Below are 144,179 nucleotides of genomic sequence, written 5' to 3'. Positions count from 1 at the left end.
TGCCTTTTGGAAAGCATGTAGATGATGCCCTGCAAGGCATCAAGAAGGACACGGCACGGCAAGGTACTTGGGGACATTGAGTTACCGCAAAGTTCCTTTCAGAGGTGCGAGAGGGAGAGGTTTTTCCTCGTACAGATGTGGCAATTTAACAGCGCTACTCTTCGTACTCGCAATCCTCGCAATCTTACAAGCCGCAATACACACAGCCCCAAGGCCAGTTGGCGTCTTTCTCTCGCCAACCATCAAGAGGGCGTCAGGGGAGAGACAATTCTAAGCGGCAATAGCGGCTTCATGGCTCTTTCTACTGTTCCTACCCCTCCGATGACATCAGTGGGGGGCAGGATTTCTTCTTGTCTACAGAGCTGGAAGGTTATTACATCAGACCACAGTGGGTTCTGAATATCATTCAGGGTGGCCACACTTTGGAGTTTCAACAACTTCCTCCAACCAGAGGTCCGGGTGCCAACGAATCGAAACAGCTAGGACTTTTACATCTCGAAGCCCACCAACTTTTCATCAAGGGGGCAATAGAACCTGTACCTCACTCCCAAAGGGGGAAAGGGTTTTATTCGAGGTTCTTCCTGGTTCGCAAGACAAAGGAAAAGTGGCGTCCAATATTAGATCTAAGGGAGCTAAACACCTGTCAGTCAAAACACTTTATTTCGATTAATTAAAATCATAAAATGACAAAATACAAGTTAAACAGTGCATCATGGTGACAGCAGAGTTCAGTGCATGAAATGTAAGGAATAAAAGTTAGTTTTTTTTTTATTTACAAGATCGACATATGTATATATATATACACATTCACTGAAAAAACCATAGGTTATAGACCATATATAGTTAGGAATTAGCATTTAGAAAACCTTATTTTACTCACACAAAACCATTGAAATTCCATATATAGTTAGTTGCACTAACTATATATCGCGCACCCGCAATCCACTGCTGATGATGTCACATATTACATCATTCATGACATGGTCAGTGACATCACTGATGACATCACTGATGACATCTCAAATGACATCACTGATAACAACATCCAGTGATTTTTTGTTTCTATAAAGTTTAAATATGTCTTACATATTGAAGAATGAGTGGATGTGTGTGTCTGGACGAAGGATTTAGTAGGTGCATGACTGACTGTATGAGTGAGTGATTAAATGTGTCTCACTGACTGCATGGGTTAGTGACTAAACTGTCTTAATTTGTGCATCATTATGTCTGTTGTTCTGTAAACTGCTGCATGTGTTGATCAGTAGCTATATGAGTAACTATATGGGTTATTGATTGATTGCCCAAGTATTTGTATGGGAGACTGAGTGTGTGTGTGGCTAGCTGGGAGGTGTGTGACTCTGTGCAGATCAATCTGTACTTGTATCAATGATTGTATAAGAAGGTAAGTATGTGTTAGTATATGTTTGAAAATGTAAGGTGCTCTATGTTTAACTGTATAGACAAGAAAATGGAAGTGTCATTGATTCTTTACAGGACTGACTAGGTGTGTGAGTAACTCCATGGATGAGTGGCAGACTGAGTGTCTGTATAGGTGTATGAGTGCATATGATAGTGTTGTAAAGATGAGTGATTGTATGTATGAATGATTGTATGGGTGAATGAGTGAAGGTGTGTGTAGACGTAGCAATCAGTGAGTGCGTATGTAGTAACTAGTATTGGTGTGTCAATGGTTTCAAAAATTATACTCTCTTTTTAACACTGGGTGAAACAGAGGTTATATTAAAATGTGAGGAGATGCATTGTATTGTCACATGAATGATATCATCAGTGATGTGGTCATTGATGTCAAATGAGATGTCATCAGTGATGTCATCAGTGATGTCACTGACCATGTCATGAATGATGTAATATGTGACATCATCAGCAGTGGATTGCGGGTGCGCGATATATAGTTAGTGCAACTAACTATATATGGAATTTCAATGGTTTTGTGTGAGTAAAATAAGGTTTTCTAAATGCTAATTCCTAACTATATATGGTCTATAACCTATGGTTTTTTCAGTGAATTTTCAAGGTTTTGTAAATGCTAATTCCTAACTATGTATGGTCTATAACCTATGGTTTTTTCTGTGAATTTCATTGGTTTTTTTAACAGCTAATATCTGTAGCTGTAAAATGTATTCTTCTTTAAATCCAAAAATATATTTTATATGTTTATGAATAATTTTTTTTTTTAATATTTTTTTTTCTTCGTTCCCGCTTCGCGAATCGGGAAGCTTCCAGTTAGCTGACCTTGATGCCGCGAAATAGACCGCGAGCCGGTAAACGTTTCTTTACCGCAAGTGCCGCGTTAGAAAACAACATCGTGACGCCTCCCGTCCGCATGACGTTTCACGTTGTCGCGTGATACGTCATATGACGTGCTACGTTAGCGAACTGGTACGCGAAGCGAGTCGCAAAGCGCAGGTTTCTGGAAGCAAACCGGGAGGCCCTGCAAAGCGCTTAACGTAAACACAGCAAGTCATGTGACTTGGTAATAACACTTTTCATTGGTTAATTTCACTTTTGGTTTCCTAATGATGTAAGACTAGGTCATATAATCTAAAATGAACACTTTTGATTGGTTGATAACTCTTGTTTTTCCCAAATGATGAAAATCCCTCCTTCTTTCCTCACTCTGACTTTCATCATTGTGAGAGAAAGACCCTTTGTGATCACTGAGCAATGGCTTCTTTAGTAGCTTCAGCTGGTGCTTCCCCACCACCTCCACCACATCCAAGGAAGAGTGGACCACCTGCTCAAGTTATAATTCAACAAGAAGAAGAAGAAGAGGAACAGGACGACGAGCACGAAGAGAGGCAGTTTTTGCCTGAGCAGCCCAGGACGTCTCACCGGAAAGAAAACTTCATTTGGCAATTTTTTAAAATTCCCAAAGGTCAGAAAAAAGTAAATGCAAGATACGTAACTTGCCTTATATGTCAAGATAGACTGTCCAGAGGAACCGAGAAAAAATACAGTTTCGGAAACTACACAATGCATCGCCATATGACTAGGTGGCATCCTAACAACTACAGTGCTGCACAGTTTCGGAACGACCTAGATAATCTCCCTATTATGGCCAGAAGATCTGTTGTACCGGAAGTAACGGGACCAGAGGGCAGGGAGATGGTGCCAAATATACAAATGAAATTTGGTGAAGTAAAACACATCTGCGTATTTTGCGATGGATTCATTTCCTACGGAGAAAAAAGCATCACTCTGATCAACAGAGCTATTGACTATCATATGCAAGTTTGTACGAAACGCCCAAAATAATAAATACTTCTTTTTTTGTTTTGTTGCTCCTGTTGAGCCCTTTACAATGAATCGTTTTCATTGCCCCCTCCAAGAAAACCCCAAAAAAATATAAAGCTGTTCAGAAAAATTCAAAAAAAGTAAAAAAATGTTCCGAAAAATAATAAAAAAAATATAAAACAACAAAAACAATAAAAAAAAAAAGTTCTTTTCAGAACTACCTCCCCGTTATTAAAAAATTGGTACAATATTTGGAACTGTGCCAACCTCTATTTCTCTTAGTTCGCTTCCCAGTTCGCTCGCCGGTACGCGAACCAGAAGCGAACCAAAAACAGTAAGTATAAGGGAAGGAAACAGACACTTATGTTAAAAGAAAGACAGCTATAGGGGAGTAAACTAGAGATACTATTACCCGTAATCCACTGCTGATGATGTCACATATTACATCATTCATGACATGCTCACTGACATCATCAGCAGAGGATTGCGGGTTTTTTGGCAACGTGCCTTATCCACGGTTTAATAACGCTGCCTTTTGCTTTATATAAGTTTTCAAATTGTATGAAATATATACCAATAGGTCGTTATGAACCTTTAGGTAGTGCTTTTCTTCATGAGGTCTGGTCGCTTCCATACACATACAGATGTTTCAAAGATGATCAAGAAGTTTATCTGAATGGAGAGGAATGCACTGAGACGCCAGATCATTCACTAATGTGTAGGCACATACAGTTACACGGTTCATGCAACAAACACCGACCAAATATGGCTTGCGTGTTGCAAGGCACGCCAGTTCCTGCTATCATCCCCACGTTCAAGTTGTTGGAAAATGGTAGTTATTTGATGCTCAATAATGAAGATTGTTCTGAGTTAATTGAAAAGGGTCTGCACCTCTGTACGGGTGTTCGCTATGTGAAGCACGAAAGTTTCACGGGCCGAACTCAAGGCCACCTCTCTCTGAGACAAAAGAGCTCTTATTCTTGCCATGCCGTTGAAATCTGTCCCAAGGTTGGTATTTGTGGCCAGATTGAAAACTCCCTATGTTCATGTGTGGGAGGAAATAGAACATTTCTGCAGCAAATAACCCGTTCACTTACTGTTACGATAAAAGGAATACTTTTAATTCAGATTTGCCTTTCAATTTCAGCAAGATGGTTCCGACTATCTTTAACGCATCCTCCACAAAGACCCTGGCGCACTTTTTTAAAGTTGTTACCAGTGGTCTCGTGACTTCATTTGAGAAAATCTTTGGAGTCATCCCTGCTTCCTTTCATTCTATTTTCTCCACTCTGGTTCGTGGATTGGCATTTTTACTTGCATTACCAGCGGACGCTCTTGTGCTTTTTTACATTTTTAAATATGGATGTCCCTCCTATGCAACCTCCCACCCTGCAGCTGCTGACACTGTTCCGCAATCGCATGCTAGAATATTATGGCACAATGCCGTTGGCGATATTAAGCACGGCATATGGATTATCTTTTCGATTCTCCTACTTCACCTGTGTCCAGCCTGTATTTCACTGCCTGACCTGTGATTTCGATTGGGCCATTGATTTGTGTCTCTGCGGACCGGTTTCTCCTGACGTCGACTTTAATCAGCTGATGACTCCTATCATTACTCACGAGTTGGTTGGTCCTGGCGAAAGGATTATGGCTGTGGCATTGATGCATGGACTACTTGGTCCCTGGAATTTACTGGCGGCAGCACAGTCTTTCTTGGAACAGAGCTTTCTTGAAAACCCACCGAGCTGTCCTCTGATGGTGATAGAGGATCCGGTGCTGGGAGAGCACGTATGTTCTTTTCCGCTTTTAAATTGGATGGCTGAACTGTTTTCGGATGAAGACGGTGACTTCCTATTGGAGGCTGTTGCAGCTTATTTTGCATACACAGTTATGTCATAGACCTTTTTCATGTTTGATATGCTGAGTACTAGCATTTCATTGACAATTCATTGACTTATTTGTCAAGTTTTTATTATTTACCTTGCCTATTGGCTTAAGACTCGATAAAGTACTTGGCTGTTTTATTTTTCTTTAGCATTAAATTTTCCTAGTTTTTAATGCTTTACCTTGCGGACCGTCCACATATAAACTTGCAATCTGCTCTCATGAGATGGCACTTCTATTATCTTATTCAGTTCGTTTCCGGATCATGGGGAGGTGTCATCTAGGTCCTGGATATCTTTACACCGTGTTAAGTTAGCATGGGCTCATTACCGGTTTAAACGCCATTTTTCCTTTTTGGCAACTTCTGCACACGACACTTAGTTGTTGCTTTAGCTTTCCACCTAGTAGTTCATCGTGGTTTACATGAGAATAATATGTTATTGCTCTACTATCTGCTTTGCTTGTTAAACTATATCTGTACAGCGAGTGCTAAAGTTTCAAGAACAACACGATACAGAATTGTTATGAGGTCTGATCTCCACGACTTCATACTCATAACATAAGTGCAACTTCTGCCAATTCTGGGCATGAGGCGGGTTTTATATTGCTTTGCCGAACACACATACACAACAGTTGATGCGGTTCACATGAAGAGAGAGCTGGTGTATGCTGATGTGATTCCTTCAAATCTAAGACACTAAAGTGTGGGCACGCCCTAAACCAACACAAAGAGACCTTCTTAGCAAATAATATAATATGTGTATTAGGGAGGGTGAGATATAAGCAGCCGCGGGCCGTGGAGGGAGTTACGGTGAGGCGGGGAGGGGGAGAAGCAGGGTGGAGCCCTCTCTACCTTGCCCCTCCCCCTCCCCGCCTCCCTGCCCCACCGTAACTCCCTCCACGGCCCGCGGCTGCTTATAAGTGTTGCTAACTCTTATTCATTTACAGCATGTTAACATACTGTCACCATTCGCTTTTTATGTACTAGTAACTATGCTGGTAATTTTGCTACTGATAATATGTGTACTTGTATTATCTAAGATACTACGCCTGAGAAGACGGCATTAGTAAATAAACATTTCAAATACACATGTGTTCTTCTTAACTCCATGTTCTGGTTTCTAAGAAATATATAACGACCGACTGTTCATGAGTTCCACGTATCCTGAGGTACTATAAGTTCATATTCTGGATTGTCTAAACATTGAGAGTTTGTTATATCCAATGTGACACTGTACCTAGCTTGCTAAGGAGTTTTTGATTACTAACGTGAGTTTTGGGACACCCTAATTCGCCGAGGTTCCAATCCTCTGTCCACAGTTCTGTGTGAGAACAGAAACCCTGCGACAGGGGCACCCCCGACCCTTGCTGGAGCTTCATCACACTTGCGATACAACTCCAGCAATGCGCCACCTTTACGGCAGATACATCACGCATCTGTGCTGTTTTTGCCCCATGATGCGCCGCATTGTAAATGCAGCACACCATAGGTGACGGAACAGCGGCACAGAATGACTAACACATCCCTGGTGATGCGCCAGTCATCATAAATGTATCCCTATGCTTCTTATCTTGTTAGAGATGAACCGCCATATGTATCATCAAAGTTTTTTGCATTTCCTAAATAGCGAACTTTAAGGAATAAATAGCGATTCTTTACCATTCCTAGTTTGCGATTAGCTATTTGCTAATTACAAATTACCCATTCATTTCCTTCATTTCCATAGGGCGGTTGGACTCACTTTTAGCTCGAACGGCTGAATGGATTTCCACGAAACTTGGCAAAATTGTAGGGACTGGTAGCCCGATGTGCCTTTGCTATGTCTCAAGATATATGCTCCAGTGGTTTTTACGAAAATTAACTTTGAAAAATATATATTGGGCTACATTGGCCTATATATATGTTGGAGCCCAAATGTAGCCCAATGTAGCCCAAAGATGGCCGCCAGACACACAAAAAAACAAATGTAGCCCAAATATCAGCCAGATGTAGCCCAACTATAGCCCAGTGACAGAATGACCAATCAGCTTCGCAAACCTCCGTTACGCGAAGCGGAGCGCTGTTACAGATATATATCTTTTTTTGAACGTTAATTTCTCAAAATCCACTGGAGCACATATATTGAGACCTAGCAAAGGCACATCGGGCTACCAGTCCCTAATATTTTGCCAAGTTTCGTGCAAATCCATTCAGCCGTTCGATTATTATTATTATTATTTTTTGCCCCGCGGGGCCCTTTTAAAACCTCCACATCAAACCTAGGGGGTCAGCGAGGATCTACTATGCCCCCTTATAGTTATTTCCCCCTTTGTTTTGACCTCCTCTTGTCTCTCGATCCTACCGAGAGACAAGATGGCGGCCGCTACGGACTTTTTGGAATGTTGACAGACGCCGGAGAACCAATCAGCTTCGCTTCACAAAGCTCCGTTGCGCGTAAAGTACGCGTCCTGGGACGCTGCCAGGTCCGCTGTTACAGATATATATCTTTTTTTAAACGTTAATTTCTCAAAATCCACTGGAGCACATATATTGAGACCTACAAAAGGCACATCGGGCTACCAGTCCCTACAATTTTGCCAAGTTTCGTGCAAATCCATTCAGCCGTTCGGGCTAAAAGTGAGGCCAACCGCCCTATGGAAAACTTATGTTAAAAACACGTTTTGGGACCCCCCTTTTTTCTCGGCCCTCCCTTGACGAACCCCCCCCAAATTTTCAAGGGCTGCTCAGAAACAAAATGTGCCATTTTCCTGAAAATTTCAGCCAATTCCGTCCACAAACGCCAAAGTTATTAGACATAGAATTTTCAAAAATCCCATAGAGAAAAAATCCTAACTATATATACCTACTGGCGACCGCCAGTAGGTAATATATATATATATATATATATATACACACATATATACATATATATATACACATATATACACATATACATATATATACACATATACATATATATACACATATACATATATATACACATACACACATATATACACATACACACATATATACACATACACACATATATACACACACACAGGTAAAAAAAAAGACCCTACTTAACCCACTAGCGCTCAACACATCTGCACAATGGGGTGGCTACATTGTTCATAAATAAATGCTCCGTCTCGTTTAACCGAGCGACAGCGACCAAAAAACTGGCCACACCAAAAATATCTCTTGTGCTTCGAAGCATTTGCAAGTGCATCAGGGCAGGTCTTAACTGGGCAAAACATGCCTCCCTTAAAATAGGTACTAGGAATTTTCGCCTTGCATCTGAATAGCGTTCACAGAACATGACCAAATGCATGGTGTCTTGCATTGTGAAATTATCGCAGATTGAATATGCTACTTACCAGTATGCATCTGTTCTTGGCATGTAGGGCTGCTAACATTCATATCTATTGCATAGATCGCCGCCTAGTGTTGGGTCCGGATGATTGCACATTGTTGTCCTGGAAGAGTCTTCGAAGTATCACGAGATAGGTGGCTCCTCCCCTGGACTACAGTGCGCATGGGCATCGACTCCATCCCCAGATTGTTTTTAGCCATTGCGGCAAAGATGGAGTATGACAGTGTGAAAGATGTCCATGCTAATGTTTGAATGCAAGAAGCAATCTGCAGCTGCTACAGGCGCCGGGGAGGAGGGTGGGCGATATGAATGTTAGCAGCCCTACATGCCAAGAACAGATGCATACTGGTAAGTAGCATATTCAGTTCGAGGCATGTGGGCTGCTAAATTCATATCTATTGCATAGAATATATAGCAGTCCCTCCATGAACGGCGGCCGCCCGTGCCAGCTGCAGAAGTCTGAAATAGAGTCTTGAGAACAGCTTGTCCTACAGCTGCCTGCTGTTTGGAATGCACGTCTACGCAGTAATGTTTGGTAAACGTGGGTGGTGTGGACCACGTGGCTGCTCTGCAAATGTCTTCTAAAGGAATGTTTCCCAGGAATGCCATGGAGGCTCCTAACTTGCGTGTGGAGTGTGCTCTGGGTGGGATCGTTAAAGTGCGTTTAGCTTTCTGATAGCAAATCTGAATACATTTAACGATCCACCTGGCTATTCCCGCTTTGGAAATGGGGTTGCCCTTGTGCTGAGCTGAAAAGGCAACGAATAGTTGTTGTATTTTTCTAAATGGTTGTGTTCTGTCAATATAGTACATCAACGCCCTTTTAACGTCCAAGGTATGGAGCATTCTTTCCGCTACCGTCTCTGGAATTGGAAAGAATGCGGGCAGTTCAATTGACTGATTGACGTGAAATTGTGACACCACCTTTGGAAGGAACTTGGGGTTAGTGCGGAGCACCACCCTGTTGGAATGAACCTGAATAAATGGCTCTTGTATTGTGAGCGCCTGTAGCTCACTAACACGTCTAAGAGACGTGATGGCAATGAGGAAAGCCACTTTCCATGTCAGGAATTGAATCTCACATGAATGTAGAGGCTCAAAGGGTGGACCCATCAACCTAGTGAGGACCACGTTGAGATTCCATACTGGAGCGGGTGGGGTCCTGGGAGGAATGACCCGCTTCAGCCCTTCTAGAAAAGCTTTAATGGCAGGCACCCTGAAAACAGAGAGGTGCTGCCTATTCTGAAGATAAGCTGCTATGGCTGACAAGTGTATTCGAATGGAAGCGTACGCTAGATTGCATTTGTAAAGATGTAACAAGTAGCAAATGATGTTTGGAATGGATGCATCTAGCGGATTTATGTTATGCTCTGTACAGTAGATGACAAAACGCTTCCATTTCGCTGCATAGCAAGCTCGGGTAGTGGGCTTTCTTGCCTCTCTGATGATGTCCATGCATTCAGGAGGCAGATTAAGGTAGCCAAACTCTAGGACTTCAGGAGCCAGATCGCCAGATTGAGCTGTTGCGGATCTGGATGCTGAATGTCGCCATGGTTCTGCGTCAAGAGCCTGGGTGTGAGGTGCAGCCTTTGATGCGGTACCACGGAAAGTTCTAGAAACGTGGTGTACCATGGTTGGCGTGCCCACGTTGGAGCAACCAGGATGAGCGTCATCGAGTGTTGCTTTAGCTTTCTTGCACCCAGCGGAATGAGAGGTGCTGGGGGAAAAGCGTACGCAAATCTGCCTGACCAGTTCATCCATATCGCATTGCCTTGCGACTGTGGGTGAGGGAACCTGGCGGCAAAGCTTCGGCATTTTGCGTTTTCCTTTGTGGCAAACAGGTCTATCTCCGGATGACCCCACTGCTGGAAGTACGGGCGGAGTACTGATGGATGTATCTCCCACTCGTGCATTTGATGGCTGTACCTGCTGAGCAGATCCGCCATCTGGTTGTCCTTGCCCGGAAGGTGTTCCGCCATGAGGAAGATGTTCCTCTGAATGGCCCACTTCCACATGCTCTGAGCCAGATGAGACAGCTGTGGAGAGTGCGTACCCCCCTGCTTCTGGATGTAGTACATGGCCGTCATGTTGGACAGGCCACATGAAGGGCCGCTCTCCCCCGGCCCAACCAGGCCCGAACCAGCCACGCAAGTACCACACACCACCATTGCACGTCCACCGTCCCCGCAGGGACCCCTACACTCGAACCTGTTGACCCCGTAGGCCGACCCACTACCGGCCTGCGCGCCCATCCTGGGCGCCATCTTGGACACTCCACCACGAGGCCGCCTGGCCCCCGATCGACCTCAACCCTGGGCCTGGCCAGGCCTCAGACATTCCGGCACCAACATCCACCCAGGAGGTGAGCGGGCTACTTGGTCAGTCAATGGGAGCAGGAGGTGTCGATGGCTCTCACCCGCCAAGTGCCGCTCGCCCATCGCCTCCCCGGACGCTGGCTCCACCCCCCTGCTGGGTGTCTGAACCCCCTCATCCCGGACCTCCCGACCTCCAAGTGCGAGGGTCCGGACATCAAAGCACACCAGCCCTATAACTGGGGCAGCTCCAGAGCAGGACGGGAGTTGTATCTTGGAGTCGAGAGACGCAAAGAAGAACTCATCCTTGACGGACTACTGGCGCTGCCGTAGCTCTGTCTTGTGCACCCTCGTCTTGCCTGCTGGCGCTGCCGCGGCTTTGGGAACCACCCTATCCTTCATCATCGTCGGGACCTGCTGGCGTAGCCGCGGACCGTTTGTAACCACCACCTTCATCGGGACCTGCTGGCTCTGCCGCGGACCGTCGTCTGCCTTCATCCATCTCGGGACCTGCTGGCTCCGCCGCGGCCCGTTCATCTACACCACCGAGCTCGAGGATTGAGAGCTATTTTCCATCGTTTTGGTAACAAGACTGTCCCGCTACCCTCTTCCCGAACAGAGACTAGAATAGAGGGGACCCCTGAGTCCAGACCTCCTTGTACCATTCTACCGTACTTGAAGAATTGTCTATAAAGTATCGTTGAACTTTATCATTGTGTGGTGTCCGTCTGTGGGGGGGAAGTTACTTGTCTGTACGATTCACTGGAGACGGCTCTCCCCGGAGACCTCTCCCCGTATCCTCGGCCGACCCTCCCGGTCCGTCTAACATTGGTGGCCAGCGACGGGATCCGAATCACCGCATAAACCGTACAGAGAGTAGCTCACCCCACGGCGAATCACGATGTCAACTAAAGAAAGCGGATCAACGGAGAAATTCCAGATGGAGAAATTGGGCGAGCACAGCCATCGTGAACTTAAACAGTTCTGTATCGAATTAGGTATCGCTACCACCGGACTAAATACCAAAGATGACTTTAAGCAGGCCCTGGAATCTTGGGCAGAAACCGGGGCTGCCGGAACCCCCGATCAAGACATCACAGCACAAACCCCCATGGGCCCTGAAGAGCGAAGAACGGGTCTCTCGCCAGGCGAGATCCAGGAACGAGAAAGAACCCGACTACACGAGCTGGAAATGGCCCGGCTCAAAATGGACGTTGAACTAAAGTTGGCCGAACAGAAAATCAACTTAGAGCACCTGCGTCTCCGAGAAGAAAGAGAGGAGAAACAGAGACAAAGGGAGCTCGAGGAAAAGAAACTGGCATATGAACATGAACGGAAATTAGCTGAAATCGACCTACGCAAACAGAATAAAGAAACAGGGGTGCCCGAGCAACCCCACACTCCAGGGGCAACAGAGAAGAAGGTACACATCCCCAAGGATGTCGTTCGAGAATACTTCCGAGAGGACGACATCCAGCAATGGTTTAAGGCCTATGAAATCGCTATGACTGCACACCGGATCGATAGAAGCGATTGGGGGGCCGGTCTGTGGGGGAGATTCCTCAATGAGGGCCGCGACGCCCTGCTGCAACTCCCGGACCAGCAGATGACCTCCTATGACCATATGAAAGCGGCACTCCTCACCCGCTATGGCCTCACACCCGAGATGTACCGTCAGAGGTTCCGAGACTGCACCCGCATCCCAGGTACAACTTGGGTGGACTATGTCAATTACTTTAGCCGAGCCTTCGAGGGCTGGATCAAAGGAAGCAAGGTCACAACCTACGAACAACTGTTCAATCTTATGGTATGGGAGCATCTGTCGAACAATTGCTTCATTGAACTTCGCCAGCACCTCCTCGACAGCAAGTTAACGGATCCCCGGCAGCTCGCAGCCGAAGCTGACCGGTGGGAGATCACCAGAGTGAGTCGAAATGGGTCCTCCGAACAGAACCGGAACAACAATGGTCAGCACCGTCCCCGAGGAGGTGGAGGCCAAGGACGCGGAAGAAGCAACGCTCCGGTCACCCCCACTATCAGCCCCACCCCCCCGTCCAACCGGGGCAGCACCCCAGCGCGACCGGGACCTCGAGCCAATGTTACCTGCCATCGATGTCAACGAGTCGGACACTATGCAAACGACCCAAACTGCCCCCAGTACCAGAGCCCAAGACCCCGCCAAGTAGCCGCTGCTGCTCTGGGGGAGGAACGGATCTCAGAGGAACAAGAAGAATATGAACAGGAACACCCAGAATGGGAGCCAGCCGCCATGGATCTCGCCTGCCTAGGGGGGAGAGACATGGTCCCGCGGGTCCCCCTACCCGCTAATACCCAGAAGTACAGCCAATGGGTGGGCATCAATGGACGCCGGGCGGAAGCCCTTCGTGACACTGGGGCCAGTGTAACAGCCGTCCGCTGTCACCTGGTGACCCCCGAACAATACTTACCAAACGTTCTCTGCCCTGTACGTTCAGCCGATAACTCAGAAAGTCTGTGTCGGATGGCCTGCGTCCCCTTCGAATGGGGAGGGGTCTCCGGCATGTTGAAGGTGACGGTCCGAGATGATGCCCCCGTAGACTGCCTCCTGGGTAATGACCTGGAAAGCTCTCCATGGGCAGCAGTCGAACGAAAAGAGCACCTGGGGATGCTGGGCGTCCCGGACTGGGCGTGCGTCACCACCCGGTCCATGACCGCCCGTGCCAACACCCGCCCAGAGGAACTCGAATGGCCGGCGCCACCGCCTCCGGTCGCCCCCGCCGAAACCACCGACCGTGACGTCCCCCCCGAACCAGCTCAACCTCCAGACCTCGCTAACCTCGACCAGTGGCCTCAAGAGGGGGGGCCCACGCAAGAACAATTTCGCCAAGAACAAAGGACCTGTCAGTCCCTCGAGGGACTCCGCCAGCAAGCGCTAGCCCAAAGCGCAGGGGATACCTCCGGAACTCACTGGGTCTACTGGGACAATGATCTGCTGTACAGTGAGCAAAGAATCGCGGAGCTGGGGGCCAGCCGAGTCCTAGTGGTACCCCTCCGTTTTAGAGACTTTCTGCTAAACCTGGCCCACGATGTCCCCCTGGCAGGACACTTGGGTCAAGACAAAACCTATAGCCGCCTGGTGACCCACTTCTTCTGGCCCAAAATGAGGGACAATGTACACCAGCATTGCCGATCTTGCCCCACGTGCCAAGCCAGTGGGAAGAGCGGCCGCAAACTGAAAGCCCCCCTGCAACCTTTTCCCGTGGTCACCACCCCGTTCGAGAGGGTCGGAATCGATATCGTAGGGCCCCTGGACCCGCGCACAAAACAAGGCCATCGATTCATCCTGGTGCTAGTGGACCACGCCACCCGCTACCCGGAGGCTGTTCCCCTGCGGACTGTGACAGCCCCGGTAGTCGGCCGGGCTCTGATGGGGATCTTCTCCCGGGTGGGCTTCCCCCGGGAGGTCGTCAGTGACAGGGGCACGAACTTTATTTCGAAATACATGAAATCTCTCTGGCAACAGTGCGGGGTTACCTACCGGTTCACGACCCCCTATCACCCTCAAGGAAACGGACTCGTTGAGCGGTTCAACCGCACGCTCAAAGGGATGATCGGGGGGTTGGAAGAGCCCCTCCGTCGCCAGTGGGATGTACTGTTGCCGTGCCTTCTCTTCGCATATCGAGAGGTTCCCCAGAAGTCCCTGGGCTTCAGCCCATTTGAACTGCTGTATGGACACCCCGTGCGCGGGCCGCTCAGCCTAGTTAAGGAAGGCTGGGAGATGCCCCCTCTAAAGAACCCACCAGATGTGTTCCGCTACCTCCTAACACTCCGCAACCAGACCCGGCGATTCCGAGAACTAGCAAAAGCCAACCTAGAGGCCAGTCAGGAGGACATGAAAAGGTGGTATGACCGGAATGCCTCCTCCATCGAGTTTGAACCTGGGCAACAGGTATGGGTGATGTTCCCCACCGAACCCTGCGCCCTACAAGACAAGTGGACAGGGCCCTTCAAGGTGGTCGAGCGCAAGGGTCCGGCTACCTATCTCATCGACTTGGAATCTTCCCGGAACCCCCTCCGGGTCCTCCACGCTAACAGACTGAAACCGCACTTTGTACGGACAGAACTCAGCCTCCTGATGGCCACAGACAATGGGGCTGAAGAGGACTCCGAGCCCCTCCCGGACCTCCTACGAACGCGGGAGAAAGACGGTTCCGTAGATGGGGTCCGACTCTCAGAGACCCTCACCCGAGAGCAACACCAGGAGTGCCAAGTTCTCCTATCACAATTCGCCAGCCTGTTCTCCCTCACCCCAGGTGTCACTTCCTGGTGTACGCACGATGTGGACACGGGGGACAGCCCCCCTATCCGCCACCGGGCCTACCGCGTGCCAGATCGGGTACGGGCCTGCATCCAGGAGGAAGTAGCCAAAATGCTCACGCTCGGGGTCATCGAGCCCTCAGACAGCCCCTGGGCCAGCCCTGTAGTACTGGTCCCCAAGGCAGCTGCCCCCGGCACCACACCAGAACTCCGGTTCTGCGTCGACTACCGGGGCTTGAATGCGGTCACCAGGACAGACGCACATCCCATCCCCCGGGCAGATGAACTAATCGACCGCATGGGAGCTGCCCGCTACCTCAGTATCTTCGACCTGACGGCGGGCTACTGGCAAATCGGCCTCACACCCCGGGCACAAGAACGTTCTGCCTTTTCCACGCCCGATGGCCATTACCATTTCACAGTCATGCCCTTCGGCATGAAGAATGCCCCAGCAACATTCCAACGGCTCGTCAATCAGGTCCTGGCGGGGCTCGAAGGCTTCAGCGCCGCCTACTTAGACGACATCGCTGTATACAGCAACCAGTGGTCCGAGCACCTCCACCACCTCCGAGCAGTACTGCACGCCCTTCAGCAAGCTGGCCTCACGATCAAGGCCAGCAAATGTCAAATTGGGCAAGGGTCTGTAACCTACCTCGGGCACCAGGTGGGAAGCGGCCTGGTGGCCCCTCTGCAGCTAAAAATTGCCGCCATCCAGTCCTGGCAGCCCCCCACTACCCAGACCGAGGTACGAGCCTTCCTGGGCCTCACGGGCTATTACCGAAGGTTCGTGAAAGACTATGGTACTATCGTGAGGCCCCTCACAGAGCTCACGTCAAAAAATCAGCCCCAGAAAGTCAACTGGACCCCAGAGTGTCAAGCTGCATTTGAACAATTGAAAGCCGCCATGTGCTCCGCCCCTGTGCTCCAGGCCCCCGACTACAGCCGGGAGTTCATCGTCCAGACGGATGCCTCCGACCATGGCATTGGGGCAGTCCTGTCCCAAGTGAACACCGAAGGCCATGACCAGCCGGTGGCCTTCATCAGCCGGCGACTCCTACCACGGGAACAACGCTGGAGCACCATAGAGAGGGAGGCCTTCGCGGTGGTATGGGCCCTCAAGAAGCTCCGGCCCTACCTTTTTGGCACACCCTTTCGGGTACAGACCGACCACCGACCCCTGCAGTGGCTGATGCAGATGCGGGGGGAAAACCCGAAGTTACTACGCTGGTCCATCTCCCTACAAGGGATGGACTTCACAGTTGAACATCGGCCTGGGCCCGATCACGCCAACGCAGATGGCCTGTCCCGGTTCTTCCGCCTCGACGCGAAGAGTCCCCAAGAGAACGGGTAACTCTCCCCGCCTTCAGCTGGGGGGGACGCATGTTGGACAGGCCACATGAAGGGCCGCTCTCCCCCGGCCCAACCAGGCCCGAACCAGCCACGCAAGTACCACACACCACCATTGCACGTCCACCGTCCCCGCAGGGACCCCTACACTCGAACCTGTTGACCCCGTAGGCCGACCCACTACCGGCCTGCGCGCCCATCCTGGGCGCCATCTTGGACACTCCACCACGAGGCCGCCTGGCCCCCGATCGACCTCAACCCTGGGCCTGGCCAGGCCTCAGACATTCCGGCACCAACATCCACCCAGGAGGTGAGCGGGCTACTTGGTCAGTCAATGGGAGCAGGAGGTGTCGATGGCTCTCACCCGCCAAGTGCCGCTCGCCCATCGCCTCCCCGGACGCTGGCTCCACCCCCCTGCTGGGTGTCTGAACCCCCTCATCCCGGACCTCCCGACCTCCAAGTGCGAGGGTCCGGACATCAAAGCACACCAGCCCTATAACTGGGGCAGCTCCAGAGCAGGACGGGAGTTGTATCTTGGAGTCGAGAGACGCAAAGAAGAACTCATCCTTGACGGACTACTGGCGCTGCCGTAGCTCTGTCTTGTGCACCCTCGTCTTGCCTGCTGGCGCTGCCGCGGCTTTGGGAACCACCCTATCCTTCATCATCGTCGGGACCTGCTGGCGTAGCCGCGGACCGTTTGTAACCACCACCTTCATCGGGACCTGCTGGCTCTGCCGCGGACCGTCGTCTGCCTTCATCCATCTCGGGACCTGCTGGCTCCGCCGCGGCCCGTTCATCTACACCACCGAGCTCGAGGATTGAGAGCTATTTTCCATCGTTTTGGTAACAAGACTGTCCCGCTACCCTCTTCCCGAACAGAGACCAGAATAGAGGGGACCCCTGAGTCCAGACCTCCTTGTACCATTCTACCGTACTTGAAGAATTGTCTATAAAGTATCGTTGAACTTTATCATTGTGTGGTGTCCGTCTGTGGGGGGGAAGTTACTTGTCTGTACGATTCACTGGAGACGGCTCTCCCCGGAGACCTCTCCCCGTATCCTCGGCCGACCCTCCCGGTCCGTCTAACACTTTGTGGCAAACAGGTCTATCTCCGGATGACCCCACTGCTGGAAGTACGGGTGGAGTACTGATGGATGTATCTCCCACTCGTGCATTTGATGGCTGTACCTGCTGAGCAGATCCGCCATCTGGTTGTCCTTGCCCGGAAGGTGTTCCGCCATGAGGAAGATGTTCCTCTGAATGGCCCACTTCCACATGCTCTGAGCCAGATGAGACAGCTGTGGAGAGTGCGTACCCCCCTGCTTCTGGATGTAGTACATGGCCGTCATGTTGTCCGTCCGGATCAGCACGACCTTGTTGCACAAATGTACTTTGAAGGACTTTAACGCCATAAAGATCGCCATCAACTCCAGGCAGTTGATGTGCATCTTCCTTTGCTGTGTCGTCCATAGTCCCTGCACCGTGTAGTGGAGCACATGAGCCCCCCAACCTTGGAGAGATGCGTCCGTCGTGAGGATGATCTGTGGTACAGGCTCTTGGAACGGTCGGCCCTTGCAAAGGTTGTGTGGATTCCACCAATGCAGAGAGTTGTATGCCCGACCGGTTACCAACACTAGGTCTTTCAACTGTCCATGAGCCTGCGTCCACTGATGTGCTAGACATTCCTGGAGCGGACGCATATGCAGTCTCGCGTGCGGGACTATGAAGATGCAGGAGGCCATCATGCCTATCAACTGCATAAACACTCTCGCTGGGAGTGAGTGTTGGGGTCTGAACCTCTGGATTAGCGACTGGATGTTGTCGATCCTCGCTGGGTTTGGCTGTGCTGTGGCAGCCAGAGTATTGATGGTCGCGCCCAGATACTGCCGCACGTGGGCAGGTTGGAGGTGCGACTTTGGATAGTTTAACGAGAACCCCAGACTGTGAAGGAGGTGAATAGTGTGGGACATGTCCGCGGCGCACTGTTCCGACTTGGCTTGAACGAGCCAGTCGTCCAGGTAAGGGTAGACATGTATGTTCAGTCTCCGGAGGTGCGCCGCCACGGTCGCCAGACACTTTGTGAACACTCTGGGGGCAGTGGTCACTCCGAAGGGTAGGACCTTGAACTGGTAATGCCTGTTCTGTATGGTAAACCTGAGGTACTTTCTGTGGGATGGGTGGAGTGGTATGTGAAAATAAGCATCCTTGAGGTCCAAGGTTGCGAGGAAGTCTCCCTGGTTTAATAGTGGAAGAACCTGTTGTAGCGTCAACATGTGAAAATGTTCCGAGAGTATGTATAGATTGAGGGGGCGTAGGTCCAGAATGGGTCTGAGTGAGCCGTCCTTCTTTGGTATTAGGAAGTACAGGGAATAAACCCCTGTGCCTTCCTCCTCCACTGGCACAAGCTCTATTGCTCCTTTTTGCAGCATTACGAGAACCTCCTGCTGCAACAAGTGCAAGTGCTCTGCTGACATAGGACGTTGTCTTGGGGGTATGTTGGGGGGAGTGGACGTTGACTCCAAACAATACCCGAACTGGATAAGCTCCCTTACCCACCTGTCTGTGGTGATGTTTCTCCAGACTGGCAGGAACTGTTGGAGTCTTCCCCCGACAGGTGTTGGATGGTCGGGGGGCAGTGACAGGGAGTCACTGTTTGTTGGCAGCAGAGGAACGGGAAGTATTGTTGCCTCTGCCCTTGGCGCTGTTTCCTCTGTAACCACCTCTATTCTGTTTGGGGTAAGAGGCCTGGGCGCCTCCTCTATGGAAACTTGTCTGCTGTGCCAAGTGTCCTCTGGCAACACCCCTTGTACTTGAGCGACGAAAAGTGTTGCCCCTGTATTGCTGAGACTGAAGTGCACCCATGGACTTAGCCGTCTCAGTGTCTTTTTTAATCTTCTCAAGGGTGGTGTCAACCTCCGGGCCAAACAGTCTGTCTGGATTGACGGGTTGGTTGAGGATAGTTGTTTGGATCTCGGGCTTGAACCCTGAGATGCGGAGCCAAGCCCGACGCCTCAACATAACACTAGTGTTCACCGCCCTTGCTGCTGTATCTGCAACATCAAGCGCACATTTAATCGCAGCATTAGAAATTAGCTTGCCCTCTTGGATCAACATTTCAGCTCCTTCTTTGAATTCGTCTGGAAGGTGTTGCAAAAGCTGTTCCAAGGTGTCATAATGCGCCCTATCATATCTAGCCAACAGGGCTTGTGTATTGGATATGCGCCATATGTGTGCAGCCTGTGCTGCCACTCTTTTGCCCCCTGCCTCCAGCACTTTTGACTCTTTGTCCGGGGGAGGAGCTTCACCCGTTGTCTGTGAATTCGCCCTCTTGCGAGCATTGGAGACGACCAAAGAGTCCAGAGGCAACTGGCCTCGTATATAAGCAGGGTCCCCAGGTGCCGGTCTGTATTTCTTCTCTATACGTGGGTTGACCACCCGTGCCCTGGTGGGTTCCTTGAAAATGTCATTGGCATGTTTGAGAACCCCTTTAAGCATTGGCAGTGTTTTGACAGTCTTTTCTGAGGCAGAGAATGTATCAAACAAAAAGTCAACTTCCTCAGGGTCGGCATGCATCTCCACCTTGTGATTTGCAGCCGCCCGTTCAATTAAGGCATTAAATGCCGCCGAGTCTTCAGTAGGAGAAGTCTTTATTCCATAAAGCTGTGGGTCACTAACCACCTGTTGGTCACCAGTGTCTATCCATGAGTCCTGCTGTTCATCAGGGTCATTATTGGCAGGGAAGTTATACTCATCATTCTGTTCATTTCCATCCCCATCTGAGTAAGTGGGTGAAGGTGTTGGACTCCTCCCAGGCTGTTGAGGAATGGGTTCCACAAGCTCTGGAGTATCTGGTGCAGGCCTTTTCTTTTTTAGAGGGATTACATAGGAGTCCACCGGCTGGGATGTAATTTTCCTCTTGTAGAGGAGTAATTTGCCCATGTCGGCGTCGATAAAATGCTCCGAATCGTCGTCCTGCGAAAGTGGTCGAGCAGAGCTTCCAGTACGCTGAGTCTGCCGCAGCCACTCCGAGTCATCGGGCACCGTACGAGGTGCAAAAGCCTTCGGCGGCAGAGTATAGAGGAGTGGCGTCGAAGTCTTCTTCTGCGGGACAGCCGCCGTCGGTACCGAGGACGTTTTCGGTTCCGACGTCTTGTCCCGTATCCTCTTGAGGGAGTCCACGACCTGCTTAGTAAAAGAAGCGGACGTCTTCGTCGATCCGACCGAGGGCCTCGATCCACCACCAGGTGAGGATCCGAGCGTCGACGACGTCTGTTTGGGCGCGGACGCACCCTCGACAGCAAGGGTCCGGTCCCCTGTCTTGGCCTTAGGCGTCGACGCCGCCGGCTTCGGATCGGCAGATTTTCCCCTTTGCGTCGTGGTTCCAGAGTTCGGCACGGCGGCCTTCGCCGACGCCACTTCGACTAGCCGTGTGCCCGTAGGCGCGGTAGTCTTGGGTGAAGATGTCTCGACCGTCTTCTTTGACGTCGACTCCACCACCTTACTCGACACATGCTCGACGACTTTCTTCGAGCCAGCCTCCTTGGCCCCTTTGGGTGCCTTGTCGTGGTCGACTGCCTTTTTCGGCTTCGAAGCCTCCGAAGACTAGGGTTTTGAAGCGGTCTCCGCCGTCTTCGGTTTCGATGGTGTGTCGGCCATCTTAGAAGTCGAAGCCGATGGTTTCGGTTTCGGTTTCCTGTAACGGAGGCTCCGCTGAAATGTCTGTAGCCGGGCCTGAAGGCGGGGCCGAGGACTTAGGTGGAGGGTCGTGGGTAAGGCCGAGTGGCGATCCCGTGACCTGAGCCTTAGTTATGGTACGGACGGGGCATAGCTCTTCCTCCGAGCTATCTTCCGCGGCCCCATAAACTTCTTAGTCGTCCCCTACCTCCTCGACGTATTCGTCTAGGTCCAGGCCCTCCACGGGCTCTCCGTAGTCGGCCTCGACCTCCGCCGATTGAGGCGAGATCTGAAGCTGAAGCTCTTGCTCGTCTGCTTCGGGGTCGTTGAAGATGTCTGCCGGTGCCGATCGCTGGGACTCAAGGCGCGCCACGCGCCGAATCTTGAGCGTCTTCTTCAACCTGAACTTCGAACAGGCCATACAGTCGGCCTCGTTGTGGTCCGGCGACAGGCACTTGTTGCATACAGGATGCACGTCGATGTGTGGGTACTTCGAACCGCACACGGGACACTTTTTGAACGGACTTCGTTCCATTGTAGTTTCGTCGGGGTCTTGCTGCGTCAAAGGGCCTCGATGACCGAAGAGTCACGCGACTCCCCAGAAATCCGACTCGAAGAGTTGGAGTATACACGAGAACCGAACGCCAACAATACCGACGAGGTTAGAAAGCCTTTCGGCCTTCAGAGAACAGTTTTTATCGATTCCGACAGGAGACGTCGAAATCACATCCGAACCCAATGGCGGAAAAAAACAATCTGGGGATGGAGTCGATGCCCATGCGCACTGTAGTCCAGGGGAGGAGCCACCTATCTCGTGATACTTCGAAGACTCTTCCAGGACAACAATGTGCAATCATCCGGACCCAACACTAGGCGGCGATCTATGCAATAGATATGAATTTAGCAGCCCACATGCCTCGAACACACTGTCTCGAGTGCTCAGGTTTTCCCCAGGTAGGAAAGTGCCCAAATTAAGATGTATCAAGTTAATGCGGAATCTAACTAACAAATAGCGGTGAAATGGCTACGTTACAATGGTAAGGTATGGTTCTAAAGAGGGTGATGTTAAAAGAAGGTAGTTGGCTCTAACATAAGGCTTCACTAACTCCTGGTTCTCCCTTTGATTCCAGCACAAGCCAATAGTTTTGCTTGATCCAGACTAGGTCCTCTTTCCTAATCTGACCTTGTGTGCTGTACAGTTCAGGACGCCCTAGCTTGTTGCACACCGCTCTAATGTACATCAGCCACGGGATCCTGCTCACCATGTCTAATTTAGTACAATCCCTAATCTGGAGATTTAGGGTAAGCTCATCATTTAGCCATGTTTTTACCCATGCTATTACCGGGGCCAGTTTTAAATCTATAATGTATCTCACCCCCAGTTCAGTATGTACCGAATAAGTCGGGGTTGATTGGGGGAACTGCCAAAAGGGATCTGAGGAACCGGTTCTCTACCACCTGGATTTTATTAGTTGGCAAGTATCCCCATATTGCGGCGCCATAGGAGGCGATAGCTACGCACAGAGTTATAAATCTTTAATAGCGCCTCCATAGGTCTAGCACCCAGCCGCTGCGTTACTCTTGATCTTAAGTTGGAGTCCCCCGGAGCCTCTCATATCAAAGAGAACATCCAGGTAAGTGAAGACCGGGACTTTCAATAATTCGGGTCCATTACAGGTGAAAACCATGGTCTTGGCAGACCTCCCCCGTGACCCAGCCACCATTACGTGGGACTTCTTAGCATTAACCTTTAGGTCTAAGGAGTCCATAAAACTACCAAAGTGGTCCAGAAGCCTCTGGAGGCCCAAGCCCGTGCGTGATATTAAAACTGCGTCGTCCGCGTATAGGAGGATGGGAATAACCGAATCTCCTATACGCGGTACGTCCGGTGTTGCCGCCTTTTCTAGACCATTGATATAAATTGTGAAAAGGAGAGGTGCCAAGATGCACCCTTGTCTGACTCCGCTTCTTGGGCTGAAACGACAAGTGCACCGACCTGCTCTAGTCACCCTAATGGTGGATAGGAGCTCACTATGTAGATCACTTAAATAATTAACCAGTGGGGGTCCATTCCTATTTCCATTAAAATATACCACAATTTGGTGCGATTGACTAAGTCAAACGCGGACGAAAGGTCCATAAATGCCAAGTATAGCGTACCTTCTTTCGCTCGTGTACACTTAAGATGCAAGTTCAGGCATTGATCAAGGGTACTCCTGCGTGCTCTAAAACCATATTGAAGGTTTGACAGAATCCCCTTATCTTCTAACCAGTCCCTCAGCCTAAGACCACCCTCCCCAGAATTGTCACCGCTGAATACAGCAGGGAGATTGGCCTATAGCAGGCGGGGTCCCCTCCATCTCCTTTTTTAAATATTGGGACGATGATTGATCTAGCCCACGAGGAGGGGAAACCCGCCGTGGTAGTGGCATTGAAGACGTTGGTTAGAATTTTAGACCAAAAACCAGGGTGGGATCCATACAAATCCGCGGGTACCCAGTCAGGGCCTGGCACTTTCTTTTTTGACATCTCCCTTATTGCCTTCTCTACTTCAATAATTGTGAATGTTACGGGACACAAACCATGGGCAACCATGATATTGTCCATGGTATCTGAGTGCCCTCCCTTATACACTGTTTTAAAATGACTGACCCAAAGCTCATTGGGGATAACGCAGTCCATGACACCATTTTCTTGGTCCGAAAAAAGGGTTGATTAAGAGTTTCCCAGAAGATTTTGCTGTCACGCAGCACATCTATTGAAAGGAGATTCTCCCAGGCCTCTGCTTTTATGTATTTTTTCCTTGTTTCAATAGCGGTCTTATAGTTCTTACGGGCCTTCGCAACCAGTATCCTGTTCCTTGGCTTAGTCTTTAAGGCTTCCAAAAGGGCCCCATGGGCCTTGGTACAGCCCCTACCACTGCACTAGGTGGGCCACATAAATCCCCCATGTTACAATCCCATTTACATGGGTGGATGTTAAAGTCTCCCATAAAAATTATTTCGAAAGTAGTGTTTTGGGTAAATCTATAGACTGACAGAAAATCTGCCAATAGGCCCAAATGATCTTGTCCATGAGGGCCTACTTGGGAATTATAAAAATTTATTAGGAAATATTTACATACATTTGTTCTACTCCATTCTAAAATTAAAAGATTACTGGACTCCACAGAGAGCCTCCTCATCGTACCTTTGAGATTTAAAGAAACCAGGCCGCCCTTAGGCCCTGTCACTGCTGGGATGGAGAAGCTTAGATAACCATCCATATTAAAACTGCTGGCCACGTCACAGGTTTCCTGCAACGCGATTATATCAAATTGTTTTATAAAATGTACCCACTGGGCATCATGCCTCTTGTTCCTGACACCCGCCACGTTCCAACTAAGGAATGTGGACGATAATTTGGGTTTTACTCCCTCCTTTGGACCCCCCTGGGTATTTGCATTATATCAGTCATTACAGTCAAGGTGTGTCAGTGAAGTGAATCGATTTGACAGACCAATGTCCGTAGTTACCTGGGGGTATAAGGTTCTGGAAACAAGCGGGGTTGATGGTACTGTATTTCTATTTTGCCCAGGCCTCCTCGACTGAGTTATAGGTGTAGGAGCGTCCTGATTGGGGGATTTAGCGGCCAAACGGCCATGATATTGTGCCACTGGGGTGAGGCTAGGGTCAAACACGGCAGACATTCTCACGGGGGGGTAGAAGTAGCCCATAGTTATACCCGAGTTATCAAGTGGTGATGCGTCCCAAAAAAGTCTTTCCGCTATATGGAGTGAATTAAAGTTCACAACCACACAGTCCCCTGGGATATTTTTCGGCCTACGTCCAACCCACCCGACTCTTCTTGCCATTATCATAGAATTAGATACGTCTTGGCCCCCACTGCTAAGGAGTGAACACAAATTACTGTTTTTAAACCTAGTTTATTGGTTTTTCATACAAAAAACATACAAAAAAAGAACCATGTGCGATGCATATCGTCATACCCCCGAAAAGGATCAAGCTATAGCCCCCCATTAGATATACATTCAATGGTGTGACGATGCATTGGCTGCTACAGGTAATACTCCAAGTGAAACTGGACCCATAATAGCGTAGCCCTACGTTTATCCTTATGAAAAACTCTCCCCCCCCCTCCCACATGACCCACCACCTACGCAGATAACTGTATCCAAACCCTAGTAGTATGTTTTCTCAGGAATAGCCATGTGTCAAAGTACGTGAAGTGCCCGTTTAGTCACGGCTCATATCTCTGAAGTGGACCCCGGAGCAATCAAAAATAATCTCTTAAAGTGTCGAAAAAATGCAGAACTGCACAGACACTTGAGAGAATTAAAGACAGATCATGCAGCCTATAAAAACAGGCTACACTGTCCAGTACTTAAACTAGAAATTCCACCAAAAATCCACAAACAGCAAAGCCTGTCCAGATTTCCCTTGCCTCAACAGCAAAACCCCTCTGGAATGATAGAGAGGAAGACCTGGACAGACAAGCCCCATAGGCTGCCATTATGTGGCTCAGAACAGGATACTGTGCCTTTAAGAGAACTTTCCAGAACTTCACAGTATCCCAGAATGTACTGCAGGTCCCTTTTACTTTCAGTTCTTTTTGAAGGCGTAACACGCCAGACCTGTAGCATTCCTTACATGAATATCTCTCTCCACCGTGGAGGAGGGCGGGCGCTTATGACTATAACAGAGATACCCCTACTACAGAACTGGAGTTACAGGACAGAAACTACTCCTTCTGTAGTAGGGGATCTCTGTGTATGGTCATAATCTAGTGAATAGAATGGCAAGCCCATCCCCACACCAAAGCGGCAGTAGAGAAATAACACCACTATTGTGCGAACAGATTTCGCAGCGAAGCCTGTCCAACCTGAGCGTCTGCCCTGGCATCAGTGTCCAGGCAGTAATGCTTAGCAAAGGTATGGACCGACTTCCAAGTGGCCGCCTTGCAGATTTCTGCAATTGGAACATTACGGAGCAAAGCCGTCGTGGCAGCTTTGTCCCTGGTGGAATGAGCCTTAGGTTTACCCCCTAAGGGTCTTATTAGCCTTTTGGTAACAGTTGTATGCAGGACACAATCCACCTAGAGATGGACTGTTTAGAGGTAGCAAGACCCGTCGTGACTGATCCATAATTGATAAACAGTTGGTCTGACCTACAAATATCTTTGGTCTTATCCAAATAAAATTTCAACACCCTCCTAACATCCAGGGAATGCAAAGACTTTTCCGCTGGAGATGAAGGATTCTGAAAAAACGTAGGCAAAGTTATATAGTCTGGTTGACATGAAAATCAGAAATAACCTTGGGAAGAAATTTAGGGTGAGTACGCATAACAACCTTAGCAGCATGAAATACAGTATAAGGTTCTTGGCAACACAACGCCTGAATTTCACTCACCCTGCAGGCCGATGTAATGGCCACGAGGAACGCCGCCTTCCAGGACAGGTGCTGCAACAAAGCCTTATGAATCGGTTCAAAAGGCTCCTTCATCAACCTGGACAGCACCACATTCAATTCCCATGAAGGCGAAGGAAGCCTGACAGGAGGGAATACTTTCTTCAAGCCTTGCAAAAAATCTTTGATCACAGGGATCTGGAAGAAGGAAGTCTGTGAAGGGCATTTCCTGTAGGCAGTCAATGCAGCGAGATGAACCTTAATGGAATGAACATGAAGGCCAGACTGCGCCAAATACAGAAGGTATGGAAGGATGACGTCTTCCTTGCACGTCGTCGGGTCAGAGTCCTTGGACTTGCACCAGATACAGAACCTCTTCCACTTGTAAGCATAGGAAGTCCGAGTGGAAGGTCTCTTAGCCTCCTTCAATATGTCCATACAATCTTCGGGTAGATTCAAATGGCCATACTGCACTCTCAGGAGACATGCCGCCAAACTCAAAGACGAGAGGTTGGGGTGCAACATAAGTCCCCCGTGAGAAGGTCCGGCCTGCACGGCAACCGTATGTGAGGAAGGAGAGACCGGTGAAGCATGTCCGTGAACCACCACTGTCTGGGCCATTCCGGGGCAATCGGGATCATCCGCGCCCTGGACTGGGACAACTTGATGAGCACTGCCGGAATCAGGGGAATGGGTGGAAAAGCGTACAGAAACTGTTCGACCAGTCGATCCATAGAGCATTCCCCAGCGTCCCCTGCTGGTAGTACCTGGAGGCGAAGTCTCGGCATTTGGTGTTTTCAGCGGTGGCGAACAGATCTATGTCTGGAGTCCCCCACCTTGCGAAGACTTCATAGTACTCCGTTGTTTATGAGTGGTTTTCCTGAATCAGTCTGCTCAGTGCGTCCGCCTGAACATTCTGCACACCTGGTAGTTGAGTAGCCGTTATCTTCATTCCTTTTGCCAGAAGCCATCGCCAGATCGCCTGCGCCTCCTGCGACAGAGTGCGTGATCTCGAGCCCCCCTGCTTGTTGAGGTAATACATTGTAGTCTTATTGTCCGTCTGTACAAGCAGAGAGTTGGTCTGGAAGGATGGAAGGAAGGCCTTCAGTGCCAAGTGAACAGCTCTGAGTTCCAGGAAGTTGATGTGATATGTGGACTCCGTCGGGGACCACGTGCCTTGAATCTGTAAGTCTCCACAGTGCGCTGCCCAGCCCTGGAGAGACGCATCCGTCACGATAGTCTGAGTGGGAATGTCCTTGTGGAAGGGAACCCCTCTCAGGAGATTCTCCGCTGAACACCACCACTTCAGAGACTGAAGAGCATGCAGAGACAGTTGTATCTTGTCGTCCCAAGATCCTTTCCTCTGATCCCTCGGATCCTCCAAGCACTCCTGCAACGGTCTCATGTGCAGCCGTGCGTGTGGCGTTAGGAAGATACAAGAGGCCATCGATCCCAGTAGAGAAGACACCGTCCTCAAGGTTGTAGATGGAGTGGTCATAAGAGCCTGAGCCTTCCGAAGGAGAGATAACCATCGCTCCTCCGAAGGAGACACGCTTGCTGACAGCATATTGATGGTGGCTCCCAAGTACTGAATGCACTGGACCGGAGTCGGGACAGACTTGTGCAACCCCAGCTTGTTCAAGAGAACGCACGTCTTCTGGAAGTGTGCTTGAGCTTCTGAGAAGGAGGAGGCTTTGATCAACCAATCGTCCAGATACGGGTAGACAAACACCTTGTTCTTCCTTAGGTGTGCTGCTACCACTGCCATACACTTCGAGAATGTTCTGGGCGCAGACTTCAGTCCGAATGGCAGGACTGTGTGCTGATAATGATTGGTGCCGACTTGAAATCGCAGGAACTTCCTGTGTTTGTGTGCAATGGGCACATGGAAGTACGCATCCTGTAGGTCTATTGCACATAGCCAGTCTCCCTGTTGCAACGGAGGATAAATCTGATACCACGACAGCATGCAAAACTTTTCTCTGCGAATCCACTTGTTTGCCTGTCGCAAGTCCAGAATGGGCCTGAACTCGTTCTTGTCCTTCTTGCGAACCAGGAAGAACCGGGAGTACAGACCTCTTCCTCTTTTGAGACAGAGGCACGTCTTCTATCGCCCTTTTCCTCAACAGGATATCGGCCTCCGCCTGGAGCCCGCGCTGTTGAAACTGCAAGCTGACCGGAGGAATTGATGGAGGCGGGCTGATGAACCGAAGAGTGTATCCATTGCAAACAATATTCAGCACCCACTTGTCCGGAGTAATTTTTCTCCATTCTGCCAGAAAAAATTGAACGCTCTCCCCCCCCCCCCCCCCCACCGGAGCGGGTAACAGATGAAGGGGAAGGGACCGCTCAGTGTCGAGACCCGGCCGGGCCCTTGTTCGCTGTAGAGGACTGCTGTCCCCCTCTACCCTTCTGGCGCTTCTGGAAGGGTCTCCGGAACTGCTGCTGCTGTCCCGAAGACTGCCCTAGTCCTCTTCCCTGTGCACCGCACCGCCTCTTGAACGGGCGGTAGGCCTTTTCTTTGGGCTTCTCCAAGCCCACAGCCGTCAGGGTCTCTGCCTCCGCCTTCATGCGGGCCGTCTCATCATCGGCATGCTTTCCGAACAGGGTTTCCCCCGAGAAGGGCAGATTGGCCACCCGCTGCTGGCCTCCGGCTTGAGTGATGTGAGCCTGAGCCAAGCATGGCGCCGCTGGTTGATCCCATGACAGTACCCATGGGCAGCCAAAAGAGAGATCCGCAGCCGCGCTGATCCCCTCTTTGAGTATCTCCTGGAAGTCCTCCCTCTTGTCTCGTGGCAGGAGTTCCGTGAACTGTTGCAGGGATTCCCAGAGGGCACGGTCATATCGCCCTAGTAAAGCCGCATCGCTGGACGCCTTCATGGCCGTGGATGCAGTCCCACAAGCCTTCCTACCAGCTGAGTCGATCCATCGGCTTTCCTTATCAGGCGGTACGGTGGAGGACGGGGAGGTAGAATGTAACTTCCTGCCCGCCGTCACTATCAGAGTCAGCTACCGGGTCTATCCGCAGGAAAGCCGGGTCCGAATCCGGGGCCCTGTACTTCTTCAGAAGTCGGGAGGGAGCGGTCTTCACCACCGCTGGCGTGAGGAACAGCTCCTCTTCAGGCTCTACCAAACCAGGCACTAGTGGCAGTAGAGGGCGGGACAAATGCTTCTTGTGCAGTGTCTCAAATATCACGGACGTCGTGGGTGTCGGAGCAGTCACCGTGATTCCCTATTTTGCAGCCCCCCTCAGGAGAACATCCTGGAACATGCTGATGTCGTCCACCGGAGACACCCTTGTCCCCGGGGATTCCGAGTCTGTGCGGGACCTCGATCCACACCTCCTATGGTGACATCTTGACCTGGTGGAGGATCTACGTCGACTCCTCGATCTTCCTCTCCGTCCAGAGCGTGATCGTGACTTCCTCTGCTTTGGTCGATCCACCGGGGCGGGAGACTTCGGCTTGGCCGGGGCCTTCGGCTTAGGGGTCCCCTTGGGAGGGGTCGGAAGCCTGGGCAGCGAAACCGACCTCGGAGGAACCGCAGGCGGCTTGTCTGCTGGTAGCTGAGGTCGAGGAGTAGTGTGAGGCAGTGGTGGTAGAGGAGGAGGAGTAGGGTCCCTCAGAGGGAGTCCCCTCGGTAATGGAGGCGAGGGTGTAACCGGCCTCTGTGACTGAGTATACACCATGGAGTACAACAAACCCGGCGATCCGCCTTCCTTCCCAGCCTGGGACGTAGGCGAACCCCCCATGGCGCCAGAACACCTTCCCAGTCTCTTTGGCGTCGAAGAACGGCAAGCGTCGGTCCCTAGACAGCGAGCGTCCTTTCCTCGACGTCGACTGCTTACCCCTCGACGGCGAATGACTTCGCCTCGACGTCGACCTCGTTCGCCTCAACGGCGATCTCCGCGCATCGACGGCATCCTCCTGCGCATCGACGGCGACCTCCTGCGCATCGACGTCAATTTGCGCCTCAACGGCGAACTTCTGACGACGAGGATCCCCACAACGACGATCTTCTCCGACGGCGAAGGGCGGTGTCGCCTCGAAGGCGAGGGCCGACGCCGGGCCTTTTGGCGAACACTCGACATCGACTCAGACGACGACAAAATCGTCACAGGAGACCTAGACGGTGGTCTGTTCAGCTCCTTCGACGTCTAGCGTAGACGGCGCTTCGACAAGGGGCCCTAGGGAGACGGGGGAACAGACTGTAGTCATCCCTCTCGACGATGTAGTCGGTGCAATCGACCCAGACGGAGAATGGTGACGCTTGCTGGTCTTCCTGGCCCTGGGGAGCCCCCCAGAGGCCTCAGCACGGGCAGAGGAAGCCCCTCCAGACCCACCTTGCGCCTTCAGCCTTCTTTCCTCAAGGCCCTGAAGCCTGATCTTCTTTCTGTCCTTCAGGGTCCTGCCAGAAAAGCCCCGACAAATCCCACACTCCTCTGGGACATGGGAAGAGGGAAGGCAAAGGATACACACCTCATGGGGATCTGATTTGGCCTTCTTCCTGGAGCACTCCGGGCATTTGTCAAATACTGCAGGCATATTTGACATCAAAAGAGTGCAAAAAACAAGAAGAAAGGCACCAAAGTACTTAGAAAGCACTCAACTTGACAAAAAAGTGAAAAAATCACCAATAAACCCATGAAAAGGGAGAGCTCAATGCTCCAGGGTCCTGCTTGCAGGAGCCGGAAAAAAGAACTGGAAGTAAAAGGGACCTGCAGTGCATTCTGGGATACTGTGAAGTTCTGGAAAGTTATCTTAAAGGCACAGTATCCTGTTCTGAGCCACATAATGGCAGCCTATGGGGCGTGTCTGTCCAGGTCTTCCTCTCTATCATTTCAGAGGGGTTTTGCTGTTGAGGCAAGGGAAATCTGGACAGGCTTTGCGGTTTGTGGATTTTTTGGTGGAATTTCTAGTTGAAGTACTGGACAGTGTAGCCTGTTTTTATAGGCTGCATTATCGGTCTTTAATTCTCTCTTAAGTGTCTGTGCAGTTCTGCATTTTTTCGACACTTTAAGAGATTATTTTTGATTGCTCCGGGGTCCACGCACATGGGCGGGACTATTCACTAGATTATGACTAACAGAGATCCCCTACTACAGAACTTGCTCGTGATCTTGTTCTTGGGCGTGTGTGGAAACCAGTGCAGTATACTAATAGCCATGTCAAACTGTAGTCGCCTCTCCGTTACCTCATTCAAGATGTCAGCAACCTCCGGCCAGTAGCGTCCTACTGCGGGGCAAGTCCAAAGCATGTGATCTAGTTCCACCTCTACCCTCGAGCACCTGGGGCACGCCGCTTCATCCGCTCCAAAGTATTGTCGGATCTTCCCAGGTGTTAAGTATGCCCTGTGGAGAATGTAGAAGTGCACCAACTGGAATCGTGCGTTCCTCGTGCTCTTCCGGGCTCGCTGCACTATCTGCTTCCAGGCTGTCTCAGGGATGTCCTTGCCTAAATCAGCTTCCCACTTGCCCTTGAGTGCAGTCAGGGGAGGCAAGTTTTTGCGGAGCATCCTAGCGTACAGGCATGTGACTGCTTTATACGTCCCAGCTGCCATCATGACGTATTGGCAGGCCATAGTTGTCTTGGGTTCTAGCAACCCCTCCTTCAAGTGCGCCTGTAGTGCTCTAGTAATAGCAGCATGTAACAAAACTCCCCCCGCGGCAACTCTAATCTCTCCTGTAAAGTTCGGTAAGGTAGCAGCCTCCCGTCTTCGTATACATCACCCAAGACTTGCAGCCCTGCCTCCTCCCATGCTTGTAGATGCGACCAATCACGGCCATGCGGTAGTGCAGTTATCATCCAGAACGGTATTTCGGGAACGTATGGGTGAATCACCGCCGCCCTGCGTTTTTATTAATGATTTCAATAGTTTAAAGGTAGCGCTGGGTATCCACACCGGAAGCGTTCTGAAGTAATATAGCAGTCTTGGAAGTGCTACCATCTTCAAGAGGGAAATGCGGCCTGTTACCGACAGGGGGAGGGTGGCCCAAAAGGCCATACTGCCTTTCAAAGCCCTTAAGCCGCGGCCCACATTGCCCTCTAACATGTCGCTGTGTGGTAGGCGTATACCCCCAGGTACTTCAAGCAAGTGGGCTCCCAGCTTACTTCCCAGACACATACGCGGCTTGACTTCCCCCCGTCGCACTGGGAATATGCATGTCTTGGACCAATTCACCTTCAGGCCCGACATTTCTCCAAATCGCGAGAGCAGCCTCTCCGCTCCAGTCAGTGCCCTTTCCGCATCCTCAAGGAACAGTAATAAGTCGTCCGCGTAGAGAGATATGTACTGCTGTCCGACCCTGCTGCCCAGGCCTCCATAGTGTTTCCCTGTTCGGATCTCGGCCGAGAGTGGTTCGATCGCCAGGGCGAATAATAGTGGGGATAGAGAGCATCCTTGCCTCGTCCCACGCTCTACCGGATACTGGGGTGATATCAGCGATCCTATTTTTACTCTAGGCCACCGCGGAGGTATAATACTTTTGTCCATTGTAAATATCCCTCACCTAAACCGAATCGTCTCAAGACTTTATAAGTACCCCCACTCCAAGCTGTCAAAAGCTCTCAATGTCTATCAACATCACCAGCGGCATTTGGATGTCTAGGTGGTCGTCATCTAAAAGTCGTATCAATCTCCTGATGTTTGCCGTTGTGTTCCGCGTCAGTATAAAACCGGCCTGATCCTCATGGACCAGCGCGGTCATGTGCTGCAGGAGGCGGGCCGCCAAGATGCTACTCAGGTTCTTATAGTCTTTGGTCAACATTGACAGCGGTCTATAGGAGGTCGTATTCTCACTCTCCCTTCCAGGTTTCAACAGTGGAATCACCAGCGCCTCGCGCATCGACTGGGGCAGGTGCCCTATCTCTTTGGCCTCTTTATAGACTTCCTGGAGCCTCGGCGCCAATATATCGACATATTTCCCATAAAACTCTATGGGTAATCCATCCAGTCCCGGCATTTTATTACGGGCCATTCGTTTAATGGCGGCCCCAATTTCCCCCAGTTCAATTTCTTTCCCCAGGGCATCCGCCTGTTCTTGGTCTAGGCCCGGTAAGTCCGGCTAGGAAAGTGTCGATAGTGGTATCTCCGACCTCCAATTTACTTTTATAGAGCTCTTCATAATAGCGCTGGAAGCGTTGCATGATTTAGTTTTGGGTGTAAATCAGCCCTCCCTCCTCATTTTTGAAATTCAGAATGGGGGAGCTTCTCTTTGTGGGGTTAGCTAGCCAGACTAGCAGAGTTCCCGCATTGTCTGTCAGGTGCCCCACAAGACTTACCTCTTCTTGTGAAGCAATTCCGCAGAGACGACAAGGGCACCCGTCCCTGTACCCACCTGACCCTCGTGGAAGGTAAGACCCAGCAGGGATGAGATGGACGCAGGGATGGGAGCCAGGATGTAGAGGCTTAACGCGAGTGTGGAGCTTGCGGGGTATCCCGGTGCCAGCAGGAAACCAGAAAAGAACCAGATCAGAAAAAGAGCCAGATCAGAAAAAGAGCCAGATCAGAAGGGAACCACCCCTCCCGCTTTTGGCTCAAGCCCTCATAACACACACAGAAACTAGTTCCTTCCGGGAACTCACCAGTGCTTCTGGAGACTGCGGTACCCAGACATCATTTCAGCTCCTGATAAGGACAGCTAAGGTGAGGCACTCCTGCGCGGGGCACCCAAGCTAAAACCAAAGGAAAGCGCTCCTGCGCAAGGTACAAATAAACAAATGTCAAACCAGAAGGCAAAGCGCTCCTGCGCGTGTAGCATGTGTTAGAACTTAGTCACGAAACTTGTGGCATCCCTGGTAAACAAAACAAGTTATGTACAATGCTCCAGCTTAGCGGAGCAATTCCCCCAAACATCGCTCCTGCGCGAAGGGGAAACCAAATATCTATGAAAACAAACCCAAATTAAAGCACTCCTGTGCAAAAGACCCTTAACCCCCGTACAGCGCTCCTGCGCGACAAGGGTTAAAGGAGGCAAAATATGTACAGCCCTGAATAGCGCCCCAGAGCGGAGAACCACGAGGAAAACAAGCAAGCGCTCCTGCGCGAGCTCATGTGATGCAAAACAATAAGCGCTCCAGCGCGGCGTAGACCTGGCAACAAACAGCGCTCCAGCGCGGCTTGAACAAACAACAGACAGCGCTCCAGCGCGGCGTAGGCCAGCAGGTAACTGACACGTCTCAGCTCCGGCAATCGCATCCGCGTCTCAGGAGCATCCAGAAAGGATTCGAAGCACTGAGCCGGCGAGAAACGCGATGTTTAAGCGTTTCCCCCGGAAGTGCTTCAGTGCTCCCAGGTCAGCTGCCCAGGACTAGACCGGGACTCAACTTCCGCCCGGAAGTCAGTATCCCGGCAATTCTGTGTGCGCGTAGTGAGGATGGCAGGGAGCGGCAATCGCCGCGAACCGTGACATTGTCTCCCTCCGCATGCACTCTCATCGTGTAGGCCCTGTGGTCAAAACAGCGCAAACACTCAACTTAGACCGCTACCGCTTCTTTGGCTGCACTAAGTTCTTCCTGTAAGCCAGGGTGGCCGGGTCTCGCCACTTCAATCTCCCGCAATTTAGTATCAGCTTTGTCTAGGTCTTTCCGGAGCACCTTTCGTACCCCCGCGTGCTTCCCTATACAGAGCCCTCTGATGACCACCTTAAAGGCGTCCCCATTCTGTCGCCCTCGACGTGGCCGTACCCTCGTTCACGGCGAAGTATTGTGCAATCCCCTCTTCTAGCGCTGCATAGAAAAGAGGGTCGTCTTACGTTTCGGGCCGCAGCTTCCAAGTGGGGACACATGAGCTCCCAACCATCCAGACCAATGTGAATAGCAGGGGGTTATGATCTGAGATCGTTCTAGTAAGATACTCAGTCCGCACAATCGTGGGTAGTACTGTCAGGGAGCACAATCCCGCGTCGAGTCGAATGTGCAGCTGATGCATACCAGAGAAATAGGAGTAATGCCGAACTCTCGGGAGCTGCGCGCGCCAGGCGTCTGTCAGTCCCCAGCACACTTGCCAGTCAAGTCTTCCTTTAGCCAGTCGATGCATTGGGGAGGGAGTGAACACAAATGACTAGCATATCTGTCTTCCTTTAGCCAGTCGATGCATTGGGGAGGGAGTGAACACAAATGACTAGCATCTCATATAAGGTCGTTGGTTGATTCATTAATTCCTTCCCCAAGTGATGGGACCCCAGTAAAGACTGAAACATAGGGGGCAGCCTCTGGTGGCAGGTCCAAGGTTGGACCAGGAGGCCCCCTCTCGTTGGGACTATCGGCGGTCCTGATAATCCACCCATTATCTGCCTAGTTGGCATCGCCCCTTGCTTTCTTAGCCTCTAACTTCGATCTTACTTCATTATTGGGTGGCCTCGGCCTCTTACTGTCTGACTCCCTCATTTCTGGCTGTGGAGCTTCTACATTAGTGCAGTTCAAAGTGTTACCCCTCTGCTGACTGATATGCCAGTCGATTTTCACATTTTTTCAGTAACCCCGCAACACATTCATCAAGGGTATCTACAATGTCTCTTGCAATTGCTCTTACAACGGGTTCCAGACGGGCTGTAAACATTTTCTCCACCACTTGTTCCACCAGGTGCATGCTTATGGTGTCAGGGTTCTGCAATGTCGTTGGTGGCCTGTGTCTCTTATGGGGTTTCTTTAATCAGCCTGCGCTTGTGTAAAGGCAAGTGGGGTGGCGACGGCAGTGCAGCCGATAAGGCCTTGTTTTCCTCCACCCCCCCTCCCTGGCAGTCAATGGGTGATGCAAATGCGGTTCCGGACCGGTAGGGGGATTCAGGATAACAATCTCTGGCTCTAGTGGGATGCCTACCGGCCTTTCAAAACCGTGATTTTCCAGTTCTCTGCCAGTGGGAGATGCGCCCAAACCAAGTTCCAGTTCAGCACTTGCAATCTCTTTAGAAAGTACCCCTACAGCAGAAGTCAAATATGAGATAAGATTCAGTTCTCTTTGGGACCTTAGCTTTCTTTCCCCCCCATTGCTCATCAGTTTGCAGCTGCTTTCGCTTACCCATTACTGATTAGGGGGGTGGCCCAGCCTCCTCTGGCCGTAGATGGCCCCGCCCTTGTCCCGGGCTGCTCCCACACGCGACTCGCGGGGTGAGAGGTGCTCTGCTCTTTTCAAGTGCCTCCGGGCGCGTCTGCTGGGTCACTGGTGCACCGGGGCAGCTGGGAGCTGTAGTTCTCCCACTGCTGCTGGTAATCCGGCGTGAGGAAGCATGTAGCAGCCGCCGGTGCAGTTTCCTTCACGGCGGTCTGGAGCAAGGGAATTTAGCAGTTGCCCTCACGGCATGCAGGTAGGCCCGCCTAGGTGCGTCCCAAAGAGCGCTCTGCTCTTTTCAAGCGCCTCCGGGCGAGTCTGCGGTGTCACTGGTGCGCCGGGGCAGCTGGGAGCAGTAGTTCTCCGGCTGCTGCTGGTAATCCGGCGTGAGGAAGCGTGTAGCAGCCGCCGGTGCCGTTTTCCTCACGGCGGTCTGAAGCAAGGGAATTTGGCCGTTGCCCTCATGGCATGCAGGTAGGCCCTCATGGCATGCAGGTAGGCCCGCCTGTGTGTCCCCCCTGTGTCCCCCCTATCTCATAAAGCTTTCCTTCAGGATGGTCACCCTTCAGGATATTCTCCGTCTACTGAATCCAGGTGACTACATGGCGACACTGGATTTGGAGGACGCATACTTCCATGTTCCGATCCATGCAGCTCACAGGCAATACCTACGCTTCACGGTAGGCAAGAGCCATTTTCAATTCAAGGTGCTTCCATTTAGTCTCAGGTGAGCACCACAGATATTTACCAAAGTACTCGCTCCAGTAGCAGCGTTTCTACGAAAGCAATCTCTAGAAGTCTTTCCCTACCTAGACGATTGGCTTATAAAGGCTCCGACCTTCCAAGCAGCCTCCTGCGCAGTCTCAAGTTGCATCCAACTCTTCAGCCACCTGGGCCTGCAACTCAACAAGGGGAAAAAAAAAAAAAAGAAAAAAAGAAAAAAAAAAAAAAAAAAAAAAAAAAAAAAAAATCGCTCCTTTGCCCATCCAGGTCGGCAAAGTTTCTAGGAGCTATCCTGGACACGGATCAATGCAGGGCTTGTCCGATGGAAGAACGTCAGAACAAGCTTTTACTCTCAGCTCGTCTCTTGCAAAGGAAGAAATCGCTGTTGGTCCGTGTGAGACCTATCAGCCCTTTAGGTGGTCCCTCCTAATTTTTATCCCTTTTCTGCCTTCTTATTTTTTTTTGTTTTGTCCACTCCAATATTTTGTTATGGTGTTGGCTTTAAAACTCTGGGCGCACCATCATTACTAATTAATGGTGGGGCGCAGGTGCTCCTCTAAAAAGAAGGATTGGTGCTCTGTCCTAAAATGGTGGCCTGTCAGAAATTACCTCAGAGCCTTGGGCCATAGGGTGACATAAGAGGTTCTGGAACCTTCTGGTCCACTCTAGTCACTTAGGCCCAGGCTATATATGGGGGGGGGGCGGCCATTTTAGAAGGAGAGTGGAGGCCCAGGCTATATATAGATAGGGGGAGTGCGGGGGCGGCCATTTTAGAAGGAGAGTGGTCATCTAGGAGCTGGCTGGAGTTCAGGCTGAGGAGTGTGTAGGCTGGCGCACTGCAGGGTTTGACCACCTCTTGGGGCTGCTGCCCTTCACAGTTGACGCTACCACATCCTGCTGATCTGATCCCGCCGGTAACCAGTTCCTGGACCTGCTGTTCCTCCGTGACCCCACAGGAGTGGAGGTTCCAGATTAACCCCGGGGTTCTCCTAGGTCCGATTCGGAGGGAGACAGAAGTTCCCTAGAAGGTGGTGAGTGCCGACGCCCATAGCTGGGGGGAGAGGCCCGAGTGTGGTGGCCTCCAACACCCCCCCCCCCCTTGAGAGCCTGGAGTGTTAGTCTGCCGGGACTGCCCTCACGTAATCTCCGTGAGCCCAGGGCCCTCCTAGCTTAAGGGGCGCATTGACTGATATCGTCGTCAACTGTGATTTTCCCTTTTGGTGCTGCTAGACGCTCATTAATTCATCGCGGCCGCCTGGGGATTGCTCTTGTGTGTGAGGCTGTCAGAGATGGGTGCTGGCCTCCGCTCCTGAAGCGAAGTGTTACTGGTGCAAGCTGGTCAGCATGGCGGCCCTGGTTGGGTAGTGAAGCCGATCCACGTTGAGGAAACTGACTGACGTACGGGAGAGAAGCTGGGCAGGGTCGCCTAGCAACAGAGGCCTCAGCCCCGCGCGTCACTACCGCGTCCGTGCCCCACCTCCGGCTTCTGCCGAGCAGCGCTGTAAGCCCGTCCCCGCCATTGAGAGCCTCCGGGGGGGATTCCGATCGAAGAGAGGTTGTGGTGGTGGCATTCCCTTCCCCCCCCTTTTTCTCTCCTCTTTGTGCGGGCGGTGGTCACCTTTCCACTAGCAACGAACCTCAGGTGAGAAGGGGTGGGAAACATAACCGCTGGGACAGAGTTGAGAAGTGAAGCGGTTTCAGTTTGCATTCTTCTGGAAGGTCTATCGAGGTGGAATTAGACTTCACGAACAGAAGCATAGAAAGCTTCCGACAACCATGGGAGGGCATTGGACGGGGAGAGCCAGCTAACGAGGGGTGGATAATAATTACGATCTGTCCATTCCTGTGGTGATTCTACAAGGGACGGAACCTGTGATTAAACCTGTCCTATTACTGCTGGTTCCTGGATAATGATTGCTGTTGACCATCCTTTGTCCTGCCTAAGTGTGGTGCTAGCATTGGCCATTTGGTCTGCGCTCTTCAGCCCTTGTTTGGAACTGCAAATACTGAGGGTTCTCTTCCGGAGCAAATTGGTCTGAACTACAGTCCCAGAATTGTACAAAAAGAGGCTTTACTGAAATAACTCCAACCTCTGTTATTGTGGGTTATTATATCGAGTAAGAGGTTAATAAGTTGTGCCATTTCCCAGAACATGCACGTATGCTAGTGAATAATTGGCCAAAGACTTGAGGGTAAACATGTAATTTACAACCTTGAGGCTATTCGTTTAATTATGTATGTAATGGAGGATGCAAATCATCATCTCATGTTTAACCAAAACTATTAAGTCTCTCGATTGGTAATGGTGTTTTACATGCAGTACCTGGACCAGTTTAATGACTATTGCTTGGTAATGCTTTGAACCAGATTTCCTTACTTAAAGTTTATGCTGGGAAATTGCTTTGCTAGAGAAACCGGATTACTGAAATGTGCTGATAACTTCAAAAATAAGGATCACAAGAAGATAAAGATTTGTTACTTTTCTAAAGATGGTGTAGTGTCATTTTTGAGTGGAGGTATGCTGGGGTGCTGAGAGTGACGCAAGTACAGCAAAAAAAAGCCTTGGAGTTAGGCCTTCCCCCTTGTGCCAAGCTACCCTAGGTGGACCGGTGTTCCCGGGTCCAACAGTCCGTCTTAACAAGTCCCTGCTAGGATCGATATCATCCTGCATACCATTGATCCCGCACTGCAGGCTTCGTATGCGTCCGCTACAAGAACAGCTGGACAAGCAGTGGTTCCAAGCAGAGGGCTCGTTCGACAGGATATTGGTCACACCGGCAATGAAGAAAACATGCAGTTGGTGGCTGGTAAAGGACAATATCTCAAAGGGTTTGACCTTCACGCTTCCTCCATCTCCCATGGTTCTCACCACGGACGCTCGTTAGAAGGTTGGGGAGCTGTTCTGCAGGAGCTCCATGTGAGTGGTCATTGGGATCCAGATCAGCGCAGGTTCCACATCAACCTATTGGAACTCAACGCTATTCGCTTGGCCCTGAAGGCTTTTCTGCCAGATTCAGAATCGGGCAGTGCTGGTCCGCACGGACAACGCAACGGCCATGCACTATGTAAACAAGCAAGGTGGGACAAGATCCCAAACGCTTTCCAAAGAAGCTCAAGAGATTTGGAACTGGGCAATTCTCCACAATTTTGCTCCTACAGCAGAGCACCTAGTGGGGCTGCTCAATACCACAGCGGATGCGTTGAGCCGCCAAAGATCGATCAGTCACGAATGGGAATTGGACCAAGCCATTCTCGACGAGGTCTTCGTATGCTGGGGAACCCCAGCCATAGACCTGTTTGCGACTCCAGAGAACCCCAAATGCCAGCACTTCGCAAGCAAGGATTTTATTTGATTTAATTTTAGAGGTTTTATATAGCGCTGGCTGGACCCGGGGGCATCAGAGCGCTTTACAGACCACCATCAGGGATCCTTGGGGAATGCACTTTCGATTGCCTGGTGCAGTGCATTTCTTTAAGACTTTCCACCAATACCTCTTATCCAAAGACTGCTCAGTAAGATCAAAGCAGAACCCTGTCGGATGATCTGGATTGCACCAGTGTGGCCCAGACAGTTCTGGTACACAGAACTCCTACTTTCTCAGGATCGGCCAATTCGTCTGCAGCCGGTTCCGTCTCTCTTGACGATGTCTCACGGTCAGGTGCTCCATCCAGATCACTCCACTTAACAGCGTGGCTCCCGACTACCGAGAATTTCAGGACCTGAACCTCACCAAGGAGTGTAAGAATATTCTCTATCAGGCCAGAGCTCCTAGTACCAATAAGACCTAATCGGGCTAATTGGAAAAGATTCTGTCTCTGGTGTCAGGGACAAAGTCTTCACCCATACACTTCGGCTCCACATCAGATTTTGCCATATATTCTCTCTGGCTAAATCGGGTTTGGCTCATTCTTCGGTCAAAGTACATCTGGCAGACATCTCTAGGTACAGACTGACATCTTCAGGTCCTTCGCTTTGGTCTGCAAGGATTGTGAAACAGTTCCTGAAAGGCCTTTTCAGGGTTTTTCCTCCGGTCCGGCCTCCTCCACCAGTATGGCAACTTAATTTGGTATTGGCTCATCTGATGAGAGCCCCTTTTGAGCCCATTCATAAGGCGGACCTTACATTTCTGTCATTGAAGCTAGCTCTTCTCTTGGCTTTGACATCAGCTAGAAGGATAAGTGAGCTCCAGGCGTTTACAACTGGAGAACCTTTTCTACAGTTCAAGAAGGATGTTCTGATTCTACGGACAAATCCTAAATTCATCCCGAAGGTTCCATCTGAATGAGCCGGTAATTTTGAAATTTTTTTCCCCACGACCTTCTACTCCAGCTAAGAGGTCTTTACATTCTTTGGACGTTCAGAGATGTCTGAAATTTTATCTGGAACGCACAAAACCTTTCAGGAAGTCGCCTCAACTGTCTCTTTTAGTGCCCCGCGGAAGGGATTTCCGCTGTCAAAGCACAGTATCTCTCGTTGGATTTCCAATGCTATCCAATGTTGCCATCAAGAAGCGGGCAAACCACTGGAACAGTGAGTTCGTTCTCATTCAACGAGAACTATGGCATCATCAGTGGCCCTATTTTCAGGAGTCCCGATCAAGGACATCTCTAGGGAAGCTCCTACCTTCACGAAGCACTACTGCCTGGATTCTTTTATGAAGAATGATGCAGCTGTTGGACAAGCAGTCCTGAGGAATCTTTTTCAATGAGGTGAACTTTCCCTACAATCCCTCCTTCCTGTATTGCACATTTTGTATCACTTGTTGCATTCCTGTTTAAGGTAACATTTATGAATTGGTTCCTGTGAGGATGACTATGTAACATGTAATGCTAATCATGTACCAAAATGTGCTTTTATGGCTTACTGCTAGCTATTCTGATACAAAGTATGGGAATCTATGAAAGTTCCAATACTGGGGTAAGAAAACAAGTTACTTACCTGTAACTTTGGTTCCCCAGTATTGGTAACTTTCATAGATTCCCATGCACCCACCCTCCTCCCTTGGGAAAGCTTGGCCTCTTATCAGGTTATGATTGCAGTTACCCAACGGCTACGAAAATCTGAGGCTCTCTCAGGAAGGTTCCATGGGGTGAGGCTAATCGGATTGGTTGTTGCAGAAAGTTTGGTCTCTTTTACAAAAAAGGTTGATAGGCTACAAAACGAGATTAGGCCTAGGCTTCTCTTTTGCACCTATTACTATAGGCTCCCATTCCGACGACGGGGGGGGGAATGATACAAAACATGGGAATCTATGAAAGTTACCAATACTGGGGAATGAATATGCTACTTACCAGTATGCATCTGTTCTTGGCATGTAGGGCTGCTAACATTCATATCTGATGCATAGATCGCCGCCTAGTGTTGGGTCCGGATGATTGCACATTGTTGTCCTGGAAGAGTCTTCGAAGTATCACGAGATAGGTGGCTCCTCCCCTGGACTACAGTGCGCATGGGCATCGACTCCATCCCCAGATTGTTTTTAGCCATTGAGGCAGAGATGGAGTGAAACAGTGTAAAGGATGTCCATGCTAATGATGAATCTAGAGAGAGAGGATCTGCAGCCGCTACGGGCACCGGGGAGGAGGGCGGGCGATATGAATGTTAGCAGCCCTACATGCCAAGAACAGATGCATACTGGTAAGTAGCATATTCAGTTCAAGGCATGTGGGCTGCTAAATTCATATCTGATGCATAGAATACATAGCAGTCCCTCCATTAACGGCGGTTGCCCGTGCCACCTGCAGAAGCTTGAAAAAGTGTCTTGAGAACAGCCTGTCCTACAGCTGCTTGCTGTTTTGAATGTACATCCACACAGTAATGTTTGGTAAATGTGTGTGGTGTAGACCATGTGGCTGCTCTACAAATATCCTCTAAGGGAATGTTCCCAAGGAAAGCCATGGAGGCCCCCAATTTGCGTGTGGAGTGCGCCCTTGGGGGTATTGTCAAAGTGCGTTTAGCCTTTTGATAACAGATTTGAATGCACTTAACAATCCATCTGGCTATTCCTGCTTTGGAAATGGGGTTGCCTTTGTGCTGTGCTGAGAAGGCAACAAAAAGTTGTTGTGTCTTTCTAAAGTGTTGTGTTCTGTCAATGTAGTACATTAGCGCCCTCCTAACGTCTAATGTATGAAGCATTCTTTCTGCTACTGTTTGTGGGTTTTGGAAGAATGCAGGCAGGTCAATAGTTTGGTTGAGATGAAACTGTGACACCACTTTAGGAAGGAATTTGGGGTTAGTGCGGAGCACCACCCTGTTTGAATGTATTTGGATGAATGGTTCTTGGATTGTGAGCGCTTGCAGCTCGCTAACACGTCTGAGCGATGTAATAGCAATGAGAAAAGCCACTTTCCATGTTAGAAATTGAATTTCGCAGGAGTGCAGTGGCTCGAAAGGTGGACCCATCAGCCTAGTGAGGACCACATTGAGGTTCCACACTGGAGCTGGTGGTGTTCTTGGAGGAATGACTTGTTTCAGTCCCTCTAGGAAGGCTTTAATGGCAGGCACCCTGAAAACAGAGATGCTGCCTATTCTGGAGATAAGCCGCTATGGCGGATAAGTGTATCCGAATGGAAGCGTACGTCAGATTGCATTTGTAAAGATGTAACAAATAGCAGATGATGTTAGGAATGGATGCATCTAGCGGGTTGACCTTGTTGTCTGCACAGTACATGACAAACCGCTTCCATTTAGCTGCATAGCAAGCTCGGGTAGTGGGCTTACGTGCCTCCCGGATGATGTCCATGCATTCCGGAGACAGGTTGAGGTAGCCAAATTCTAAGACTTCAGGAGCCAGATCGCCAGTTTGAGCTGTTGCGGATCTGGGTGCTGAATGTCGCCATGGTTCTGCGTGAAGAGCCGGGATGTGAGATGCAGGCTTTGATGCGGTACCACGGAAAGTTCTAGAAACGTGGTGTACCATGGTTGGCGTGCCCATGTTGGAGCAACCAGGATGAGAGTCGAGTGTTGCTTTAGCTTTCTTGCCACCAGCGGAATGAGAGGCGCTGGGGGAAAAGCGTACGCAAATTTGCCTGACCAGTTCATCCATATCGCATTCCCTTGCGATTCTGGGTGAGGGAACCTGGCGGCAAAGCTTTGGCATTTTGCATTTTCCCTTGTGGCAAACAGGTCTATCTCTGGATGACCCCATTGCTGGAAGTACGGGTGGAGTACTGATGGGTGTAACTCCCACTCGTGCATTTGATGGCTGTACCTGCTGAGCAGATCCGCCATCTGATTGTCCTTGCCCGGGAGGTGTTCTGCCATGAGGAAGATGTTCCTCTGAATGGCCCACTTCCACATGCTCTGAGCCAGATGAGACAGCTGTGGAGAGTGAGTACCTCCCTGCTTCTGGATGTAGTACATGGCTGTCATGTTGTCCGTCCGGATCAACACAACTTTGTTGCACAGATGTACTTTGAAGGACTTGAGCGCCATGAAGATCGCCATCAATTCTAGGTAGTTGATGTGCAACTTCTGCTGCTGGGTGGACCACAGTCCCTGCACAGTGTAGTGGATCACATGGGCTCCCCAACCCTTTGAGAGATGCGTCCGTTGTTAGGATTATCTGTGGCACTGGCTCTTGGAACGCTCAGCCCTTGCAAAGGTTGTGTGGATTCCACCAATGCAGAGAGTTGTATGCCCGACCGGTCACCAACACTAGGTCTGTTAGCTGTCCCTGAGCCCACTGATTTGCCAAGCATTCTTGGAGCGGGCGCATGTGCAGCCTCGCGTGCGGGACTATGAAGATGCAGGAGGCCATCATGCCTATCAACTGCATGAACACTCTCGCTGGGAGGGAGTGTTGTGGTCTGAATTTTTGGCACAGCGACTGAATGCTGTCGATTCTGACTGGGTATGGCTGAGCCATAGCAGTCAGGGTGTTTATTGTCGCGCCCAGATACTGCCGCACATGGGCTGGTTGAAGGTGCGACTTCGGGTAGTTTAGCGAGAACCCCAGGCTGTGAAGGAGCTGAATAGTGTGGGACATGTCCGCGGCGCACTGTTTTTCCGACTTTGCTTGAACAAGCCAGTCGTCTAGGTACGGGTAGACATGTATGTTCCGTCTCCTGAGGTGCGCCGCCACTGTCGCCAGACACTTTGTGAACTCTGGGGCAGTAGTTACCCCGAAGGGCAGGACTTTGAACTGATAGTGCCTGTTTAGAATGGTAAACAGGAGGTATTTTCTGTGGGATGGGTGGAGTGGTATGTGGAAATAAGCATCCTTGAGGTCCAAGGTTGCTAGGAAGTCCCCTTGATTGAGCAGGGGAAGGATTTGTTGCAGTGTCAGCATGTGGAAGTGTTCTGACAGTATGTACATGTTGAGCGGGCGTAGATCCAGAATAGGTCTGAGGGATCCGTCCTTCTTTGGGATGAGGAAGTACAGGGAATAGACTCCTGTTCCTTCCTCCTCTACCGGTACGAGCTCGATTGCGCCTTTTTGCAGCATCACCAGTACTTCCTGCTGCAATAAGTGCAAGTGCTCTGCTGACATAGGACGGTGTCTTGGGGGAATGTTGGGGGGAGTGGATATTAACTCTAAACAGTAACCGTACTGGATAAGTTCTCACCCACCTGTCCGTGGTGATGGACGTCCAGACTGGCAGGAACTGCTGGAGTCTCCCCCCGACCGGAGTGGTATGGTCGGGGGGCAGTGACAGAGAGTCACTGTTTGTTGGCGGCAGAGGAGCGGGAGTTGTTGTTTCCTCTGCCTCTGCCCTTGGCACTGTTGCCTCTGTAACCCCCTCTACCCTGCTTGGGGTACGAGGATTGCGCACCACCCCTCGCATAGTGTGTTTGTTGGCCCAATTGTCCTCTGGTAACACAGCGTGCTCCTGAGCGACGAAAAGTGTTTCCCCTGAATTGTTGAGACTGAAGCGCCCCCATGGACTTAGCAGTCTCGTTGTCCTTTTTAATTTTTTCAAGGGTGGTGTCTACATCTGGACCAAACAGGGTGTCAGGATTGACTGGCTGGTTGAGGATTGTAGTTTGGATGTCAGGCTTAAACCCAGATATACGAAGCAGAGCTTGTCGCCTCAACATGACGCTAGTGTTAATCCCCCTAGCCGCTGTATCTGCCACATCAAGTGCACACTTTATTGCAGCGTTGGAGATAAGCTTTCCCTCTTGTATGAGTGTCTCGGCTGCTTCTTTAAACTCATCAGGTAGGTGTTGAAGGAGCTGTTCTAGGGTGTCGTAATGCGCCCTATCGTATCGTGCCAATAGTGCCTGCGTGTTTGCGATACGCCATACATTGGCAGCCTGCGCTGCCACCCTTTTGCCAGATGCCTCAAGCACTTTCGACTCCTTGTCTGGGGGAGGAGCTTCACCCGTTGTTTGGGAGTTTGCCCTCTTGCGGGCATTTGCGACCACCAACGAGTCCAGGGGCAACTGTCCTCGAATATATGCAGGATCTCCAGGTGCTGGCCTGTATTTTTTCTCGATACGTGGGTTCACCACCCTTGCAGGTTCCTTTAAGATCTCTGGGGCATGTTTAAGGACACCTTTAAGCATAGGAAGTATTTTAACTGTTCTCTCCGAGACGGAGAAAGTGTCAAATAAAAAGTCTTCTTCTACCGGGTCAGCATGCATGTCCACATTATGATTTGCTGCTGCCCGTTCGAGTAAAGCATTAAATGCAGCAGAATACTCTGTTGGAGATGTACATGGCCCAAAACCTTGTGGATCATGTACCACCTGATCCCCACTTTGGTCCCCAGCGTCGCCATATGAGTCCTGCTGAACATCAGGGTCATTGTCCACTGGGAAATTGTATTGGTCCTGCTGTTCGTCATCATCCCCACCTGATTGGTTGGGGGAAGGCGATGGACTCCTTCTCGGTGGAGGCAGAATAGGCTCTACAAGTAAAGGGACGTCTTGTGCCGGCCTCTTCTTCTTTAGTGGAATAACATACGATTCCAGTGGCTGGGAAGTGATTTTCCTTTTATAAAGGGTCAATTTTCCTGTGTGGGCATCGATACAATGCGCAGATTTCTCCTCAGAAGCAAGATATGGATCCGAGAGGCCTTTTGGCGTTGATGGATCCGACGGTTTTGGCACCGACGTGGTTGCGAAGGCCTTTGGGGCCACTTTTGGTGGCAGAGTGTAAAGAAGCTTGCTTGAGGACTTCTGAGGTGTGTCCACTGATTTTGGAGCCGATGGCGTGGAAGCCGTGGACGATAACGAATAGTTTTCTTACCTGTCGGTGTAGTTTTGCAGCTTGAAGATCTTTCTGGATTCACTATGCTGTGCATTATTCCGCGGTCTTGTGGTTGGGTCCGGATTCGTAGTCTTTTTTTTTTTTTTCTTAGCCCAGGTGGGCGTCGGCGTCACACCCCCTTGGGTGTATTTCCGGTGACGTCGGCATGCTTTCTGCGGAAGCTCCCACTCTTGGGCGCCATCTTCGGGTTCTTTTTTTCCGTGTTTCTTTCGTTTCCGAAGAAATGGCAATGTTCTAATTAGTTGGTATTTTTACCGCTCTGTACTTCTTAAATATCCTTTCTTATGTTAACCACCTCTTCTCTCTCCAGCCTCATCTTTCTGGCGGAGGTGGGTGGGTTCGCTAGTGAATCCAGAAAGATCTTCAAGCTGCAAAACTACACCGACAGGTAAGAAAACTATTCGTTTTGCAGCGTGAATCTTTCTGGATTCACTATGCTGTGCATAGATTTTGTAGCGGTTTCTCATTATTTCTGTGGCGGTTGGGTGGAAGATGAGCGTTGGGTATTGAATATGTGCTGTAGCACCTTCTGTCCAACTTGAGCTTCCTTGTTCATCTGTATGTCCACACAGTAGTGCTTCGTGAACGTGTGCACCGAAGCCCATGTTGCCGCCAGGCATACGTCTTGTATGGGTGTGTTAGCCAGGAAGGCTATTGTAGCGCCCTTTTTCCTAGTGGAGTGGGCACGTGTCCCCTCTGCTAGCTCTTGTCCTGCCCGCTTGTGGCAGAGTTGGATTGTCTGTGCGATCCATCGTGCAATGGTCTTTTTGGTTACTGCTTTTCCCATGTAACTGTTGGCGAATGACACAAAGAACTGTTTTGTCTTCCTGTGTCCCTTCGTCCTTTCGATGTAGTGCATGACTGCCCTTCTGGCGTCCAGGGTGTGCAGAGCTCGCTCTGCCGCAGTTGTTGGTTTTTGGAAAAAAACTCGGTATCTGTATAGACTGGTTCATGTGAAATTTAGATACCACCTTCGGCATGAAGTTTGGGTCAGTCCTCATCACAACCCTGTCATTATGTATTTGTATGTAGGGTTCTTGTAGCGTCAGAGCCTGAAGCTCGCTTACTCAGCGTAGGGACGTTATTGCAACCAGGAAAGCTGTTTTCATAGTTAGCATCTTTAAGGACGCCTTGTGGAGCGGTTCAAAGGGCTCTTTCATGAGTTCAGTTAGGACTATGTTCAAGTTCCATGCCGGTGGCGGCACCCGCTTGGGCGGTGCGATCCTTTTCGCCCCTTCTAGGAATCTCTTCACCACCTGTGATGTGAAGAAACTCCTGCATGTTTCATCCCTTGTGTAGGCGACTATTGCTGCTAAGTGAACCCTCAAGGAGGATGAGCTAAGGTTCTTCTCTAGCAAGTGCGTCAGGTACTTTAGCACTGTGGAGTCCCTCTTCATTTTATTGTGAAGCCTTTCTTGTCTACACCATATTGTGAACCTCTTCCATTTCGCCACATAGCACTTCCGAGTGCTAGGCCTTCTTGCCTCCCGCAGGACCTTCAGTGTACTTTCTGGCAACCTTAAATGTGCGAACTCTATGTCCTCAGGAGCCACGCTACTAGGCTCATGCTCTCTGGCTCTGGGTGCAGCACCTCTCCGTTCTGCATGGAGAGTAAGTCTTTCCTCCTGCTGAATCTGTGGGGTGCACACTGTGTCATCTCCATGATCTGCGAGTACCATGTCTGCCTCGCCCACTGTGGTGCGACCAGTATCAGTGTCATGTTGCTCGCTCTGCACTTGCTCAGTACTCTGTGCATCAGTGGTATCGGGGGAAAGGCGTAGGCAAATGTCCCTGACCAATCTATCCATAGGGCATTCCCCAGTGACCCCTCCTCGGGCTGCCTGGATGCGAAGTTTCGGCATCTTGCATTCTGGCGTGTGGCAAACAGGTCCACCGATGGAGTTCCCCATCTGTCGAATAGGTGCCCTGTCTCCTGAGCATTGAGCTCCCACTCGTGGGATGCTGAAGTCTGCCTGCTGAGCCAATCTGCTTGTATGTTGTCCTTCCCTGGCAGGTGTATGGCCAGCAGGTCTATCTTGAGAGGGATTGCCCACCTCCATATCTCCTGTGCTAGCGTTGAAAGCGGGGCTGACTGGGTGCCCCCCTGCTTGTTGATGTAGAACATCGCAGTGGTATTGTCTGTTTGTATCAACACCTTGTGATTGTACAGTCTTGTCTGGAAGGCTTTCAGTGCAAGGAAGATTGTCTTCAACTCTAAGTAATTGATGTGTTTTGTGGCATCCGTCGGTGTCCACAGTCCTCTCACCTTGAGCTCCTCCATGTGAGCGCCCCATCCCTTCAGGGATGCGTCTGTGGTGATGGTCACTGTTGGCGTTGGGGGCGTTAGAGGCTTTCCCCTTGCTATGTTCTCCATGGTCCACCATGTCATCTCCTTCTGCACTTCGTGCGTTACAACCACTAGATCCTCCCAACTGCCTGTAGCTTGTGACCATTGCTCCTGTAGCCATTCTTGAATGGGTCTCATGTGGAGTCGTACATTCGGTACCAGGTGGATGCATGATGCCATCATCCCCATGATCTTGCTCGCAGTCCTCACTGTCCGAGCTTGTCCCTTCCGGTAGAGGCGAGTTTCCTTCACCAGCGCCCTCGCCCTCTTCTCGCTGGGGAACACCTTGCCCTGTAAGGTGTTGATCTGTGCTCCCAGGAAGATCTTCACTTGTTCTGGCTCCATTGATGATTTCTTCCAATGGATGGAGAACCCCAGGTTTATGAGCGTGCTGGTCACTGTATGTGCATGCAGCTTGCATTTCTGGTATGAGTTTGCTTTCACCAGCCAGTCGTCCAGGTAAGGGTATACGTGTATCCCTTGCCTTCTTAGGTGCGCTGTGACTGCTGCGAGGCACTTTGTGAACACTCTTGGTGCCGATTTTAGACCGAAGGCCAGTGTCGTGAACTGGTAGTGGCTTTCTCCGACGGTGAACCTGAGCATGTGTTTGTGCTTTCTGTTCATTGGGATGTGCAGGTATGCGTCTTTGAGGTCTATAGTGACCATGAAGTCCCCGATCTGCAATTGTGGGAGCACCTCTTGCAGGGAGGTCATTTTGAATTTCTGCGTTCTTATGAATTTGTTCATGAACCTTAAATCGAGAATGGGTCTCATTGTCTCGTCTACTTTTGGTACCAGGAAGTACGTTGAGTATACTCCTGTGTTTCTTTCCTTGAAGGGTACCCGTTCTATGGCCTGCTTCTGCAGGAGTTCTTTTGCTTCTTCCTGAAGGCACTGTAGCTGTTTGCCTGCTAGTGGTTTCCTTTTTGGTTTTTTGCTTGTTGGCCTCCCCTCCAACTCTATGCAGTATCCGAATTGGATAATGTTGAGGATCCATTTGTCTGATGTGATTTCTCTCCACTCCTGGAGGTGGTATCTTAATCTTCCTCCCACTGGTGTCCTGTGGTCGTAGGTGTCTAGTTTGTCTTGACCCATCTGTACGTGCTGCCCCCTGGGTTCTTTTTTGCGGGCGGGCACACGGATTTTTTTGAAGTCACTTGGAGGTGGGCTGCTGGCCCCCTCTTCTATTTTGCCCCCGTCCATTTCTCCCTCGAAAGGACTGGCCTCTTTGTTGGTACTGCCAGGGCTGCTTCTGATGACCCTGCTGAGTCTGCGAGTCTGCCTGGTGCGTTTGCTGGAAAGCCTGGTGTGATGTACCTGGCTGGTTTCCGCCTCTCCCGCCGGGCCTCCGTGACGGGGTGCCCCTCTTGTTCCCTCTGAACTGCAATGCCCCCATGGATCTTGCTGTTTCGTTATCTTTCTTCAGTTGGCTGAGTTGTTCATCAACTGTTGGTCCGAAAAGCGTGCTGCCGTTGAACGGTGTGTTCAGGATGCTGTGTTGCACCTCCGGTTTGAAACCGGATATCCTGAGCCAGGCGTGCCTCCTTTCCGTGACGCCCATCATCATGAGCCTGCTGGCGGTGTCTGCCCCATCCAGGGCCGTCTTAAGGCAAGAATTTGCCGCATTCTTCCCCTCTTCAATCAGCTTTTCGGCTTTTTGCCTGGCATCCTGGGGCAAGTCCTTCACCAACTGCCCCAGTCCCTCCATGATTTGGTACATGTGCCTGTTTATCAGGGCGTTGGAATTAGCCATGCGCCAGTGGGTCGCGGCATTCCGTTCGATCCTTCTGCCCACCAGATCCATCCTTTTGCTCTCCTTATCCGGTGATGGGCCCGAGGTAGTGGGTACGTTAGCCCTCCTCCTTGCTGTGGCCGTGATAATGGAGTCTGCGGAGACCGTGCCTTGAATGTAGGCCGGGTCCTTTGTGGCATGCTTGTACTTCTTCTCAGTTCTGGGAGTTACTGCCTTGCATGTTGCGGGCTCCCTGAAAGCTTCCTTCCCCTGAGCCAAGACGCTCTCGAGCATTGGAAGGAACTGGCTCCTCGTTTGTGTTGGGAGTAATGTTTCCAGAAGGAAGTCTGCTTTCTGCTTCTCTTCGTCGAGCTTGAGCTTGAGCGCTGCTGCGGCAGATTGTATCACCGAGTTGTAGGCCCCGATGTCGTCCGGCGGCGAGGGCCTCGAGGGGTAGGTGTCGACCACCTCCTCCGGGCTGTCGGTGTCGACATCGATGTAATCTACCTCCTGAAGGTCAGAGGGTGCCGACTCAGTGTCTGTCCTGCCCTCATCCTCCTCCCCATAGCTGTAACTTTCGTAGGGATTCTCGTACTCCTCCTGGTCGTCGAGCACCTCGACGTCCTGGTCTTGCTCGGTGACTTCGGCGATCTCTTCTTCCTCCTCGACCACCTCCAACACTGGTGGCTTGGTCTTGTGAGGGATCGTGAAGGCTTTCATCTTTGCGTCGAAATCTTTCTTCCGCTGCATGATGTTCTCCATTTCTGCCTCGAGGCGCCTTCTTTTCTTTTCCATCTCGGCCGCGTGTTCCGCGTCGGATGGGTCGGCCGCTCTCTTCGACGGATGGCTCGTCGCCGTGCCTCTCGGAGTCGAAGTTTGACGTCGAACCGGATTTCGGGTCTCTGGTCGTCGTCGTCAGTTTCGGGTCTCTCCCTCGTCGATCGATCCTTTTCGGGGACGATTTTCGACGTTTTCTTCTGATCAGCAGCTCTCGGCGCCGGGGACTCCTTCTCGGAGGATCCGCTGGGCCTGGGAGTAGTCGCGGACGCCGCCTTTTTTGGCGTCGGCGCTTTCGGGGTCTTGCCCTCGATTTTTCTAGACTCAGAGTCTCTCGGGTTCTTGGGGGCCGAAGAGTCTCCTACCTTGTCAGAAGTCTTCGTGTAATCGGTCTCTACGACCGTGTAGCCGTCGTCTTCGGCGGCAGCGTTGTCTTCTTCCTCGGAGGACATCCCCAGCTCGTAGAGTGACGGAGTCGGGGCCTTCCCCTGCAGGGCGGCGTGTGCTACCCTCTGCCTCTCTCTCACACGAAGGGTCTTCGGGGTGAAGGCGGAACAGGCGTTGCAGTCTCCGCTCTCGTGGTCCACCGGTAGGCAAAGGTTGCATACCGGGTGCTGGTCCTTCTGCGCGTACTTGTGGTGGCAGTTACGGCAGAACTTGAACGGCGTGTTGTCCATCCTCTAGCGTCCAGGGCCTCTCTGGTCGCGTGTTCGTCGACGGTCGTCGAAGATCTCGATGGAAAACGCCTTATCCTTGCTTGTTTTTCGTCGGTGAAGTCCCCTGGAGTCTTCAGGTGACTTCTCCTAGTCTTTTCTGTATTTTCCTTCTTTCTCCAAAAATGTCTGGAGCCCAAACGGGAACGATCCAGACCCGACCGCGGAAAAAAAGAATCTGAAGATGGCGCCCAAGAGTGGGAGCTTCCGCAGGAAGCATGCCGACGTCACCGGAAATACACCCAAGGGGGTGTGACGCCGACGCCCACCTGGGCTAAGAAAAAAAAAAAAAAAGAAAAACAAAGAAAAGACTACGAATCCGGACCCAACCACAAGACCGCGGAATAATGCACAGCATAGTGAATCCAGAAAGATTCATGCTGCAAAATACGCTTAAGGGAGTCAGTAACCTGCTTCGTAAAGGAGGCAGAGGGTTTCGGAACAGACGGACGATCTTCTGAGTCGTCGGTGTTGTGTGTTAGACTGTATTGGCGTTGACGAATCTTCGGCCGCAATGCTTTGGGGCTCTGTTGAAGGCTTGGGCGCCGATGCTGCAGATCCCGCATCCTTGTGCCGATGCGTTGAGCTAGCGGCCTTTGGTTCGTGGCTTTTAGTCGACTTTGGGTCGGCTGTGCGTTTACCGGACGGCGCCGTAGCAGCGCCCGAAGGCGTCTCAAGAGGTTTAGGTGTCCGCGCCGGAGCAACTGAGGTCGACGGCTGGTGGATGGCCTTCTTGGAGGAGGTTTCTTTGTGTACCTTCTGCGGCGTGGTCGACTCAACAGCCTTCTTTGACTTGTGTGCCGGAGGCCGACGAGTCGATGAAGGAGCAGGCTGTGTTATTTTTTGTTGGACGTCGGCCATTTTAGGTTGTCGAGTCCGTAGGTTTCGGTTTCGACTGAACGTCGGCCATCATGTGTCCCGTAGGATCCGAAAGTTTCGGTTTCGGAACGGGCAATTGTGGCTCCGCTTGAGTGTCTGTGGCCGGGCCAGAAGGCGGGGCCAGGGAGAGCGGTGCATGGTCGTGGGTAAGGCCGTGTGGCGATCCCGTGACCTGAGCCTCAACAACGTAGACCTCGGGGCATAGCTCTTCCTCTGAGCTATCTTCCACGGCCCCATAAACTTCTTCGTCGTCCCCTACCTCCTCGAAGTATTCAAGGTCTGGGGCCTGTCCTCCGACGTATTCCTCTGGATCGGCCAGGACCTCCGTCGACGGTGGCGAAATCTGGAGATGATGGCTATCGCCTTCCTCGTCGGGGTCGCCGAAGATGTTGTCGGGTGCCGGGGTTGCTCGCTGGGCCTCAAGGCGCACCGCGCGCCGAAGCTTGAGCGTCTTCTTGGACCTGAACTTGGAGCAGGCCATGCAGTTTCCTTCGTTGTGGTCCGGCGAAAGGCACTTATTACAGACCGGATGCACATCGATGTGTGGATATTTGGATCCACAGACGGGGCAGAACTTGAACGGGCTCCGCTCCATGTTAAGTTCGTCGAATCTTGCTGCGACGAGAAGGCCTCGATGTCCGAGGAGTTAGTCGACTCCGGAGATATCCGGCTTAAGAGAGCCCGGCGACGCTCGAGACCGTACGCAAACAATACAGACGTAGGTAACGAAGGCCTTTTGGCCTTAAGATGAAAGTTTATCGGTTCAGACACGGAGACGTCGAAACCACATCCGAACCCAATGGCGGAAAAAAACAATCTGGGGATGGAGTCGATGCCCATGCGCACTGTAGTCCAGGGGAGGAGCCACCTATCTCGTGATACTTCGAAGACTCTTCCAGGACAACAATGTGCAATCATCCGGACCCAACACTAGGCGGCGATCTATGCATCAGATATGAATTTAGCAGCCCACATGCCTCGAACCCAAAGTTACAGGTAAGTAACTTGTTTTCCTCTTGCCAATAGGTAGCTCCACTACTATCATCCTTGACTTAAGGTAGACACATTGTTCTAATCTGAGCGCTATGACCCTTAACAAAAAGGGGTGAGCCTGATCTGCAGTGTTTGTGGATATTAGCAAAAATGTGATTACAAATAAGTCACTTACCCACAATATTGTTCTAGCGTGGGGAATTTATTACATCCGTGCACAATCCAGACACTTCTCCGATAGAGCTAGCTGAATGGAAACGGGCGTTTTAGTTCCGGCAGCGAACCAAACTGAATTGAGAGAACTCTGTGCTGCATGTTTGGACTGTTATGTCATTGTGATTAAAGTCCTCACTCTTTCATAATACCCACCCTGATACCCTCCGTAAGGACAGGCAGCGCCTTATGTGCCAGGAAAACATGCTGAAACATGTAAAACAGATACAATTAGGAGTGAGTATTCTTTAAAAGCTGTTCCATTCTTTACAGGCAGCACAGACTCACGACAGATGACGGCAAATACCAATAACCGTACCTGACAAAACAATTAGTGGAGTTCATTTGAGGTCATATTTTAGACCATGAATTACGAGTTATTGGGTCAAAACGTGCATCCTCCATCACCAAATGCAGAATATTCCCCTTGAAGGGATAGGAGCACTAGAAGTAAGCGTTTACTGTTTGAGAACCATACATTCAAGTATTAATCAGAAGCCCCTATTGCAAGGATGAGCTATGCAGTCCGGTACAATGACGGAAGCTACGATACAAGTTCCTGACAAATATTCTGGACTGAATTTCTAGCCGGTGCAGAAGTCTCCTGTGCAAAGCTCTGGGCATGCAAATTGATACCATAACTTGTGGCGATCCAGGGATACTTTAGCTTCAAACTTACTGACCAGCCAATCAAAAGGTATTCACCTCTTTTCATTCAGGCTTGGGAAACTGAACAGCTTGAGCACAGAGTTTAACAACTAAGATTCCTTGTAGGAGTAATGTCAAATTTGATATATACCAAGTAGAACTGAAAGCAAATCGCCATGTGGTAGGAAGAGCCATTAGAGCAGCTTTTAGCTAAAAGTGTTTAAATTTAAGTGCAACTGCAATCTTAAAAATTGATATTCCTTTTTACAGGAATATTTGGGAAAGATTCTTATCAGTATTTTACATTTCCATTTTGAATAATGGTTGGGATTCAACACAAGGATTCAATCATTTCTAAACCTGCAATACTATTGTGACGGTAAACCAGCAAAAACACGCCCATAAGGCATTCTCTCAAAAGAGACCTATTCAAGCCTCTGGCACAGCATAAAAGGACCCAATCATGTGGCAATCCCTCATCCTGTAAATTTATTTGATGTTTGGCACCCACTGTGCTGTTGCCCACCGGTAAAAGAATGTGCTGCAGCGACATTAAAAGTAAAACTAAACATTTTAAATCCTCCTGGGTTACAGGTTAGTGCAGATTAGATCATGTAGACGTCAAATATTTCATCAGGTTTCAGAGTGTTCACAAAATGGATTCATTCTGCTGCTAGCAATAATGTCTGCTACTAGGCTGACCAAATCACTACTAAGACTATACACTGCATTAAATCACAACCAGTGCATCGTTTTATCGCGACTCAAACTTAACCGTAACCCTTAATTCGGTTAACAGGCATTAGTTTCCCAAACACAAAATAGTGCGGTGTGTAAAAATTTTAAACTTCACTAGCTTTAACAGTCTGAACAATTTTCCAACACATCTATTGCTGTCTAGACTATTCTTTCCCCAAAGTCATTAAAAACCAATTTGCCTAAATGACCCCCCCCTTCCCGATCCCAAATGCTTGCGTTTGGCTTCCTTTTTCAAACTCAAACCCCCTCAAACTAATGGATATACGTCAAATTAAAGAGCATGCTCCAAATTCAACTTTCATGCCAGAAGTGTAAATCGATTCAGTAGGTTTAGCGGTTAATGACCAAAATATCCTAAAGGAGCTTGGCTCGAAAGAGAAAGACAATTAACAAACAAATTGGCTGCAGCTAAGAGTGCGCACAAGACACCTAGTCCAAATACATGAGAACCTCCTGATGCATTAGACACCAATTTAGAGAAATTGTACTTCACACCAAGGACCATGTTAATTATGTAACTACACTCGGGAGAGTATAGTCAATGTTTTTGGACGCAGAAAATGAGTTTTGATTTGTAGGCAATAAGTTTACATTCCTTCAAAAGATGGGATTCCCTGCCGAGACAGATACATCCTCGCTACCTTAAAGTGCAACAGCTTCATTATTAAATGCGATCATTTTTCAAGGTACCAAACATGCCCCTTTTACCAGTTTGTATCACCCGATTGACAGAATCACTACCAATAAGACAAATTTGCAATTAAATACATCACCCCATAGTCATTTATGTAATTACTTGATAGCACATGCTGCTGCAGAAAATTTGATAGAAGCTGTTAAATTTTGATTTCTCAAAGGCAGGTGAAAAATGCTAAAACAGGTTAAACGGCTCCCAGATGCCTTGCATGTAATTATAACACTAAGCGAACATTTAGGGACTATCGGAGAATCATGCAGTTTTCTATAAAACTTTGATCCAATTATAGTTGAGCAAATAAACCAGAATATGAACCTGAAACTTTAATGCAATTTTCAGACGAGAGCTGTACCGACTTTTAGCAATACCAGATATGGACACAATCACTACCAACTTTAATCCCAGAGCTATCCATGAAGGAGTTAAAATGTTGGGAAACAATTGGTTTAAGCATAATTGGGGAATGCTTCAAAGGCAAATATTATACCTTGGGAGTATGTGAAAGAGGAGCATTAGAAATTGGTGCCGGTTTACTTCAGAGAAAGCATTTAGCGCCTGATCAAGATTATCAAAATATATGATAGAAAGATCTATAGAACATTTAAGAAATTAACATTCCTGGTTAGGATTTATTATTAGGTCTGGGGTCATAAACCATAAATAAACTTCCAGCTCACTGGACAATCACATTTTTTTCGGGGAATTTCAATCAATATTAAATAGCCTGGAAAAGAAACGTGTAGCCAGACAGTTTTGTGTCGATAAATCACAAAAGACTGCAACTCTATGTGCAATGGCAATATGCTGTGGTAACACCCATGGTGTGATGAGGCAGTAAATTGGGTTCATATGATTTAGATGTGTGATTGTTTACAAGAGCTTTGGGATAACATTTTGAAATTAATTAGAAATTGCCATGCAAGTCAATTTCAATACGATTGGGTCTTTCATTAATTGAGAATTATATCAAAAGCAACAAGGTGCTTTTGGTTAATGCAATTTTGATAGAAAGATCGGTAAGCACAACATTGGCTAAAAGTCTACATTCTACGGGGAACAATCTGAATAGCATTTATAAATTAGGAAAATATATGCCAACAGATGGGAACTTTAAACACATTTAATAAAATTGGTCTATGTATGAGCATTATATACAAATTAAAAAACAGTAATTTAATAGCATTTAACTAGGGTAAGCTTACTTTCTTTAGACCTGGAAAATCTGATTAGATTGTATAAAATAAATCCTGGGACGAGTAGAAAGGTTCGGGAAACACTGCACAGGCGTTTAAAACAAAAGCAGCATTTATTTTAACAAAAAAAACACAATGCCTTTATCGACAACTATTTAAAAAAAAAAAGACAAAGAAGCTGAGAAATTTCATCTGTGCCACAATGGCCTCCATGACAGGACCATTTACAATGGTCCTTAGAAACACCACGGACAAACCAGTTGGCAACAGCCCCTCCAGAGCACCAGGGCAGAGGGACGCAAGCCAGCAATTGCCCCTCCCCCCCCTGGGGCGCCAATACAGAGACACCAGCCAGGAAAACACCAAGGGGAAATATTTTGTTATCGTTTATTGTGAAGTTAAAAACGAGCGGTAAAAAGTAAAAACTTGAGCGTACAATTTTTTTCGTCTTTAATCTCCTCTTCAACAGACGTTTAAACAAGACAGACCAGACCAGTCCAAGCGGTGGAAAATGGTGTTGTGGGATGGGGTAAGGGCATCAAGAGGATTTGTTCTTTCCAGATACCTTGTCCAAGGAATGTTCCAACTCCAACTAAAAGCAGAGTTTGTTTAAAGTTTATTTTAAAAACAAAAAAAAAAAAAATGCAGTGTTAACCTGAAACTGTCCAAGTTTCAGAAAAGGGCTGACTTTTGATGTTTTGTGAGGGTCTTTCTATCTTCTACAACTGGCTCAACATGAAGGGGGCTCCAGATTTTAGACGTCAAAGGAGCAACCAGGGTTCCTAAAATGTAAAAAAAAAAAAAAATCTAGATATCACCTTTTCGGACTGCTCCCATCCCACCCCAGGACTTCTCTACAGCAGCGACCGTGCTCTCCAAAACCTCATGACTGTCAGATGGGGAGTCGCATTCAAGTCACTGAGCCTGCAGGAGAGAACGAAGAGAGATCAGTGTTGGGCAAACATGCCTCCCGCCTCAAGTCGTGAAGATTAAGGGGGCACAGGGAAGAGGGGAGGGACTATTGTTAACACCTAATCTAAAGGGGCCAGTTCCTTTCAGTTTGGTCCAGTCGTGCACTTCTGTCCCCTCCCATGTTGCTTCTTCGATGGCATGTTCAGACCTTTTGCACACTTAAAAAAATTCCCAGCGTCTCACATGACTAGTGTTGGGACAACTCCTCAACATCTTGTATGTGCATTCCTCCAAGGTCCCATGGTCCAAATGGAGATCCGAAAGGGGGGGATAGGGGATATTACTGCTCGTCACGAAATCCCAGGACCCACATCTGGCCATGGATTAGCGCATCTCTGGGGGCTGGGGAAGGACTCTCATCTCCCTCACCTGTTGTCCCTGTTGTGTGGGAGGGGGCTGCGCAACAGGGGCACCCGGTGCTTGTCCGTAGTAGGCAGCTTGTTGGCGATAGTATTCTGCCCACGCCGCACTGTAGTCTGGCTGAGCACCTGGTGGCGCCGCTGCTGGTGCAGGTGCCGGTGCTGCTGGAGCAGGGGCCACTACTGCTGCTTGAGCCGCCGCTGGAGGAGAAATAAAACGGTATATTATATGGAAGAACCTACAATAACAGGGCAATGTTCTACATCGCTCCACCACCCTGTAACCATCTCAAGATCTACCTTGTTTCTTATAGTATTCCTCCCACGCTTTTGTGTAGTCCTGCTGGCCTGCGGGCTGTGGAGCTGGCTGCCCCTGCTGCTGTCCTGAAAGAAATTCATGAACTTTAACCACAAGATAGGAATTTGGGCATCAACAGCTATGGAAAGACGGTTTACCACTGCCTCAAACAGCCTTGCCATCAGCACCCCCATTTTACAAACATTTTATTTTATTATGCGCCTGTCCCATGAATCTTACCAACTACTTAAGCCTTAAAAGATAGCAACTCACTAGTCTAAAGCAGCCACCTTGAAGAGCAAAACCATATCGTCAGAATAATTTCTCCAAATATGGTTAGGACAGGGAACCTTAACAGGCATCAGCATGACAAAAGTGACAAATCAATGGATTTAAAAGTGCCTTCTCACTGATATTAAAGCATAACCACATTCTTCAATTAAAAGAAAGTACTTTACCAGTCTTACAAACAAAAAAATGAAGCAGTTCTCAAGTTAATACAATCTTAACCTATCCCAAGTGTCTTAATCCCATTAACACTTGTGGCAAAGTCATAATGATTATGTACCATGTTATGAGTAGATTACCTGGACCTACTTGTGGGTAACTTTTAAGAGCTGCACTAGATAGGACTGACTATCACTTTCAGACCAATGGGGATTTAAAGGGACATGGGAAATTACATTCGTAATCGCGTTGGTATGTTTAGTACCCAAGAAGCTCCTAAGAAAAATGCTACCTACCCAGAATGCATCTGTTCTTGGCATGTAGCCGTGTAAAGTCACATGCTGTGCATAGATCGCCATCTAATGTTGGGTCCGGATGTTTACACGTTTTTCTTGAAAGAAATCTTTCCAGTCACGCCATAGGTGGTGACTCCTTTTGGTGATTGTGTGCATGGGCATTGACTCCCATCTTCAGATTGTTTTACCGCAAACGGTGAGAATGGAGGAGTAGTAAAAAACAGATGTCTATGCATATGTATGTATAGTAAAAGAACTACAGCAGTTACAGGTACCCGGGTAGGTGGGTGGGCGTATGGGACTACTGCTCTACATGGTAAGAACAGATGCATACTGGGTAAGTAGCATTTTCAGTTCGAAGCATGTGAGCTGTAGATCACATGCTATGCATAGATATACAGCAGTATCCACAAAAATGGTGGCTAGCCTGTAGCTGTTGGGAGTGGTCTGAAGCAGTGTCTCAAGTACTGTTTGGCCCACATTAGCGTGTTGTCTTGCTAACACATCTAAATAGTGTTTTGTGAATGTGTGTGGTCTAGATTATGTTGCAGCCTGCAAATGTCAGCTATGGAAAGGTTTCCTAAGAAAGTCATCGTAGCCCCTAGCTTGCGCTCTAGGGGGTACAGTTAAAGTCCTCTTGGCTTTTGCGTAGCAAATTTGAATACATTTAACAATCCACCTTGCAATACCAGATTTAAAGATGGGATTACCCTTGTGAGGTGGTGCAAAAGCAACGAAGTTGTTTAGTCTTACGAAAAGATTGTTCTTTTAATGTAATACAAGAGTGCTCTGACATCTAAAGTGTGTACAGCTCCTTCTGCAACAGAATCATGTTGAGGGACTGATTTATGTGAAATGCAGATACTACCTTAGGTAAAAATTTGGGATTAGTACGAAGAATCACTATCTGTAGTTGGAAAAAAGGTTCTTCTATGGTTAGAGCCTGTAGCCCACCCAATCTCAATTAAGTGATCGCAATGAGGAAAGCTGTTTTCCAAGAGAGGAACTGTAGTTCCCATTTGTGCAAGGGTTGAAAGGGAGGGACCATTAATCTTGTGAGGACTATGTTAAGAAACTACACTGGGGCAGGTGGGAGTCTTGGTGGTAGGACTCGTTTTAGTCCTACCATAAAAGCTTTAATTTCAGGCACTCAAAATAGCGATAAATGGTGTCTATTCTGAAGATACGCTGCAAGATGCAGGTATAAGCCAATGCTGACTCCTGTAAGTGTAACAGAATGCTTTGTATGGAAGCATCAAGAGGGTTGATCGGATTGTTATTGCAATAAACAAAAACGCTTCCATTTAGCTGCGCAACAGGCTTGTGTGGTAGGTTTAGCCGCTCTAATGAGGTTCATACAGTCTGGTGAAGATTCAGATAACCATGTAGGAGCGACTAGAATTAGTGCAAGAGGTTTGTCTGAGCTTCCGAACCACTGATGGAATGAGTGGGAGAGGTGGAAAAACGTATGCAAATATTCCCGACCAGTTCAACCATAGTGCATTGCCCCTGGATAACGGGTGTGGGTACCTGGAGGGGAGGCTTTGGCATATTGGTGTGTGGCAAACAGATCTGAGGGACTCTCCAAGCTTGGAAGTATGGGAGGAGAACGTAAGGGTGAAGCTCCCATTCGTGTATTTGGCCCCTTTGCCGGTCCGCAATCTGGTTGTTCACTCCTGGGAGGTGTTCTGCTAGGAGATAGATTGTGGTGAATAGCCCACCTCCAGAGGTCTTGGGCTAAGTGGGACAGTTTGAGTGCCCCCCCCCCCCAGTTTCTGTATGTAATACATAGCCGCCAAGTTGTCGGTACGAACCAAGACAGTTTTGCCAGCTAGATGGGTCTGAAAAGCCTTGAGAGCTAGAAATATTGCCATTAGCTCTAAATGTTTGATGTGGAACAATGTTTGCTGTTGGCTCCACAGGCCTTGTACAGTGTGTTGCTGAAGATGAGCTCCCCAGCCAGCTAGGGATGTGTCCGCTGTTAGTACTATCTGTGGAACGGGGTCTACAAAGGGCCGTCCTTTTGATACATTGTGTGTTCCATCACTGCAGAGCGCGACGAGTACGGCCGCTTTTTAACACAATGGTTAATGGCCCGTATGACTGGGTCCACTGTCGGGCTAAGCATTCTTGAAACGGACGCATGGGCAGCCTGGCATGGGTCACGATCATGATGCAAGATGCCTTCATCCCCAGAAGTTGTGTATAAACCAGAGTTGGAAGTGATTGATCGGGTTGAAACTGGAGAACTAATAGTTTACCTGTTGGTGTAGTTTTGCAGCTTGAAGATCTTTCTGGATTCACTATGCTGTGCATATTCCGCAATCTGGTGGTTGGGTCCGGAATCGTAGTCTTTTTTGGTCGTAGCCCAGATGGGCGTCGACGTCCCACCATTTGGTGTCCCTTCGGTGACGTCGGCGTGCTTCCAGCGGAAGCTACCACCCTTGGGCGCCATCTTTGGATTATTTTTTCTGTCTTTTTTCTTTTCTGTGTTTGTAGTGAATCCATGGCTATGTTTGTTAATCCTTTTTTCAACGTAATTCTTTTCAGGTATCTTGTAAGCTTGAACTTGCTTTCTTTTCTAAGTGTTTCCACCTTCTTCTCCAGCCTCATCTTTCTGGCGGAGGCGGGTGGGTTCGCTAGTGAATCCAGAAAGATCTTCAAGCTGCAAAACTACACAGACAGGTAAGAAACTATTCGTTTTGCAGCGTGAATCTTTCTGGATTCACTATGTTGTGCATAGATTTTGTAGCGGTTTTCGTTACTTTTGTGGCGGTTGGGTGGAAGATGAGCGTTGGTTGTAGAATATATGTTGAAGCACCTTTTGTCCTACTTGTGCTTCTTTGTTCATTTGTACATCCACGCAATAGTGCTTAGTGAAAGTGTGCACTGAAGCCCATATTGCCGCCAGGCATATGTCCTCAATTGGTGTGTTGGCCAGAAAGGCAATTGTTGCTCCTTTCTTCCTGGTGGAGTGGGCCTGTGCCCCTTCTGTTAGCTCCTGGCCAGCTTGTTTGTGGCAGAATTGTATGGTCTGTGCGATACATCGAGCTATGGTGTTTTTAGTTACTGGTTTGCCCATGTAACTGTTTGCGAAGGACACAAAGAAGTTTTCCTGTGTTTCTTCGTCCTTTCAATGTAGTGCATCACAGCCCTTCTTGCGTCCAGGGTGTGGAGCGACATCTCAGCGCTTGTAGTGGGGTTTTGGAAGAAGCTAGGAATCTGAATGCTCTGATTCATGTGGAACCTTGACACCACCTTTGGCATGAAGTGTGGGTCTGTTCTCATCACGACCCGGTCACTGTGTATCTGGATGTAGGGTTCCTGCAGTGTGAGTGCCTGCAGTTCGCTCACCCTTCGTAGCGAGGTGATTGCTACCAGAAAGGCAGTCTTCATCGTTAGCATTTGCAGTGATGCTTTGTGGATGGGTTCGAAAGGTGCTTTCATGAGCTCCGTCAGTACCACATTTAGGTTCCAGGCCGGCGGCATTCTCTTTGGTGGCGCTATTCTTTTAGCTCCTTCTAGGAATCTTTTTACGACTTGGGATGTAAAAAAGCTTCTCCCTGTTTCTCCTCTTGTGTATGCCACAATCGCTGCCAGGTGCACCCTCAGCGAGGATGAGCTGAGCTTAGCCTTAATCAGGTGCGTGAGGTATCTTAGCACTGGATTCCCTAGTCAGTTTCCTATGGAGTTTTTTCTTGCAACACCATTGAGTGAATCTTTTCCATTTCTCCCCATAGCACTTGCGTGTGCTGGGCCTTCTTGCCTCGCGCAGCACCCGCAGGGTGCTCTCTGGTAGTTTTAGGTGTGCGAATTCTAAGTCCTCAGGAGCCAGGCTGAGAGGTTGAGGCTCTCCGGCTCTGGGTGTAGAACTTCTCCGCTTTCCATGGAGAGTAGGTCTCTTCTTTTTGAGAACTTGTGGGGTGGCCCTGCGCCATCTCCATTATCTGAGACTACCAGGTCTGTCTGGCCCATTGTGGTGCCACCAGGATGAGCGTCATGTTGCTCTTCATGCATTTGTTGAGAACCCTGGGGATCAGTGGTATCGGGGGGGAAAAGCGTAGGCAAATGTTTTTGACCAGCTTATCCATATCCTATTCCTCTACCCCTCTTTCCTCTTACAGGTATTTACCTCACAGCTCAGGCCCCACGAGGACAGTCCGTGGGGACCAACCACCCAGACCAAGGGGTAAGAAATCAACCTTGTGTATTTTGATACCCTCTGATTGTTTCCCCCCCCCCTCCACCCCCCTTGTGTAGTGCTGATGGCTCCCTTTTCCGGCGAGCTGTGACACATTGTGTGACAAGCCTTAATATTTTTTTCATTAATTTTTTATATGCCCCCCGTGACCTTCGCGGTGATTTTTCACGGATTTTTAACCTATTGTCTTAATATATATTCTCTCTCACTGTGCCTTAATATGGGCTGTCTACATGAATCATTGGATACATACTGCTCCAATTGCTGCCATGCGTTTTGACCTACAATCCCTTTAGGTTGCAAGGTGATACTGAGTCCTTCCTTTCTCTCCCTCTCACACAGGGCGTGAACCCCCGCAGGACACAGACATCTCACTGCACTGGTACTTCTACCACGCAGGTTGTATTTGAATACTTCTTTCACAAGTCGATGAGCACTTTAGGTCCTGATGAATTGCCGTGAGGCATGAAACATGTTGACCACATCACAAGTGAGGGTTGAACGGAGCCGAACCACCTAATTTTGTCAGCCTCGGTACCCCTCGCTCCACTATTTTAATAAGGCAGTAAGCCACATGAATAAAGCAATTGAAGTGGACTTCACTGACCTTTTTTAACTCTTTTTTCACGCTCACTTCTTTATCTCGCAGGTCCCTCACACACATGCACCCATTGGCCAGGAACAAAAGAACTCCACCAAAAGAGTAGCACATTTGTGCTACCCGTCAGGCATTGCACCGCCAGCCTGTCGTTGGAGCAGGAGGCCAATGATGACACGAGACAACCATCAGGTAGGATGACAACGGTCGTCCAAACTTTTTAGTTGTGTGAGGCATCCTAAGTTCCGATAAGGGATTACGTTTCTCCCTGTCATGGTTCTATACCAGCTACACCATTCCCAGTGAGAGAATTGTTATTATTATTATTACTATCCTTCCATCCCTTCCTTGCACTTGGGGAACTCTGTACAATCTTGTTGTTTACAGCCTCGTAGGACACGTACATTGGACCCCGGTAAATATTGTCCTCCCCTTGTCCCCCCTTGTTGTTAATACAGCTTATCCATAGGGCATTCCCCTGTGACCGTGCCTCTGGTTGCTTGGATGCAAAGTATTGGCATTTTGCATTCCGGCGCGTTGCAAACCGGTCTATTGTTGCCGTGCCCCATATCCTGAATAGTCTGTTTAATGAATGTGGAGTTCCCACTCGTGGGACGCTGAAATCTGCCTGCTGAGCCAATCCGCTTCTACATTGTCCTTCCCTGGCAGGTGTATGACTAGCAGGTCTATTTTTAGTGGTATAGCCCATTTCCAGATTTCCTGTGCCAAGCTCGACAGAGGGAACGATTGAGTTCCCCCCTGTGTTTATGTAAAACATAGTTGTGGTGTTGTTGTTTGTATTAGCACCTTCTGGTTGTACAGGTGTTTCTGAAAAGCCTTGAGGGCTAGCAAAACCGTTTTCAGTTCCAGGTAATTGATGTGTCTGACTGCATCTGTAGGGCTCCACAGACCCCTCACTCTGAGCCTGTTCATGTGTGCGCCCCACCCCTTCTGGGATGCGTCTGTGGTGGTCACTGTTGGGTCCGGTGGTGTTAGAGGTTTCCCTTCTGTTCTCTCCTTTGTCCACCACCTTATTTCTTCCTGCACCCTGTGCGTTACAACCACTAGATCCTCCCAACTTCCTGTAGCTTGTGACCATTGCTGTTGCAGCCACTCTTGGAGTGGTCTCATTTGTAGGCGTACATTGGGGACCAGGTGTATGCATGACGCCATCATCCCCAAGATCTTGCTCACAGTCCTCACTGTCAGAGCTCGCCCCTTCTGGTAGTGATGTTTCTCCCTCAGTAGGCTGAGGGTTCTCTTTTCGCTGGGTAACACCCTGCATTGGACGGTGTCGATCTGAGCTCCCAGGAAGATCTTCACTTGCTCTGGTGCCATCGAGCATTTTCCCCAGTGTATGGAGAAACCCAGGCTTGACAGCGTTCTTGTCACCTGTTCTGCATGATCTTTGCATGTCCTGTAAGAGATTGCCTTTACTAGCCAGTCGTCGAGGTAGGGGTACACGTGTATCCCCTTCTTAGATGTGCGGCCACTGCCGCGAGGCATTTGGTGAACACCCTTGGTGCGGACTTTAGGCCGAATGCCAGGGTCGTGAATTGGTAGTGATCCTTGTACACTGTGAATCTTAGCATGTGCTTGTGCTGCCTGTTCATTGGGATGTGCAGGTACGCATCTTTGAGGTCTATGGTGGGCAAGAAGTCCCCGGCCTTTATCTGTGGAATGACTCTTGAATTTTTGAGTTTTGACATATTTGTTTAGGAACCGTAGGTCCAGGATGAGTCTTAGACTTTCGTCCACTTTTGGCAGCAGGAAGTAGTTTGAGTACACTCCCTTGTTCCGTCTTTGAAAGGAACCCTTTCGATGGCCGCTTTGAGGAGTTCTTGAGCTTCCTCTTGCAGTAATTGCAGCTCTCTTCCAGAGTGCTGTCTTTTCTTTGGTTTTCTGTTTGGTGGTCTCTTTTCCAACTCTATGCAGTATCCAAACTGCTTAATGTTGAGTATCCACTTGTCTTGTTATTTTTCGCCACTCCTGGAGAAAAAATCTCAATCTTCCTCCTACCGGCGTCACGTGTTCCTTTGTGTCTTGTCCGTGTAGCCCTCCTTTTTTTTCCCGTGCTCCTCCCCCGGAGGGTTTGAGTGGGAGAGCACCTTCTTCCGTGTGAAGTCACTTAGAGTGGGGTTGTTTATCGCCTCTCCTTCTCTGGCCCCGTCCATTTCCTCTTGACCGAAAGGACTGGCCCCTGCTCTGGTAGTTCCAGCTTTGGCCCTGGTGGCCTTGGTTGTCACTCTGTTGCCCCTGGTGGAAACTCTGGTGAGAATCTCCTCGCTGACTTCCCACCTCTGCCGTTCGGCCTCCGTGTAGGAGTGCCCCTTCTCATCCCCCTGAATTGCAGGGCCCCCATGGACCTTGCCGTCTCGTTGTCCTTCAGTTGGGTGAGCTTATCATCAACTGGGGCTCCGAACAGTGTTTCACCGTTGAAGGGTGTGTTCAGGATGTTCTGAACCTCAGCCTTGAAGCCTGAGATCCTGAGCCAGGCTTGCCTTCTCTCTGTGATGCCTATAGCCATTAGTCTGCTGGATGTTTCTGCCCCGCCCAAGGCTGTCTTCAGGCACGAGTTGGCGATGTGTTCCCCCCTCTTCCACAAGGTGCGATGCCCTCTCACGGTATTGTTCCGGGAGGTGCTTGAGCTATTGGCCCATCTCATCCCAGTGCTGGTATTGATGTCTATTCAGGAGGGCGTTGGAGTTCGCCATCCGCCAGTGCGTTGCGGCGTTCCTCTCAATTTTCCTGCCCGTTAGATCCATCCTCCTGCTTTCCTGGTCAGGTGGAGGTCCAGATGTTGGGACGTTTGCCCTTTTCCTGGCCGTTGCAGCGATTATTGAATCTGCTGTGACGGATCCCTTGATGTAAGCTGGGTCTTGGGAGGAGAATTTGTACTTCTGTCCTCGGCGTTACTGATCTGCATGTAGCCGGGTCCTTGAAGGCTTCCTTCCCCTGGTCTGTGATACTCGAGCATGGGCAAGAACTGGCTTCTTGTCTGTATGGGGAGCAATGTCTCGAGCAGGAAGTCTGCTTTTGGCTTCTCTTCCAGCTTAACTCCATAAGCTGCCACCTTCCTGACCACCTCATTGTATGCCCCAATGTCATCCGGTGGCGAAGGCCTCGAGGGGTATGTTTCCACAGCCTCCTCCGGGTTTTCGGCCTCGATGTCCTGCCATTCCTGGTCTTGGGCCGTCGAGGAACCTGAGCCGTAGCTTGACTGCTGCTCCCTGTAATCCCCTTCTGTGTAGTAGAGGTCTTCCTCCTCTTCTTGCTCAGAGGGTTCCGGAGTTTTCGGCATCTCTTCGACGTCGAACTCCGAGCTCCTGTACCTCAGCGACGGTCGGTGCCGGCTTCGAGGGGATCTTGTAACTTCTCATTTTTTCATCCAAGTCTTTCTCTGAAGGATGTTCTCCATTTCGTCCGCGAGCCTTCTTTCTCTGCGGCCTGCTAGTCGTCGAGTGTTTCCGCCGCTCTTTTCGGCAGCGTCGAAACTTTCTTCGGCTCTCTTTCGAAGTCGAAGGCCCTTTTTCGGGGGCTTGCTTCGATGACCTTTGCTTTTCGCTGGTCTTCGGCCTCCGGGAGTCCTTCTCGGAGGATCCGCTGGACTCTTTTCGGAGGATGCAGCTTTGGCCGTCGATTTTTTCGGCGCCGGTGCTCCTTGCGAGGCTCTGGGCTCAGACTTTCGGGAGTCTGCCTCTGTCTTTCGAGACCCTGTGGGTGTTTTCGGGGTCGTAGACTCTCCTACCTTGTCAGGCGTTTTCTTATCGGTCTCTGCGACCGTGAAGTCATCCGGGCCTTCGGCGATGTTGTCCTAGTCGTCTGTGGAGAGGCCCAGTTCATAAAGTGTCGGGGCTTGGCCCTTGCCCTGCATCGTGTGGTGAGCGGTCCTCTGTCTCTCGAACTCTGAGTGTCTTCGGCTTGAAGACAGAGCAGGCGTTGCAGTCTCTGCTCGTGGTCGATTGGCAGGCAAAGGTTGCAGACCGGGTGCTCGTCCTTCTGTGCGAACTTGTGGTGGCAGTTCTTGCAGAATTTAAAGGGTGTCTTGTACATCCCTGCGCTCAGGGGGCCCCCTGTGTGCGCATTCCTCCAAGGACGAAGATTTCGAAGTTCTCTCCTTCCTTAGTCGTCTTCTCTAATAGTCCTCTTCTCCCGATCTTCTCATGTCTTCACCGTTGAAGAGTTGCTGTATTTCCTCCTTTTCTCCTACAAAACTTCGAGCTTCACGCGACGATCCAGACCCAACGGCGGAAAGAAGAATCTGAAGATTGCGCCCAAGGGTGGTAGCTTCCGCCGGAAGCACGCCGACGTCACCGAAGGGACACCAAATGGTGGGACGTCGACGCCCACCTGGGCTACGACAAAAAAAAAAAAAAAGAGAAAAAAAGACTACGATTCCGGACCCAACCACCAGATTGCGGAATATGCACAGCATAGTGAATCCAGAAAGATTCACGCTGCAAAACTAAAGCTTGAATGTTGCAAATTCTGTCTGCGTTAGGAAACGTGAGAACTTGAGTATCTAATGTGGCTCCTAGATAGTTGTGAGTATTGGTTGGCTGAAGATGTGATTTTAGCACATTGATTGTGAACCCTAGTTAATGCAGTAACTGAATAGTTATAGAAGTATTCGAGACATTGTTCGTACATTTTGGCTTTGATGAGCCAGTCGTCCAAGTATGGGAAGACGAATGCTTTGTCTTATTTGAGCAACTAGTACCGCCAGACACTTTGTGAAGACTCTGTGGGTAGTGGTGACTCCGAATGGGAGTACCTTGAACTGGTAATGTTGACCCACTAACACAAACCGGACACATTTGAGATGAGCAGGGTCCCCTCTTTGCAAAAAAGGTAGTACTTGTTGAAGTGTTACAATGTGGTAATGGTCTGACTATGTAAAAAGGAAAATGCTACTTACCAATATGCATCTGTTCCTGGCATTTAGAGCTGCAGATTTCTACGCTTTGCATTAGATCGCCACCTGGTTTTGGCGCTTGGATGATTGCATGTTGTCGCAGTCTTGGAAGAAGTCTTTGTAGTCACGACATAGGTGACTCCTCCCTTGGACGATAGTGCGCATGGGCATCGGCTCCATCCTTAAATTGTTTTTCGCCATGATGGGAGTTAGAAGACCGATAGGATATCCATGCGTGTATATCTAATTAAGATAAACTGGAACAGATACAGGTCCCGGGGAGGCAGGAGGGCGTGTAGAAATCTGCAGCTCTACATGCCAAGAAGCGATGCATACTGTTAAGTAGCATTTTCCGTTCAGGCATATGAGCTGCAGATTCTACAGTTTGCATCGATTGCGCAGTGGTGTCTCCCCTAGCCGTGGTCCCCTCTATCTGTTGTAGTTTGAAAGAGTTGAGGACAGCTTGTTGCTTGGCTTGCACATCAACACTACAGTGTTTAGTGAAGGTGGTGTGTTGTAGACCATGTTACTACCTTGCAGATGTCTTCTAGGGGAAAGCTCCCCAAGAAAGCTATGGAGGATCCTAGTTTGCGCGTGCCGTGCGCTCTAGGAACTGTCAATGTGCGTTTTGCCTTGTGATCATATATTTGTATACATTTAACAATCCACCTTGCAATTCCTGATTTAGAAATGGGGTTGCCTTTATGTGGTGGAGCGAAAGCTACAAATAGTTGCTTTGTTTTGCGAAAGGATTTTGTCCTATCAATGTAATAGAGAAGCTCTTGACATCTAGTGTGTGTAGCGCTCTTTCTGCTACAGGGTCTGGGTTTTGGAAAAACACTGGTAACTCTACAGATTGGTTTAGATGTAATTACTTTAGGAAGGAATTTAGGATTAGTCCTTAGAACCACTTTGTTACGGTGTAATTGTAAGAATGGTTCTTGTATAGTGAAAGCTTGAATCTCAGTAACTGTTCTGAGAGGTAATAGCAATGAGGAAAACTGTTTTCCATGTGAGAAAATGCAGTTCACATTTGTGTAAAGGTTTAAAAGGGGGTCCCATGAGCCTGGTAAGAACAAGGTTTAGGTTCCACACTGGAGAGGGTGGTAACCTAGGGGGGGAATACATTTTTAACCCGTCCATAAAAGCCTTTATTGCTGGTACTCTAAACCACGACATCTGTTTTGTAGGTATGCCGGAATGGCTGCAAGATGTAATCTTATAGATGAATATGCCAGTTTACATGGAGAAGGTAACATAATATTTTGGATGGAAGCATCCATAGAATCAATTTGATTATTAGTGCAGTAAATGGCAAATCGTTTCCATTTAGCAGCATAGCAAGCTCTAGTAGAAGGTCTTCTGGCTTCTTTAATGATATTCATACATTCTGGGGGCAGGTTAAGGTAACCAAACTCTAAGACTTCAGGAGCCAGATTGCCAGATTCACTTGATCTGGATGCCGGATGTCTCCATGGTTCTGAGTTAGTATGGATGGTGTCAGTTTTTGGTGTGAAACTAGAGAAAGTTCTAGCAGTGTGGGGAACCACGGTTGACGTGCCCATGTGGAGCTACCAGGATCAGTTTGAGAGACTGGTCTGAGCTTGTGTACCACTAGTGGTATTAGTGGGATTGGCGGAAGAGCGTACGCAAATCTGCCTGACCAGTTCATCTAGATCGCATTGCCCTTGGACAAAGTGTGGAAACCTGGCGGCGAAGGTTGGGCATTTTGCGTTTGTGTGTGGCAAACAGGTCTATGTCTGGATGACCCCACTTGTGAAAGAATGGTTGAAGAACTTGCAGATGTATTTCCCATTCGTGTATCTGTTGTCTGTTGACTTAACAGATCTAATTGTGAAGTCCGAGAAGGTGTTCTGCAAGCGGATATATCTTTTGTGGAATGGCCCATCTCCAAATGTTTTGTGCGAGATTGGACAGCTGCAGGGAATGTGTGTCTCCTTGTTTTTGTATGTAGTACATGGCTGTCATGTTGTCCGTCCGGATTAAGACAGCTTCGTTCCGTATGTGCACTTGAAATGACTTCAATGCTAGGAAAATTGCCAGCAACTCTAGGTGATTGATGTGAAGCACCTTTTCTTGAGCGGTCCATATTCCCTGGGTTGTGTGGTGGAGCAGATGTGCTCCCCATCCTGTCAGGGATGCGTCCGTTGTCGGTACTATCTGTGGAACTGGCTCCAGGAACGGCCGCCCTCTGGACAAGTTTTTGGTGTTTCACCACTGCAGAGAGCAATGTGTGCGGCTGTCCACCAACACCAGGTCTGTTAGTTGTCCTTCTGCCTGATTTCACTGATGTGCTAGACATTCCTGCAATGGGCGCATTTGCAGTCTTGCATATGGTACAATAAAAATGCAAGAGGCCATGCCTAATAATTGCATGAACACTCTGGCTGGGAGAGGGTTTGGTTTTGAAACCTTGTAACTAAGGCTTGAATGCTGTGTATCCTGACTGGGATAAGCTAGTGCTGTATTGGTGTTTATGCTGGCTCCTAGGTATTGATGTACGTGAGAGGTATGAGATGTGACTTGGTGTAGTTGATTGTAAACTACAAGTCGTGCAGTGTTTGAATTGTTTGAGATGGGTGTTAGACACACTGATTGAATGACTTGACTTTTATGAGCCAATCGTCTAAGTATGGGAAGACGTGGATATGTTGTCTTCTGAGATGTGCCGCTACTACTGCTAGGCACACGTGGTGCAGTTGGGACCCCCCCAAATGGAAGGATTTTGAACTGATAGTGTTGTCCTTCTCGTACAAATCTGAGATACTTCCTGTGAGAAGGATGTATGGGAATGTGGAAGTAGGAGTCCTTGAGGTGTAGGGTGGTTAGCAAATCACCTTGTTGCAACAATGGGAGCACTTGTTAAGTGATCATGTGAAAACGATGTGATTGTATATACAGATTGAGGCCTTAGGTCTAAAATTGGTCTTAGTATTCAGTCTTTTTTGGGTATTGGGAAATAGTGAGTAAACCGTGTTCCTTGATATTTTCACGGAACTAGCTCTATTGCATATTGTTGCAGCAATGAGAGAACTTGGAGCAGCGTTGGATGTTCTGTGGACATTGGACACATTCGGGGGGGGGGGGTATATGTGGAGGGGTAGCTGTAAGCTCTAGGCAGTAACCATACTGGATAATTTGTCTTACCCACTGGTCTGTTGTGATGGAATTTCAGACAGGTAGGAACTGTGTTAATCTCTCCCCTATAGGAGTGGTATGCTTTTGGGGGAGCTGAAGGAAGTCACCGTTTAGTGGTTGAAGAGGATCGATTGTGATTACCTCGACCTCTTACTTTGTTATTCCCGGACCTCTAAAATATTTCACTATTCCATATGTAAAGTTGAATTGTCTGCTCCAGTTTGTTTTGAGCCTCCTCTATAAAAGAAGCGACGAAAGGAGCCTCTTGGTTGAGTGGACTGCAAAGCTCCCATAGATTTTGCAGTATCAGGGTCTTTTTTTCTTTTTTTCAAGTGCTACGTCTACCTCTGGACCAATCAATTGTTGGTTGAATGGTTGATTTAAGATGGTTTGCACCTCTTGCTTAAACCCTCAAATGCGTAGCCACACATGTTTAAGGAGGACGCTAGTGTTTATTGCTCTAGATGCAGTGTCTGCTACATCAAGAGCGCACTTGATTGAGGCATTTGAAATGGTATTGTATAAGGTCATTTGCCTGTGCCTTATATTGGTCAGGTAGATGTTGTAAAAGGGTTTCTAACTTCATATGAGCCGGGTCGTATCTTGCGAGGTCTTGTGTGTTAGCTGTATTGCTAGCTGGTGTAGTAGCTGAATTGTCTTTTGTGTGTGTTGCAGACACTCCTCTTGCGACCTGGCTTTTATTAGCCAGTCATCCAAGTATGGGAAGACATGAATTTGTTGTCTTCTTAGGTGAGCTGCTACCACTGCCAGGCATTTTGTGAACACCCTTGGTGCCGTCGTGACACCAAATGGAAGGACTTTGAACTGATAATGTTGTCCTTCTACCACAAACCTGAGGTATTTCCTGTGGGCTTTGTGAATAGGGATATGAAAGTAAGCGTCTTTTAGATCCAGTGTAGAAAGAAAGTCCCCTTTCTTCAGTAAAGGAAGTACTTGTTGGAGCGTGACCATGTGGAAATGTTCCGAATTTATGTATGCGTTGAGAGGTCTTAGGTCCAGTATTGGCCTTAGAGACCCGTCCTTTTTGGGGATTAGGAAGTATAGGGAGTATACTGTTCCCTGTTGGTGCTGTGGAACCTTCTCTATGGCATGCTTTTCTAGCAGTGATATTACTTCCTGTTTTAATAGTGTCAGGTGATCTTGTTTCATTGGACGCTGTTTGGGGGGGATGTTTGGTGGGGTAGCTGTGAGTTCTAGGCAATAACCATGTTGGATAATTTGTCTTACCCACTTGTCTGATGTGATGTTTTCCCAGACAGGTAGGAACTGTGATAGGCGTCCCCCTACCGGTGTTATATGGTCTGGGGGAAGCTCTATGAAGTCACTGTTTTGGGGTTGGAGAGTTGCGGTTGTTGTTTCCGCGACCTCTACCCTTGTTGTTGTTACCCCTGTATCCACCTCTAGAATTACCTCTGGGTGATGTAGGTGTAAAAGAGGTTTGCTGTTGGTTTGTACCTGTACTTTTGGATCCTCCTCTATAGGTGGATCTACGAAAGGAACCTCTTTGTGTCGGCTGTTGCAATGCTCCCATTGATTTAGCCGTTTCTGTATCCTTTTTCATCTTTTCTAGGGCCTCATCTGTCCCTGTGCCAAAAAGTGTTTTCCCATCAAAAGGTTGGTTCAGTAACGAGGTTTGTACCTCTTGTTTGAACCCTGACACTCTGAGCCATGCATGTCTCCTTAACATGATGCTTGTATTTGTCGACCTTGCCGCAGTTTCTGCCGCGTCTAGGGCGCACTTTATTGAAGTGTTAGTAATTAACTTCCCTTCTTGTATAAGTTGATCAGCTCTCTTTTGATGTTCTTTAGGGAGATGTTTGATGAGTGTTTCTAACTCATCATAATGCGCTCTGTCATACCTTGCAAGTAGTGCTTGCGTATTAGCTATGCGCCAACTGTTTGCCGCTTGGGATGCTACTCTCTTGCCAGAGGCATCTATTAGTTTAGACTCTGTCAGGAGGTGGAGCTTCTCCTGTAGATAAAGAGTTTGCTCTCTTGCGAGCGTTTGTGACCACTAGTGAGTCTAGAGGAATTTGTCCCTTAATGTATATTGGGTCTTTTGGAGCTGCCCTATATTTTTTATCAGTTCTTGGGTTCAATACCCTAGCCCTCACTGGGTCTTTGAATATCTCTGATGTATGACTGAGAAGGCCCTTTAGCATTGGTAGTGTTCCTGATGTTCTTTGTGCAGTAGGTAGTGTCTCTAATAAGAAGTCCTGTACTTGAGGTTCTGTATGTAGGTCTACCTTATGAAATGTTGCTGCTCTAGTAATGAGTTGTGCAAACCCAGTATTGTCATCAGGAGGTGAAGGTTTTGAGGGATATGACTCAAGGTCGGTATCATTACCTGATCCCACATTATACTCCTCCCATGGGTCTGCCTCCTCTGGGATTGTGTCATCATCCCCAGGGTGTCCCCCCTCCCCTGTGTCACTCTCTCCATCTGTTGTAGGTGTAGATGGACGTGTGGGAGGAATATCTGGCCTATTGTGAGGAAGAGGCGAAGATGGTGTGTGAGGTTTGGGAGAAGGGGGAGGAGTTGTATTCGTCCCCATTGTTCTCTTCTTTGGATGAGCCTTGTCGTCCAAATGTTCATATTTCCTCTTTTTAGGTAGTTCTGTGGCTACCTTGCCAGTCTTTGGGTCAATAAACAAAGTCTTTTGTTTAGGATCCGTTCCGTGTTCCTGTGTCAGTACCGCAGTTTTCGGTTCCGAAAGGTGTTTTTTCTTTGAAATGTCCATTTGTATTTTCGGTGCCGAAGTTTTGTTCGGATCCGACTTCTTCGGTATCAAAGATGTCCCCGGTGTCGAGGGTGTTTTCGGCGCCGAAGCGTGCTTCGGTGTCGACATGGACTGCTTCGACTTCGAGCTTTCCTTGACCTGGTGCTTCGGTGTCGATGTGGTCGGTTTATCGGAACCGGAACCACTATGATGGGGGACCGAGTGTTTCGGTTTCTGTTTCGTTGCCGGGCTCGAAGGCGGGGCGTTGGAAACTTTTTTCGGTTGTCTGACCGGGCTCGAGGGCGGGGTCGACACCGTGCGGGGTCTGTTTTTCGGTAAAGGGACGTCGTCACTCACGGTTTGTTGGACGTCGATTTCCTCGACGTCGGACTCGTCCGCTTCTGACCCCGCCTCGTCGGCCTCTTCTTCCTCCTCTTCTGGGTGCTGGTCCTCGAACAGCTCCGGGATTGCTTGTGACTGCATTCTCGATACCTCGTGTCTTCGGGCTCGACGGTTTCTAATCGTCGATTTTGATGAGAACGCTGCACAGGCCTCACAGTCCCTGGATTCGTGTTCAGGGGACAAGCAGAGGTTGCACACCTAGTGTAGGTCCTTGTGTGGGAACTTAGCACCACACGTTGGACATTTTTTGAATGGAGTCCTTTCCATGGACCCCGGGCTGGACTACGTCGAGTTTCTCGTAGTCGTCGTCCTTCGAACCGCGTCGGTATGGAGTGAAGTCGCGTTCGATAACGATACCGTCGATTTGGAAAGGAATACACGCCGGTTATAACCTTTGTTGAAGTCGGTCCGGAGCGCTTCGATCCTCATCCGAACCCGATGGCGGAAAAAAACAATCTAAGGATGGAGCCGATGCCCATGCGCACTAACACCGAGAGGAGGAGTCACCTATGACGACAAAGACTTCTCCAGAAGAAAAACAAAGTGCAATCATCCGAGCCCAACACCAGATGGCGATCTATTCATAAATGTACCATCTGCAGCCCATATGCCTCGAACACTTGAGTTCCTTCTGATCTCACCTCCCGCGAAAATCTCTACCACGCAAACCTGGCTCAAACACCTAACTGCACTCAATGTCCAACCGACCATAGTGGATTCAGCTAAATCTTTAGGCATAACACTTGACGCCAATCTCAACATGCAGCAGCATATCAGCAAGGCAACTAAGGGAGCGAACTTCCAAATAAATACCTTGAGGAAACTTAAACCCTTCCTCCCAGCCGAAGACCTCCAAACTGCAGTACAAGCACTAATCATCCCTCGCATAGACTACGGCAGCATCGCCCTCGGTGGTCTCCCCCTAACCACAACGGCACCCCTAAGAGCTTCACTAAACGCGGCAGCGAGACTAATCACTGGATCAAAAAACACACATCTCCCCTGACTTTAAATCCCTGAACTGGATGCCCTTTGAAGCCAGAATTCATCTGAAAATTGCCTGCATGACGCACAAAGCTATACACCTGAACTCTCCCGGCTACCTCACTCGGAAGCTGACAATTTCCGGCGGTTCCAGAACCACCAGAAGTACAAACAATCTTCTGCTGAAACCTCGAAGATTCCGGAAGGAAAGAACTTACAAACGCTCCTTCTCAGGAATGGCGCCTAGGATCTGGAATTCACTCCCGCCTGAAACCAGGCTCATCCCCTCCACTTTTCAAGAAAGAAGTTAAAGCTATCCTCATGGCTAAACACACTTGAACTACTACTTTTGATCTTTTAAGACTGTGCGTCAATCTGTACTACTTGTTCTGATCCCTTGCACTTGTGTTTTACTTGCATTACCCCCCCTACCCCTTGCCTATGTAAAGCGCATTGTTATCTGCAAAGATCTTGTTCGCGCTATATAAAACTTTCAAAATAAAAACAAATAATAAATAAACACCTCTGGGGCATGCTCAATGACCCCTTTAATCATGGGTAATATTTGAACAGATTAGGGATTGCTCAAAAGTGCCTAACAAAAAATCTTCCTCTGCCTCATCGGAGTGCATGGTTACATTGATATATATGGCAGCCCTATTAGATGTCCAAACCCAATATCTTCAGGAGGAGATGGTTTGGATGGATATGTATGTGGGCCAGGGATATCTGGTACATCTTGTGGGTTTGGATATTCCCAGTCTGGTATATCAGTAGGGTATGGAAAGGGCTCATCTGGGTCTCCTCCATCCCCTGTTATATTCATCTTCATTCTGAGGAGGTGTCCGGAGGTGAAGATTGAGAATTTTTTGGTGAACGAGCAGGTGAAATTTGAGGTGAGGTGTTAAGGAATAGAAGGTGAAAGAGGAAGTACAGGAGAAGGGTGCATAGGTGATGTGGCAGAATCCTTCTTGACAGGCATTGGAGTTGAAGGTGCTGTATCCATCTTCCTCTTCCTATGTGGCACAGTGGAAACATGTCCTGTTTCTGGATCTATGTATATCTTTTTTTGCAAAGGATCCGGTCTAAAAAGCTCTTGAGAAATTGCTTTTGGCGCAGATTTTTTGGGCTCCGGGCTTGGTTTCTGCATGTCTTTAGCCTTAGGAGTTGTTGTATAGTCCTCTGGTGTACTTTTCGGCACCAAAAGGTATTGTTTTCGGAGTAGAGGCCTGGTTCGAGGGCTTGGAGGCAGCAAAAGCAGGTTCTGTAGGTTTCGGCACCGAAGATTGGGCTGGAAGCAGGCTTCATTGGTTTTGGTGCAGTTTTTTCTTTTGGAGTCAATGGTTTGAGCCTTTCAGAACCGGGACTTTTCGGTTCAGAGGGATCTGGTAATATCGGCACGTGCGGTTTGCTTGGTATGGAGCTACCGGAAGGCTTTAATATTTTCTTCGGAGCCAGGCTCGATTGCGGGGCTTTCGAAGCAATGTCTCGGTCTCGACTGGGCCCCGAAGGTGGAGTTTTGACCTTAGCCTTTGGTTTAGGGGTTGGGACTGGGGATGGGGCAGTCTGACTCCATACCATCAGGTCAACCCGTGAGTACAAGTCGTCTGCCTCAGACACGATCTGGAGATCGAAATCTTCCTCGGGGACACATGGACCGGCGAAGATATCCACCGGTTCCGGAACATGTCGCGTCGACGGGCCCTGCGATCTCGAATGGTCTTCTAAGTTCAGTCGAGCTGCACAGCTTGTGCGTCCTTTCGGTCATGTTTAGGTGATAAACAAAGGTTACACACCTCATGGTCGCTGTGTGGAAATTTTGCTCCACACATGGGGCCTTTTTTGAATGGTGTCCTTTCCATGAGTTGTAGGCCTCACCACGTGGGTAGGCCCAACTGCCCGCGTCGACGACCGGAATCGAAGTGATTAAGTCGAGTCTATGTATATTGATGTTTGTTTTTAGAAAGTTGTGCGTCAAATTCTTTGAAAAGTAGATTTTCGGAGTGGAAAAGTTGCATCCAAACCCAGTGGCGGAAAAAAATCTAAGGATGGATCCGATGCCCATGCGCACTATCGTCCAAGGGAGGAGTCACCTATCTCGTGACTACAAAGACTTCTTCCAAGACGACAACATGCAATCATACGAGCCCAACACTAGGTGGCGATCTAATGCAAAGTGTAGAATCTGCAGCTCATGCCTCGAACATGTAGCTCCCGGATATCTAATATTGGTCTGAAAGAACAGTTCTTTTTGGGTATTGGGAAGTAAAAGGACTACACGTCCAACCTTTGTGTTGTAGCGGTACTGGTTCTATAGCTCATTTTTTGAAGTACAGACTACCTCTTGTTGGAGGAGTTGGAGGTGGTCCTGTGAAAGTTTGTGCGCTTTTAGAGGAATGTTTGGAGAAGAGTTTATGAACTCCAGGCAGTAACCAGAACCGATAATCTGTAGTAGCAACTGGTCTGTGGTCGACTGCCAAGTTGATAAGAAATGCGACAGTCTTCCCCCGACAGCTGTTAAATGGTCAGGAGGAAATATAGGTAAGTCAAGGTTTTGTATTGGAGGCGGGAGGTACGTGTGTTCGACCCTCTACCTCTGCCGTTTACTCTGTAACCCCCTTCTGAAGTAATTTGAGCCAGAGGGTTGGTTATTGCCCTTGTAGATGGATGTAGTCTTCGAATGAGCGCCGAAAGGACCCACAACCTTGTATTGACTGAAGGGCTCCCATGAATTTGGCCACTTCAGTGTCGTTCATCTTTTCCAGTGAATAATCTACCACTGGGCCAAAGAGGGTTTCCTTATCAAAGGGTGTGTTCAGTATGGAAGTCGGGACCACAGGTTTGAACCCAGATATGCGAAGCCAGGCTTGCCTTCGTAACAGGACACTGGTGTTTACCGCTCTGGCAGCTGTCAGCAGCACCTAATAAAGTTGTCACTCTAGCTAGGTCTTGAGCTTTAACTATGTTCATGGGGTAGAAATTGAAGTAATTGTTCCATTTCATCCCAGTGCGCAGTCGAATCTAGCTAACAATGCTTGTGTGTTCGGTATGCGCCACAAGTTTGCTGCCTGAGAGGCCACTCTTTTCCCAGAAGCATCAAGAAGCTTAGATTCTTTATAGGGGGGGGGGGGGGGGGGGGGGGGGGGGAGCATCTCCTGTAGTTTGGGATTTGGCCCTTTTGCGTGTGTTGGACACCACCAATGAGTCCAATGGTAATTGTCCCTTTATGCAGACTGGGTCAGATGGTGCCGACTAATATTTTTACCTACCCTAGGGGTAAGGATATGTGATGTGATAGTGTTGTAGTCGTCCCATGGGCCTGTAGGTATAGGCTGAATATCATCCTGATTGTCAGCTGTATGTGGTGAATGTTCAGGTGAAGTTGGCAAAGGTAGAACCTGAGAAGGGGTGTTGGAAGAGTAGGAGGTAGAGGTAGGGAAGAGTTCCAACAATTCTCTTCTCCAAGGGAATGTGATATTACTCTTACGCATCAGTTCTTTTTAGAGTCACTTTTGTGGTAATATGTCCAGTCTGAGGATTAATAAACACCCGTTTTGGGTCCGGTGTATCAAGCGGTTTGTTTCGGTGCCGGATGTTTCAATGCCGACATTTTCGGAGTTGGTGTCTTCTGATCCAAAGTATGTTTCGGTGCCAAGCCGGACTATCTTCATTCCTGAAGGTTTCAGCTCGGTGCCCTATTTAGAGTGGGGCTTTACAGAGTCAGAAGGCTTTTTTTGCAGGTTTGGTGCCGAGCCCAAAGGTGTGTAGTCAGAAGCGTGGCCTCAGGGCCAGAGTTCGTCCGGAACCTTCTTTTTCGGTTGAGATGGCTGTCAGGGCAAGGGAGATTCTGTACTTCCAGGACGCTGTCCATGCGGCAGGATGTCTTCGTCCTGGTCAGAGCCGTACTCAAACTGAGATCGGTTCCTGTTCCTCATCTGCCCTGATGAGTCTCGCTGGCTTCTTCATCAGATTCTGGTCCGAAATAGAGCTTGTGTGTTGACTGCATGTCGCAACGTCGAGCCAGACTGTCGCGAAGCGTCTTCTTGGAGCAGAAAGCCTGGCATGCGTCATAGTCCGGTTATCTGTGCTTAGGAGACAAGCACAGGTTACACACTCAGTCGGTGCGCGGGTACTTCACATGGCACAGCGAGCAGAATTTGAAGGGAGTTCGTTATATCGACTGCGAGTCAAACCGGGTAGGCCAGGCGGCCTACCACGAGCGCTCCGATCGAAAGAGGGTTTTTATAATTAAACATGCTAAAAAATGGTATATGCGATCGGAAACCGTACTGTCGAGGGTGTGTGTCTTGAGCACCGTGGGGAACCGAATTAATAGCGTCAGCGCGCAGCAACTAACATCCGAACCAGGTGGCAGGAAAAAAAACCAATCTGAAGATTGAGTTAATGCCCTTGCGCACTAGCACCGAAAGGATGAACATTCGGACCAAACACTAGATGGCCATCTATGCACAGCATGTGATCTACAGCTCACATACTTCGAAGTTAGTTTTAGGCCAAAATGGAAATCAAGCCAGGAGCATTAATTATATGCATGCCATGAGGACAATACACAAGAATGCTAGCTAGTTTAAGTATGTATTAACAGATTTAGGGGACGCTTTGCTGATTAGAGAGCACTCTGCTGGGGACTTACTTGTCTTGCCTGTCGACCCACTGCTCGCGGTACCCGCTCCGCGGGTCCCGCATCGCGCTGTGTGAACTTCTACAGCCTGGAGATTGGAGGGTCAGCTGGGGGAGATTACTGACGGGGCTGCGAGCGGCGTGCGCTCACGGAGGGACTTCAACTCCCAGGAGCGCCTGCCAGCCCGGAGGACCAACACCTGGGCCGCTCTCCCCGACCCCTCCCACCCTTCCACCGACCGTTTTTAAGCAGCATTTCCCTGTGAGCGAGTGGGACGCTTTGCTGATTAGAGAGCACTCTGCTGGGGACTTACTTGTCTTGCCGGTCGACCCACTGCTCGCGGTACCCGCTCCGCGGGTCCCGCATCGCGCTGTGTGAACTTCTACAGCCTGGAGATTGGAGGGTCAGCTGGGGGAGATTACTGACGGGGCTGCGAGCGGCGTGCGCTCACGGAGGGACTTCAACTCCCAGGAGCGCCTGCCAGCCCGGAGGACCAACACCTGGGCCGCTCTCCCCGACCCCTCCCACCCCTTCCACCTCTTTCTACATTAATCCAATACTACCCCCGCAGCGCGGGAGAAGCCCGGGACAAGGGCGGGACCGTCTGTGGCCGTCCGGGGCCGCAGGAGGCCGGGCAGGGCCACCCATCTAACATTTATTCTTTCCTAACTGTGGCTTTTACTTGGTCTTAATATTTGGTATTGTATATTAATATTTTGAAGTATATATTATGTATATTTATTAATTGTTTATCGAGACCCGTGACATCTTAGATTCTTGTAATCTCTTTACAAACATGCCCCTAAGGTCAGGTAAAGAAAGACATGTTCAGGTTTCCACCTCAAATGGCACTTTTACCGGGACTATTGATCAATTTTTTACACGCTCTACTGCCGTTTTGGAAAAGGAGATAGCCTTGGTTGAAAAACGTCTTTCGCTTGATATTATTACTGGCAAGCGTTCCTCTCTTGGTAAAATTAGCGCGGTTGTCTCTCCTGTCCCACTTACATTGTTGACTACAAATAGTAACGATATTAATGTGGAGTCGTTATTGTTAACTGCTCCCGATAACTATTCTGTGGAGGTAGTGGGGACAAACTAAGAAAGTGTATTTAATACTGCACAAGGCAACCTTTCGAATGGTGGGACTACCGATTTAGATGTGGTTAGTGAGAAATCTGGCCTTTCAGATTCGCCTAATTTCAATGTCAGTACTGAACATATAGATTCCACTTTTAGTTCACAACATACATCTTCCCATAATCGTGGGAAGCGTAAAAGGGTAGATTCACCTGATACAGATGTACAAACCGAGGGTGCGGGTAATTTTATTTCATCCCCCTCGCAGCCACCTAATACTAATCTGATTGTCCATCCTGAGGAATGTAATCCCACAATTAGTATCTCAGAAGAAATTTTCCTGGCAAGGACTGAGTTACTACTCAAATCACTTCTTTTACCACTTTTCGAAAGGACTAGACTGTTAAACGATAAAATGGATGCCTTAGACAAGTTGGTTAAAGATAATATAGTGTCATCGAATAAAATCCTTGCTAGCATAGTGCCAAAAGGATTGAATCCCCCCGCCCCTCCCACTAATTTGCCTACTACTACGGTCAATAATATAGGGGTCAATAATAATCATGGTAATAATAGCAAAAACACCTCTAAAGCGGGGTTATCTATTCCCAAATCAGCACAAAATATAACAGTACCAGTTCCCAAAAAAGTAACCTTGGAGAATTCAACTGGGCTAAAGTCTGCTGTAAACCCGCAGAATCAGAGAAACCCAACTCCTACACAGAATAAGGCTTTAAGTCATCACCCCAAATCTATCCCAAGGAAGCATTGTGTGAATCTCCCCCCAGAATCAGTGCCGTATACTATTATTTTAACTGGTGTGGCTCCCCTTAGTAGCGGCACGAGAGAAACACACAAGGATCTTTACAATAAGGTCATATTCTGGCTTAATAAAAACCGTCCGCTTCCCCCTGATCTAAAACCCGAAATTCTTAATGTAAGGAGGGTGGACTGGGTAGGCTTTGAGAAAAAAGACCTTGAGGGTGACTGTGTGGTTATTAGTTTTAGAGAACCATGGGTAACTGAATTTATTAGTAGGGAAGCAAGATTTGGAAGAGTTGGAGATGTGCAAACATTATCACTGCATTATTTTTATCCTGCTTTACACGCAACTAGACCCCAAACTCCAATCCACCACACAAGAAGGGATAGGTTTAGAGGCAGATTTCAACCCGAAACTCCGATCTACCCAATGTTTTATCCTCGCCTTGCAAATCGGTTTGCACCATTGTCAGGGCTGGAAGGTGTAGATTGACAAGATGTTGAATCTTTAGATATTGGGGTATCTGAAGATGTAGTAACCCAGCCCCTAAATAATGTGAAAACCCCTGAAATGGAGATTGCTTTAGGGTCCATTGACGTAGTACAGAGGGAGATAGAAAGGGATATACACCCTAATTGTACACCTAGTCCTTTGAATACAGTAGAAACTATGAGTCCAACGGTATTTATGGGAGAGAAACCACCTCATATCCTGACAGTTTTATCATGGAATATAGCGGGATTGAGGGGGAAAATGTCAGAGGCTGAGTGGTGTTCCTTTATAGATTTATACGATATAATTGTTCTGCAGGAAAGTTGGTCAAAAGAGCCTATTTATCGAGTTGACCATCTTAACTATTATAAACTAGCCTGCAAAGGATTGAAGGGACGTCCCTCGGGTGGCCTGGTCATCTGGATAAAACAATCTTTAGCCCTTGCGATAACAGACCTCCCCACAGCAAGTACTGATATTCTGGCCCTGAAATTATGTGGTGTAAATAAACAGGTTTTTTTCCTTATTAATATTTATGCAAGAGGGCTACCAGGAGGGAAGCCCGCGAGAGTGGTAGCTGAATTAGAATCTGTATTGAATAGTATTAGTAGAGATAAATGTGTTATGGTGGCAGGAGATTTTAATTGCTCTTTTGAACCTTTTCCTAGCCTTGTTGATGGGGGTTATGGGGAGATTGACCAGTTATGGAATATCCCTCATTTAACTATTCCACCAGTTAAAAAAGTCACTGAGGCTGCTATGCAGTGGCTAGGTCTGTGCCTTGATTGGAATTTGCGTGCAGCAAATGGCAAGACCAAATCAGACACAATGGGAATGGTTACATTTGACAATTCCCTGCACTCGAGTCGCATTGACTATTTCTTGTTAAGATTAGAATACTGGAAATTATTGGAGGATATGGCGGTGGTCACCAGATCTGAAAGTGATCACAACCCCCTGGCCGTAAAACTATTATTGCAGGAGGGTTTGTTTTTGGATCCTGCAACCAGCATCTTTACTGCAGATGCTGGTCTTACGAATGACTGCAGAAGGGTAAGATGGGCCAGGTTACTAGATAACCCCTCTATTATCAACAAAGTTGCCGATGAGGTCATAACTGCAACAAACCTGATAGTACCCTTATTTGATGAAGGAATCTCCCCTGATCAAATTGGGATGATTCACGAGTCTCTTTTTAATAAAATTAAATCTTTTTTTATTGAACCAGTTAAAGGAAGGATAATAGTGCAAACTAAGTCAAAGTGGTACGACAAATCTTGTCGTGCCGCCCATAGCTCTTTGTTATCTGCTATCAAATCTAAAATAGCCAGGGATACAAGGTTGGCTAGGGCAAACTACAAGAAAGTACAAAGAGGCAAAAACCAAATGGGATGACCAGCGTTGGTTGGATTTATATCAGGCAAGCACCTCATCCAACCAACAAAAATTCTGGGAGGTTGTTAAATGGGGTGGGACGGGTGATATGCATGTTCCTGTTAATTATGTTCCAGTTGAGCAATGGGTCAAGCATTTTGAGGCACAGTTTAGTGTCGCGGAACGGATCTCCCATAACAATAGGGAAGATGCCAGCGTACAGTTTCCTGTGCCATCTCATGATCACATTGTCTTTACTAAATCAGAAGCGATCACCGCCCTAAACCAAGTGCAGAATGGTAAAGCCCCAGGTATGGACTGCATCCCTGCGGACCTTTTTAAGTATGATCAATTGCATTGGGTCCCGTATATAACACTTTTGGCAAATGCAATAGCTAGAGGGACTGAGATTCCCATTTCATGGAAAGGGGCAGAGATTCTGCCCGTGTATAAAAAAGGGGACAGAACTGATGCAGGGAACTATAGACCCATCAGTCTTATTGATGCCCTTCAAAAGGTTGTAGCTCGAATGCTGTTAGGAAAAATTCACTCATGGATGTCCGAAGCTGACATTCTGTCTCCCATGCAGGCGGGTTTTAGGGAATATACTAGCACAGTTGACCAGATATTAAGATTTGTCATGATTTTCTGGAAAACTGTATTCCTGAGAGGTGGCACGATATATGCTGCATTTGTGGACCTCAAATCAGCATTTGATTTGGTCCCAAGAGCAAAGATGTGGTCAGCCCTGAGAAGGATGGGTGTGCCTGCCGCACTCCTTGATCTCACAATCAGGATGCATGAGGGAAATTTTGCCAGAGTTAGATGGGGGCGGCAGGGTCAGGTCACAGACACCTTCCCCGTGACACGTGGAGTGAGGCAGGGCTGTGTCCTGGCTCCTACCCTGTTTATACTCTTTATTAACCAGGTGGTGAAATTCCTCACAGACACTCCGACTGATGCCCCTTCATTGGGTGGGACTAAATTTCCGCTTTTAATATTTGCAGACGATACTCTTATACTGGCTAAAACACAGAAGGGTCTGCAAGTGGCTATAAATAAATTTGTGGACTTCTGTAATGAGAATGATCTGGAAATTAACATCAATAAAACTAAGTTCATGGTCTTGACAAAAAATAAACCGAAGAGGGGTCATGTAACCATGAATGGGTCTAGTTTGGAGCAGGTTGAAGCTATGACATACCTTGGTGTTTCAATAGACTATAGATTAAGATGGAAAGAACAAGTGGCTGCGCTCAGTTTGAAATTTGCTCGCTTGTCCGGTTGTTTAGTAAAGGAGCAGCGATGTTCTCTTACTAAAAGAGTTACCGGCTCTTAAAATCTATAGTGCCAAAATTAGTTCAGCTATTTTATATGGGGCCGATATTTGGGGCTGTGTGGATCTGTCTGTCTTAGATAGGATTCAGACCAAATTCCTTCGAAACCTTGTCAGCCTGCCCCCTTCAACACCAGTCCTACCATTACTAATGGATATGGGCTTGCATTCTATTAAACATCAAGCCCTCTACAGGATGGTGGCACTGTGGAGGCGCATATGGTCTACTCCAGAACTTGCCATGTTTGCCCGAGAAATACAGGATGTGAGAATGCAGCAGGGGGCTGGTGACATACTGTGGTTTAAGCAAATTAAGATCGCTTTGATCAAAATGGGTCTTCCTTTGCTCTGGTCTGAGCCGGGTTCTAATACTTTCCCTACAAAAAAAGACTTCAAGCTACTTTTCTGGTCAACGGTAAAAGTAGAACATGTTGTTCTAACGGAGAAACAGAACTTGACAGGTCAGTTTCTGCTTCACAAAATAGTCCCTCACATAGAGATCTACTGGGATGTTATTCCTAAAACATTAGATAGAAAATTATACCATCAGTTTCGTGTAGGAACACTTCCACTGAGGGTTTTTACTAATGGTTGGCAGAAGACCGAATCATCCCTTTGCCCCTGTTGTACTGTCTGCAGAGAAACATTAGGTCACTTTTTATTTGTATGTACTGCTTACAGTGAACCACGACGTAAATGGTTGAAACCAGTATGCTCCAGACTTAATACACGAGTGAGTAGCGAAGCCTTGTACATTCTGAGAACAAATACTGCTGAATGGCTATCCATTGGAATGGCTAAATTTCTTGGATGGGCTTGGCTAATCAGGATCAAGTCAGTTCGAAACTTATCGTCTTGAATAACTTTGAATAGTATGCTTTTGCATTATACTATGGTCTGATCAGAACTGATGTCCAGTTTTCTTTCATATACAAATGTATATTTGTAAGTTTTTTTTTATATTTTTAGTAATTTTCTCTTCTTGACGTCTATAAATGTATGTTTAATTGGGAACTTTTATCTAATTAATTATTGTTACTTTTTATTTGCTTGTTAGTATTGCTTTGATACTTTATGATTCTGTTAAATCAATTTGTACTGTTTGTTTTGTATGTGTGTCTTTTATGAATAACAATTCGCAATAAAGACGTTAAAAACTGAACTGTATTAACAGATTTGATAAATCCAAATGCACTTATTGGAATAAAATGGGGCACATAGTATAAACGACTCAAGGCTCATACATAACCGCGGGACGCTATATACTGGCTGTATGATTTTTCCCGCTATGCACTGTTATTTTGAGATAACTTCTTCCTAATGAGATGACTGACCAGTTCAGCTTATGCACAATGGTTAAAAAGACTAGTGTACTTTTCCAACTTTGTAAATGGTGAAACAAGACTAAGAGAAACTGATCCCACTGAAACAGACATAAATTACGACAAATACTGCAGTTTTTCTAAAAGCAAATGGACAAAGGTTGGTCACGTTTTTCACATAACAATCCATATGAAAACTACCTAAACTGCGATGTATCAACTTAAAGTTTACTTTTCCTCAAGGCAATGATCTCTGTATTAAGAAAACATGGTGGCAACTCATCCAAAACGGACCTCACAGGGCATGACAGGGAGCACAGGGTCAATGGCTTCTTACCTATTTTCTTGTAGTATTCTTCCCAAGCTTTGGTGTAATCAGATTGTCCAGTTGGCAACTGCTGTGGGGGTTCTCCCTGAGCTGGTGGTGCTGCCACAACAGCAGGTGGCTGGCCTGGCAATGGTGCTGGAGGCTGTGGGTAATAGTGGGTGTAGTAAGCTGCCCAAGCTGCATTGGGATCCGTTGGTGCGGGAGGTTTGCCTGGAAAGAAAAATTAAAAGCATTTAAAAAAACTACAATACTGTTGAAAAATACATAGGAATAACCTGCAAAATAGGAAACATTTGAGTGAGAATGTACAGGCTAAATTCAACCACCTGTTTAAAAGGGAGAATCTACAAATACCGACCAGTAGAATATAAACCCACCCCACTGGGGCATTACCTGGGTCATGAGGAGCTGGAGGCTGTCCCCATTGTGGATATGTGCTTCCCCAGCCTTGAGGAGGATATTGGTGTGGTGGCGGCCCAGGGCTGTTGGGGAGAGGTAAAAGGATAACCATGTTAGTGGCTGGTTCACTACAAGAGGCAATCAGTCCGCAAAGCACCAGTACAAATTAACAGCAAACATTCTGAACACTGTACAGTTGCATCTTCCCCTTCCTTCCTCACTCATATTACACTGTTCACAAATTGCATTGGCGATCATTCAGAAAGGTGCATAGCCAAACACCAGATTCCTAAATTCATGAGAAAAGGAGAGGTTACCAGGGAATTCTCCTATGACCCTGGGTATGCGCCAGTTAGTCAACACAAGATCCAACTAATATAGGTTGTTTGGCCTCTTACCCCCTCTTGACACCAAAAATGCATTTCTACTGACCAACCAAAAGCTTGTGGTTTTGAAAAGCACCTACCAACAGTTCCTACAAACCGCTTCCATTACAGGTTGAACGACTAACTCTAGAAATCTGGATAAGCAGGTCTCAAAAGTATAAACTTCAGAGACAAAGAAGCAGTAAAATACTGGTATTTGTGATGCTGAAGGATTATCTGGCAGCTGGAGGATGAAGGGTACAACATTGGTTCGTTAGCTATGGGGCCAAGAGTAACACTTCAGAAGTGCTAAAACAGACTCTCATAATACAACTGCAAACCTCAAATAGGGGAGAAAATAGCTTCTAAAAAATAAACCAGCATTGGAAAAGGCATTAGGGAATGTCTTTTAGCCATGTTTAGCACCATAACATGGCTATGAGTCACTATAAAAGCTCTATAGTGACAACATTAGGCCACGTTAGTGTTTTTCTAAATGGAGAGGGGGCGGGGCGGACAGCCCGAGAATCATTGTGCAAAAAAACATAGTACTAGTGCGTCTGGTGCAATGAGCCGCTATTGTGTCCATGCCATGTACGGAGGCATCGCGCTGAATCATGCAGTTGTCGGGCTAATTAGGTGCACGCAGCGCATCTATGGCTGTGAGCGATCATTATGGCAAGAAAGGTTATGCGTTGGGGGCAACAGTGTATAATAGGGCAGTTAAGACAAATTACTTGTAATGGGGAGCTGGAGACCAAGAACACCGATAGGAATGGGCATTCGATGTTCACACAGCATTCTGTCTGAGCGCCATTTTAAAGGGGAATTTAAAACATTGGGATTGATAACACATACTAACACGAAGTCAGAGAAAGAAAAGTAAAAAGCATCTACATGTTCTCTATGAATGCACAGCAAATGTGACGAGAGCTAAAGGCTTGTTTACAGAAACTGAGCTTGGAGCGACAGAAAACATGAGCACAGAAAGAAAAAAAATCCTAAAAAGTGAGCGGCGGATGGATAGTAGTAGGTCCGTCCATGTTCACGGGGAAAGGCTAAACAGAAATGCACGCTGCATGCCATGGACAAACGAGAAAGAATGGCAGCAACAATGGAGCCAGCAAACCGACCAAGTATATACATGTCTCGAAGAGACCTAAAAAGGCAGTTCAAAAGCAAATACACAGCTTCTGATGTCTCCAAAACATGTAAGACAATAGAAAAAGTTTCATTTCAATCTGGCAATCGCCAATTTCGATCCAAAAATCTTTTCCTTCAGGGGACGTACCCAAAGCGCTGTGTGATTAGAGAACCATTCAGCCACCATCTACAAGTTCAGTAAAGAACACTCCCAAAAGAGCACATATTGGCCATCTCAACCCTCTCCTTAAAGCAAAAAAACGAATCCACTGGTCCACCAACACGAAGCATATCACGATCTTATCACAAAGGCATTAGAGTTGTGTAGCCAGGAGGCCACCGAGGACTAAAGGCAAGCCAGTTTATCTGTCTCTGCGAGTAACTGACATAGGTAAAAATGGAGCCTTCCGATAGGACCAACTGCCCTGCATACCAGATACCAAGGACCATCAAAAAAATGATAAAAAAATCGTGACACTAGTGCAGATGACAACCCATCAAAATCTGGTTTACTTGGGCACAAGTGGGAGAAACCAACCAAACTGGAGGTTTGGTGTCAACTTCAACATTCAATTCCCGTTTAGATACTACAGGAAAACGAACAGCGCAGGCTACGGAAAAAAGGCCCTCCAATCTAGTATTTAAAATGTACTTAACCACCCCCAACAATGAACACAGCGACCAGAGAAAGTTCTAGAAAGTGACAGCAATCATTCCTTCAGCTAAGCTTTCAACTGACCCAGCCTATACCACCCCAGATTTACATCATCAATTGTTATTTGATAGTAAGTGCAATAATCTTGTGGTCATCTTACTTGTAAACAATTGCTGCGCCCTGAGGCGGCCTTACAGCGGCATGCGAGGCCCTACAAATCACCAAAAAATAAATTAAATAAAGCACACCTTTGGACATTCAAAAAGTGCATCTCGCCCAAGTGTACGGACAGCGTTTCAAACTTCACTCAAACATTTGCCCACAGGCACAGCCGAACCAAGTATCCTTTTTACTAATATACATTATCTTCACAGCACAAATGGTTATTGCTACTGCAATCTATACACAAAGGGACTATGGGGCTTTTTCTCCTCTCTGCATAGAGGGAGGTCCAGCATATGCACCCCTGAGGAAGTGTTGAGAAAGAAGTTTATGCTGTTCCTCCGGGATCACTGTCAGGGCAAGGGAAATTGCACCAACATAACCGCTTCGGTTTGGTTCAAAGACCCAAGGAGCAGCCCAGATGATGAAGCATGGCACCCAACTGGGTGTGTGAGGGCATTACAATCCAATATATGGACTCCCAACTTTGAACCAAAGCGGTCAGGTTGGTGTCATTTACCTTGCCCTGACAGTGATCACTGAGGAACAGCATATGGAGTAGTTTACCTGTAACTCCAGTTCTGTAGTAGGGGTATCTATTATAGTCCTAATCGTATGCATAGTCCCACCCATGTGCGTGGACCCCGGAGCAATCTAAATAGTCTCTTAAGTTGTCCTCTTCTGCAGTCCTGCATAGACACTTAAGAGAAAATCAAAGACAAATAATGCAGCCTGAAGTTAAGGCTAAAATGGCCAGTACTTCATTCTGAAGTGAAAATGATAGCCAGCAATATCAAAATGTAACATTGGTAAGTTTCACACCTAGAGAAACTCCCCTTCACAAAAACCCGTTGCCATGATGGAGAGGAAAGGCTGGACAGAAAAGCCCCATAGGCTGCCATTATGTCTGTAAATGGGTACCGTGCCTTTATGGAACCCTCCAGAGACCCTCAGTACCCAAAGGCAGGTTACTTTCAGTTCTTTTTGAAGGTGTATAAAGCCAGGCCTGTAGCATTCTGGATATTATTGTTTCATCCACCGGGGAGAAGGGCGGGTTGCTTATGACTAACAGATTCCCCTACTACAGAACTGGAGTTACAGGTAAGAAACTACTCCTTCTGTAGTAGGGTATCTGTGTATAGTCAATCATGCGATTAGAATGGCAAGCCTATCCCAAACAACCATACGGTGAAAGAAACAAAGAAGAACCACTACTGTGCAAACTAATTTCTCAGCGAAATCTTTCCAACCTGAGCATCTGCCCTGGCATCAGAGTCCAGGCTGTAATGCTTAGCAAAGGTATAGACGGACTTCCAAGTGGCAGCCCTGCAGATCTCTGCAATGGGAACATTACGCAGCAAAGCTGTTGTAGCCGCTTTGCCTCTGGTTGAGTGAGCCTTAGGCTTACCCCCTAGAGTCTTGTTAGCTTTCTGGTAACAGTTGTATACAGGACACAATCCACCTAGAGATGACCTGTTTAGAGGTAGCAAGCCCAGTCCTGACACATAATTAACAAATTATTGATCCGATCTACGAATCTCCTTGGTCTTATCCAAGTCAAATTTCAACACCCTTCTCACGGCAAGGGAATGGAGGGACCTCGGACGGAGAGGAAGGATTCTGAAAAAATGTAGGCAAAGTGATAGTTTGATTCACGTGGAAATCTGACACCACCTAACTTTGGGCGAGTTCTCATCACTACTTTAGATGCATGAAATTCAGTATAGGGCTCTTGGCAGCAGAGAGCCTGAATCTCTCACCCACCCTGCGAGACGATGTTATAGCCACATGGAAAGCTGCCTTCCAGGATATACGCTGTAGAGAAGCCTTCTGAATAGGCTCAAAGGGCTCCTTCATTAGTCTAGACCGCACCACATTAAGCTCCCATGTAGGCGAAATACGCCTGGTGGGAGGAAACACCTTCAAACCTTCCAGAAAATCTTTGATAACTGGGGTTTGGAAAAATGAAGTTTGTGAAGGGCATTTCCTATATGCAGTTAAAGCTGCTAGGTGAATCTTAATGGAATAAAAATGAAGGCCAGATTGAGCCAAAGGCAGTAAGTATGGGAGGATGAAATCCTCCTTGCAGGATGTAGGGTCTGCACCCTTAGATGTGCACCAAATACAGAATCTTCCATTTGAAAGCATAGGAAGTCCTTGTAGAATGTCTTTTTGCCTCTTTTAGTATCTCCATGCAGTTCTGAGGCAGGTTTAAATGTCCATACTGCACTAGCTCAGGAGCCATGCTGCACTAGCTCAGGAGCCATGCTGCCAAACTCAATGACGAGAGGTTGGGATGCATCATCTGCTCTCCGAACTTCGTGAGAAGGTCCAGCCGACACGGAAGTCGACGATGCGGCAGGAGAGACCGGTGTAGGAGGTCAGTGAACCACCACTGCAGAGGCCATTCCGGAGCAATGAGGATCATCCTGGACAGCGACACCTAGAACACTGCCGGGATATGGGGAATGGGCGGAAAAGCGCAGAGAAAGCTGTTCTACCAGTTGATCCACAGTGAATTCCCCAGCGTCCCTGGTTGGTAAAACCTGGAGGCGAAGTCTCGGCATTTGCTGTTTTCTGTGGTGGCAAACAGATCGATGTCTGGAGTGCCCCACCCTGCGAAGATGTCTCTTAACTTCGCCGTTTAAGACCCATTCGTGATTTTCTTGAACGAGCCTGCTGAGCACATCTGCCTGAGCATTCTGCACACCCGTCAGATGGGTCGCCGTTATAGTCAGTCACCTGGCCAACAGCCAGTACCAAATCGCTGGCGCTTCCTGAGACAGTGTGCGCGACCTCGAGCCCCCTTGCTTGTTGAGGTAATACATTGTTGTGATGTCCGTCTGTACAAGCAGGGAACTGGTCCGAAAGGACAGCCTTCAGCTCCGAGTTCCAGAAAAATGATGTGATACGTGGACTCCATCTGGGACCACGTATCGTGTATCTGGAGATGGTCCGAATGAGCTCCCAAGCCGTGGAGAGAAGCATCCGTCACAATGGTCTGAGTCTGTATCTTTGTGGAAAGGAATCCCTTTGAGATTGACTGGTGAGCACCACCACTTCAGGGACTGGGCAGCGTGTTGCGACAGTTTAATCCTGTCCTCCCAGCTCCCTTGTTTCTGGTCCCACTGATCCTCCAGACATTCCTGTAGTAGCCTCATGCAGGCGTGTGTGCGGAGATAGAAAGAAACACAAGGCCATCGACCCCAGGAGAGGACACAGTCCTCACCGTTGCCAAAGGAATGGACAGAGCTTGAGCCTGCCGATGGATCAATGAGTCTCTCCTCCCAAGGACACACGCTTGCCCTGAGCGTATCGATGGATGCTCCCAGGTACTGCAGACACTGAACAGGTGTCGGTACAGACTGACATGTTGATGTGGAGACCCAACTAGTTCAACAGAATGGCCGTTCTGTTGAAATGAAGCTGCGCTTCCTGTAACGTGGATGCTTTGATTAACCAGTCGTCCAGGTATGGATAGACAAACACCTTGTTCTTCCTCGGGTGCGCCGCAACTATTGCCATGCTCTTCGAAAAAGTTCTTGGCGCAGACTTCAGTCCGAACGGCAGAACGGTGTACTGGTAATGATTCGTGCCGACCAGGAACCGCAGGAATTTCCAATGTTTCCTTGCAATGGGTACATGGAAGAACGCGTCTTGCAGATCTATGGCACATAGCCAGTCCCCTTGATGCAACTAAAGATAAATCTGGTGCAGGGACAGCATGCGGAACTTCTCTGCGAATCAATTTGTTCGCTTGTCGCAAATCCAGAATGGGCCTGAACTTGTTTTTGTCTTTTTAGCGCACAAGAAAGAACCTGGAGTACAGTCCTTTACCTTTATGAGGAGGAGGAGGAAATAGTTCTGTTGCCCTTTTTCTTAACAGGGTATCAGCCTCCACTTGATGTTCGCGCAACAGGTATTGTGAACGAACTGGTGGAATAGCTGGAGGAGGGCGGACGAAACGTAGACTATCCATTGCAAACAATATTCAGACCCCACTTGTCAGGAGTTATTTTTCTCCACTCTGCCAGATAGTTCTGAATGCTTCCCCCACCGGAGTGGGTAACAGACGAGGGGGGGATGTAATCCCTCAGTGCTTAGACCCAGCCAGGCCCATGGTCCCTGATGTGGGATGTTGGATTCCTCTGCAAGGGCTGCCGCTGAAACTGCTGTTGTCCAGCCTGACGACCCTGCCTATGTTGAAAACGCTGTGAATAGCGTCGTTGATAGGGACGTTAAGTCTTGCGCTGTTCTTTAGGCTTCTCCAAGCAAACAGCCTTGAGTGTCTCCACTTCTGCCTTCATACGAGCCATTTCCACGTCCGCATGGGCACCAAACAGAGTAGCACCCGAAAAGGGCAGGTTAGCAATCCTTTGCAGGGCCTCCGGCTTCAGGGAGGTAAGCCGCAACCATGAGTGACGCCGCAGAGTCACCCCATGACAATACTCATGGGCTGCCAGGAAGGAGGTGTCCGCAGCCGCACTGATCTAGTTTGAAACCATCATCCCCTCATTGAGGAACTTCTGAAAGTCTTCACGCTTGTCCCTAGGGAGGAGTTCAACAAACTGTTGGAGACTCCCACAAGGGGCAGTCATATCGGCCCAAGAGAGCAGTCGAGCTTGCTGCCTTTATTGAAGTGGATGCAGTGCTGCAGACTTTTCTCCCTGCAGAAACCAGTCTGCGGCTCTTTGTCCGGTGGTACGGTGGAAGATGGGGCAGTCGAGTGTTGCTTCTACGCTGCCACCACGTTGACCGAATCTGGAGGAGGATCCACCCTCAGGAATGCCGGGTCCGAGTTCGGGGGGTCTGTACTTCTTTTGAAGTCTCGATGGAGCCGACTTCCAGTTCCATAGCCGGTTCCTCCAAACCAGGCACCAAAGAAAGCAGCAGACGAGAGTTGCTTCTGTTGTAGCGTCTCAAAAAAATCAGACGTGGAAGGGGTAGGCACAGACAGCGCGATACCCAGCTTAGCTCAAACCTTAACAGCACCTCCTGGAATGTGGCAACACAGATAGGTGACACACTTGTAGGCAGAGTCTGACATGGTCAGAGAGTACCTTCCACCACTCTAGGAATCGTGTCCCGTGTACCTGGACCATGACGTCTCGTGGCGATGACGGTGAGACCTGGTAGAGGATCTGCGCGGGCTGCGAGAGCGATGTCTCGGTCGGGACCGAGATCTCGGCCTTCTGGAAACATATGGGACCAGCGGCACAGGCAGAGGTGGCGGCAAACGTGGAGGTGGCGGCAGAGGCGTCCTAGGAGGAGCCACAGGCTGGTCTGGCACTGGCGACCTAGATGGTGAATAGGTCCTAGAGTACTCCGAATCAGATGTAGGAATCACTCCTCCTTTTGCGGGCAGGCCTCGAAGAGGGAGCTCTGGAGGCAGTGTCCCGTGACGCGAACTCCGGGACCTAGTGCTGTCAGATGTGGATATGCTGACCAGAGGGTGAAAAGCTCCTTGAAGACAAGCTCCGACTGTGTCTCGACATAGACTTCCTAGACGTCGAATCCCCTAGACGTCTTTCTCCTCGACATCGAGCGCCGATGCCTTCGGGACCCAGATAGACGACCATGATGTGTCGACATCGACATATGTCCTAGACTTCTACCTCGTCCGAGGTCTCGACGGCCTTCCCCTGGACGTAGATTAGACACAGAGCCCTGGGTCGACAGGTAGCATATCTTAGTCATATCTGGTTTCGGCGTCATAGACGTCAACTGGGACCGGTGCAGTTTGAGCCTTCTGACTGGTGAGCCCCCCAGGTCGATGCATGGGTTGTGGTAGAGTAAAAACTCTCCATGCCTAGAGGTCCCACCTGCAACTGGTTGTCTCCTCTGCTCCAGGACTTGAAGACTGATCTTCTCCCGGTCACGCAGGGCCCTACTGGAGAATGACTTGCAGATGAGACAGGAGTCAGGAACATGAGACGATGGAAGACCGATTATGCACACCCTGTGAGAATTCTACTTTGTATTCTTACTGCCACATTTGGGAAATTGTCAAATAAAGCTGGCATTTTGAAAAGAAAGCAGTGGCTTAACTGCCCAACAAATACAGCAATGGGAAGAGAAAGGACCCAGACGTCGAATTAAACTCTTAAACTTACAAAAAAGCTCAAATATTTGAAGAAATACCAATAAAGGTAGAGCTCAATGCTCCAGGGTCTTGCTAGCAGGACCCGGAAAAAAACCTGAAAGTAACTTGCCTTTGGCTGTGCATTATGGGATAGAGGGTCTCTGGAGTTCCTTAAAGGCACGGTACCTATTTACAGACACATAATGGCAGCCTAAGGGGCCCTTCCTCTCTATCATGACAAAAGATTTTTGTGAAGGGGAGTTTCTCTAGGTGTGAAACTTACCAAAATGTTACATTTTGATATTTCTGGCCATCCTTTTCACTTCAGAATGAAGTACTGGCCAGTGTAGCCTTGTTAACTTCAGGTTGCATTATTTGTCTTTGATTTTCTCTTAAGTGTCTATGCAGGACTGCAGAAGGACAACTTAGAAGACTATTTCGATTGCTCCGGGGTCCACGCACATAGGCAGGACTATTCACATGATGACTATAGAGATCCCTACTACAGAACCTTCTTTCTTAAGACTATTGCTACTCCAAGTCACATAACCCAAACATAAGTCAACCTATCACCAACGCTGTCATCAACAGCATACACCACCTGTTAACTTGCACATGCATGTCTACTGCACCTATGTGGAGCCTATGCTGCCACCACCACTAGTGGTAATTAAACACAGCACAGTCTCCTGAACTATACTACACAGCTGCTGCAATCGCACCAGTGTTAGTAACCCAGAGCTCCATCTTCCTGCACTACGTGTCATCAACATCATTTCATGAATCCAACACATGCATCAGCATCCACTCTCAATCAAGTTGAATATCAAGCCCAATTGCTCACATTCTCAACATTAGCTGAGACACAGAGGGCAACTCCCCAACCATATACTTACATAGCCCACACACTACACCACAGTCCGCAAACAAATGTTCCACTCACACCAAATGCATATCCTGCTCTTGTTCGAAATGGCAGTACTTACTGAGAAGGCCCAGGCGGCCCTGGATTGTAGGGGCCTGGGTTAAAGGGGCCCATAGGACCGGTTGGACCAGGACCTCCAGGTCCTCCAGGCCCAGGTCCAAGAGGGCAGAGGGGTGCCTGTGGGCAAAGAGGAAAACATTAGGTACAGGTGACAAAGGACAAAACTCAGATCAAGCTTAGTAGCATAGGACCTGCAAGAAGCCTTGCATTGTTCATTCAGTCCATTTATTCCTTTTGCCTTTGCAATGTTGGCACGCACTGAGCTTTTAAGGACAATTTCGGTTTAACAAATTAACCCAATTTAAAGTCTGCACCTAGAGGTTAAATCATGGGTACTCACAAACATTTATATGGGGGCCGCAAAGTACTGTCTGTGGCATGCCCGAGGGCCGCACAGATGCCAGCAGGGCAAGGTGATGAAAGGTGGGCAGGGGTTGGGGGGGGGTTCAGGGGACTCAAAACAGATACATAGTGGGGACAACAAACCGAGACTTCACATGATTTCTGTCACCAACGCTCTATTGGCATGCACTAACAATTACATTCAAAGCAATGCTTATGCATGTTAATACACTTATGTTTGCAGAGAGTATCATAGTTTTACATGTTTAGTGCAAGATGTCTTTAAAACTTAAAGTGTTGCTAAAGATAAGTTGTCCAGGGCACCTTTTCCCTTACTTTAGAAAACATGTAATTAACAAAACCCATTTTTCAGTTGTCTGAATGTTGCTGCTCGGTCAAGTGAATAACAGCCTAGTGCTGCTGTGCACCAGGGGGCCGCAAATAAAGTTCAGGAAGTCCGCATGAGGCCCCCGGGCCGTACTTTGAGTATCCCTGGGTTAGGTGGTTTTGGAAGCCAAGCATGTTTAAGAGGATGTAGGTTTGAATGCAACCACCGTAGGATGAATTATACTTAAACGTTATGGGTCTAAAGTATCAGATTCCGTTGTTACATTTGTTACACAAATATACAATCATTTAACAATATCCAATTTCTTCTAACAAAAAATTAACTTTTTCCAGTTGCTGGACAGCCAATGTTTTGCCCATTTTGGCCTGCAGGCCTGGGGCATTTAAGGCCTCAAGGATATTTAGGGGACAGAAAGTGGTGTTGGTGTGCTTCGTGATTGTGAATATCAATACGTTGGGAGTCCTAAGTACGAGGTTAGGTCAGAGTGCTGTCAGTCTTGCTTCGGACTGTGAAATTACACCCAACGTGAAGCATATAGAGGAAGCCACACTTCTAATAACCAGGTGTCTAACTGCCAACCCAAGGCAAAAACGGAGCAGCCGGAAGGACCAAACATACTGCCTTATGTAGGAGCTCACATCAGTACTATATGGATGCCCGTCAGGGCTTTAAGTGGGCCGGGCCTCGCAGGTGCTGAGCACCAGCAGTTTTTTAAAGGAGGCCTCGAAACAGGTTCTTCTCGGGCTCTGTTTGGTGCCATGGCATAAGCGGTACTTTTTCCCCTGACCGCAGTGACATAAGTGTGCTGCTTACTTCTCACAACATTCTACGCACTTTTCATGAGGTCATGCCTGGTGAGGGTAGTTGGGGAAGGGAAATCCTTTAAAGTGTCATTGTCTCTGGATTTCCCTGCTCTTTTTAAAACTCAGGAGCAGCAACATTGTCGTAGTGTCACAGGGTTGTAAGTGGAAGCTTTCAATAACATACAAGCCATAGTTACTGCTTATTTATCTTATGCAACAACCATTGACAATGCTAATTGTCCTGACTTGTTGTAGGTATGATGTTACTTGTTGCATCATAACAGGATGCAATGACAAACAAAATACAAATCAGGCGGCATACTATGCTAAACAGATTTTTAGCAACGTGTTTTAAACCACGCCCTCAATTGCATAGGACATGCCTCTGTATGAGACCTAGTTTTTTCATCCCACTTAAGAGCCCTAATGCCAGTGATGGACAAAGACCAACATGTTTTTTTTGACCCACAATTTGTTGAAGCATGGAAAAAGCCCCCGGACTGAAATTCAGAAGGGGCCTTTTAAAGCATGTTGGCTGTCCAATTACCTGAAAATGTTTATTTCTCAAGGAAATAAATTAATTGCAGACCATAAATGCAATAACCGAATCTGGTACTTGAGCACCATAAGGTACAATTAAATATAACACTAGGGCAACTGCATTTGAACCTCTGTCGGACTTTTGTGGAGCCGCAGGACCAACACCCTTGAATGCACCTTATTTCACCCATCTATTTAATACACAAGAACTGCAGGGCCTCATATGAAATAGCATTGTTTAAGAGGACAACTAAGAACAAGATGCACACCATCTAAGACCTCAAATGTCTTTGGACATAAAAAGCCAACATGTCAAGTTACATTTTACTTTAATTCACAAGATGGTAGTACACAGAAATAAATGCATGGCAGAAACTCACCTCAATCTTCTCCTCAATAAGTTGCTTAGCGTGGTCAATTTGTTGGGGTGCCCCTCGGATGATGAAAAGCTTAAAGTTGGGGTCACCATTGGGTGGGGGCTGCCGCGAGATCTCCACAAACGCCCCCGTTTGCTGATTTATAGCTTTAACATTCTCTCCACCTGGAGGACAAAGCCGTATTGAGCCAGAGGCAGACAAATTATCTGGCTAAAAATGTACGAGTGCATTAAGAGAGCCGCACAGGAAGGAAGCTGCAATCAAACTCACCTCTCCCAATGACTAGGCCACACTTGTGCGTAGGAATGGAGAAAGTCATCTCCCCTCCAGGGGGCCCCCAGCTACCTTGGCCTCGTCCTCTACCTCTACCACCAGGTTGCATCCCTGGACCTTGGGGACCAGGTGGCCCAGTCTGAAAGAGGAGAATAACGTGAGTACATGACCTTTAAGTGACCCCTGCACCCCCAATTGCCAGGACAAGGCCGACCATGCTTTGCCCAATAAAATTATAACATACCCGAAGGCTCTGCAAAAGGTCATTAATGATGCGTGCGGCATGGTCACACCTATCTGGCGGACCCATTATGTGTGCTATCTTCTCAGGGCCAGTACCATCATCTAAGAGAAAGGGGAAGGGAAAAAAAACAGGCCAATCAGAGGGTATTAACAGCCAGGATAAATCAAATGTCCAGTCCACCACTTCCCATGGTCTGCTAAGCGAGCAGTTTCCTGCTACACCTGGCAACCTAGAGTGGCTCTTTGAGTAGGCCTGTCTTTACTTTAATTCGACTTTATTCGGCTTCCAAATGAAAACCATAAAAGTTAAATTTACACAATTAAACATACACTTTAAAAAGTAGACATAAGTCAGGTTCCGTAAATTCATGGGTAAATAAGAGTATAAAAAACGCTTTAAAACCATTCATAGTAGTAGATTATTATCCAAGTCAATTTCAGTCCAGACTTTTTCTGTATCTTATTGAACATTTTAAGAACCCTAAAATGGTTTTAACAGATGCAGGTAAAACAACGCTGGGCGTGCCTGTGTAAAATTTAGTTTTTTTAAAAGAGGTTTTAAAAACAGTCTGCGGGGGGCCACATAAAAATCACAGAAAAGGACAAAGTGTAGCAGATCCTGTGGAGACAGGTTGTCCCAGTCACAGGGTGCTAGCACCTGTCCTTTATGGCTCCCTTTAGGTACTGCCAGTAAGAGGTGGAAATAGTCCAATCTAAACCTTACTAGCAGGAATCTTTCGTGCATTGAGAGAGGCCATGCAAGGTACTGCTCCATTCCTGGGGAGGTTTTAAGCATTAGGTGTCTAGGCACTCCAGATTTTTGGAGTTCCTGCTCCGCCCGCTTAAACTGCCGACACACTAGATAGGATCCCTTTACAAAAGCCACATCTTCCTTAGTTATGCACTCTGGGGTTAAGAAAAGATCCGGGCGACCCAGCTCGTTGAAAGAGCTCTTTAGGTATTTGGCCCAAGGTATTGCGGACATAGGGTCCAGTTTCAGCAAATCCCTGTAGATTGTGTGTGAGACCGAGATCTTTGTTCAGCCAGCTTTTTAGCCAGAAGAGCAGGGGGCGCAATCCAATAGTGTCCTGATATATTGAACACCAGTTTCTCCATGAATGGAGAAATTTGATGTCCATTGTGGGACCCCCAGCAGATGTTTTAAGAAAATATTTTCAGCCACCTGTATACCTTCAACTCTGGCGTACCCCCACAGCTCACTCCCGTATGTGGCTATGGCTACGCTCCTGGCTTGATACATTTTTAACAATGCTGCCACTGGCCGATTACCCATCTTCCTCGCAAAATTAGGAATTGCTGCATTACTCCTGGTCACCTCCCCCCGCTTCTTCTTGATCAGAGGGGCCCAATTTTGTCTCTCGTCTAGGAGAACGCCCAAGTACGAAAAGGTGGAGGTTGTTGGCACTCTTGTTCCATTTACCATTAATGGATAATGACTCTTCGATCTAGACCCTACCTGCATTATAAAAGATTTTGCATTGTTTATGGCCAAGTCTTTTTCTGGCATAAACCCCCGAAATGTATTTAGCAAGACTTGTAGACTTAGGTGTCCGTGCTAGGAGAACTGCGTCGTCCCTGTATAGCAGAACGGGCAGCCCCCTATCACCCACGTATGGGTAATCCACCCCAGTTGCCTGCAGCGTTCGGTCCAGATCATTTATATAAAAATTAGAAAGGGGGCTAGGATACATCCCTGACGTACCCCCCTTTCTATACTAAAAACCCTTGAGACCCTTAAGTCCTGCGAGTACCTGACGTTTGCCTTGGTCTCTTTATGGAGATCTCTCAAGAAATCCACCAGATTAGGGTCAACCCCCATGGTGTTCATGGTCCCCCACAGCCCCTCCCGATTTACACAATCAAAGGCTGAGGATAGGTCCATGAACGCCATGTATATCAATCCCCCTCGGGCTACAGTGTATTTTCCGAGTATGAGGTGTAAGTTGACACATTGGGCCACAGTAGATCTTCCCGGGCAGAACCCAGACTGCACTTCTGATATAATGCTATTTTCTTCGGCCCATGCCCTCAATCTCTTCAACACTATACCCCCTACAACTTTGACGACTGAATCCATCAGGGAGATAGGTCTATAGTTCATAGTACTGTTCCTATTCCCGTTTTTATAAACAGGGACTATGGTAGACAATCCCCACGATTCAGGACATCCAACCTTTACTGCTGCATTCAACACCGCCACCAAAACTGGCGCCCACAGGGATATATTAGATTTATAAAGATCAGGTGGGGCACCATCAGGGCCTGGGGCTTTTTTACAGGTGAGGTTATTGATGCGGTTTTCTACTTCTTGTACTGTAAATATGATCTCATTTCCACGCTTGGGGATTATTTGAGGCACAGGGACTGATTTTGTGCATTCGAAGATAACCCTGAAATGTTCTATCCATTTCTCCTCAGTTATGTTAGTTCCCATATCTTCTGATTTTTTGGTTGGGAATAACGTACTATTAATATAGTAGGCCTGTCTTGTTGGCACTGAACTGTAGTAGCATTTACCTTGTTTGAACTGTATCCGCACTCCTGCATCGTTCTGTATTTTCTTAATCATTTCACCACTACGGCCAATAACCACACCAACTGAATGCCTAGGCACCGGGACCTGTTGAGATTAAGCAGAGACAATGAGTGAAGTGGTTGAACAGCAACGTACACCTTACTGTATTCTAGCCTCAGTTTAAGTACAATTCCCATCCATTAAAAGGCCCTGAAACGTTATCTGACCCCAGAATGTTAAGTTGGAGGTGCAAGCCTGCTCAAAACCAAATAACTAATCGCTATGTAACAGACAACACTTAATATCCTGCAGAAGAGGACAGTCTCCATCACTTCAGAAGTGCTGGTAGAAACTTATATCACCCAATAATGCCTCCTGGAAATAGTTAACGCACTGCATAAATTGAAACGGCCAAATTAATTGCCAAATGTAAAACAGAGGCTCTTACGCTGGATAAACAGCAAACTATTGTTGCTGGCAGCACCAAAGATTGGACAGGTTTGAGCTGTAATCCATACATAGGTGCTCACAAAGACCTGCCCTGGCGAGTTGGACCACCCGACTATAAATTTAATTATGCCAGGACAGCGAAACCTTAAATCCAGTGAATTCACAGGCAGAACTAAGTACACCTCACCATCCTCTAGGACAAAGCAAAGAAGTCATTAGGGATACACAAAAGCCAGCCAGATGAGGCCTTGTGTTATTCTAGGGAGCCCACTTTTCTAGGAAACCATTTAAGTAAAATTTGCCAGAAGTGAGCAACGCAGGCCTAAAAACAACCACATGGCAATTGTAAAATCAGAAGAATGCACACAAGTGGAGTTGACTACTACCACTCATGACAGACCTAGGAGGATGTTTTGGATACCTTTTGACCTAAAACTACAGTGGGGGATGAAGCTATTAGCACTTAAGATACAATTAAAGCAGAGGCTGGTAAACTGATAGTACCCTGCTTGCCTTTTCTAGATCATGGCCTTAAAATGTTGTCTAGAAAAAAGTACAGGTAAACAATTTTAACTTGCTGCCCCTTTCAAAAAAGGTACTCCACTGTGGGATCCTGAGATTACTAGAGGACTAGAATCTGCATAGCCCAGTCCCCTGTTCTACGCTAGCAATATGTGCGCCGATGCACCCACGCCTTTAAAAATAAAAAAAACGTAACAGAAATAACATACCTGAACTAAATTCGATGAATCCATCTACAAGTGTAAATGAGGGAGTTTTTAACAGCGATTAGTTTCAAAGAGAATTGCCAAGTTGTACCATGATCAAACCTAATGCAGCAGAGATGTGTTTTGTATGCTGCAACGGTCATTACAACGCACAAACTATGATCCAGGCCCAAGCAGTCCATACTGGCATTTCAAGAGCAAAACTACTGCACATTTGTGCAAACAAAGGTGTTGTGGCAAAGCAGTGTGGACAATTTCAGACATGCTATGCAACTATCATGCAGATGTATATTCTCCTTTAAGACTGGTTGAACCAACCCTTTCTCCCGCAAAAAAGACCCCTCAGTTTATTAACACAAATAAATGCCCTTCAGTTTGAGATACTAAGCACACAGCAGGAAACTAGACAGTCAATCTGCTGCCTATTCCAAGTCGCTCTGCTAGTTAGGTCTTGCCTAGGCATGGCATTCTCTGTCTTTAAGACATGTGGTATTCAGTCGTTGGTCAATAGCATACATTTTGTCTTGCCTTAGAGTTGTTTTGTTCCACCCAGGAGACTGCCCCTGATGCATGAATCCTTTCACTATGGGCCATGTTTTGCTTCAGTGCACTACATGGTCTTTCCACTCTCCTCACTGCTGCTCCCACTTCACTTAATCTACTGCCCCGCGCAGCTTGTTTTTTCAAATTCTGAACAGCAGCTCTCGGCTCACTTTCCTGGGCTGCAGCTGCCTCCTCCCTACGCTCACCCCCCTTGGCGCTGTCATGACAAGGAAGCTTAAAAGGGGTTTTCAAATCAACTCCAGTTCTAGGTACACTTTATTTTATGCACAAGCCCGCTTGTTCCTTTTTGCTTAACAGTGCGGCGCCTACCTCACCGCTGCCATGCTTTATCTTAAATCATGGTGGCCGCTTTATTATTGCACAACTTTCAGCAGCCGTTTATAGGGAAACTGGTTTAAAAAAATTACCTGAAAGAAAACACTTGTATAATATATGGGTGTGAAATTTTATAAAATATTTACTTGTCCACAGTAACGGTTGCTTCATAAAACTACTTGCCCTGGCAATCCACATGGCCCTTTGATGCCATGTAGTGCACCAACAAATTAAGGTAGCAATCTAATTACACAAGAGCTGCAATAGCCTCTCTGATTATGCCAGCACTCATACCATTCTAGGGTTTGAATACTAGCAGTTCCCTTGTTTTGGCACCTTTCCACAGATCAACATGCTGGAGGTGGTAGTAGTAAGCAATAGTTCCTCATGGCTGGTATGCTCTTTAATATCTGTGCAAACTTATTAACTTGCATGATTTGTGGATTCATCAGCTGGTCTCTATTATCCCATATTAAAGGATATAAATTTACTCCTGACAAGGGCAGAGGTAAAACTTCCAGGGTTGTGGGAAAAGTGGTTGGTGGGAAAGTGAACTGGTTACCAGGCAACAGATTTTCGTATGAGGAAGTCTACACATGATTGGCAAGTGCTAAAATGCAGCTCAAATATTTTTCTAGGAGTGCAATGTTCGGTTTATGAGACCAAAAATATTTTTGCTTTTTCCAATGTTTATTGATGAGGGGCCCGCAGCTTCCACAACAAGTTTCATAAAAACCCACGTCAAAACAAGCCAAGTATTGCATCCAAAATGCTGAAAGTTAAAGTCATGCCTTTTGACTTTGTCAATGACTGCATTTTCATATTCCCTATAATTTTGCTGCAAACAATTACTGATTTTCCATTATGAATATTTTTGGGAAACACTAGCATGCATCACATTTTGCTAAACAATGGGTCAAAGAAATGGTACCTAAAATGTTTACAGTAGCTTAGCAAATTGTTTATTTCCTACTTGTATTTTGTATGACTTATTTTGAAAGCAAATTATCAATCTTGTTTTCAAGCTTTGGCATTTATTTGAATCTAATCAAAAAGCATTCGGGAAGCATTATACGTAGCCTTCTACTGTTAAGCTTTACAAACCTGTTTACACATTTTTATACTGAAAACACTGTCAGTATTGTAGTCTGAACTTATTTTCTTAGAGCGCTCACCTGAATAAAGACTTTGTATTAATGAACCTCAAATATAAGTTCGAACATTGACATATCGGCACAACTATTCCCTTAACTGCAGACAGTGTCCTTTCCCAGATCCATTATGTGGTTGTGTAATCTGGTTGGTGCTGCAGGAGTTGGGCCTGCTTGTCCCAAGGACAAAATAAACACTAAAGCTCCTTGTCCCTAAACTATACGTCCCGGGCATCGGGCTACAGAAATTCCACACCCCTGAATATAAAACCACCATTACAAAGCATTTTATATTGCGATTCACGGTACTTATATCAATACTAGAACTTTCCGTTTCATGCATGCAGCATATAAAAAGTGTGAATACATGCTCATTTGCTTCAGATCTGCCTGCTTCAAGGGATTTTCGGTGCGCATTATTGCAGGGGATAATGGCGCTGATCAGTTGCTTTGGTTACCCAGTGTTCGTGACGTGACATCGCGAGGTTTAAAGCGGTGCAACAGCGATGGCAGCAATGTGAGAACCAGTCTATTAGTGCTGTAAGAAGACCGCTTGGCAACCCAGCTTTCACTGCCAGAAAAGGGAACGGCACAGGAAGGGCTTTTGAAATCAGTGCACAGCAGCATGGCCTCCTAATTCACAATACAGGGGGCTGACATCCCTAGTCACACAAACCCCATATATACAGCCTGGCTAAAGAGTCAGCCCATGCTCCTTCAGTCTTATTTGGGGTATTGAGTTTGCTCCTCTGACACCACCACCCCTCACAGGCGGGATTGGCAGCAGAGCACAAACATGAGTCTCAGGTGTTTTTCAGATTGTCGCACAACAGCCTGCTTCTAGAGCACCTTTTCTAATGCAAATAGGTTAGTTATTTATTTCACTCTTCTGCATCGCTATTTTTACCCAAGTCATTTTAGATTCCATTTGGCGTACCCCCTTTGCTCATGAAAATGCATTTTCCAGCTGCCATCCTTTCAGTGCTGGTTTCTAACTGCGGCTGCCCCCAGATCCCAGCTGCCTCGCAGTGCACCGCAACTGTCTCTCCCCTCCCACATTCGTGAGTTCCACCCCCACCTTCTTTTCTGCTCCCTGCCCCCACCTTGAAGGCGCTTGATGCTATTGTGCTTTGCACACCACGTACTAAGAGTGAACGGTGCAGTGTTCCCTGCACAGCATCACCCCTTGCAGCCTGCATGTTCAGACAGCCTGTGGCCGCCTAATTTACTTTAATGCCCCCTGATTACTAATAGTTTGTGCCCCCCCTTATAGCATATTATAATACAAATGTTGCTACGATACGAATGCAGACACTTATAAAGAGACCGGGTGGTTGATTTTGAGACCGAGTTTATCATATTATAAACTACTCCGGTGCGCTGGGACCAGCAGACTCCATTACTGTTGCAGAAGAGGAGCATCCAGATGCCCTGTGCATCGAACAGCTGCCAATGCTTTCCCTTCACCTGCTAAAACTGCACCCCCTGCCTGTTTGATCGTTAGCACATCCCTTCAACTCCACTCTGTGTCTAGACATTCCAAAAGGACAGCGGGGCGATTACATAGACATAAGAGGCATAATATTTATAGTTTATTACAAAGTTGCTAACACAGTATGCATACAATATTCAGGTAAGTGCTCAACCATGTGTGTTCTTCCTATTGTCTTGTGCAGTGGTGCAATTTCAGTGCTGGAGGGGCACTTTACGTGTGGACAAATTCAGTATTTCCTCTTGCTTGTTTAAGCTATACTTGTACCACCCCTGCTTACCACCGTTTGCTCTCCATCCCCTTTCCTTCCCATCTCTTTAGATAGGTCAAATGATCACTACTGCAAACAAAAATCTTTTAAAAATTATTAACTAGCAACGCCATTAGCTCTAACTTTCACTAATGCGAGACTGACTGCATTGCAAATGCTGGTTTTAAAATGGGCCAGAGAAAAAAAAACTGGAGGGCCAAACTTACATCTATTCCTCCACCACCACCACCACCGCCGCCTCCTCCTCCTCCTCCTCCCCTTGAACCGTACTCATTTCGGTCACCGAAGCCACCTTGGTCACGCTCCCGCAGCATTTCCATTACCATCTCACAGGCTTGCTGGGAGAGGGGAACAAATATAAATGGAGGGCCATTAGCATGATAAACTTGGTAGACACTTTTACATCTTGCCTAGACCTCACAATTTGGTACTGTACCTGTACTTTATAGGGATCGCCAACAATTCGAAGGGGTTTATCAACATTTTGACCCTGGGAACCGTCTTGAATTAAAATCATTTTTACTCCAGCTCGTTCCTACAAAAGAAAGGAAATGTCCATAAAGTGAGAAGCTGCAGTAGTTGAGAGCTGTACACTTGGACTTCTACATTTGAGAAACAAGGACCTCTTACCTGAAGTTGCTTGATGGTCTCTCCCCCCTTGCCGATGATTAGTCCAGCTTTGCCTGCAGGAATCATTATTTCCTCCACTGCGCCATTCTGACCATTGGAGTTATCATGGAACTGACCAGGTGGGCCCCCGCCGCGACCCCGGGACACAATTTCATCCAGCATCATCTTTGCCTTCCTGTAGTGTATGCAATAGAGCCCAATCAGCACTGCACTTTGTTGTACTTGACCTGTCCTACCCCTACAGAACACAACTTCTACCTTACACTACACCCACAATAAGTGTTGAACTCAGAATCCACCACCAGAGCCTGCACGATTTCATCTTAGACTAGGACTACCAGAAACCGTCCAGCCGCACCGCCCCAGCCGCACCGCCCAGAAGGTAATACATTAGGAGTAGCTGAGGACTTGAAATAATTTCAAGACTCCTCCAGTGCGAACCTCCCTCATTTTTTTAATGGAACGATTGCTTAAAATATTTGTTGTATCTAGGTTTTTTCTGCCTCAAATCCTGTATCTTTGGTTCTCCCTTTTTTTAAATCTGTATAGACAATGTATACACTGTAAGGAGCTCATGTATGACTAACTTTGACCTGAAATTAACAAATCAATTTTAAAAAGAAGCCTAGGCAATACCGCCACAAAAGACAACACCCCTGCCCTCCCATTCGTGAACCAAAATGAGCAAGTACTATGTACAATAAGAATCTGAACACCGGCAACGCAGCCCTCCCACCATGAGCACCCTAAAGTAGTTACCGGGTAGGATTTCCCAAACCCAACAACACAAATGTAAAATTCAAAGCTTTTTACAACTGCATTCGCTGTACTCCAACCACAACAAATAAAAATGAGCCTTATACCAGAGCATCGAATGAGTTTTAGGGTAAAAAAAGCTGTCTCCCCAGTCAAATTTGAGAGGTAGACGACATGGGCAATCAGTGTGCAGCAAGGTTAATATGGCACTCAAGCAGCCGGGGCACCGGTAAATTTACCCAGAGAAAGTAACCATTTGCTGCATGTGCACCGTATAACATAAAATTGATGGTTTTAGATATGACAATTTAACGTACATCAAATGTAGTGACATTAAGGTTACTAAAGCCTGGCAGACTAATATTTAGGAGATCGGCTCAAGGCATAATACAAACTCTTGATTACGTAGTGGAGGGGGGGGGGGGGGCAGGGGAAGTACTGACACTTAGTCACCAGACTGAGTGCATACCGCCATGCTTAAGATCACCGAACTAGGACCTTGCTGCCAAGAGCCAGATTCAAGCAATAGCAAGTCACCTTTCAGTAATTAAAAAAGATACTTCGCGTTAATAAGCTCGAAAGACTGTTGACCAATTTGAAACACTGAAATGCGCTTAAAAGCCAAATACACACCATTTAATATAATACAGACTATGCCCAGCGACACTGTTTAGTCAGAAGGAAGTTGCACTCCGAAGTATCTGTTCCAATGTCAAGCGCACAAGCCCCCCACCCCTTCGGTCTTGCAAGCAGGAAGCCTTACCTTAGTCCTCAAACTACTTTTAAACTCCACTACAGGTTGCTTTGCCAATTGCATATTAATGAAATAAGAGGGTGTAAATGGTGCAGTACCAAACTACTGAAACAGTAATATAGGTTAATAGGGAAAATCTTTAAGGATCAGAGTTCCTACCTGTAACATCTTAAAAGGTCAACACAGGTGCAGACAGGCAACCAAAGGCGGCATGCAAATTTTTCCGATGAGGGAAGTGCAGGACAGGAATACTAAGCACGGTGGCAATGGGAGCAGGCTAAAAGGTGCCGTAGTAAAAGGAAGCAAATCTAATGACCCGACCTTTACTGCGGACTAAAAAGGCGGTGTCTATCCTAGCAGACTTCTTCAGTCTTACAGCTAAAGTGTTATTTCACTGCAGCAGCCAGCAATAACCTACACTGCAGGTTATATGCCGGACATTCGCTGACTGGGAAGGGCAGACTTAAGCCCATGAAGTCTGTTTATCAGGCAATCAATTTTTTTTTTTTTTTTTGGAGAGAGTTTTATATAGCGCGAACTTGAACCGAATCAGTTATCAGAGCGCTTTACATAGCACCAGTTACTTTCATTTTTTAGGCACTTGAAACTTAGAACATGGAGTCAAAATGAAACCACAGTACTAGCCATTAAAAAAAACAACAACAAAAAAAAACAACAACAACAACAAAAGAAGATAACGCAATGGATTCAGGAAAATAAGAAAGCGAGACCAGTCAAGCTTCAGTGATGACTGCCCTGGAATGGCGTGAATAAAGTAATTTCACCATACTAGGTAATGATAATATGCACAATCTATAGATGTTAGCTGGCTGCTGCGGTGCCTTTAGCCAGGCTGCAACTCGATCAACAATGGTGTCATACTACAGGCATATCTCAAAATAATCAGGACAGCAAGGTTTAGAATTTTAAAAACATTTCTTGCACCAAAGTTTCAATTCAAAAGCGTACCTTGCACCACACATGCATTTTTCATTCTAGTATCAACGACATGATTTTACAGGTCAGGGTCTCCCGTAAAAGAATAAAGAATCGTTAGAAGAGGCAAATTGAATTATCCACGCCTCCAAGGAACTGTTGCTCATTACTCAAATGGCTTTTACTGGTGTCATCTTGTTGCGAATGGCCAATCTTTCGTTTGGAGAAATTTCTAGGGCCAGCCCACGGTAAGTGTCCTACCTCGCCAGACACCAGAGTTGCTCTGTTCACTGGCGACGGCCTCCCAGATCTGATAAACACTGTACTGGTCAGACTAACGCGGTTAGAAAGGAGAAATCAGAAGGTGGGACCACCGCTTGATACTGCCCGCCCTTCTAAATTCATACCAATTTCTTAGTCTATGCAAATCAATTTCTATGAATCTCTCACTTATTGTTTACTCTAACACCGATGTAAGCTTAAGTAAACAAAGTTACCCCGGTGGATCCATGGCCAGGCAAGGCACTGCACCAATGCCAGAAAGAGGAGGTTACTATGGCTCTCTTGAAACCCAAATATGAATAATCTAACAAAAGACGGCGCTCTGATTGCGCCTCAACCTTCTACATTTAATACAGACCCAGAAGACAAACTTTTCACAAGAATCCTTCGGCGAACACTCAAAAATTGAAATAAAATAATTTGTAAAAAAGGAAACAAACACCGGATCAATCTAATACTTACTGCACGGAGTCCGAAGTTCCTGTCAGCGACACAACTCTTTCTGGCATGCCCCCGCTGTCTGCATCAGTGGAGAGAAAAGGTACGGGTACCAGGTAAAGCAGACTGCTTCAGCACAGATTAAAATTAAGTTGCTTATAGGTACATCACGAGCTTCAACGGTCATCAAAAGTGAACTTTCAGAGCATAAGGATAATTATGTTCCAATTGACGTTGAAGTTATTACAGTGAGAGTAGGTCACATTTTATATTCCTAGAAGAGGCTAGCCCAGAACAGATTTAGATGCACGGAAAAACCACAGGTAAACAAAAAAAAAATACAAGACAGGGGAGTCTAGAAGAGAGTTCGAGGGAAAGAAAAGATGAATCGAATAAAGTATTAAGGGGCTGCAGACCAGGAGTTAATAGCCCTCCCAACCCTTCAGATAGAAATCCCACGTGTGAGCCTGATGTGCTTTGACCGAATTCTTTGTGCGCGCCTACGAGTTAGATTCGCATCATGGCAAGTAATGTAGCGCTTGGTGTAGTTTCTGCTCCAACTACAGGGAAGGGACACGGGGTCATCTCCCATGCACGGCGTGACCGATCGACCGCAGTAAGACTATGTCTACTGAAGCCAGACCAAGTGGGCTTCATGAGCAAGTTGAAGGCTCTCCTCACCTGCCTGAAAGCAACAGGCCATAGTCACCACCCTACTGTCAAGAGCTGGAACAAGAGTGTAGGGCCACCACAGGGCAGCCCTGGGCGACACTGCATACCTGATGAAATCTGTACTTTGCAGCCTGAGTCCTGCTGGATTTTGTTGATTTGTTCACCTCCTCTGCCTATGACTGGAAAAAAAACAGGGAGACCATCTAAGGAACTCCTACCAACAGAAGTCACAGAGCCCTGCCACAACAGAGCTTGAAAATCCAGATTCAGAGTTAAAGCAAACCAGAAAGGATAAAAAAAAACAAAAAATAAAAAAAAACACTGAACAATGAAACTGCTCACCAAATACTACCAGGAAAACTCTTAGGTCAGAACAGGCACTACAGCATTCACCAAGAAACCACTGCTTCTGAAAAAAAGCCACCATTCCAACAGGGGAAGCTGCACCAACAAGTATGGAACTGCATGCAGATCTGGACTGTCAAGAGTAATCCAAAGGTAGAGGGCAAAATATCCATCACAGCACTTCCCATCAGGCACAAAACTGCCACTGTCCAACTATCCAGAAGAACCACGTTGGCAGCCACATCTGCCATTTGGTTCTTAAAAGAAAATCTGGAAGCAGAATATAGTTCACAACCAAAAAAGCAGCTCCTGTGGCAAAGTTGCCCAACAACTGCACAGACTCTGGAGAGTCGCGAGCATGCTCTACTGTGGTTCCAGCTCTATGAACAAATAAATGCAGGCCTTGGGCGAATAGAAAACCGCCACTGAAGGGCTGCCACCTGTCCGATACTCACTCAGTCCCACCATGCCGTCCGGCACCCGGTACTCCTCCGTCACGTTAGACCTGCCGGATGGAAATGGAGAGTCAGCGGCTGAAAGGTGGGAGATGAACCCCAGGGAGAGGTCAGGGCTGGCAGAGACGAGAAGACGAACCCCAGAGAAAGATGAACCGAGGGAAAGGGAGGAACAGCAGGGAATAAGACGAATGGCCTACCTGGGCGGATGAGACTGCTGTCCTAGCTGGGATCCCATTGCTGGAAAAACAGAGGGACAAAAATAAGAATTACGAGGACACTAGAGATTTTATGCACGTAGCTACTTTGAAACATATGTTAAATTTACGCAGCATCAACCAAATGTCAAGTGATGAACCATGTCCAACACAAATCGAGTACCCTAAACCTAATCAAAGTTTCATCCCCTACCCACAAAGTTGTCCTCAACCCTAAGTGCCTCACACCTAGCCTAAAAACGAAACCCAATACTCTAACACCATCTTAAGTACTTCCCTTATTCTATACCCGACAATTTCTTTTTATCCTTTCCAGGTGCCACCCACTAGTTACCCATTTTCATTTCACATTCAACCCAAAAGCCTTCCAAACTGACTGCCAGCTCCAGTTACGCAAGTCCAACTATCAATAATGAATGAACCACTAGATCAGGCAATAATTGATCAAATGGCGACCAAAAACTAACCCATACATTGGAAAAAAAGACAACCAAATCAGAACAGGAGTGGTGCGATATCCATGCATTGTTATCGAGTCACCCACAACCATGAACAATGTATTTTACGAAATCTGACCAACACTAACCTACATTTATTAGGTGTATAGTCCGTACTAAACTTGTAACGTTCATCTGAGCTATTAGTTTTGAAATGCATTTGCATATTAACACTAATTTAGCAGTATCAATCATGCGAAATGTACTTACAATCGCCCTGAGGTGCCGGCTTCTTGCTCTCCGGCTGGTCTACAGGAAAGAGACAAGCATTAGGTAGGTAAAACATTTTAACTCACTGCTGCAAATAACTTACAAGCGTGGTTACACTTTCTACTAGAGTATCCACAGTTAACAAATACAGGTTTTTAAGATCTGTACAGCAATGAAATAGTGCAACAATAATAAGCACAAATCTGAAGACAGCACATGATCATTTGTTAAACTTTAAACTAAGATTAAGTACATGAACATTTTCACATCAAGAGTAAAAGTTAAAGATTGCAAAATAAACTCATTTCACCCATGCCCAGTATTGCACTAAGGCCACCGTAGGAGGAAACCAAAGCCTGTACCACAAGTCCATCAAGTACATATGCGTTATCACGTCACACTGCAAAAAATATGGAACAGCACACCTGTGAACTACAAATGAACAGTGGAAAGTTGAGACGCAGCAAAGCATTTAAAATCATATGGGGGAATTTTTTAGACTGGTAGATACAGAACCTTGAAAGTTTAGCCCCAGTCAAACTGTGCTCGTCTCATTCCCACACAGTGGGTCTGCAACACGTGACCGACTCTAGCACTTCTAGCTGTAAAGAGAAGGGAGCTAAAGACCATGCTTACAATAACCAAAAGTCATTGGGTGACTGGGATAAGACCGGGCCTACCAAGTAATTTGCAATTGTGACGTGTCACAGTTGCAAGAGTTCATTTGCCGTTTCCAGGTCAAATTCATGGTACTGCGCAGATACAGCTCGGTTAACCTGTCACTTTAGTTGTAGCCTGCTGTATTACGATATTGAACCGGGACAGATGAAGTGAAACGTTTCCCAGGCAGTATAAATGATGCATAATTTGCCATTTTACAATGCATTATTTAGTGAATCCAAGTGCTTAATCTGGTAATTCATTATCAATCTCAGTGGCCCTGGCATGCCTACTCACTAAAAAGAAATTAACGTCAAGGGTATATCGGAACTTATTCTTTGTAGACACTGCTTTAGTTACCTCAAGTATCAGGACCAAAGGACCTCTAATGACAGGCCGGATTAACTGAGAAACGCACTAAGCATAGCACCCCACATTTCTACTAGTTGCTATGGGCCACTATGCACCCAAGACATGGCTAGCGCCATGACGTCTTTGAGCTTTAGCGAGATTTACAAAAATTGCATTTCATAAATATGGGATAAGTGGATCTGGATGCAATAAATACTATAACCCCCATGCAATCCAAAATGTTTTTAAAAAAACCCACAGTGGAAGTCAGGAAGGGGCGCTTGGCAAGTGAAGGAACAGTAGACTTACCTCCATCCTCCAGCTGCCTCTTCTGTCCCCCAAAACCAAACTCTGGAGTGCTGTTATTCACTGGAGGAGGTGCTGCATCGCCCCCAATCTTAGCCGCAATCTGTGGGAAAAGTAAAATGCTCTCAGGACAAGTTCAAAAGTGATAATCTTGAGACTAACATGCTATGCGGGTAGAATCTTGAGACCATGCCTAGTCTACACACAAATTCCTAGATTTGAACAGGATTCTTATTGACAACCTACCAACAAGAACACATTAGGATGAAAGCTGTTACCAGCATGCATTACTACATTCCACAGCACCATTATGTTTGGAGTGCAATGAAGTGTTGCTCCGCTCAGTCCAAGTGGAGACGTTACACCCTGGAGTGAGGTTCGCACAATACCAAATCTAATATTGAGTTTTTTCGTTCTACATGTCGACAGGGGCAACATGCTTTTGAGCCAGTTTGGGACCTGCATATTCAATAGCACCGTACTGCAGATTAATGTACCAATGTGCCCAAGATGGGAGTGTCCAAACAGGGTGCCACAAGAATGGACTAAAGAGAAGAGTAACATCAGCACATTCACAAACATGTTTCACGGCAGCCCAACAGCGTTAAAACAATGTGGACACACCCAAGACATGTAGCCAAGACACCGACTAGCCACCTGAGGTGTGCACGGGATTGGGTGTGTTAAGTTCAAGGAGCAGCGCTAAAATACAAATCCACGTTTGAAGATCACATCAATGCGAACGAGCACTCTCGGACAGACCGGATCCATAGATACCATTTCGCCACTTACAAGGAGGCATCCCCTCCCCCGGAAATAAGGGGTAATCCCACAAGGAAAGGCATCCCCAGAAATCTAAAATTAGGTGAGATGCCGCCATTAGCGAAGAGTCACCAACTCCAAGAAAAATCCCTAGCGTACACGGAGGAACAAAAGATTCTACAGGTTGAGTTGAATGAACTCCCCCTAAAACCACGTGGGTAAAGCAAAGGTCTCACATTTCCGCTTCGAAATAGGACAGGCTCTTAAATTTACTCAAAAAGCAAGTGATAACCGGAGACTGATGCATGGTAGCTATTTACGCCTGTATCATGCTTGCCAAGCGCCCCCTCCCCCACTAGTAGGGTGAAACTGGCCTCCGCAAGCACTGTACTTCCCGTTGGTGGGAAAATAATGTACTAAGTTAAAGCTCCTCTCGTTGTCCCAGAACCAGTCATGCCGGTCTAGCTTCATCGAGGCCTAACGCCTGTAGGTTCCTTCATCATGGCTCCACTCACACAGCCATTGTCCATGGTCGTCATTCCCCGTCACCCAGAGCTTCCAACCAGTCTCTTTACCCAACTCCAGACACCCACGGCAACGCACGTTGCGGCTTCACTCCTTCCGTCAGCACGCGGATATCTTCCGCATTACCAGGCCTCATTTACGGAGTTTGTTCCTTCCTCAGTTCACGCCTCCCTCGGATCTTAGCCCCACAACACTACTCATATTCCACCCGCACCTTACTCTTTAGGCCTTACCTGTCGGGCCCTCTGCACAGCGTCGGCGAACGCGTCCTTGCGGATGCCGGGAGCGCTGCCCTGACCCGCTGCGCCCCCTCCGCCGGGAGCGGATCCAGAACTAGCCGTCCCCGGTGCTCCGGGAGAAGAGGCGGAGTTACTGCCGTAGTCGGACATGGCGGGCGGAGGCAGCCGAGGTTCTGCGGCTAACGCGGGAACAAGGCCTCTCCGCGCGCGCTGAACTATGGGAACGGCACCGGGCTGTGGAGGCGGGTTTGCGCGTGACGGAGGTGCGTATTGCCAATCGCTGGGTGGTTCCACCCCTCGTGCGGTCACCTTTGATGCGCGGCAAACACACCAATCGGCGCCCAGACACTTTCTGATTGACAGAGAAGTTGGTAGTTGGCAGGCGAGGGAATAGTGCGCAGGAAGGAGGCGGGAAGCTTGCTGCTTTTGAGTGCCACTTGAAAGCACCAATAGAGAAAAGCAATGATAGCAATGGCTGTACGTAGGCGCCACAAGCGTGCACGGCATGGACGAGCAACCGGCGCTGTACGTATGTTACGTAATGGCGATGATTGGCAGTCAAACTAACCAATTGGCACAGACGATTTGGTATACCATTGTGTTTGCGAAGCAAGGCTGTAAACCTACGTTTGAGCCGTTAGGCTTTAGTGCGTGTCCTCCTGTAGTTATACTTACCAGACTTTAAGTCTTATGTGCGTGGTAGTATATTACTGTTTGGAAATGCTGTAATAATCTAATCCTATGAATGAAATTGATTTGCCGACTTTGGTGCTGGAGACCAGGGTTCGAGTCTCGGGGTCGCGTCCACATCCTGTGATTCCTGGCAAGTCACCTAATCTCCCCGTGCCTGGATGTGTAATGTAAATACGGTGCTCATGTAAAGTGCTCCAATACCTTCGGGTCGAGTTCGCGCTATAAAACTATGCGAAAGAAAAAAAAAATACGACGCTGATCCACAAGGCTGAGCAGCTGATCCTGTACCCAAGATGTGTTTAGAACCACCAAAAAATCCACAAGGCGTCGATTTCGGCGTCGAGCCTTCGTTTATTATTTTCTGGGGAATCTTAGTGACGAGGTGAAAAGCGATATGTACAATAACTTGTTACTATCGCAATTATAAGTTTTGGATTATAGGCAGGCCAGACCTAGGAAAAGGGCTGGTATTTACCTGTATATTCATATATAGTTCAGGTTTATGTAGTGCGAACTCGACCACAAGGTATGGGAGCGCTTTATATGAGCCCCAGTTACGTTACACACGTACACATTCATTTTTGGTAGGCACTGGGAGAGTAAGGGGCACATGCATCAAGCTAATTAACGGTCGCAAACGGGCCGATTCAAATCGGCCCCTTTGCAACCGGTAGTTTGCCTTTTGGGATGCATCAAGCCCAAAGCCATTCTCAGAATAAGCAATCACATCATTTGTGATTACCTATTTTGCGAATGCAGGTAATGCAATGCAGCAAGCATTCTCAGAATGCAACTTTGCATTAAATCTTTCTTCCCCTTTTATCCCTCCGCTATCCTTCTCACTCCAAGTAACTGACTAATATCCACCACTGAAATGACTTAATATTTCACCATATTAATTCACCACTAATCCTTTGTAGGCTTCCTGAATAGCATGCGTCAACAAGCACTATATAAATACAAACCTTTTTCCTCTATCCTTCTGCTACAATTCCAAGTCCAAATAACTGACTAACCTATCCACCACTTAAAATGAACTTGCATGTTTCACTATACTAATTCAACACTAATCCTCTATGGGTCCCGGAGTAGCGTGCTACTCGCCGAAAAAGCGCTTTGACGCCTCGTCAGGTGTAGTAAGCGCTAGATAAATGCAATTACAATACAATACATGCCAATTTTGAGGGTTCATCCGGGGGGCCTTTTGGCACCCTTGAAATTTCATTCGCAATTTGCGATTACCTATTTGGTAATACCAAATTGTGAATGGTTTCCTATTCATTGCTATGGGCCTCGAGGAACATAGGAATGAATGGGAAAGCATCCCCTAATAGCGAATGGCAAATTGCGATTCGCTATTAGGAACTGTGTAGGATTGCTATTTTTTAGCGAAACCTACATGCATAGGCAATTGCAATTCCTTAATTGCGATTCCTTAATATTCACTATTAAGGAATCTCAATTGCTTCGCTTGAGGCATGTGCCCCTAAGTGATTTGCCCAGAATCGCAGGGTGCAGAGCCGACGCCTGACCCAGGTTCCCGAGTTCCAAAGTCGGCAGCTCTGACCGTAAGGCCACATTTTGAGGCGGTCAGCACCACAATGTACAAGTTAACCCTCTAAAATCGCAATTGGGCTGTATTTTTTGCGCTTGATAAATTTAAACTCAGTGGAGCAAATTTACAGGGCCACTCATATTGTACAATCCAATGACAAACTGTCTTGTCCCTTGTAATACTTGTTTTACTAGCGTACTACTGCTGTCAATTCTATGTGTTTCTACTATCTTCAATAATGCTAAATTTGCTGTCCACAGAATGTTGATTCCTGACTGACGTTTGCACTACTGGCTTTAAGGTCATAGCAAATGTCACATCAAGCTGCTGTAACAGAAAGTCTGAGACAGGAAAGTGGTGTCCCAGTATCATAGAGTCATATGGACCCAGCAAATGGCTAGGCATGGATAGGTTTATAGAAAAGGGTGGATCTGCACACCTATGTTTAGCTGATTTTATTCAATATTTTTGCACCTTTGTAAAGTTTCGTATGCTCCCTAGTGTTAAGGGTGCGTGCCCTGCTCCCTAGACGGTAACAACTGTGTAAATATGAGCCCAGGGAAAACCCAGGACTACTAGGGGCACAACAAATGGGCCGTAGGCCTTATATACAATAAACACAAGTTGAATCTATAAATTTACTACTGCATGAGCAGGTGACATTTATTTAAAATACTTCTTGTATTTTTAAGAAAACATAAGTAACATGTAAATTTGTTTTTTACATTCATACATACACAGGTTTCTGTGTTTAACTGAACATGTTCACTAACCACATAGTTAGAATACCAATAGTAACCACTTGAAAATTGTACATGAAAGAATGTATTGATGAAAACAATTGTAAAGTTGATATCCAGAATCCCAATGCATTTCGGGTTCAAATTGAACCCTTCGTCAGGGGATGAATTGAAAAAATGAATGGTCAATCTTGAGATGACAGCGTCCTGTGTTGAAGTCTCTACGTGATCTACAAAACAGCAACAAAAAATATATTTTCTGTATCCAACTCACATATGAATTTTCATGTTGAAAATCGGCACTTTACGCCCACTCCCCCATTGTAAACATATTCTCTTGTTCTTTCAATTGATTTCATTGTGAGCACGTCTTTTTTTCGTATTCGGCACGAGTCTTTCAGTAGGACACATGAGTCCTTGGATTGTATTCACTATCTGACTGCATGGTATTTATCTCACTCACTTGGGATTGCCACTATATTTGCAGTGATTTGCATGACCCTTTGACACAGGAACGGAAGTATTTTGGGCACGGAGCACATTACGTTTCACATGGAGGTTCTTTCCCAGTGGCACTCCCTAGCCGTTGTTTGTGCAACATGAAAATTCATATGTGAGTAAAAAACGAATTTACATGTTACTTATGTTTTCTTAAAAATACAAGAAGTATTTGAAATAAATGTCACCTGCTCATGCAGTAGTAAATTTATAGATTCAACTTGAGTTTATTGTATATAAGGCCTACGGCCCATTTGTTGTGCCCCTAGTAGTCCTGGGTTTTCCCTGGGCTCATATTTACATAGGCATGGATAGGTGGCATCTATCAAAAAACCCTAAATGTTGTAGCCAATTGTAGGATGGAAGTTGGTATGTGTTTTTTAGGCCATAGTTAAAATGTTACAAGTAAAACCACAAATCCCACAATACAGTGTAGACTGAAGGTGTAATGGAGTCATTTAACTTTGGTACAGAAGGCTCTTTGCATGATCTAAGTATGGGAGACTTCGAACATGGAAGAGACTCTAAAGCCTCAGTGAAAGTACATAAGCAACCAGTTCAGTTCAAAAATGTTATTGTATGAGTTTGCCTAACACAATATACAATAATAAATATTAATAGAACATACAATTGAAACTTGTGTCAAGATTTAAAAACCAAAGACCAAAATTATTTATTTTTAGCCTTATGAGTTATGAATCCATAAGTTCTTGCTCCGCATAGGGCCGGTTCTAGGGCGGTGCGACTGGTGCCACGCACCGGGTGCTGATTCTTTGAGGGGGTATTTGGAAGTATTTTATAGTTTTAAAGCACCTGCTGCTGCATTGCTGGCCTCCAGTAATTTTCGTACAGCAATAAATATGTAATGATAACTCTGGTGAATAATGTTCTTCCTGGAGAGAGAGAAGGAGTTTTGTCTAGTGAAAGTTTTAACTCATTTCATGGTAGCACAGAGGGTTGTATGCCTGCTTCAAAGAATGTGTACCATGCAGATCACAAAGTGCATGTCGTTTAAATAGGTCAGTGCTTTTCAGAGAGACCCTTTTGTTACTAGCAGGGTAGATGTTAAAATCCTAACATGGAACAGTGAGCTAATAACTGTCATCAAAGAGACGCATGCAAACTGCAAGGTATTGATTAGAGCATTATGAATTTTTCCTCTGTCTCTCAAATGTTTCAAAAAGGGTTCATTTCGGGAAAAAAAATCCTTATTATTAAATGTAACCCCCAACCTTGGGGTTATGTTTTAAATTCTGAGTCTGTGCTTCTCTAGACCAAGCACTCTTAAACTCTTAGGGAGTATTGTCTACTTCTTACTCTTAAACTATACTGTCTACCAGTATGGATGACATGTGACTCACTGTGTAGTCTTCTGGCATATGTAACATTTCCTGTACACTGATTTACACACATGATTGATTGTCTCTGTTTAATGTGTATGTGATGTAAAGTGCTCTGGTACCCTACACTGGTATAGGAGGCGCTATATAACTAATTAAATACATCTGAGAGAGAGTGGTTATGGAGACTTGAGGGGGCACTGTTAAAGGGTGGTAGTGAGGGAGTCTGTGGGGGGTGCCCGTGGAGGGCTCCAACAAACAGTGTCACACAGGGCGCCACCAGTGCTAAAGACGGTCCTGGCTCAGCAGGCCATACAAATGTAATTATATTTCCAGTGTTTTGTTTGTTTGTCACATGAAGCATAAGTCAAGTCAAGTCAAATAACTTTATTCGGTTATTAGTATTAACAACCATAAAAGCATATTACATTAAACATACATTGACTCATACTTACAAGAAAATTTAAAAAAAACAGCATGGATCACAACATTTTTAAAACCAGCATAGATCAAAAAAGAAAAGTTACAAGCAGAATATACTCACAAAATGTTAAATTTTTTATAAAAGTGTAAAAAAGTTACTGTTAACTGAGAATATATCTTATCAGTAGCACTATTACCCCTCCATACTTTTCCTGAATTTAAGAGCTAATTTTAAAAAGCTACATACAAATAAAGTGCAATCGCAACTTAACAGCTGAAGGTAGTAAAGTGCTGGTCTAATTTGTGTGAAGTTCAGTTTTTTGAGGCAAGGTTTTAAATATAGCCTCCGTGGTATAATATAAAAGGGGCAGATAAAGAGGAAGTGTGCCAGGTCTTGCGGAGACTTTTCGTCGCAGCCGCAAGCCGGCAACACTTGACTGCGGTGGGTCCCCTTAGGCACGGACAGTAGTAAGTGAAATAAATCCAGACGAAACCTTGTCAGCAAGAAGCGATCATAACTTGACATGGGCCATGACAAGTACGGTTCCATGAGCAAAGATGTTTTTTAATGGCACATGTTTCCGTACACTTCCTTTCTTTAATTCACCGTCCTCCCTAGCTAAGTACCTAGAAGAAATAAAATCCTTTTTCACAGTAATAGCATCCAATTTCGTAATAGATTCTGGAGTTAAAAAGAGTTCGGGGCGCCCTAATTTATTAAAGCAACTGCTTAAGTACTTTATCCATGGAACCTTAAGCCTATTTTCCCATGTTAGCGCTTCCCTCAGTATGAGCTGAGTAAGAGGTACGTCACTGTTTAACCAGCAATTTAACCAGCACAGTAGAGGGTTTACTGCTACCTTGTCACATAGATATGACATACCCAGCTCTTCGTGCACAGAAAAATTGGCTGTTCCCCATGGAACCCTCAATATCTGTTTTAAGAAGTTATTTTCTACTACCTCCAGGGCTCCTATTGAGGCATATCCCCATAACTCACTGCCATAACATGCAGTAGCAACACTCTTGGCCTGGTAAAGTTGAAGCAATGCAGCCACTGGGCTATTTCCCATTTTTCTTGCAAAACCGAGTATTGCTGCATTTGCCCGGGTTACCTCTCCCTTTTTCTTCTGTACCGCGGGTCCCCAGTTCAGTTGGTGGTCGAACAGGACTCCGAGATAAGAAAATGTTTTTGTTACTGGGATTGTTTCCTTGTTTACATTCAGGCAATTTGGCTTTTTATTACCTTGGCCAACCTTCATTACGAAGGATTTGGAGTTGTTTATGCTCAGGTCTCGAGACTTCATAAAAACAAAGAAGGAATTTAGCAATATTTGAAGGCCATTTGCAGTCCTGGATAAAAGGACTGCGTCATCCGCATAGAGCAGAACCGGCAATCCCTTCCGTCCAACATAAGGGTAATCTGCTCCTGTACTTAAAAGATGCTCTTCCAAATCGTTTATGTATAGGTTGAAGAGGAACGGGGCTAAAATGCACCCTTGCCTGACACCCCGGTACACTCCAAAATCTCTTGTCACTTTTAGATCTTGTGTGTACTGGACATTTGCTCTCGTGTTAGAATGCATATCTGCTAATAAATTAATTAAATTCTGCTCTACACCCATAAGTCAATTACTTCTTTTATAGTCCTTATCAACTTTATTTGTAAAATTGGTTTTAAATACTTCTTTCACTTGTCTGCTAGATTACAGCATAAACAGAATAAATGTTCAGTTGTTTCTGTGACTGAATGGCAAGGGTGACAAGTCAATTCTGCTCTTTTGGTTGCTTACCACACACCTTCAGATTGGAAAAAAGGATTCTAAAAAAGCTTGAAAAAAATCCTTTGTTATGCTGTGTTTAGTGTTGAATCTATGTACCTTTTTTTTCAAAACAAATTTTATTTCATTTTTCATGTTACATAAGGGGCCAAAGCCTTTTGCATTTACTATGAAAGCACATCAAATCAGAAATACCAATAGTTACGTACAACCAAATGACCTGCGGAACCTGCAGGTGGAACAACTGGCTGAGACATGACACAGGCTACCACAGACCTCACAGTGTGCAGGATGTCGAGATATGTGTATACATGGGCAATAGTATTATATGACTTGAGCAATGTAAGGATCAGATAGATGTGTAATGCAAATCTTATAGGGGATCTAATTGTGATGGGGGATAAATCAATGCCTCAATAAGTAGTCCAACCGGACCATATTTTCTTATGTTTCTGGGGTCAGACTAGGGCCGGGGAAACCGCAATTTCTACTCCCATGCATCTATCCATCGCCTTTTTCCACCCACCTATTGCTGGGGGAGAGGTCCCCTTCCAGGTTTGGGTGATGTCACGTTTTGTAAGTGTGATGCCAAGGAACAGCAAATGCTGTTTTTAATGATTCCCGCTTATCCCTTCTGTGCTATGTAGCAGGAACAACCTAGGGTCAAATGGGAGGTCCCATGATAAGACCTGTCCCAAGCAGGACACAACTTTTTGCCAAAAAGGTTGCAATGCGCTGCATCCCCAGTCTGTGTGTAGGAAAGTGGCCTCTGATTCTCTCATCTAAGGCATGTGTGGGACTGAATGACACCTATCTTCCAAAGGCGGGAGCATGTGAAATATACACTGACAAGATATTTAAATTTGATTAGGCGATAACACTTGGAGACTGCCATGCCACAGGGGCTGGCGAGGCCTCCGCCCAGTCGTCGTCCGTCATGTCAGGTATGTCTTCTTCCCAAGCCTCCCTATTCTTATGTAATGTAGTGCAGGTATGGGTGATTAATGTCTGATAAATCTGACACATCTTGTGTGCTCCTAAGTCCCCTATCAGTAATGTACCCTCTAGGGGATGAACTTCTGGCAGGGTGTTGATCGAGTGAATAAGGGGCGTCAAGGCGTGCATCAGCTGGAGGTACTTGTAAAACTGCATCCGATGCAACTGGAAGCCTGTTTGTAATTGCTGGAATGGTTTAAGAGTAGCTGGGTCCGTAGGTGAATTGTACCACCATTCATTTATAGTGAAAGGGTGGGATGCCGCATAATAAGGGTGGATATCCACAGCTGCGATGCCCCGCAATATGTGGATTGTGTGCACTTCCGTAGCGCCTCACGAATGGCGCCGCCATTCCACAGGAACCTATTCAGGATAGCGTTACCTTTGACGAACCATGCACAGGGGATACCATACGGAAAGTTTTGTTGCCGATAGAGTATTCAGGGTAGGGAGAACATTTTAAAAATTGCCGGTCGCCCATATAATGATAACAGTAGATGGGACCAGATTGCGGTCTCGTCACGTAGAGGAGTGAATTAATGTTATGTATCTACGAAATTGTAGGGCAAGGTGAGATTAAAACTCTTAGGTATTTAAACCACTCTTGCGTGGGACAACTGTGCGGCCCATGTTCTGCGTACCTGGTCACCCCATATTGGGAAGAGTACCGATTTGGAGAGATTCGTCCATAGTCCCGAAGTCTCCCAAAAGAACCAGAGAATCTGAAGGTTCCGGGGTCCCGAAAACAATAGGTTGGTCATAAAAACAGCATATCGTCTGCATGTAATGCGATTCTGTCAGATTGTGTTTGTGTCCACTCAAGCCCCTGGATCAGAGGATCACATGGCGCCCAGGTTGCCAAAGGCTCCACCACCAGGGCAAACAATAACAGGGACAGGGGGCAGCCCTGCAGTGTGCCAAGGCCTATGGGAAAGGGGGCCAACCGATGTCCTGAAATACGGACTGATGCTGAGAAGTTTGTGTAAAGTAATTGAACATAAGCCAGAAATCGTGGGCCGAGATTAATGGATCTAAGAAGTTGAAATAACTATGTCCAACTTAAAGAGTCAAACGCCTTATCTATATCAGCCAGCAGGATGGTCGAGGGGCGGCCTAAATCTGGGGCCTTCACTAAGGCATTATGAACCCGTCGAATGTTGTGTCGGGTGGACCGATGTGGCATGAAGCCAGACTGGTTGGGGTGGAATAACTCCTGAATGCACATACAAAGGCGGTCTGCTAGTACTTTACCAGGAATTTGGACTCAAAATGTATAAGGAAATAGGTCGATATGAGGAGGGCGACCAGGTTTGAGAAACAGGGCAATTTCGGCATGACGCTAATCGGCGGGTAGTATGCCTTTCTCAAGAGCTCTGTGGAGCGCTTCCAGCAGGTGAGGACCCAGCGTGGCCATGTGTGACCTGAGAAATTAATTCAGGAAACCACTGAGTTCCTCCACCATTATAGGGGCATCTAGCTGATCTTGTGTATGGTCTGAGATTTTGTGGGGTATGTCTGTAAGGAATTCGCCTATTAGGGCGCTCTATATGTGCTTCTGCTGTGCATAGAGTGAAGCGTAATACACTACGAACACTTGAGCCACCTCCGTTGGAGAGGAGGTTAGGACTCCGTCCTGATCTTGGCGTATTTGGACCGTGGCGGGGGACCTCGCAGCCTGGCACAGCCGATGGAGCATTTTGTTGGACTTATCGCCTCATTGGTAGATTCTGTGTTGTGACGCTAGCCAGATCTCTTGCGCTTCATTGGTAAGAAGTTGGCGTATGTGCTGTTGCGCTTGGAGTAGATTGCGGCGTATGGTCAGGCTGGGGTCTAGGATAAGTTGGGCTTCGAGGGCTCTCTGACGGTTCTCCAGCTCAACTAGTTGTGCAATGTGCTTGTGCTTTTTGCCTGCCTTGAAGCTAATGTCTACCCCGCAGATCGTGGGCTTAAGGCTTCCCATACAATGACTTTGGACAGGGCCAAGGCGGTGTTGGATGTGAAATAATCTGAGATGGCCTGCCGTAGGGTCTCTTGATAAACTGGGTTGCAGAGACACCAGGGCAACATCCACCACCGGAAGAGGTGTCTTTGAGATCCCATGCAGAGTTTGAGACAGAGAGGAGGAGAGTGATCAGACAGTCCCCTGGGCAGAATAGAGATATGTGATATCCTATGGATATAGCTATGTGACATGAAAACATAGTCTAAGCGTGATAGCGAGCCATGGTCCGTGGATAAAAAAGTAAACTCTGCCTTGGCAGGATGATAAACCTGCCAGACATCGGTCCACCCCAATGTAGTAGCTAAGACATGCAATTTGGTTCTACTCGTCTGGGTTTGCTTCTTGGCTAGCGCAAGCGGTCCAGGGGTGACATGACATCATTCCAATCTCTGCCCAACAGTGTCAGGCCCTCCAGGAGTTCCCCCCAAAGCTGTGTAATTCTGTCCATAAAAGTATTACCCGGGGGGTGCGGGGAGCATGTATGCTGATGAAGTTCACATGTTCCCCATGTAGTGTCACAGAAATAATGGTGTAGCGACCCCCAGGGTCTATCCAATGCTTGGAGAGGACAAATGGTACCTGGCGATGTAGGAGAATAGCTGTGCCCCTGGATCCCTTATTAAACCCAGAATGGTAAATGGTATGATACCCAAACCTAGTGAGTCATGGAGCTTCATTGCCCAGGAGATGAGTCTCTTGTAGAAGAAGAATGTCTGCCTCGCAATGCTTGGCTTGTTGGAGAACCGCACTTCTTTTAATTTTGTTCAGCAGCCCTCTTACATTCCAAGAAACTATCATCAGTTCCCCAAGCTGGGGAGTACCTGTGTGTGCTGTCATCTATTGTGTGTATGAAGATCATTGTTGGCCATGTGCATGTGGTCGTGGTGTAGCCCTTGTGTACATGTGAGAACTATAACAATTGAAGTATTTCGCAGTTTTCCATCACCCCACCCCGATACTGCCACCAGCAAGGAGCATCTGTCGCAGAGGAGGAAATCCCAGGGCCCCACTCGGTTGGATGGGGGCCCCACTCTGATTCAGGAGACCTCGTCCAATCATATCCCAATTTTCCATGAAACATGAACAGAGATGTCCACGGGCGTGGAAGTTCCTTAAGATGGCATCCAAGCCCACTTGGTGCTCCAAACAGAGTTTACTGAGAGAGAGTTTACCCGATCGTGGCCGGGGTCATAGAAATGAAGACCTATGATTCCTCACCCAGGGCATACCTTTGTTTTTTGACTGTGTATGTGTCTTGCAGATAGTTGAGAGTTCTTGAGTTTAGACAATTGCAACATTTGAGGAAAAAATACCATAATTGTGGTTTTTTGTTAGCCTCTTACAATCATATTTCTTCTTTGTGGTTAATTCTGTTATTGTTGATAGTCCTTAGTCTTGTAAAGTTGTTAATAAAACTTTGGTGAAGACATGTGATCTATTTTTGTCCTCATGTAATTCCTTTAAAATCATACATTTTAGGTTGGTTTAATCAGCCAGTCAACAAGCACAAACGTAATTGATGACGTTTTTTCATAATGATAGCAGCTATTTGTCTTAAGCACAATCAACGGTGAGGAATAAATGAGCTTTGATAAAAATTTGAACATATATCTTTTGCAATTTTGTTACAGTTTGAATGTTCATAGCAATTGAGCCTGAAGACAAAATTGGAGATAATTTTGCTATGATTACTGTGATATTCGGACCAATACCACACTTCCATATTCCAGGGCATAGGTTCACCAGGGGCCCCCCATGGGCTGAAGCATGTATTATGCAAGTCATGGGAGACATCTCAAATTCTGACCACAGGCCTGCCATTGCAGCCTGTGTAAGCTAGTGCTAGCCCCACTTACGACAGATATAAGTTTCCTTTTATCTGAGGTCACTGCACTTAAAACCTATAAGTCACCCTTAAGGCAGACCTTTCATTCCTGAAGGCAGGGTGCTCAGTTGTAAGTGTGAGGATGCCCCTGCATGAGCAGCACACCCCTACAGTCCACAGAGGTCCATTCTCCCTGGTTGTAAGTGCATCAGCCGTTCCAATACATAGAGTCCCCATGCATCATTACGCAATGGCTATCTCTAAACTGGCTGTAATGAACCCTGTTGTGTTTGGTATCAAACATGTTGGTGTTGGAGGTATGATTCCATACACTGTAAACCTCCTCAGGGATGACAGTGTTCCCGGTACCAGTCTTAAAGACCCGGACAGCAAACTATGGCTGCTGTCGTCCAGAGACAAGATTCTGCCCTCCTGCTGCTGAGCCAAGCTCGAGCAGGGGAAGGCACGGCAATAGGTTTCCTGTCACAGGAAGGTGTAACCACCTAACAGACAGGGCTTAGTTTATTGGGACAGGGTGGATGCGCTTGCCAGCACCACTAGACTGCTTAGAAGGCACATTTGGTGTTGTCCTTGCATACTCCAATTGAAACCAGTTCAGGGACCCGTTGGCTCCCGCTCTGGCACAAAACTGGACAAAGGACATTGGAGTATTACCCCCACTGTCCAACACCTCCTCTGGGAGGGACCTCTGATTCCTCCCAACCCTTTCCTTAGGGTACTTAAGAGCTTACCTGTGGGTGGGTCCCTAGATTTGTCGTGGGACAAGATTCAGATCCGAAACCACTTCATCTTTACACGTCTGGGCACTTTGGACTTCACTGGACGTCGCTTTGGGAATCGAGACTGGTCTCGTCGTCCTGCCAGTCTTCTTCATCATCTGTGCCTGTGCTCCATACAGGTTCTTCAACAGGCCTTTGGACATCCAAGACACTCAAAGGACTCTCCCTTGAAGTGAAGGAGTCCTTTCCCTGCATCTGCAGTCACTGCAACGAAGCTGACTGATCTGCTGTTCCTTATCTCCTAAGGACTCTGAAAGATTCGGCAACACAGGTGGTGGTTCTGAAACTTCCTCAAAGTCCTGCACTGTCTTCACAGCAAGTTTGAAGCCAGTATCCCTCGTCAGAACCGCAGGAGCAGTACCCCTATGCACTGTGTCCACTTGCCGTTGCCACGGCTTGTTGGCTTTCTCCTCAAAGAAAAAGAGAGGGACCCACCAGCCAACAGGGAGGGGTACCGTATTAGACTTAAGTCCCGAAAAAAGTGGCCCAGTGGCTACTATTACACCAACCATACAAAGCTTGCACACTACCTCACACCAGTGCTGAGAGAGAGGACATAAAGGATATGATCCACAAATATTTGTACTAAAAATAGTGATCCATTTTATTAAAATACATACACAATTATGCTTCAATTAAATAAAAAGCAACATGCATAGCTCATTAAAAGCATACAAATAAAAAACATAAGAATAAAAAACCAAAGTATTGGTTACATAGGGCAGTGGGAACAAGAGAAAAGAACACTAGTTCCTGATTCTGGAGGAGACTACTAAATCAAGTCAGTATTCAATTGTGTCCACAATGGGTAAAGATTCAATATTAATCATACAGTACAATTGTCCCAACAGATTTTAAATAGTATCCTCTTCACAAAGCATCGACGCGTTTCGGTGGGCCTATAGATAAGTGGCCAACGTCAGTATTTCCACTTGGTGCTCAGTATATTCAGTACTCAGTAACCTTGATATCTGAGTCAGAGAGACACAGGGGTCCACTGCTCAAAGCTAGACTGTTCGATTACAGTAGACCTTTCTTCGTCCTGTCATGGCACCTGTCTGCAAATATTTAGAGAAATGCTTCAAGGGGCCTTTGCTTCAATTTCGGGGAATAATTGCTGAATTGTAATGCTTTTCAAGTTCACTCGATACAGCTTAAAAAATGTTGCAACGGTGCTTCCAACGATAAAACTGTGGAAAGCCCAACAAAATGCCGCCTTGCCCGATCTTCAAATGCCGTGTGTCTCGCTTCGGGGTGGAATGCCTCCGAAAATAGTCAGAGATCTTCGGGCACCAAGAAGGTCCAGCCTCAACCATCTCCTGCAGCCAAGATCTTCACCTGCAATGCATCCTCTGCACCTTTGGCCTTTATCCTTTGGTGAGCTACTAGAGGTCCTCTTGCCACTCCTGTGCCTTTGACCCATGGACCCTCTTGAGGGTCTTCTTTGGCTCCAGTGGGCACCCCTGCTTTCTCTGGGCCTCCTCTGACTAACCTGCTCATGGTGAGTCACTTGGACATTGCTGGCCCCAATACTGCACCTTTTTTTAGTTCTACGTTGGTTGCCGTTGCCAAGGCTGGTTGGTGCCCCTGCTGGACACTGACCCCCTGGCTCTTGACATCTGAAGTGGGACAGCTTGAGAAAGGCTCTTGGTCTTTCACAGCAGTGGCTGGTCCGCACAGCTGCAACTTCAAGGGCACTGTCAACTCTCCGGCATCCCTGACATCAGTGGGCATTCATCTTCCAAGAATCCTGGTGAAGGAAGTGACCCGAATAGGGCCACCCGGGTCACTCGCGACCACCTCTCGGCCTTTCAAACAAATGAAGAGTCTGTCAGACAGTAGAGAATATAAACCAAAGTTAGTATTGTGCTGCAGCGAAGCCCAGTCTGACAAGCCTCACGAGATGGCTGCCGAGGCTCTCACACCCCCAACATAACATCCAAAATTATACATTTCCCATTCCCTAAGAACACGCCCTAGCTGGAAATTTCCAGTCCAGACTCTAGCAAATAAAAGAGACACAGAAGGATGAGCTACAATCCTGGGACCTGGTACATGCTATCTCTGCTCCAAGGTTACTCTGCCCGTGCCCTCCATTCTAGAAGGTAGAAATGAGCCTATCTAACAGCAAAGGTATGCCATAATAGAGAGTACATTCATTAGTGCAGCTGAACTCGGCCTTGGAGAAATACAATCTAAAGATGCATGGAGGCAGCTTTCTGCTGAGGCAAGCAGTATGACGCAGGAGCTTAGCTTTGACCATAGAACAAAATGGTACCTACTAATAAAATGGTGCAATGAATGCTAACTTAACACAGAACAAAATATGAGCAATGGGACAATAACATTTTCAATTCTACCAGACCCTCTTTTTAGCATTCATTGCTAAATTCTATTATTGCCATCAGGTAAGGGCCTTACAATTCTAAAAGAAGGAAAAAATATTTAAGCATAGGCAACATTTGCTAACTCATTTGGCTACCAGCGAAAGCTAAAACTCTATGCGATATGTAGGGGACACATTACAATGCTGGAAATACATCATTTATATTAAAAAATGTCCTCGTCAATGCACATCATATCCTGGATGTCTTGCATCATCATGGCCTTGTACTTAGAGTCATGTTCCAAGTGTTTGGGGCGAGGTGTCAACATTTGTACACAGCAGGCAAGAAGGCAGTGTATGCACAGACAAAATGCTAAATTATACCAGCCAGAGCACCCAGGAAAATGATAATCTTCCAACCCCAAGATGCAAATAGGCCCCAGAACCACCCTGTGAGGAACCATGTGCCATTCTCCTGGTGGTGTATGTCAGAGGCAAGGTTATGGAGCTTCTGTATAGCAGCATATACATACGGAGCGTGGTACGGTACGTATACACAGCAGCTACTTCTGATGACACAGCAGGCCCCATCCCTATCAGCAAGGATGACGTCTAGCACCATCCTGTTTTGAAAACAAGTCTTGTAGCCTGGAGTTCAGCTGTAATATTAGTTAGGATAACAGCTGTTGCATTTATCACTCCTTCTACAACCCAAGTGAGTCTTCGAATGTTGAGACTATTGGACATTGGGCCCCAAAAGGGAACAATACCCTTCATAGGATAGCGTCTGTAAACTGCTGCAATGTGGTATCTGTTTGATCTATGTCTGCAGTGTCAATGACTGGTCTAAAACGTGACAGATGAACACCCCTACATTGTAGCCAGTGATCTCTATGTTAGTTGGATGGCACTATATACACTGGGGGAAGGAAAAAAGAGAGATAGCATATTCCAGACCACCCTTGAGGAAGCCAAACATAGGGCCTGGGACCCACAAACAAAGTAAACACTGTGAGGCAGCAGCAGAGGTGGGCTATTATCAGTGCTCAGTACATAGGTGTAGTTGCAATCACTCACCCCTACCCCTGTGTTCCCTTTTCCCTTAGCACAGAAGCTTGCTGTCATATTAACCACCAGCACCGGCATTGCCACATCATGGGTAATATTAAGCACCGGCATTGCCACATCATGGGTAATATCGGCTTCTGAAATTATCTAAAATATTTAGTGACATTAAAATCACAAAAGTCAGACATCTCATTTTGAAGCCATATTACGTTTTGTTTTCTTTCGTAAACATTCCTGCAAGCTTTCGGAGACAATGTATCCGGTGTCCCTTGTTCCCCTTGATGTACACATATATACTCTTAGACTGTTTCCTAGTCAGCTACTGTCATGTTCATAGTATCAGAGTGATAATGAGTGTGTACCATAGTGAAGAGCTACAAAAAGCCTTAACAACTCCAGAGGTAAGAGAAAGGCATTGACAACAAAACGTCATTCTTGTGTGTCACAGAAGGGAGCAGACCACAAATCCAGCAATTTGTGATGTTGGACGTACCATGGGCCTGGTGTAACATTTGGAGGAACACATTATCTACATATGTCTTTCGATGTTGACCAATGTGAGGAGCCAGGGTGACAAACATATGTTCGGGGGGGGGGGAGGTGTTGTAACAATCTAAGAGTGCACAGGATATTTCTCTTCTAGAAGCCACATTACTCCCAAGTACTGCTAGTAGGGAAATCAGAACTATTATCAGGAAAACCACTTTACCCTTTTTCGACCAACTGGACCAACCAACCCCATCCCTCTCCAAACGTGGTGCCGCAAAAGGCTGTTCTTCCTCAACAATTGGGCGACAAAAGGGCTACATGGTGATCAAAAGTGGAAAAACGCAATGCAATGATGTCAATGACAAGGAAAAGTAGGACGGGGAAAAAGTTTCCAGCATCCTTCTGAGCCTCGCTGGCAGACTCCTGTTGTTCATCTACGGTGGGGCAGCGCAATCTCAGCCAATTGAAGAAATCCCACATCGTCTAGAATAGGGCACCCCCCTTCCGGGAAGATACCCTCAGCTTATCCCATTTAGTGTCTTGAACAATGCACCAATCTCCCTTCCCCTAAGCTATTGTTGGTACCGCGGACAGGGTACATACACCCTATTCTTCATCCATGCAGTCCATCCCTACTAATCTGACTTTTCCTTTGATGCACTGTCCCTTCGTCGGGGACGCAAATTGTACCTAGCCACTCCGGGCACAGAGTGGTCAGTGAACAGGGGCTCAAATTCAGAGGGGCCAATAGACTGAGGCTCAAGCACTTGTGGGTCAGGTGGAGGAGGATCCTGAACGACCCTTACTTCCGGGGGGAACGCCTCATTTAACACTGCATCGTGCTCCTCCTCTGTTTGCACCCACGTTAGTCGGGCATCCGAAAAAGAGATGAAGCGTGGCACTTTCTCCATCTCATGGTCACCTATGCCATTGTTCACCCATTGGTCATGGGGAGAGGCAGTGGCACTTTGCGGCAGTGGTTGGAATGGATCCAGTTCTTCCGTCCGGTCACTTTAACGGCACTCCTGGTGGCAAGAAGTACTTGCAGAGGCCCCTTCCAATGGGGCTCCAGGCTATCCCATCTCTGGAAGTGCTGCACGAGGACAAAGTTGCCAGGTCGGATGGAATGCCTGGGCCCCTCTGTTGGTGGTGGTAAGGTCTCTTGTATCTGTTGATGAATAGAATGCAAATTTTTAGCCAACTCACAGCGATAATCCACTAACAGAGGATACTCAATATCAGAAAAGTGCTTTGGTCACGGGATGCCCCAAACATTTGCTGGGCAGCCGAACACAACTTCATATGGGGACAATCCTGTCCTAGTGTGAGCCGTAGCTCTGGTTGACAAAAGAGCTAACGGTAAAGCATCTCGCTACTTCAATCCTGTGCTTTCCTGAATTTATAGTGAAAAAAAAATTCCCTTTTGTGTCGTAGTATACTTCCAGTGAGAATATCTCTTTTAGTTTACACTGAATCAAAAGATTACAATTAGTTATTAATCATCATCACACAACATAATTAAAATCATAAATTCTTTGACTTTATTGTTCGCATTACAAGCCCAAATATAAGCCTTGGATCACAATTAAATTAATGATACATTTATAAGCACATTGCTAAAACTCTTTATACACGCTGGTTTGCAATCACAATTTATCAAAACATTTGCCACTTTCCTAAAACAGGATAAATATTAATTTGACAATTATTGCGTGGGATGCATAACAGAAATTGCTACTAAACTTCATGCATAGAGAACTCTATAACATAGACTATCTTGGTACTCTCATGCTGTAATTTCAAAAATTGTTAGCGCAACTACTGCAATAACTGCATGAAGTTTAGTAGAAATATCTGTTATGCATCCCACGCAATAATTGTCAAATTAATATTTAACCTGTTATAGGAAAGTGGCAGATGTTTTGATAAATTGTGATTTCAAACCAGCGTGTATAAATAGTTGTAAGCAATTTTTTTAAAACAAACTTTATTGGTTATTCAAATTACTTTAGATAGATACATACATATGGCAGTGCCTGAGGAAATAAATCACAAGATTCATCGTCTTCACACTGTTCCTAGCCTGTGCTACGCCTTTACCTAATCCCTCAGCTTCCCTCCCATGACTCATAGATCAAAGCAAAGAAATAATCAATAGCCTAAACCCATCACAAATCAATGGATTGCATAAAGCAGTGACTATACTTTATGTGATCAGCATAGCCATACTGACTCAACCTAACCCAATAACAACCACATCTACCCTCTCCCCTCCCTCCCTTTCCCCTCCAGGCATGTTGCTCCTAAAAATGCACCTTCCTTTCATTTGTCTATAAACTTCAGAAAAGCAGGGGTAGATCCGTGACTCTATATTGTGGACTTGTGCGTGTGTGTGACCCCACCCCGAGCGCACACTGTTCTGGCTGTGAGTGCACGCTGCATTGGGAAAGGTAGTTAGATGTGCAAATGTACTGATGGCCCTCTCAGGGACACATGTGTGTAGCATTGTTACCTTTGTGTTAGCATTTATTAAAAATGTGTGTACACTCTACTGTAAATTTAACACCAGGATTGAGATCTGAGGAGGATGGTTACTGAGAAATTTGTCATGAAAAGTGTGTACTGAAGTGCAACTATATGTAAGTGCTCCTTTATTGCTTCATATCAGGCTGGCTTGTTGGATTGTAATGACATTGTTTGTTTGAAATGTCAGTAAAGAAACTTTAAAAAAAAAAAAAACACTGCAAATTGTGCAGCCAAATAATAAGTTTCAAAATCCGGAACCGCCCATCCACCCTCCCAGCATGGGTAAGATAGAAAGGGCCACTCAGTGCCTCCCAGCTCCCCATAGAAAGCTGGTGATCATTGACGTAAGTTGCTTGAACACCCGCACCAGTATCCAGATCGGAAGGGTCTTGAAATATTAAAGCAATCGGGGGAGAGCCACCATCTTAAGTTAGGCCACTCGGCCCGCTACGGAAAGTGGCAGCGTGCTCCAAAACTCAAAACTGCTCCACAGCCCTCTGAGCGCTCGAAGCACATTCCCCTCCAACAGTTCTTACCTGTCATGATATATCTGAACTCCCAAATACGGGAGACATCCAGTTTCCCATCTCACTCCAGCCACTCTCTGCAAATCCCCTCTGCTATTATCTGCCGGGAATAAGCCAGACTTGGACCAGTTAACTCTGAGGCCAGACACCTCTCCCAAATGCATGCAGTAGAGCTTTCGCCCCCTCTAGTGCTTGCTCCATATCCACAAAAAACATAAGCAAATCATCCGCATATAATGCAATATGGTGGGTCTGGTCTCCTATTGGTAGGCCCTGATAATAATCCCTAGTGCGAGCCTTCGCCGCCAATGGTTCCATAGCCAATGCAAATAGGAACGGGGACAACGGGCATCCCTGCCTCGTGCCCCGACCCACTTCTCACGCTTCAGAGATCACCCCGCCCATCCTAACTCGTGCCGTGGAGAACTGATACAACAACACCGTCCATGCAATAAACGCGTCTCCCAACCTGAAGCCCGCCTTAACATGGAAGAGTTATGGCCACTCTAAGCTATCAAATGCCTTATCTATATCAACAGCAAACACTGCAGCAATATCTTTCTCATAAGTGTCTGATTCTAGCACCTGTAACAAGCGCCAGATATTTAAGGCTGTGTTCCGGGCTGGAACACAGCCTTAAATATCTGGCGCTTGTTACAGGTGCTAGAATCAGTCACGATGGATTCGAGTGGCCAAGATACGACTTAGTATCTTATAATCCGTGTTGAGCATGGAGAGCGGGCAATACGCATCCCTATCCCACATTGGCTTTCCTGGCTTAAGTAGCGGAAAAAGAATCGCTTCCCTCGTGGAAATCGGGAGGGGGCCCAACCTTTGGGCCTCGTTATATAATGCCACCAAGTGCGGGGCCAGGCTTTTGGAATAGGTTAGATAAAATTCAATCGGGAGGCCATCCGATTCCGGAGTCTTGTCCCGTGCCATGTGTTTACTTGTCGTCCGCACCTCTCTCGCTTAAATATCTCTGCCCAGTGTCTCCGCCTGCTCATCAACCAAGCGCGGGAGCTGCAATCCTCTCATAAACTGGACTAAGTCCCCTTCCGTAGTGGGCGTCTTACTCCTGTATAGTTCCCTGTAGAACTCATAGAACAACCTGTTAATGCCTCCTTTGGTAAAACAGGCTTCCCCCAGATCATCCCTGATCTCCAATATCGGTGTCCCTCTCTGTGTCGGGCTAGCTAACCATGCCAATAGGGCTCCCGATTTGTCCCTCTCCACATGGGTACGGGCAAGATAAGCTTTATAATCAAAGCAGCGCAAGCGCTCTACCTGTCCTGCCACCCCCTCTTTTGCTTCCAGCCACTCTACTTGTTTGTCAGGCCTCCCAGGCCAGTCCCTTTCCACTTCTTGTAGCAGCCGTTCCACTTCGGCCACTTCTTCAACAGTACCTTTCTCACCCCTACCGCCTCGGCAATACTGCGGCCACGGATCACCGCTTTAAAGGCATCCCATTCCACTAGAGGTGTGGAGGCAGTTCCTCCATTGACCCCAAAATATTGTGTTATGGCTTCTCCCACAGCCTCACGGTAGACCTGGTCCGCCAATGCCTCGGGGCGCAAGCGCCAGGTCGGTATTCTAGCCCGGACTCGCGACCACTGCATCCAAAGTAAAACAGGGTTATGGTCAGAGAGTGTCCTAGCCAAATATTTACTCCCCTGCACCCCCACATGCACATCCGGTGTACATAACAACGCATCCAAACGCACATGCAGGTCATGCAGAGCAGAGAAATATGAGTAATCACGCTCCTCTGGGTGTTGAGCCCTCCAAGTGTCCACTAATCCCCACCTTTGTTGCCAATTACGCCTTGCCTCTGCGATCTTGTGTGTGGGTGCAATAGAAAGAGGGGGTGTGACCGATCTAATGAAACATCTGAAATGCAGTTAAAGTCCACTCCCCCCAATAAAACCGAACCTGTGAGATAGGGGGCCAGTTTCCCACACAAATTCAATAGAAACAACGGCTGTTTCATGTTTGGTGCATAAATGTTGCCTAGTGCTATATCTCTCCCATCCAGTTTCCCAAGGGCTATAACATACCGCCCTTCAGGGTCCTTAATCCGTTCCCTACAGAGGAAGGGCACCCCTGCTCTGATCCAAATTAATACCCTTCGAGCAAAAGCAGAGTAGGTTGTACAAAACAATTGGCCTGCCACCTTCGCTGCAATGCCGCACCCTCCTGCGCCGGTAGGTGTGTTTCCTGTAAGAACGCTATGTGCACTCCTCTCCGCACCAGGTAGGCAGGCAACTTCTGACGGCGCCACATAAAGTGCATACCCCACACATTCTATGAAAAACATTTCAAGGTATTGGTCGATCCCATCCCCGCCATACCAAGCAATCAGTATTAAAAGAAAGCGTGCTGACATGCCTGGCCCCATCCCCCCTACAACTAAAGAACATCCCCAACTCCCCCACCCAAGGACAGCTACTCTGAAACTAGTATCCATCCAAACACCCACAAAAGAAACACACAAATTCCTCTGCACTACAGAGGAGGTGGGGCACGCAGCTGGCTTGGATCCCTGTCCTCCATGAGCATCAGCCCCCTCACAAAGAAAGCATCCCCAGCCCAGTCCCAGTAACCTGTTATGATCAAGAAACAAACAAGGTTTTACTGATCAAGCACGACAGTTCACCGCCTCACCCAATGAGCCATCTGCCTTCTGCGGTGACAACTCTGGCATACGGCCCCCGCTACCCATGGAGGTGTCCGAGTCATTGCCCTCTGAGTTCCCGGTTGTGCCCGCTTCTTCAGTCGACCCCCCAGCTCGATCTTGCACCAGTGCCACCACTGCCTGCAAGGCTTCCGCTCTCTCCCTCGCCGTCTGTGAATCCGTAGGCTTCTTCTGGGGCCTATTTCGTGAACGTCTATGCTGGCCTCTCTGCCCTCTCCCGTTCCCGGTCCCTGTTCCCTCCGGGTTCTCGCCCCTTGGTACCTCCCTTCTGTAGGATTTCAGCCAGTCCCATGCCTCACCCGGAGAGTCCATGTAATGCTTGGTGCCATCAAGGATTATGCACAGCCATGCCGGGAACATCAAAGAGTACTGAAAACCCTCCTCTCGAAGCACTTTTTTCTCGTCCAGATAGGGGGTCCGTTTGTGCTGCACCTCCAGCGTATAGTCAGGAAATAACGTGACCGTGGCATTGTCCACTGCAAAGAGCCCCCCCATTCGCTCTCTCTGAAGGAGCAAATCTTGGTCCCGGAAATGCAGGAGGCAGGCCACCACCAGCCACGGCTGTCTCCTAGGAGCCAGTGGCTTAGCCGGCACTATGTGAGCTCTCTCAAGGGTATAAAAGGCCCCGAAACCAGCCCTCCAGAAAGGCCACCGTATCGTCTCCTTCTGCCCCCTCAGGCAATCCCCCCACCCGGACATAATTTCTGCGATTGCGCCTTTCTGCCTCCTCAGCCCTGCGTTCAAGCACAGTCACTCTATCTGTCAAAGCCTTCAGCTGCTGCGACACTACAAGTTGTGTCGGCATCATTTCCGCATTGGTGGTTTTATTCTTCTTCACCTTCTCAGACAATTTCCTGTGTTCATCCCTTAGTAGGCCAAGCCCCACTGCCACCGTGCTGATGTCCTGGTGGAGCGTCGCCTTTTTGTCCGCTATTACCTCAAGTATTTGCTGAAATTGCGCTTGCATCCTCTCGTCCGAGGGAGGTTGGGACTGAGATGCGGGCTCATCGTCCTGCTCCAGGGGTGCACCAGCCCCCCGGCCCCTGGGTTTGCCCATGTTTGTCGTAACCCTCTTTGTTCTCGCCTCGGTGTTCAGCTAGCACTGATCCCCATCAATCACTGGCGCCGTTCACCCAGTAGATGGCGCCACGCTCCAAAGCTCAGTGTCTGTGCCCACTGTTAGGGACAATCATTCACAGTTCTTTGCCCTTCGAATATTCTTAGGGCAAGGGATCCCCCTAATCGTTCTTCACCCCTCATGGTCGTGCATCAGTCTCGCTCCAGGGGTCCACACCAAGGGGGGTCTCCCTCAATAATGTTCCTCAATCAGACGCCCGCTCTCCAGCTAGTAGCAGAGGGTCTCCAGGCCATAGGATACTAAGCCGCACTTTTGTTTCTCGGGGCGCTCCAAGACCTATAAAGCGTTCCATGCACAGTCTCTAGTCCTCTGCTCCAGCCACACAACTCCGCAGGTTACCTAGTCCCCCCGCAGCACGGCCCCACGTCTGCTCTCCCAGGCAAGGTCATCCCGTTGAGCCACTCAGTTACCCCTCCAGAAGTCGTGCAGCGTGGTCATCTGTAGGTCTCTCTCAATCTCACCAGGTCGGCAGTGCGCTAATCATTGCCACCTTACTCCTCCACTCGTCCGCTGCGCCTCTACTAGGCTCACCTCGCTCAGCAGCCTACCCCTGACTCACCACTCGATCTGGGGAGCCCCCGGCAGTCCCCGGTCTCCAACGGGTCCACCGCTACACAGATCAGTCCCGCAGCGTCCTGATGCAGGACAGGGGCACCCTCCTCCAGCGCAGCAGCCCAGTTCAGTGCCAGCCCCCTGCTCAAGCTAGCACCCGAGGACCAGCACCACAAGACACCGCCACAGGGGGCTCCACGGCAATCCCTAGGCCCGGATCAATACCTGTGGAGAGCAGTATATCACTTTTCTCTTCCCAGCGGTACGGCAATTCTGCTGGCGCCGTCACTGTATGCAGGCTCACGCCATCAGGGTAGCGCCCCCTCCGTGACACCGCCAAGTCGCTGGTGACTCTTGGATCGCCGCTCTCTTCTGGGTGCCCCACCATAGGTCCCAGGTCCCGGCGGCCCTGCGACGGCACCACTCTGAAAATCAGCGCCTCTTCATAAGCCGAGGTCCGCTCGCTTCCGAAGCTACGGAGCAGTCCTGCGCCGGCTCTCCGAATCTTTGTTGATCGGCACCGTAGGGCACTGCTCGCCCAGTCAATCCCCCGCTTCCGCTGCCGAAGCAATTGCTGTCCGCACTAGGGCACTTCTCGGCCACACAGCTAGTGCACCATCACCGCCATCTTAGATCTCGGCACCATCGCAGGGTGGTTCCTCCCTCGTCCACCTCTGGCGCTGCCCCAGTCTTTGCCGATAAGCCACCGAAACACCGCCCAAAGCACCCGCCTCACTGCGATCATCTGCAGACCGGGATCGGGGCCAGGGTGTCAGCTAATCTAGGATTATGGCGAAGCTGGTGTGGAGCTCTTCGCTCACACGTCCGCCATCGGCTCTGGCCAAGCCACGCCCCCATAAAGAGTTTTTAGCAATGTGATTATAAACGTATTTTTAATTTAATTGTGATCCAAGGCTGAAATTTGGGCTTGTAATGCAAACAATAAAGTAAAAGAATTTATGATTTTAATTACGTTGTGTGATGATGATTAATAACTAATTGTAATCTTTTGGTTTAGTGTAAACTAATAGAGACATTCTCACTGGAAGTATACTACGACACAAAAGGGAATTTTTATTTTCACTAGTGTGATATGACCCAGTCCCTTTTGGTCTAACCTGGGTAATCTGATCCTTTCCTGAATTTTTGCCAGTTTAAGTTTGAGAGTACCATTGTACTTCTCAACCAAGCCTGCAGATTGGGGGTGATGTGTTGAACTTCTGTCTAATGTCCAACCCCCATCACACACCAACTGGATAACTTTTGAATTAAAGAGACTGCCAGTGTCACTGAAAATCAAACGAGGCAAACCTAAGCGGGGAAAGAACTCCTTAAGGAGGGATGTCGCCAAGGCTATATTCTCCTTAGTGGGGTATGCCTCAACCCATTTACTAAATGAGCAAACACCGCCAACACATATTTCAAATTGTTTAACCCGCTCCATTTCAATATAGTCCATCTGAAGGACCTCAAAAGGGAAAGAAGGATAAGCAAAATTGTCAGGGGGTGTAGGAGTGCCTTTCCCAGGATTGTACATCATGGATACCGTACAATATTTAACCAAATGAGCAACTATTTTCGGGATGTTATAATTCTGCCATATGAGGTCTAATATTTTGCATATGCCCTTAGCACTAATGTTCGCTGGCCGATGCACCATAGTGATTACAGGGAGGACACAGGCATCCGGTAACATACACCGTTGCTTTCCTGACTTATCTGTCCAACACCCATCTTCGTCTAAACATTCCCTGCTTTCCTGC

At 47.6% G+C, this 144,179-nt stretch overlaps 1 protein-coding gene across 13 annotated transcripts; it reads right to left on the bottom strand.

Annotated features, from left to right (window-relative positions):
* Positions 1-58,843: 58,843 nt before the first annotated feature.
* KHSRP (KH-type splicing regulatory protein) lies at positions 58,844-118,780 on the bottom strand. Of its 13 annotated transcripts, XM_078685461.1 has the most exons (22): positions 118,437-118,703; positions 116,920-117,019; positions 115,600-115,638; positions 114,875-114,914; positions 114,675-114,724; positions 113,983-114,053; positions 113,227-113,291; positions 110,037-110,211; positions 109,843-109,941; positions 109,613-109,744; positions 105,617-105,640; positions 104,438-104,540; positions 101,901-102,001; positions 101,654-101,795; positions 101,387-101,547; positions 98,974-99,089; positions 91,904-91,954; positions 89,575-89,663; positions 89,191-89,391; positions 60,104-60,187; positions 59,814-60,004; positions 58,844-59,396 (listed from the first exon to the last, which is right to left on the bottom strand). In XM_078685461.1, exons 1-22 carry the CDS (start codon positions 118,590-118,592, stop codon positions 59,388-59,390), a joined length of 2,199 nt encoding a protein of 732 aa, XP_078541587.1. In that variant the 5' UTR covers positions 118,593-118,703; the 3' UTR covers positions 58,844-59,387. The 13 variants fall into 13 exon arrangements, with proteins under 13 accessions (XP_078541587.1, XP_078541637.1, XP_078541625.1 ...); XM_078685511.1 differs by lacking the exon at positions 105,617-105,640 and having other exon boundaries at positions 113,227-113,284; positions 113,975-114,053; positions 118,437-118,714; XM_078685499.1 differs by lacking the exon at positions 91,904-91,954 and having other exon boundaries at positions 113,227-113,284; positions 113,982-114,053; positions 118,437-118,704.
* Between the last annotated feature and the right edge of the window lie 25,399 nt (positions 118,781-144,179).

Source organism: Lissotriton helveticus, chromosome 1_1 (assembly GCF_964261635.1).
Source record: "Lissotriton helveticus chromosome 1_1, aLisHel1.1, whole genome shotgun sequence".
Lineage (NCBI taxonomy): Eukaryota > Metazoa > Chordata > Amphibia > Caudata > Salamandridae > Lissotriton > Lissotriton helveticus.
Note: the sequence above shows the minus strand (reverse complement) of the source record. Positions and strands in the feature narration are given on the sequence as shown.

Excerpts from the sequence above, each read along its gene's own strand:
- KHSRP (XM_078685506.1), bottom strand. The coding sequence starts at position 118,592 with ATGTCCGACTACGGCAGTAACTCCGCCTCTTCTCCCGGAGCACCGGGG. Across the intron at positions 110,212-113,226 it reads GGAACTTCGGACTCCGTGCA|GAAGGCAAAGATGATGCTGG; the intron begins GTAAGTATTAGA and ends CATACACTACAG. Across the intron at positions 101,548-101,653 it reads TGGCCTAGTCATTGGGAGAG|GTGGAGAGAATGTTAAAGCT; the intron begins GTGAGTTTGATT and ends TTTGTCCTCCAG.